Below are 144,179 nucleotides of genomic sequence, written 5' to 3'. Positions count from 1 at the left end.
AATGATACCCAACCCTAGTTATTACATCATGGCTCCACTGGGTGGCGCTTAACACATGAATGAGGGTAACGTAAGGTGAACAAATGTTAACTAGTCAGAGAAAGAGTTAAGGATGGCAGATAGTGCTCGTAAAATAATAGATGCTCCGTGCATGTATGAGAATGAGCGTTAATGTGCTTAAGTTTAATGAAACTTGGTTTGTTTTCAAGTTTATTTTATTTAAGATAGTTAACACTGAGATGTTCCCAGTAGGGTTGAGTATAGTTTTTTTTAAACAAATCGATACTTTTAAAACTATTAATTAGAAACAAATGCATAGTATAATGCAATGTAAGTCTGGCAAATGCATAAATGTTAATGGGAATGTACCGGTGCCTTAAAGGATAGTTTTAAAAAAGAGCCACAAAACACTGGTGGATGACATTAAAGAAAAATGTATTCAATTATAAAACACAACACAACTAATTCACACTTTAAGTTTTTATTATTTAATTGTGATTGCTTGCATTACAGACGTGTCATGAGCGTGTTTCGAACGTTAGTTTCACTTTAAAACTTGCCTTACGTGGCGGTTAAAGTTAAAGACTGCGCCCGGTGAGGAATGCTGAACTCGCTGAGATGGAGGGAGTTTTTCCCTATGATCCATCCACCGATCATGCATGTTCCGATCAGTGGGGCGTGCGTGATCCGTGCCGATCACAGGTCAAATGTACTGTTATAGGGTTGTAAAGCAATATATTGATTATCGCAGAATCGGTGCATTGTGATATTATCGGTAACGTGAACCATGTATTGCGAATCATATCATGAGGTACCCTTTGATTCCCACCCCTACTGTGCACACCAGAAATTGCATGTTATGTGGAGATTTCGAAAATATATATTTAGAAAGTCTTGCTTTTCCTCAAAAGCAATCTGAATGTTAGTGTGAAAGCAGCCGCCAGTGGCTGTTGCCACTTCTCTATCGCGCGGGTGCTACAGAAAAACACAGACGTGTTTTAAACGTTTGAATTGGTATTTCTGCATTGATCACTTTGATTCAAATAATTTCAACATTTGAAACTGCATTTAGAAACAGAAAACGCCATCCTCTCTTCTCAGATTCAACTTGGGTGCTCTCGAGTCGGGAACTTATAATTTACGGATATAAATTATTCTTACTCTTGGTTTTCAAAGCCAATGTGTATTTAACCTTCATTATACATGTATGAAGTATAATACAAAACAATATAAGCTTGTAAAAAACTAATGAACTTGAACATTGCGGAACATCTCATCATGTGCTTATCGTCACAACCCTACCTATAACTTTATTATTTCCATGGTGACGTGTAATCGATAATAATCGATGATGAAAATAGTTGTCAACGAATTTCATTATCATTTAGTTGGTCTGTGATGTCACTTGTGAGCTGCGCAGTTATAAATCAACCGCGTCTTCTTCCCTTTTAAAACTATGCATCCCTCTGTACAGCCCGAGCTGTGCTGTTCTAAAGTCAGATGTGTCTCTCCATGCATGTGTCTCTCCGTGCAGCACAAAGTACGCAGTTTTTAAGTCAAACATGTCTCTCTTTGCAGCGCAAGGTGCGCAGTTTAAAAGTAATACATGTCTCTGTGCAGCACAAAAGATGCACAGTTTTAAAGTCTCTCTGTGAGGCTCAAGTTTAGCAGTCAAACGGTTCTCTCTGTGCTGCGCGAGGTGCACAGTTTTAAAGCCAGGCGTGTTTTGCATGCATCTTTTCAAGCCGCACAGTTTTAAAGTTTAAAGGGGAGAGGTGTTTTAAATGACAAAATTTAAGATTATATTAGCAAAACCCAATTTGTGGCTAAAGACTCTAATTTGGGGCAATATTGAGTTCAGAGGTGGGAAATAACAAAGTACATTTGTATGAGTACTGTACCTTAGGACACAGAGTATCTGTACTATACTGAAGTATAATTTTTATTGTTCCTCGCTACATTTGAATAACAAATATCTCACTTTTCATTCCACAAAAAAACCCAGATTTCCTTGGCCAACTCTGCCCTCCCTCGTTTGGGAGAGACTACAGTCAGCTGCTTCTAATATAACTCACCTGAAACAACTCATAAGCCTTGGTGTGTTAATTATGGGAGAAAGCAAATGAGTACAGTTGTGTTTACCTTTCCCATCTCTGATTTCGTTATAAACCAAAGATCGAATTAAACTTTTATCTGATTAATCGATAAAATAATCACCCAACTAATCGATTATCAAAATAATCGTTAGTTGCAGCCCTAGTGACGCGGCACTGCTTATCATGTGACACATTTTATTTTTAAATTCAAAATATTCACAAACTTGATAACTAGTATGTTTGGGGTCAATATGTAGGGTTAACATGGTACGTTTGCCAGTCATAAGTTATACATTAACAACCAGGGCCGCATTTCCCTGAAAACTTCATATCGCTATGTCGTTCTTAAGCTGTACCTTATCATTAATATGTGTTTCCCGAAACGATCATCTTTAAGTATACTGTGGTGAGGAAGGCGGGACGAGAGCCGTGAGGCGGGGCCGGTGGCATGAGTGATAGTTGCAATCAGTTGTACGCGCACCGGTCCCGCATTTCTCACGGAGGAGATCGGGAGCTTAAAAGGACGACCGGCAATACTGTTGATGAGAGAGAGAACATATGTTAAGTTTGTTTTAGGGTCGTCCTTTTAAGCTCCCGATCTCCTCCGTGAGAAATGGGGGCAATTTATTTTGTCTTAATCAAAGAAACGCCATTTGCAGATCATTTTAGTGCATTTAATCTGTGAAAACCTGGCTGCAATTTATGCTGCAATTATTCTTTTATTCAACCTGCCACGACAGCAAATTCATCAGCTTTTGGAACATGTTTGCCAACTTTGGCAAGTAGGCATGGGCCGATAACCGGTTTCACGGTTTACCGCGGTTTCAAAACCACAAAAAATGTCCGCTATACCGTCTCTGCGGTATGGGCAGCTTTTTCTCGTCGTCATAGACGAAAAGTAAGTTACAGGAATCCCTCAGGTTGTGTGCGAACGTAACGAGTCACATGACCCCTCCCTCTCCGGTTTGTACACGCAGTGAGAGGGAGTGAGTCACGTGTATGGAGGATGGCCGAAGGAGGTGAACTTTTCCCCCGTCAAAAAAAACGAAGTCTGCCGTGTGGGAATCTTTTGGGTACCGAAAAAGGTCAGATGGCAGCGGCTTGGAGGAGGAAGGACATCCAACTTGTAAATTAAAAAAAAAAAAGAGTGGCTGCTCGGGGAGGCAATACGTCAAATATGATAGCCCATCTACGGGCGCACCACCCATCACTCTTTGCTAAATTCAAGGCAATGCTGTCTTTAAATAAACATTTGCAACCATCTAAGAGAGTTTGCATGTTTAGCACTGTAAAATAAATACTATTCTGCTTTCTACCCCAAGCAAATGTAACGGAGGCCAGCTAGTGAAGAGCTGTGCAGTGTGTAAACCCTCACTCCCCGACCAACAGAGACACGACTGCGGTCTTTAGCCTCCTCGTAAGAGCGCCTGTCTCCCATTTGGCATTGTAATGCCGTCATAGAAGCCCGCGCGAGCGGGGCGAGTGGGACCGGTTGACGGTTACACGCATAACATGGCTAATCCACTAGCCGAACATGAACTAGTTTCCTCCACTCACGTTACTTCACAGAGCGCGGACAAGTCTAATAAATCAATTTAGCTGATATCCCGTTCACGTTTATACTTTTAAGGCTCCCGTAATTTGTGTAACGTTACATCTGTTAACAGTAACTAAATTTAAAAACTGTTGGTAATGTACAGAAAGAGCCCGTTAGTGTTTATGCAACACACTAGTAATCTCGCACTCTTTCTCTCCTACTGTGTGTTTATAGCTATATGTGTGTGTGTGCGCATCAATACTGAAATAACAATAATGGATTTCAGAGCATTATTGTGATGACAAATTTAATTTAGAAGAACTCACATATTCATTTAAATTATTTAACCTGACGTGTTTACTGTTCCAAAATGTTAGATGTTATAGGTTGCTTCAAAATAAAATGTATTATTTTCAGTGGAAAAGTTGTTTTTATTGAAAAAATGTTATAGTAATACAGTGAAACCGTGATAGGTTTGTGCAAGGTTATCATACCGTCAAAATCTCATACCGGCCCATCCCTATTGGTAAGACAAACTCCACAGAGCAGCCCCTAAATTCAACTCTAGGTGTTTTTCCTGCTATAGCTGTTGATTATATGTTCTGCGTTTTTATTGACTAAATAATGACGCTGTAGCAACATATTTTATGATAATATAAATAAGGGGTTCCCAAAACAGGTATAATCAAAGGTAGGCACACTTTGAAAATAGGGAAACAACACACATTTATTCTTTACTTTTTATCTTTCTTGTCATGGACAAATAAGTTTAATTTAAATATCAAAATATGTTGATTATTGAATACTACATGCTACATGCATTGCGCTGTAAATGTGCCACTTGCGCATCCAGTGTCCAAGCACAATCTGCTGAAATAAACTTTTCTAATGCACTGCAACAGCAAGTGGCTTTGTGTGACCCTCTGACCCAAAGTTTGAGAACCTTTGATATAAATGACCATACTGACAGTCAGTGTAGCGGGGTGATACATTTGGGTATGAGATTGCGTGCTTGCACAATCATTTCACAATTGAATCATATCCATGGTTGGATTTAGTTTGCAATTTGGTGTAAGGTATAGTTTGGAAAACTAGCCTAGAAAAGGTATTACTGGAGTTAAGGTGTACCTTTAGAGTCTTCGTAGCACACTAAGAGACGTCATTGGGAAATGCAGACCTGAACATTACACAGTCGCACCAATGCGAACGTGTGAAATATTTCCTTGCACGTTATCAAAGAGTTATTGCGTTTTGCGACCATTTTGGTTGCAGTCTAGAGCCCTGTTTTTTCAATAGCTAGTTATGTTATTATTGAGCTTTTGACATTTATTTATTTAATTAAGTTAACATTTCCGTTTTAGTTAAGTGTTTTTTATTTTCAGTAAGTAATTTTACAGGGTGCCCATGTTTCTTTAAATATGTATTTGAATTTCAGACATTTAGGAGGAATGGAAAGTATATAAATACAAACATAGGTTCTTAAAAGTGCTTAAATGAAACAAACAAAATGTTGTATGAGTAACAAGTAAGAGATCTGGTTGTTCCAAACTTCTTCTACACGGTTTCATGAAGGCTACATGCTTCTGTGAACCTTCATTACAGAATATTTTTTGTAAACTTCCAATAATGTCTTTATACAATCCCATCTTAAAGCTTCTCTGGCAGTCCTCAGACCTCAGGACTATGTTTTTGCTCTGATTTGTATTTTCAGCTGTTAGACCTTTTTTGAGAGGTGTGTGTTTTTCAAATCATAATCCTTCATAGTATGTTTACACAATAAAAAACTGAAAAGTTTTTCTTTTGCATTTTTGAAAAGTTTCACATAAATAGGACAGCGTTATCAAAACGATCTGCATTTACACAGATCTGGAAAAGGAATAAAAAAATGCTGTATAATGCATGCCAGGCCAGAGGATGGTGATGTTTTGCTGTAAAGAAACACTATTTGCCTGCGTATATACACATGCCCTAGTTTAAGGGTGTCATGAATTAAGAATTTAATTTTACAGCTTCAAGAGTTAAAAGAGCTTTTGTTATGTAGAAGCTCATCGTATTCCAATGAAGTGTCATTCCAAGTGATAGGTCCTGGAATGTACCTATCAATGACTTGATAGGTTGAACACCACATCCGCAGAAGAAGGTGGTGTTCAATGGCGGCGCGTGAACATCACGAGGCTCAGCGTCTCTCCACTTTTAGCATTTATATAGTGTATTTCTTGCTCATCTCGGGTCTGTTTGTCAAGAAAAGTTGTGCATTTACATCGTACACCCGGCAGGAGCTTTTGGATATCAGTTTACGCATTTCCGGAAGTTTTATCAGCAACATTCAACTCGTCCCTGAGATCGGCAGAACATCCGATGCTACACACCCCACACGGCCGGGGCGGAATTGCTCGCCGGCGGCGTCGAGATTTCCTTGCTAATGTTCGATCATTAGTGAACAAAATGGATGAGATTCGACAGCAACAGCAAAAGACTTTTGAACTGCAATGTCATAATCTTCACAGAAACATGGCTACACAGCGGCATACCGGACAACGCTATTGAGTTAGCGGGTTACAAGACACACCGGGCGGATAGAATGGCAGAGGAATCCGGTAAGACAAGAGGAGGTGGAGTGTGCATTTACATCAACAAAGCTTGGTGCACGAACTCTGTTATTGTCGGGAGACACTGCTCGGCTAACCTTGAGTTTCTCATGGTTAAATGTAGACCGTTTTATCTGCCACAGGAATTCACTTCCACCATTATAACGGCAGTTCTTTGAGCTAGAGGTCTTCACGGGTCCACTTAGATCCGAAAACCCGAGGTCCGGCCCGAGACCCGAGCGGGTTCGGGTCTAAGAGATTCACGGGAGCTTCGGACACAGGTCGGGAAGGTATATCAAACCCGCGACCGCGGGGTAAGTCAAGCCGTTTCAGAAATCGAGAGTTACATTTACGTTGGGAGAGAATATATGGTGAAGCCCGTTTGGATGTTTTTTCATATCCGGAGGATTCTTTATTTGAGCGATACAGTTTTTCTGTACAGTCCATTAAATATATCCACAATCTGCTTCATCCTTACATCACAAACCTCACTCGCCAGGGTCGCGCTCTGACATCTGAGCAGATTATTTTTATGGTCACGTTTCTTTGCCAATGGAAGCTTTCTATATAACACCGGGGATGCAGAACACGTTAGCAAGGCAACTGTATGTAGAGCAGTAAGAGAAGTGTGAATCGCTCTCAAGCTCTTTTTTTGCACTTTTGTTAAGTTTCCTGTGAGAGCCATCAAAGAGGAGGTTCATAGGATTGCAGGTGAATAGTGAACGTCTTTCTGAATTAGGCTGATCAAATAAATGTGGTCTTGCTGCCACCTTCTGGAAGTAAACTAATAATTCAAAAACCCTTTAGGATTTCCCATTGTGATTGGGTGCACATTTAAAAGGTCCCATCGGTCCGAATGAGAGACGGGCGCTCTAACGACGAGCCTAAAGACCGCAGTTCCTATTGCGTCTGTCGCTAGAGCATCTCTGTTGGTCAAAGAGTGAGGCTTACACACTGCACAACTCTTCACTAGCTGGCCTCCGTTACACATAGCTGGAGCAGGTGCAAGCATGGCCAGTTTTCTGTCTTCTATAGCCAGGTTCTCGGTTCTCATATACTCAAAACTTTCAAGGCCAGTTTATTAAATATATCAAACATTTCCCAGTCAGGCATCCTACTAGCAAGAGCATTTAAACTCACCGGACTGAATGATGTTTTTATATTTCATTTTCAGCTGCTGCCATGTTCTTTTTATTGCAGAAGGATTGCACCTACATAACAAAAATCGTAGGTATATATAAACATATATATAGATATGTATATATATAGTGCCTCCAATTCGACTGCGAGAAATAAACGGAGCGCTTTTTGTCACGTGGCGTTGCCATGGTGAATCGGGTTATCTTCGCTCAATTGATGATGGCTTTTTAAAGCCGCGGTGAACACGCGTAACCTAGAGTAAACTTACTCAGAGTGGATTTAACTCATTGAAACCAGCTGTTCTGAAACAGAAAACTCAGAGTAGCGATTATCTGAGTAAATCAACTCAGAGTTCATATTTTAACTCAGGGTTGCTTGAACCTCCTTATTGAAACGGGTCCCTGGTCTACTGGACTGTTTACACACGCACAGCATCATTTGCACTCTATACTGCTCACTTGCACACCAGGAATATTTAACTGAATGCTCATTTGCACTAAAGGACCACTTCCATAACTGCACTAACTTACCTACTGCACAGTAACTCTATTAACTGCATCTACTCATCTATTGCACTGTAACTCTATTAACTGCATCTACTCATCTATTGCACTGAAACTTCAATAACGGCATTAACTAATCTACTGCACTTTAACCTTATTTACTGCATTTACTCATCTTCTGGACTGCAACCTATTAACTGGATTCTCTAGCCCCGCCCACAGGTTCGCGAATGACTTAAGCCATGTACACATAGTACACATTCCCGCATTTGTGATGATTGACAGACTGGTAACCATAGCGCCATATTTTTTCGTCTAAAGATTTGTTTTGTCTGTCAGTTTACACTAAACTGTCACAACCGATACAAGTTTTGTTGTGTTTATGCTCGGAAGGCTGCATCACACAGTGCTCTTTTGTAGTGTTGCCATGTTTGTTATTAATAAGCTCTTTTATGCTTCTTTTTTGGTCTTCGATCAAAAAGCCTCTGCACTTAGGTCGTAATAAATTGTCAGTAGCAGATTTTGAGATTTTTTGGTTTATTTTCGTCTTGTCTTTATTTGTCTTGTCTTTTTTCTGTGAAGATCTAGCAACCCTTGTGTCATAAGTGAGTACTTCTTTCACTGTTATTTTTATTTAGAGAGACCAAGCAACAAACATGCAACATATTGTGCAGCGCCTGGTTGTGGAAGAACACATTTGCTTCCTTTGGATTCTGGTATTAGGAATGCGTGGCTGAAGTTTATTTTTAAATATGTTTCAGCTCACGTTGGTAAAACATTTAGCATTTGTTCGCTTCATCTCACCGTGGATTCCTTTGTAAACAAGGCACATGTCAAGGCTGGATTTGCTGAGAAACTCAGGTTAAAAAGCAATGCTGTGCCATCCGACCGGAATCTTTTTTGAATAAAAATATACTGTATGTACATGCTTTGTTAGAGATCGCTTTATATGTCCTGAAGATGTGTATCCTACGTGTCTAACCAAGTTTAAAGAATTGTGATGACGAGCGTCAGCTGTACGCGCACCGGTCTTGGAGATTGGGAGCGTAAGAGGACCAGCCACCGTCAGTGAGAGAGGAACAGGCCTGGCTTTTGTTATGGTCCATTTACGTTGCGTTTAATAATTAAAAGTCCTTCCTTCCTTTTATGGATTGTATTACAAACGTCAATTCGTTCCATCGTTTACTTTGCTTATCATAAGAGACGCAATTAGCAAATGCGCTGGCAATTTTCGTCTGGGTGGGAATTATATTACACCTAGGTCCACGTGTAGTTGTTGCATTACGTAGCTTCAAACTTTCTTCGTACTCTGGTTTGTGTTTTAGATGGTGGAACAAATTGGACGGGTTTCCACTCTTTGTAACCACCTTTTTTCTGCAAACATTGCATATTAATAGTAGTTCGCTCCGCATGTGATTTTTCTATAACCAAACCAGTTCCAAATTGTAGCGTTAGCTCTTCGCTTACCAAGCTCCTCCTCAACCTCGCATCCACCTTCCGCTATGCTTGTTTTCACTCTGCACCTGAACAGTGAGTCAGTCGTGCACGAAACTACGTCTTCAACTAGACTTAACGTTATTATCGCGATGAGACACATTTTTTCCACGAGAATTTTCTACGGTATATCGCAAACGTTAATATATCGCCCATCCCTAATGTACATGTGTTTATAGCTGGTTGCAGTGGGGCAGATGTACTTTTTACTGCAGAAATAAGTATTTCACGTAGGGCTGAGCGATTAATCGAATCGCAATCGCGATGTGAGAGAGACTGCGATGTCGACCGCGATGTGAAGGTTATGCTTCGAGTGGCATTCAGAAGACCGGCCTATGTAACCTATGTACTATTTTAATAATTCACTAACACAATACAAAACTTTATGGATTTAAGGGTTATAATGGGAGTTGTATGGAGTTTGTTTTAATGGAAACTATAATAGTGTACACTAGTATTTTGATTCTATTGGTCTGATGTAATCTGGCTGTTGGCAACCAATAGAACAACAGTTTTTCCTGTTTGAAAATTTTGTAATGGTTTTAATGGAAACAATTAGAATTTCAAAAATGTTTTTTATTGTTTTATTTCAGCAGGGTAACCATACCCATACTGTTCTTCACACGTGTGACCATATTGAGCTGAAGCTTGACTTAGAAAAATTCAATTGCAAATCAAATCACAATGTCTATCAAAAAGAAAATCTCAATTTGATATATTCTCCAAATCGCACATCCCTAATTTCACGCTGCACAACCATGCAGAATGAAAGCTGCCATTATTGTTTTGGGAATGCTCGCTCATGCCGTCAGACCAAATACGATATGTTTTTGAAAACCCGTATTCAAATGTTTGAGTTTTCAGTCCCCACTTGAAGTATAGTTACATAAACAAGCAAAACTTTCTTGAGTATAGAAATAATATTTGGCTTTGACACATTGCCATTGCAACATTATTCAAGATTTCAAGAATCCCTTCTCAGTTTCACATCTGTTTTGTTTTGAAAGTATTAAGTTGACATTTGTAGCAATTTAATAAGTAAATAGTGTAAATGTTCCCATTAAGCTCACCAAAATCTACATAAAAGGTCCTGTGTGTAAGTTTTGGGATGATCTTTTGATAGAAATGCAATGTAATATACATAGCTTTGTCTTCAGAGGTGTATAAAGAGCTTACAGTCTTTTATTACCTTAGAATGAGCTATTTCTAAAAACATATACTGCGGGTGCCCTTGCATGTAATTCGCTAGTATGTAATTCAAATGGGCAAGTTGCACAAGATGGCGCCAGTGAGCTTTTTAGGAAGCCAGTCTGGGAAGACTTACTTCTAACACTGTATAAGAAAAGGAACAATTTTGGTTGGCAAATATGGCAGTTTTTTTCACAAAAAGTGTATCGAGCACAGAAATACTACGTAATACATCCAACTCGTTTTTTTGAAAAGTTGACCATGTTAAGCATGAGAGTAATCACGATCAGGTTTCACGTCAAAAGAGAGGAAATAAATGCTTTTTAGGCTTTTCTTAGTCCCAAAATTGTCTAAATATCATCTGTGTGGAAAAGTATGTTACAGAGACTGTCTTATAAATAAATCGTATCTAAGGATTCTGGTTAAAGAGCAGATTAACTTGGATTTCCTAAAATTATCTTTATTGCAGTGTGTAACGCAGCTTTCCTTCAATGTAAACGATATGCAAGTTGTTCAATTAAAAAGTCTTGATAAAAGAGTGAATCGCCTTAACGAGTCCAGTGTTTCCCATACATTGCATTTACTTGGGCTACAAGGTATATTTATGGCCGCGCAAGTATATTTGGCGTCACCTTTTTTTTATCCATCCGTGCAAATGACAGATTTGTCAACTTTTATTTTGTCAACACTACATGATGACGTCAAAAATATGCTAATTAGTTTGTGATGTCACCAGCGCCATTAGTCTGTCAAAATCCTATGGGACACACTGCAAAGTCGTTATATTTTCAAATGTCAGGCCTGTAACATTCAAATGTAACAAATGAACACATTTGCATAATCACTGCCTGCCCACGAAACACGAACACTTCTGACCTGCCCACAAACACGTGTGCTTAGATCCTGTTGAGAAGATGCCGTGTTCTGTGCTGCAAAGTCAAGCATGTAGTTGTTTTTACTTCCAGAGGATGATGATGTAAAGAACCCAAGGATCAAAACATATTTTCCCCACCATTGCACAGCAGTATTATCCAAACCTTTTGTTTTTTACCTATCATTTTACTGACAACTGTTTATCCAACCTTGGCAAGGTTAGTGTGGGATTTGCCAAACACTTGTCCATGAATACTTTATTTCGACCAATAAACATCTCTGAATCACAACCTGTATGTGTGATTAATAAGACGCGTATTCTTCATTTAGTTTTGTACACTTAATGCAGCTATTGCTGTCTTACTGAAATGTTCTTATTATGATGATTGATAAATGGCCCACTATGGTCAAAAAATGTGTCTGTCGTTTTTATTAGGGATGGGCATTTAAAAAAAAATCTTACTCAAATATTCAAGCTCATAAAAAACAATATTCAAATATTTATTTATTTAAATTAAGTTAATGAAGATGTAATTATTGTTTGTTTTTATTTAGTCACAATTTCACATCAAGCTTACAATTATAATGAAATATTCATTATAGGGCTGCAACAACGAATCGATAAAATCGATAAAAATCGATTATTAAAAATGTTGGCAACGAATTTCATTATCGATTCGTTGTATCGCGCGACTATAACGCGCGCCACATGTTTGAGTGGCGTGAGCGTAGCGTTTCTGTTGCGTGTCAGCTCTGTGGCGGCTGCGTCGTGTTTTCTGTATCTTTGCACACCAGCACCGTGCCTGACGCGGCGCTGGCGCGCTGCTGCTGCTAAAGGTGACATAGAGGGAGGCCGCCGACAGACAAGGGTCTTGTATTCACGACAAGTTTAAACTTTTTTCACATAACCTACACCTTCCAAAATCCGAAAAATGAGTAAGTAGGCTGTCTGTTTATTTAAATAACATTTCCAAATGTTTTGTAGCTTTATTACCTGATGTTGGACCGTCACTCAGATGACACACTAGACTACGTTGTTATTGTAGTGTGTCATATTTTTTTCCATTTTTAATCACATTGTTAAGAGCATAAAAAACAAAAATAATTCAGTCACCAATACATTTTGGGGTTTAATACGAACCACAATTCGTATTAAGATGATTCTCAGATATGTTATTAAAGATGTAACGTAATCAATTGATGCACAAGTTTACTTTATGCAATATGTGTTTAAGATGGACATAAATTAATATTCCCATTCAATGCAATGTATCTTTTCATTGGATATAGCCTAAGCATTTTCTTGGAGGAAGATTTTATGGAAAAAGGTAGTTAATTGGAGTATTCATTTGCAACATGTTAGTAATAATATCTCATACTTAATAGGAATATTAATGTATAATTTATTTCAATATTCACTTTTTGTTTCTCCAAAAATGCATTATAAACATGATTTATGTCCTGATGTTTTCTACAGTGGACATGTAAACCCCGTAACGTGTAGATGTTGGTTTAATGAAATTCAATTTGAAAATACGATCAAATAAATGATGATTAGCTTTCAAACATCAAAATGGCATTCATTAATATGTATTCGTGTACAAAATTACATATAAACATCTTTTCCTATTCTATTTTGCCTGGAAACGCTTCCAACACGCTTGCGTGTCTCGTGAAAAATAGGCGTCGATTCAATTCCTAGCATGCACGCGTTTTCCGTGCGGCTCGTCTCACGCAGGCAGTGTGCAAGCTCTAACCTGTTAACATGGGAGCCGATTTAAAAACGGTCACGCCAGGCTTCTGAGACGCTCACGCCACGCATCTAGTGTGTCACAGGACTAAAAAAAGTTGATCGCGCCGCGCAGCATAGCGGAGAAAAAATAAATTAAAAAAGCAGAGCGGAGGTAGAGGAAAGACCATCAGAGAGACCCGAAAAAATTCCAGAAAAAAACAGCAAACCATGAGAGGCTTCTTGATGGGAAATGCATCATGTAAACCACAGCAAGCTGTAATAATAATATAATAAGTAATAATAAAGCTTTTGAAATATGTTTTGCAATGTCAGTTCTATTTTTCAATAAAGGGTTGAAAATGAATGCTTTTAAAAATTTGTATCCGATTCATCGATTAATCGAACAAATAATCGACAGATTAATCGATTATTAAAATAATCGTTAGTTGCAGCTCTAATTCATTATGCACAAATATTATATCCTGTTTGTTTTTTAAGTGGACAAGATTAGCAACATTGGAAAAAGAAAATGCCTTTAAACCCACGCGCAGCAAACACATCTTTTTTATTTTGTTATAAATAGTTTTTTTCAAATGTGGTAGATTCAATATCGATTGTCAAAAGCTGTGAATTGATTTACTTTCATTCATATTTCCGCACGCATTAAACATTCATTAACGTGACTACTACTATCTACTACTATCCACTAGATGTCACTTTTATTTTTACAACGTGTGGATGTTACAACAGGGAGCTTATCGTTCATTCATTGCTTCATTAACATGGCGGATGCGAGTGTGTCGTCAAATTTAACATCACCTTTACATAAAAGGCAGCGGTTCATATGATTGCAGCCTCACTTTACAGCTGATTTCGTGAAATTTTGTTTGTTATACTGGATCTTAAACGAAAAATAATAATCTGTTCTGTTTCAATATACCCAAGTGTGTTCAAAGTTTAATAAACAGGTTTGTGGCTCTTCATTAAATTTTTTAATTCACCATTGTAATGTGATATTTACTGATCTTTTTTAGAAATATCTATAGGATTTATATTAAATCTATAATCATTGACTCGAATCGAGTACTTGTGAGTCGGAATTCGAATCGAGTGCTTGTGAATTGGAATCGATTCGAATTGGATTATCAGGCTCGATACCCAGCCCTAAAACACATAAAACAGAATTTAAAAAAAAATTACAATACACAATGCATGTTGACAGTCTGTGGTATATGATTATCTTGTGTATTTTGTTTACATGTTCTTGATAAGAAAACAAGCAAGGCTTACTCTGTTCCTCAGGTACAGTAAATTCGACAGCGGAGAAGACACGTTGCTCTTTGTTTGCCCGGTCACAATAGCCGGACAAGAATATCTGTTTTTATCATTTATAATGTTGATATCAAACAAAATAAAATAAAGGGGTTTGATACCTCTATGCCCACTATACTGTATGTGTTAAGATCATACTAAAAGCCTTGTTTGCTTGTTTCCCAGTATATTATGTGACCGTCGTCTGTGGAAAATATTTACTAATTCTACTTATCACCACCGCATATAAATGTTGTTCTCTTTGTCATTTCATTGTCAGTGTCTGTCCTATTTGGCTCTGCATTGTATTTATAAAAAAAATTAACTTAAGGTAACAGCGTGTTTTAAACAAAAACAAATAAAGTGCAAACTTCAACTAGAAATGTATTTACAGGCCATTACTTAAAGGCGACGACCTATTGAAGTTCTTAGGTGGAAAATACAGGGCTTTAGGTTTTGAAAAGGGTTCCAATCTTATTCTAAAGCCAAATTCATTAGTTGCTGTTAAATGTACATTTATGTTTCAAGCTTAAATTAGCATTATTTGGTGTATTTTTTACAAACAAACATGAATTTACAAAGAAAAAATGCTCTTAGGTTATGGTAATCATGTTAAATTTGTTTGGTATTTATACCCTAATGTATTATGTTTACGAATTCTGGGTCTCATCAAAATCGTTTTTTTCATTATATTGATATGGTGATGTGAGCACAGCATAACGCCATTCAGGTATAAGGTGTGTAAACTTAGAAAATTTTATTTAACTTTTGTTCTGAAATCTTTGTTCACTCAGATCGCATGATACATTTTTATGTGTATTATAAAGTCATTACAGATCAAGCGAAGAAGTGTTAAATAAGAGTCTTATAATGGTAACATGGAATATCGAATAGAGTTTTAATTTTTTTTATAATGATTGCAGATGCATTATTCAAATAGTCATGCACACCCCAATGGAAGGTTGAAATCCAAATTTTCCAATATAGTGTTATACTAGCGGAAGTAAGTCTACCCACATTGGCGTTCCCAAAGTTCACCAGCCTCATCTTGTGGAACTAGCCCATTACGCATCATTTACTATTACCATAAGCAGTACATGTAACATGTATAACACACTGTAAGATAATGTGTTACCCTATGTGCATTTTGCCACTGCACAAACAGCGGTCGTTCATGCAGTTCAAAATACAACAAAGCTGGTTCTTGGACAAACAAATAAACCTCACAAGATTTGGATGCGGGGCTCCTGAGAGGTGGCCTGTTCATGTGAGAACCTACTACGATGCCCCTTCAACAACTTGAACATAGAGGCTGTTGCATTAAAGACATTTCCCTGACAAAAAACGTGAAACGATATAGAGCAGGTACAACACTGTGAAAAAAGAATGAAACAAGTGCATTGCTCAACTGTATGGTTGCAAAAATGCAATTCTTCATAAAGTATGCATTGTTCTAATACTTCTAATCATTTTCTATTTATTCTACTGAAGTAAATGCCCCTATAATGCTTTTGATTGAGGTGGCAGGACATTCCCAACATGTGTTTGTTCAGTTGTGTGTTTGTATGTTTGTGTGTGCAGGATGAGGGGGCTTATAAAGAGATTCCCATCACTCATCACGTGAAGGAGGGCTGTGAGAAGGCCGACCCCAGTCAGTTTGAGCTGCTCAAGGTTTTGGGACAAGGATCTTTTGGGAAGGTCTCTTATTTCTTCATCCATATTTTTCACCTTTATTTTCATGTGATAAATGTACACACCGTTTCTGTTGCAGCTCCTGGCCATAGATTTAGGTGGGGTAGATTCTGTGTTGAATCATAAGCTACTTATGATTACTTATGATTGACTGCTAATAGCCTACATTTTACATTCAAATAACTGAACACTTAAGGAACACTTTTTGCAGAGGACTTGTGTCTTTGCACAATTAAGCCTGAGGGTGGTGCTCCGCGAGAGACTGGCAGATGAAAAGTGTAGCTATTTTAGAATATACATTATACAGTGTTTCCCACATGATTTTGACAGACTTGCGGCTCTAGTATCATCACAAACTAATTAGCATATTTGTGACGTCATCATGTCGTGTTTGTGTCGTGTTTGCACTTCTTTTATCTGTCACATTATTCTGTATTTTACAAAATGAATGCCAGCAGCAGTTTTTTACTGCTGCTAAAATCCTGTTTTATGGATCACGCTGTTGTAGTATTCTGTTTGATTATTTGTTTAAAATGTTATGAGTTGTGGAAAATTACAGGAATGGAAAACAAAAGTTTTCAGAACAATATGCAAAGCCATGGGGTTAGTTAACCTAACCAAAACAAACTTTTCAAGTTATTATTTTTGGTTTGTTTAAATTATAAAAAATACTGTTCAAAAGCGCATTTTAGTATTTGTATATCTTTTATTTTCAACTGCCTTAGTGCCAGAACATTTTAATGGGGGGACTGTGACTCCTGCACGGGGGCATACAGCGTCAGTACCATCGTTTATCAATTACATTGGTATCTTTACATACAGTCAACATGACGAAACACTTCCTATTATTACATTATTATTGTGAAAAATAACCAAACAACACACAGCAGACACACATCACACTGAGGGGTTTATTCGTCTCTAGTTTTATATAATATTTCCATTTTACAATAGGACAAATGTAGTGAGACTACGTTGCAAAAATACGGCTGTAATAATTAGGCCCACGTTCATGAAAGTAAAAGAGTGACACGTGCTGAATATTTCCAACTGAAAAAAATGCTTTGTATTAACAGTGCTTGCATTTTAAGGTTCTGCAGTTCAATATGGTTGTACAATTAAGCTGTGAATTTTTCAAATTGAAATATTTGACACACCATTTTACCGTTTAAAAATTCAATAATCAAAATTCACCTTTTAAATATTATTAAAAAAAACTTGTTTTAAAATACAATCTTTAATATTCAACAGAAATGTTTCAGTTTATATCATTTCGAATTTAAAATTTAGCTCACATAAATTAAGTGCTTGAAATTCATAGTTTCACATCAGGGAATCCCAGGAGAAGCAATAGAGAGCCGATTCCGCCAATGCATGATCTCTGCCTGCTGCCGGACCACTTCATCAGCAGGTGCTGCAAGTCGGTTCTGATGATGACCAAAGCTAGAAGTGCAAATGTTTTTCACACAGCCCACTAATCTGCTCGATTAAGTAAACGTTAAGTAAATCTCTTCTTATGCATTATCAAGAAAAAAGATTATTGATGCTTGTACTGGCAGCTTAACTCACCGATATCAGCCCTGGAACTGACATGGAGCACGGGGACAATTCCAGGTGGCCTGGAATCAGTGGTCTAGTCATTCATATATAATACTAATTTAATTATTTAAATATCGTTCACGGTCTCCTTGTACTGCCTATCTAAAGTACAAGTTTATGTTTGTGTTTGGCTTGCTATTTATATGCATTCATTACTTTTTACGTGCATATCATACATTTACATTTAGTAATTTAGCAGCATTTTCAATTTTTATCCAAAGCGACTTACCTAGTTCAGGGAGCAATAAAGCGATTTGTCATAGAGGAGCAAAACAATATTGGGTAAGATGGTGTGTTAAGTAGGTACAGTATGTACGCGAAAAGTGCACCCAAAATACATGCGTATCATATGCACGAAAAAGGTAATTTCTGAAGCTCGCAAAATACAAACATTAAATCGTGCTATTGATAAGCACTAATAAAGTCATCAAATAATGGTTTGCGTTTCGAGGATGAGAAAAAATGTATATGTAACAGTGAATTATTAAACTATGCTGTGATTTGAGTTTTTAAAATAAAATAGGCTAATTGCATTAAGCTACCTCAATGACACATGCAATTGTATATGACCAGAAAACATCAAGATATTTTAAAGCATTACATTATTTACATAACATCATCACAATAAACTTAACATTTAAATTGAAATACATTTTTTTTATTTTGTCATAAAACTAAATAGGAAAAATGGCAATAAAGATACAATTTAGTAGTAATACAAACAGATGAACTATTTTTTATTAGTGCGTAAAACAATCTACAGTATAAATAATGTGAACGGAGCATCAATAAAGGCTCACATGACACTGTGTCAGCGCTTTGCATTCATGATCGAGGCTCCTTTCTTTCTTTGCATAATATGCTTTATTGTATGGTGTAATAAGGGAGTAATATCCTCAGTTATAGAGGTCCGACAGATGATTCGAGCGGAAGAATTCTGGACCAACAGTAATTTGTGGAGGAGCTTTGACGGCAGACCGTACAGGAGAGTTACAGTTGTCAAAACTGAGCTCTGCGGGACCCCGTTAGTGACGTAGGATGGTTTTGAAGTAAACCGTTTCAACTGTACATACAGGGTATGGTCCCATAATCTAAACCATAATAGGGCAGTTCCCAGGATTCCAATGGATTCAACTCAATCTCGTACACTGTGTTTTTTTGGATAATGTCCAATGACCCGGATCTGATGCTATGATTTGTTGATAAATACCTTAATTTTTCCTGGAATTAAGACATAAAAGCATCACATTGATCTTTGTTATACAGCAAAACTGAGGGTGAATCCGGGGGTTTCACAATAGAATTCATTACAGAGAAAAGTGTTCGAGAATTCCCCTCTCCAGAACTAATAAGTCCAACATAGTAATCAGTTTTTGCAGTAGAGAGAGATTCTTTGTAATGCTCATAGTACATTGTCTTGTGCAATGCAAGTCCAGTTTTAACGTACAAAGGCTCAAGGGGACGCCCCTTCATTTTTAAACATCTTAACTCTCGAGTATACCATGGGGCAGAGTTTACAAATAAAACGTTTTTTTGTGGGGCATAGACATCTAAAATCCTTTGAAGACCTATCTTGTAGTAGGAAACCTGATCGTCCACAGTTGTGAGAGGCTTGGTGGAAGAGGGAGTGCGTCAGGGAGAGAGTCTATCAGCGAAAGCTGATATATTAATGTTCTTAATATTCCAAAATATAATAGACAGACATGGAGTAAACTTAAAAACAAGTAGTTGAGCTTTAAAGGATACATAGTAGCAGTACAGTGGTGAGCAGTTACACCTAGACAGCACACAAGATCAAGCATATGACCCTTTTGATGATTAAAAAGTCCCTCGCATGTACGCTACTTTTATTTTCAATATGGATGTTAAAGTCCCCAAGCAGGATCACATTAGAAGACATTGAGCAAAGATACGTTAAAAACACTGATAACTCATCTAAGAATGCCTTTGGAGGACGGTATACAGTAGCTAAAACTGTCAGAGTTGCCCCATTTATTTGTAAGGCCAGTGACTCAAACGAAGTAAAATCGTGCAGTGATAAATCAGAGTTTTTCCACTTCTTATTTAAAACACTTGCTAAACCCTCTCCGGGGCCTGTGGTGCGTGGTTTACATGTACACTTACCTAAAAGATTATTAGGAACTGTTCATTTTCTCATTAATGCAATTACATAATCAACCAATCACACGGCAGTTGCTTCAATGCATTTAGGGGTGTGGTCCTGGTCAAGACAATCTCCTGAACTCCAAACTGAATGTCAGAATGGGTAAGAAAGATGATTTAAGCAATTTTGAGCGTGGCATGGTTATGGTGCCAGACGGGCCGGTCTAAGTATTTCACAATCTGCTCCTTTACTGGGATTTTCACGCACACAGAATGGGTTTACAAAGAATGGTGTGAAAAGGGAAAAACATCCAGTATGCGGCCGCCCTGTGGGCGAAGATGCCTTGTTGATTGATGCTAGAGGTCAGAGGAGAATGGGCCGACTGATTCAAGCTGATAGAAGAGCAACTTTGACTGAAATATCCACTCGTTACAACCGAGGTATGCAGTAAAGCATTTGTGAAGCCACAACACGCACAACCTTGAGGCGGATGGGCTACAACAGCAGAAGACCCCACCGGGTACCACTCATCTCCACTACAAAAAAGAAAAAGAGGCTACAATTTGCACAAGCAAACCAAAACTGTACAGTTGATGACTGGAAAAATGTTGCCTGGTCTGATGAGTCTCGATTTCTGTTGAGACATTCGGATGGTAGAGTCAGAATTTGGCGTAATAGAATGAGAACATTGATCCATCATGCCTTGTTACCACTGTGCAGGCTGGTGGTGGTGGTGTAATTGTGTGGGGGATGTTTTCTTGGCACACTTTAGGCCCCTTAGTGCCAATTGGGCATCGTTTAAATGACACAGCCTACCTGAGCATTGTTTCTGACCATGTCCATCCCTTTATGACCACCATTTACCCTTCCTCTGATGGCTACTTCCAGCAGGATAATGCACCATGTCACAAAGCTCGAATCATTTCAAAGTGGTTTCTTGAACATGAAAATTAGTTCACTGTACTAAAATGGCCCCCACAGTCACCAGATCTCAATCCAATAGAGCATATTTGGGATGTGGTGGAACGGGAGCTTTCGTGCCCTGGATGTGCATCCCACAAATCTCCATCAACTGCAAGATGCTATCCAATCAATATGGGCCAACATTTCGAAAGAATTTTTCAGCACCTTGTTGAATCAATGCCACGTAGAATTAAGGCAGTTCTGAAGGCGAAAGGGGGTCGAACACAGTATTAGGATGGTGTTCCTAATAATCCTTTAGGTGAGTATATAGAGTTGTTCGACAGCGACCTTATGTTCCATAGTGCGAAGTTACCAGCTTACCACTTACCAGCAGATGTACCGGACGATCTTGTTAGCTATGCAAAATAGTAGTGATAGCTCAAACAGTAAAACGCTCGTAAAGTAGACTCTCAGAGGGATCTGTTCATATCCTCATACTGTGCAAATCCTCGACCATCACTCGTGTTGTATGTTAAACTGTGCACATAAATCACTCGGACACGCAGAACAGCAAGATGAAATTTAAATAACAAGAGTCCGCATCTAGTTACATGGACTCAATGCAGTGAGCCATTGATTATTGTCACACACAAACAAGCACAACCACGACAAACGCACTACACACAAACATGCAGCTCTGTCTAATGCAGATAATCTGAGTCTCTGCACCTTCCTCAAAGGAGTAGTTCACTTCAAAATAAGCCCCCATTGACTTTCCTACAATTGAAAGTAAATTTGGTCTTATTTTAATGTGAACTTCTACTTTAAACATCTATGGCACAACATAGACATATAAGCAACATTAAAAATGTTTTTCACCGCGGGGTGACTTTAAAGACAACAAATGATATATAACTACTATTTACTCTTTTTTTGTGAACTGTCCTGATTTTCAGGTGTTTCTTGTGCGGAAGTTAGTGGGTCCAGATGCTGGCCAGCTGTATGCAATGAAAGTGCTCAAAAAGGCCTCTTTAAAAGGTGAGTTTCTTTATTTAAAGTAGTTTGTCAACACACTGCTCTTTGGTTTTTGTTTATTCATCATATGCCTATGTTGTATTGTAGTGAGGGACAGAGTTCGCACAAAGATGGAAAGAGACATTCTGGTGGAAGTCAATCATCCTTTCATTGTGAAATTGCACTATGGTAGGTCTTTATAGAAGACTGATCCCATTCATATTTGACACAAAATAAACTTGCATATTGACTGCATGTGTTCTGAGTATTCAGTATATCTTATTGGTTTGTTTTCTCAATGAACAAAAAGTTTAATTTGACATGATTATTTAGTCTCAAAGTGACATCTAGAAAAAGACTTCTGAATGTGCTTTTGATTCTGTTTCTTCTTGTTTACAGCCTTTCAGACAGAAGGGAAACTCTATTTAATTTTGGACTTTCTCAGGGGTGGGGATGTATTTACTCGTTTATCCAAAGAGGTAAGCATCTCTCATGTGTTATGCTTTTAACCTAAATTCCCTGCCTAATTTAGATCCCCAGATCTAACAATTTGAGATGGTTTCCCATACGGGGCTTAACACTAGTCCTAGACTAAATAAGTCTTAGAGCTGTCTAAACTGAAAACAGCTTGCACTGACGTATCTTTAAATACAGCAGTGCTATTGTTTTGTCTCAGAATGCAATGTTTGAGCAAAACACACGTGTTAAATCGTACACAAATTGCAAACTTGAATGTGCTTTGCCAGTTTTACACTTTAATTTAATTTAGACTTTTGTCCTTTTCGCATCTGGAGTGATGCATCAAAGACAAATGTGAAAATTTAGGAAACCAGAGATTATCTTTGCAAAAAAATTATAATTATGGATTTTAATACTAATACACTTGATTTAGCAAAACACCTATTTTTGGCAATATTAAACTTGACCTTATATGAACACAGTACTTCGGTCTAAATAATGCAATTAAGCTCATTATCTGCAATATGCCGATAAGCCAGAGCAGTGCTGCAGGATTTGAGCAAACGTTGAACTGCACCTTTCACGGTTAGTAAAACCTTGTTTATCACATAATTTCAAGTGCAAGCAATTGTTCAGCTGTATAATTAATACTTAATTATACTCTTCATAACGTTAATCTTGTTGGTCTGAAACCAAGATGCTACTCACTCACTGGTGTGTTTGGGGTCGTTGTCTTTTTGAAACACCCATTTCAAGGGCATTTCCTCTTCGACACAAGACAACATGATCTCTGTACTAAAACTGATCCATGATCCCCTGAATCCAATAAATAGGCCCAACACCATAGTATGAGAAACATCCCCATATCATGATGCTTGCGCAATCAAGCACCTTACCCCTGATTGCTCTGCAGTAATGTGCCACTGTAAAAAAACTACTTGTAAGTCGCTTTGGATAAAAGCGTCTGCCAAATGAAATGTTTGGGGTTCGTCTGACAAACTGTCTGCGACCCCTAGACCCAAAAAGAACAATCTTGCTTTCATCAGTCCACAAAATATTGCGCCATTTCTCTTTAGGCCAGTCAATGTGTTCTTTGGCAATTTTAAACCTCTTCAGCCAATGGTATTTTTTCAACAATGGGACTTAGCGGGATCTTCTTTCGGATAGCTTCGCTTCACATAGGCGTCTTCTAATTGTTACTGTACTTACAGGTATCATCAGGCTTTCTTTGATCACCTGGAGTTGATAATTGGCTGAGTTTTTGCCATTTTGGCTATTCTTCAATTTGAATGGTAGTTTTCTGTTTTCTTCCACGTCTTTTTGGTTTTGGTTGCCATTTGAAAGCATTTGATATCATTTCAGCTGAGCAGCCGATCATTTTCTGCACTTGTAGATAAAACCATATAATGTGATTATAATAGGATTTTGGCAATACTGCGATGCGATTACACTCTACTTTTACTTGATTTTAATAATGTAATTAAGCTCATAATCGCAGTAAGCATAATCGAAGTAAGATATGTGTCGTACTTCACTTTTAATCGCAATAAGATTGCATGCAAACACCTTAATCCCATTTATGATGCTCTGACCAAGGTGTGCATGTGTTTCTGTCATGCATCTTAACTGCAGATTGATGGTAAACATGAGAGTGTGAAGTTTTACAGTCAACACAACTCTGTATTTCTCTTTCTATCTTCACACATAAATAACGCAAATGCAATGACAATGTTCACCACCGTTGCAGAGGCATTTTCCATCATATTTCTATATTCATCATGGCGCCGAATAACCCAAAAAGATACGCCCACATAAGTGTTTTGCGTTTGACGCGAATATATTAAAACTATAGCCTATAACACACACTTACTGTATCTGAGATCATCGTTTGTGCTGTGTATTATAGCCCATAATAAGACAAATAAAACGTTCATGTAAACAGGAGCAAAGAGGTGTTCTCATGTCTTGTAAACATGTTAGTCCTTACTCCGATTATTGGAAATAATCACCTTATTGTTGCGCATGTAAAAATAGTCATTATCTCTATTTTATGCTGTCAGTTTTTTGTTACGCGAGACCTGGAGCACCACGTTAGAACAGTAATGCAAGTTACCAAGAAACTATTAAAGACCACAGTATACAGTCAGCAATGAGATAAAAGGCAAATAGAACAGATACAACTTATGTAAGCTGTGCACATTTTGGTGGTCTTAAAGCTGCATTATTAAAAAATAAAAAACATTACAGAAGATTAACTGTAAAAAATTTACCGTAATCTATAAAAGTTTTAAGTTATTCACTGAAAAGTGAAATGGGTTTTTCATTATTTCTATTTTTATAACATTACTACCAAAGCAGCAGGAACTGTATATTAGGCTGACTTTACAATTTAAAAGGGTGATGATCAGTGATAATCCATGACATTGTGGATGCAAAGATGAACTACTATGTATATAATACTGTAATACCAAGGTCTATCAGAATACCCTGAATACTTCTGTTTGGCCGATGTGTCTTTAAAGGGATAGTTCACCCCAAAATGAAATGTGTGTTTTCATTTACTCACCCTCGGATTGATTCTCTATTGAATCTATGTCAGATTGATATGTGTGTGCGTGTGTGCATGTACTATATGTAATCTAATGGACACTATACTTTACATCATGGGTTGTTTCAATCAAGATTTTAACATGTTACTTCCACTAAATAACAACCAGAAACACTGGTTGAAAATGATAAAAAATTTAACCTTTCTCCAGAAGTGTTTCAAACCCGAACTTCCCTTTAAAAGCTTGTTCTTGTTTTTAAATGATGTGATTAATCATTCACTAATTCACAAGCATATATATGTCTGTCTTGTTTATGTTTTAATGATGTGTGTTGTATTGCTTTTTTGTGATCTTTGATATGAGAGTAAATTTGTTTAGTTCTTACTAGGTTATGTTTACAGAGGACGACGTGAAATTCTACCTTGCAGAGTTGGCCCTTGCATTGGATCATCTACACAACTTAGGCATTGTTTACAGAGACCTGAAACCTGAGAAGTAAAGTATCCCTCACATCATTTCTCTCTTTCTCCCTCTCTCACTTAAGTGTTGATTTATGTTTAAAAACCAAAACTAAAGTTTTTTTTTTCTTTCTCTTTAATGTTAATATTTTACTGATAGAAACAAGGGATTTGTTTCTTGCTTTCTGACTTTGCACATGTTTGTTTATATTCTTTATGATAAAAAATATATACAGCATGTAACAGAACTGATGTTCAAAATTATAATTAGGGCTGTCCCTATCGATTCTTTTGAAAATGGAGTACCAAATGATTTGCAATAATACTGTGAAACGCTGTTACTTGAGTTTTAATTTTATTTGTGTAGCATTCCTTTGCAAAACAAACAGTATACTATATATTGTATTTTAATAAGAAGATTGTATCACAGCTCGCATATAGTGCAGGCTCTATGTGGTGTCATGTGCATGTCAAATTGGCACTTAAACATGCAACTGGTAACAGCTTAACACAGTCTAAGTTCAGAAACATGCACAGAATTGACATTCTTGGTCTTTTGTCGTAGTGAACCATGTGTCACCCATTTGGACTAGAACTCGACATTTTTACATTGTGACAACCCTAAATATAATGGCGAGATATGAAAGACTCAAATTTGTTAAATTTCAGGTGTTCTTAATATTGTTTAGTTCATGTTTGTATTTATCTGTATTGGAGAAATGTGGTCTTAATTTTCAGCATTTTGCTTGATGAAGCTGGACATATCAAGTTAACAGGTACGTACATCCGTCACATTTCATCAATTTGCTACCTGTTGAATGTGTGCATGTGGATATCAGACATCATTGCTGTGTATTAAATCACTTATCAGCTCCCTGAATGTTATGAAGTCATTCAAATAAATTAACGTTAAATTAAGTTATAAACAATAATGCATGTTGTGTTTACCCTGCTTAGAGTTGTTAAAAACTTTGTCAACATGACTTTGTTGCTGTCTTCGACAGACTTTGGGCTCAGTAAGGAATCTGTTGATCACGACCGAAAAGCGTACTCTTTTTGTGGCACTGTGGAATATATGGCCCCTGAGGTGGTCAACAGGAGAGGTCACACCCAGAGTGCTGACTGGTGGTCTCTCGGAGTCCTGATGGTAGGAGCCTGTCACATAATGTTCCTTTCTTTTCCTCAGTTGCGAGTGTCTTAATCATTTTCTCAACTCAACTTTTTGATATCACTTTTTACCATTTTCATAGTTACAAAGCAACTGTTCATGAAACATATTGACTATAAGAAAAACATTAAAGTTATACATGTAAAATAAAAATGTGAACAAACACAGAATTCAGACACGCACATACAGGTTCATACACACATGCATAGAACACACACAGCGTGGTTATCACAGAGAAGCACACATTTAGGATAAAGGCGAGAGAAACACATGCCAAATATTATATGGGCTATAAATTCATATATGTAATAATAAAACAATTAAGCGGAATGTTACATTTAAAGGAGTAGTTCACCTTCAAATAGACAATTCTGTAATAATTTACACGCCCTCCTGTCATTTCATGCCTCAATGACTTTCTTTTTTCTGCAGAACACAAAAGAAGATATATTGAAAAATGTCGGTAGCAGAACAGCACAGCCCCCCATTCACTTCTACTGTAACCAATGCAAGTGAATGGGGGGCTGTTAACAACATTATTCTAAATATATTATTTTATGTTCAGCGGAAGAAGGTTAGCAATTTCAATTCTGTAACATCACTGACTGCCATAGTAGGAAAAAATAAATGGTAGTCAAAGGTGCCCATAGAACTATTTGTGTTCTTAAATTCTTCAAAATATCTCATTTTTTTCCTACTATGGTAGTGGATGATGTCACAGAACTGTAAATTGCTAACATTCTTACAAATATCTTTCTTTGTTTTTAATGGAACAAAGACATTTATATACGTTTGAAACAACCTGAGGGTGAGTAAATGATGACAGAATTTTTAGTGATATTAAGTGATATTAATAAATACAAAAACTTTAAATTCTAAAGATGTCAGCAGCACCCCTGGTCAGGCAAAACAGTAATCAAACCGTGGAGAAACCGTTTTCATGGAGAAAAAACTCTTGGGAGAACCCAGGCCCAATCAGGGGAACCAGTTCCACTCTAGCAGAAACTGCAGCATCTCTACAAGCTCGACAGTGCTTGAACTACTAGGCTAAATAAAATGCGATAATCCTGGATACTCTGTGGACGGCTCGATCCTCCTCCGGCTCCTCCCCCGTTCCCTGCTCCTCCCCTTCATGGTGGACGGCAGCACAGTGGCGGCGACTCCGCTCCCTCTCTGAGGCTCCAGCGCCACTCGCGGTCTTCACTCTTCCGCGCTTCCTTACCTCCTCAGGACCGCAATCCCCCTCAGCAGCGAGGGCTCTCTGACAGCATGTCCCTCCTTCCTGCCATGTTTCGGCACAAATGTCACAAAGTTCATATATACGGGAAGGAGGAGGCGGCAACCGGAATACGTGACAACAAACTTTTAATCCAAAAAAATAGTCCAATGGTCCAGGCCATGTCCTATCACCCTTCACTGTTGTCGCTCCTCTTTTTATCCTTCCGGAGCTCCTCAGTGAGAGAGGACTAAGAAATGTACTAAGAAATATATTTATGGTTACGAACTCCCACTGGCTCTCGTCCCGCCCTGCTCGTCACAACAACAAAAAGCATAAGCGCAGTACAACTGGACTTTTTTTTAAGGATAGTATGTAGAAAAGAGATAGAAGTCTGAACTAATCGGTCAGGTGCTGAAGGAAAAAAATTGTTTTCAGCTTATTCTTAAAGATGGATACAAAGTCTGCTGATTGTAGCAGGGGGCAGATCATTCCACAAATGTGGAATAGATCCAGAGGAAGTACGTGGGAGTGATCTTTTTTTTTCTTTTTGGGATGGCACTACAAGAAGTTGTTCATTTGCAGAGCTGGATCTGGCGGGTAACTAAGTCTGTATTACCCAGTGATTATATGGGGGTGCTGAACCAGAACTAGACAGAACATTCATGCCCTGGCAGTGGCAGATAACTTTGGTTTTATATCTAATTTGAATACATTAATGTTTTAAGAATACATTAATGTTTAAATTGAGATTTACAATAAATATTTTGTAAAGGAAACTCTGTTGTACAAAAGTGTTTGCAAACCAAATCTTATTGCACTTTTTTTCATATAGCAGTACTTTTCAAATAAAAGTGCGCAGAACACTATTTTTAGTTCATTATTGAATTGCGATAACAAATTGTAATCGTTGTGATGCTGCTGAAAAACATGTGCATTCTTAATAGCCACATTGTATACTGCTATTTTAAAGTCTTTATGAAAGCACCATATTCATGTGGTCCAGGTGAGATCTTCTGATATTCCTAAGAGTTCAACTGTAAGAGCATGGCATTAGCAGTGAATATACCCCTCTCCCCCCAGGACTTTAGTGCTGCTGACTCTCTTCACAGTTGAGCTGTTGATGGTTAGTGGGAGGTGGTCAGCAGAGTTTCTCCTACAGTATATGACAATCTCATGCCCTTCTCACATCAGGTTGTTTTTTTAACCACACCATTCCACCAGTCGTGCAACTCTGTATGGTGTTTCATTGATTCTTATGATTATTGTTGTGGATTACCACAATTGTATCACCTGCAAATGTTGATGATGTGGTTGGAGCCGAGCTTGGCAGTGCAGTCTAGAATCTGTAGAATTACTTTTTTGGACATCTGTGCTTAGTGTGGTAATGCTGGAGGTGTTGAGGATGACACAAACTGAGTGAAATAAAAAGTCCAGGATCCAGTTACAGAGGGACGAGTTAAGGTCCAGCAAGTTTAACTATCAAGGATTTTTTGTGTTTTATGCTGATGAACCGCATTCGAACAAGAGCCAGATGGAGGGAGTTGAGTGTTGCATTGTCCAGTTTGCAATTTGGATGGTATGTTTATTGAATCTTAGTGAGGTGTCGAAGATGTTGGTTGGAACAGTGGTTCTCAAACCTTTCAGATCAAGTACTTCCTTTATTAAATTAGTTGTTCCAAGTACCACCTTATGACCACCATAAAAAATCATATGAATAGACACTTAAATTAATAGTAGAGCTGTTAATCTTTATCTTAACACCTCATCCTCCAATTCTAATGTATTATTAATAAAACAAACGCTTTCTTTTATTTCAAACTAAAGAACATGTATTTTCCATGTTTTTCAAGTTAGTCTGCAGCAATAGTGGACACAATATACCTTTCTGTAGTACACCGTAAACAAGGCTCTGTAAATGACTTTTATGGGGGATTTATTAACTTTGTGGGGACTTGCAGAAAGACAACAAACTTATATTAAAAACAAACAATGTGGAAATAATATTTAACGAAGAAGATACATAAATATATGTATACTAAAATTTCAACAGTCAACAGCTGTATATTATAAACCGAGACTTTACTTTACTGCAGCAGCTTTTGTCAAAGCAGAAAGTCAAAAATACATTGGAACGCGCGCTTCATTGATTTAACCTCGAGTAATTGCAGACACTTGTTGAATTAGCACTAAACAGCAATAACAACAGCTTTAAACAGCGGTTCAAATGCAGAAATACATAACTCACACAGCTCATGGGAAGAGAGAGAGTGAGATACCCACAAGGAAAATGTATAGCCTACTTAAAAATAAAGTATTTATTGGTAAATGCACCAATGAGTGGCAATTGATGGAAAGGATACACCTATAGCCATATTAAGTTAAATGTACTTTTTAAAATGCAAATAAGTAAAAGCTAACTGTTTATGATTTTTAGTAGGCTATAACAGAATAAGTCTAATAATTATCTAAATGAAGTGAAAACAAGCCCCTATATTTGGGCAGCTACATTATACAGTAAGTTGCAAAACAAATGCAACCCAAATATCACTGGATATTAAAGGGATTATGCATCCCAAAATGAAAATTCTGTCATCAGACAGATCTTTACGCGTGCAAGTTATGGTGTCTCTGTGGTGGATTCAATTTCTGTTTAAAAACACAATGCATGAAAGCAGATTCAAAATATGCATATCAAATGCAGCTCTGGTTTAATGTAAATGGGGATGCTTTAAAGCCGCTCTTAACCCCGTCATTGTCATGTCAGCAGAAAGCGAGAGTTAAGAAGATAGAGGCCAGAAACAAACAGCTACATTTGTTTTGAGCCAATAATTTTAGTTTCTTTATTAGGTTAATTTAGAAAAATGTTTGGAGTATGATTCTTTGTGACTCTTAACTGCCCTGCCGAGGAGTGGGTACATTAGTGCTGGTGTACGGCAACGTTAAAATAGACCAAATCCCCCGCCCTAGGAGCATAGAATGCATCTCATTGCGAATAATATTTTATGTAAGACGACGGTCTTGTGACATTTGTTGTAACACCGGCACTGTTCATTTATCTGGTCAACAGTGACATTCTGGCTCTTTGAAACAACTTTTACCGTCTTTCAATATGCAGTGAGGTGCTAGATAATAACACATTTCTATGGAGTGTTTGTTTGCTACAATATTAATTAAAAATGTTGTAGGCTATTCATATTATTGTTGTTGTCTTAAAGTTTGCATTGTTATTAGTATTTATTTCGAGTTTATATCGTTTACATTTAGACATTAACATTTAGTCATTTAGCAGACTCTTTTATCCAAACCGACTTACAAAGAGTTCAGGAAGCAGTCAGCAATATGTCATACAGGAGCAATAATGCAATATCGTTTAATTTAAACGTTATTTTATTAGCATGTCGAAGAGCTGCACGATTAATCGTTAAAAGATCGCGATCTCGATTCAAACACCAACACCATCTCATTAACGAAAATCAACGATTCTCCTGCGTCTATTACAGCTCAGACTAAAGTTATAACGCTCCAATCTGTTGAAGCTGCCGCTGAAGCAGAGAAAGCATTATCATCATTAAGTATGAAAGCAGAGAGTTGCCAACTCGCACTCACGAGACAAGTGCGTTTAGTCTGCCCAACTTAATCTCACGCCAAATTAAAAACCAAAATGAAGTACATACAGCCTAACAACAAAACTACTCTTATGATTGTCTTTCAGTATTGTGTTACATTTTTCTGAATCGTGATTCTCAATTTATTCAGAATCATGCAGCTCTGTGGTTAGAACTCTGCTTTTGTGATTATGTTCAGCATTATTATCATTTTAATTCCTGTGAAAATGCATTTTTGCCGCTTCAGAGCCGCATTTACAGTCTGTTTAAATAAGACTTCAGATTCGGTTTCTGTGGGGCAAAAACTTATTTGGTCAGCCCTAAATTGTGCAAGTTCTCCCACTTAAAAAGATGAGAGAGGCCTGTAAATTTTCATCATAGGTACACTTCAACTATGAGAGAAAGAATGAGAAAAATAATCCAGAAAATCACATTGTCTAATTTTTTCATAATTTATTTGCAAATTATGGTGGAAAATAAGTATTCATCTTTTTAAGTGGGGAACTTAGCGCAGTCGGACTTATAATACCATGTATCATTTTTCTTAAAAGCATTAGAATGGAAGTGATAGGGGGGCAATTTTTTGAACCTCGAAAAAGTGTATCCATCAATGAAAGAAAATCTTGACACGGCTCCGTGGTCTGTATTTTCTGCCTCTTTATGGGCATGAATATTAGTGTCTTCAGTTAAACACAGAAATGTGATATCCTAACTGTACAAAATAAATTGGCTCAAAATAAAATATTCAAATCACCATGCAAATTGTATGCAAGTAAACATGTCCAGTCATTTCATTGTCTAACAGACTTTTTCTTTTTTGCCAGTTTGAAATGCTGACTGGCACATTACCATTTCAAGGAAAAGACAGGAATGAGACTATGAACATGATTCTCAAGTGAGTATGGCTGTTATACATGCTCGGCTGTTTGATGTTCAATGGGTCAAGTCTTGTGTAAAGATCTGGGGCCTCATTTATAAAACGTTGCGTAGGATTTGCATAAGAAGTGGCGTACGGATGAAACATAGGACATGCGTACGCACAGAAATATTCAGATTTATATATCCTACTCAGTTTTCCCTTAATAAATCGCAATCAATTCTAAATGTAGCGCAGCTTTTGCGGCTTCATGTCACGCCCACTGTCCATAAATAGTCCGTGAAACGCCCACAAGTTAATATTCATCGGTTGCGAAATCATGGCAAACACAGAGAGGAAATCAAATGCCAAAAAGGCACTTGAAAAGGTTGCAGGCGCCGTGGCCGAAATAAAAAAGAAATTGTCGGACATCAAAGTCGAGGTAAAAAAGCGTCTAGCTCTCCATCGCCAGAGTGTGTCTGCCACGGGTGGGGGAAATGGGAAATAGTTCAATGCAAATGTAATTTCTTGCAGCTTTCTGAATGGTTGAGACATACATCATACGTTATTTTATAAAACATATAACAAACTAAAGGCATATGCATGAATACCATGATTCCGTAGCTGATCTAAATCTAAATCTTTTTTTTTCATTGTTGGAGTCATTAAACATTTATGAAAATATTCAAAAACTCTGGCAGGCAAAGAGTTAATGATCTTGGCGACTATACAAATAAAATATTGTAAGTCATTTATTTTTGTTTCTGGTTGTTCATCAACAGAGCAAAGCTGGGAATGCCACAGTTTTTAAGTTTGGAAGCACAAAGTCTTTTACGAATGCTCTTCAAAAGAAATCCGTTGAATCGTTTAGGTAAGTCAGACGTGTTCGTCTTCACCTAAATCAAAACACCAGGCTATAGGTTAGAGAAGTGAATAGAAACAAACTGTTGTTTTGGATTAAACCCTGTTATTAAATTTGCTGTGTTGCTTTGTTACAGGGGCAGGTCCTGATCGAGTGGAAGAGATTAAACGGCATGCCTTTTTTTCTACCATAGACTGGAATGTAAGAATCAATAACATTTCCATTACCCAATCCTATTATTACATAAGCAAAATTTAATTTACCCAAGTGCCCGTGCCTGATTTTCTGTCACCTGTAAATTTGTGGCAGGTGGCCAGACAATATGCCGACTCTAGCTGTGTTTGTCTAATCACCACAGCAGAAGTATCTCAAAAGCCATCAGCATCCCACTGACAGGGAAAGAACCTTGTTCTACAGAAAGAGCCTTTAGTTCACTTTGCTATCATTACAGATTATCCTTTGTATTTTAACACACATTCTTGGTTTTATCATCATAAGAAACGGTGCTCACAGACATTTCTTTGGCACTTAATGCTTCCCGTGCAGACATCCAAAAACAACAGCAGGCACATAATAAATACAACTTAAAAGTGAGACATAAAAATAACATACAGAAGTCACAGAAAAAGTATTTTGCAACAAAACATATTTATGGCTGTTTTGTGCACTTGTGCAAGAGGTGATGAGTTTGCAAAAATCTTAGAATGTCCCAGTTCAAGTTTGACCATCTCGTACCCCCTTTCTGTGAGAGCCTGTGGACTGACTGACCATCCCAGCTCCGGAAATTCCCACCATCACAAACCAGGAGCAAAGATGGCCTGCTTGTCACTATTTTTATGCTAAACAGTATTACAATACTTAGTATATGTATATATTTTTTTCCGCTAAGGTTAGAAGTTATAGCTTCACTCAGTTACATTATGCCTCTAAAATTATCCCTGACATTCCTCTGTCTGATATCGGTTACAAAATAAGACTCAATCAAATCATACCTAACTGTTTTAAATAAATGTGTATTCAATAAATCAGTACTGATAGGCTCTCCCTGTTACTCAGTTACGTAGTAAATGTGTATTATTATTCAGAAGTCCCTATCTGCAGCACTCCTGGCTGTTACTGGTCAAGACACATCCAATCATTTATTTAAAATTAATCTCTAGTTTAAAAATTACATTCGCCAAGTCCATGATATTTTCAAGCCCATCATGCACATATTTATGTCCCACCCAAACATTCACATTCTACATGGAATTATGATAAACGTTTTCTCCACTAATATGTATAAGTCAAGCACCAGTGAGCTATTTTCGTTCTATTAAACTGAGGTTTGCACGCTAAATAATGCCACCTACTCAACAGTTTAATAAAATATGTTCCAAGTTTTAAGTGACAGAGTCTTTTGTTAACTGTGGCTTTATTATTCAGAAATTGTGCAGAAGAGAACTTCATCCGCCATTCAGACCTGCTGCAGGAAAACCAGATGACACATTCTGCTTTGACCCTGAATTCACAGCCAAAACTCCCAAAGGTAGGGTGGGTTACAAATGTTAGTTGTGACATATCCTGTCAGACTATAGAAAATTCTGATCATTTGTGTTGATTAATTGGTTTTCTCACTGACTGTATTTTGTGTGGACAGACTCCCCTGGTATTCCCCCCAGTGCGAATGCTCACCAGCTATTCAAAGGCTTCAGTTTTGTAGCTCCAGTCTCACTGGAGGAAGGCAGAAGTGTTCCCCTCATCAACATCATCCCAATAGTGCAGGTGAACCACTTACCGTCTCCTCTAAGTGCCATTCCAACTTGTTAACATTTAATTTTGTTACTAAATAAAATGCCTTTCAAAAGATTTGCACTACATTGCCAGTGAGATTTAGTTCAATCATTGCTCCGTTTGCTGTGTTAGATGCACAGTAACTCTGCTCAGTTCTCGGACATGTATGAGCTAAAGGAAGACATTGGTGTGGGTTCTTACTCTATTTGCAAGCGCTGCATACACAGAGTCACTGCCATGGAGTTTGCTGTGAAGGTGAGGCCCACCATCTTGCAGCAGTCAGTTCTTATGATAATACGGCCTGACTTGTATTACTATGCATTTTATTCAGTATTCTCATGAGCTTAGATAGCTAAATAAATTCTCAGGCTGGAAGTTTAGCCTGTTTGGGATAACAGTTTCATTGTGTCTGTGTTAAGTAGATAATTGACAAAAGTAAAAGAGACCCATCAGAGGAGATTGAGATCCTGATGCGCTATGGACAACATCCCAACATCATCACGCTAAAAGATGTGAGTGAAAATGCCCTCTTGTAGCGATGTATTGTATGTATTGTTCTTGTTTCTCTCTTCAAATCCTCAGTTTCTTTTCTTTTTTTATTCTGTGAGTAGTTTTTATTTCAGAAAGGTGACAATATACAGTGAGGGAAAAAATTATTTGATCCCCAGCTGATTTTGTAAGTTTGCCTGCTTACAAAGAAATGAAGGATCTATAATTTTTATGGTAGGTTTTATTTTAACTGATAGAAACCGAATATCAACCAAACAATCTGGGAAAAATCTTAATAAAGGTTATAAATTGATTTGCATTTCAGTCGGTGAAATAAGTATTTGATCCCTTACAAACCAGCAAGAATTCTGGTTCCACAGTTTGGTTATCTGTCTATTTAGACCACAGATTAGTCCTGTCACTTTACGAAGGTACTCTTGTTATGTATATAAAAGATGCCTGCAAACAAAATCTGTATCGTTCATTTCAACCTCTCCACCACCATGATCAAGACCAAATAGGTTTCAAAGGATGTAAGGGACAATTTTGCCTAGTCACATTTATTTGGCACATTGTGACTTGAATCGGTTTTATTTCATTTTGTAGATTTATTTCGTTTTTTATTTTCATTTATTATAAAGGGTATATTCTGTTTTAAACAAATTCTGTAAATTAATGTTTGATAGATTTTTGGTGCCTTCATTTTGTGCTGCACACACATGCGCGCGCGTGATTCGACTATCAGTCGACTATAGGCAAGACGTGACAAATCAGATTCGACTATGTAAATATGTAGTCGAGGACACCCCTAATATATATATATCAGGTTAATATATCAGGTTCTGTGTCCAAACCAGACAGTCACCTGCATGTCTACGTTCTAAATCACATGGACATTTTAACAGTACTAAAAAATTAGATGAAGCAGGATCTTATCTACCGTTAAATCACTGCACACTATACAGTATGAAGACATTCTGGGCATACTACATCATGTGACTTTGAATATTGATATATTTACAAAAGTTGCCCAAATAATGTACTTGGGTATTGTTAAGCAAGTGCAGTGTAACCGGAAGAAATATGCTTCTCAATCTTTAAAATATGCTTCTCTTTGAAAAGAGATGCTCGCCTTACAGTTTTACGCTATTTTTTATTCATCAACTTTCTGAATTTGGAGGCTCCTCAGCTCCTGCGGCATCATGGCATAAAGTAAGTAGTGTCCATGCTGACAAATTTAGTCGGAAACAGTAGATGTCTGTATATCTCTCAGAAAATACACACAAGCACACATTGATTTAAGAAATTCCGGGCCTTTGATATTTCAGTAGTATTATTTTTGTGAAATCTTTAAAAGGAAAATACACTGGGCCAGTTGCCTCATTTTGTTGTACAGAATGTAAAGAGACAACAGACCCTCTCCTTGTAGAAGATTAAATATTAAGCAAAGGTACAGAGACTGCACAGTAAGTCAAGCTAGTGTTCCTACTTCAGACATGTTTCATGGTGGTCTACATTTTTTTTAACAAACAGACTGCTGGGGCACACAGTAACATGCATTGTCTAAACAGCCCGTAATGAGCAGTGCCCTACATGTCTGGTGTTTGTGCTGGTTTGTTTGTTAGATGAAGTATTAGCGAATGTTGGCATGTCCAATAAAAGCAGAAAATTGGTATTACTTGCCAGCTTTAAAGTTTCTTACAGATACTGTTTACACCATACATGGGCAGAGCGTCCTAATGCATTACTCCCGTTAAAATCAATGAAGATGTCAGAACTGGAATTATCCACCTGTAGCCACAGATAGTCCCTGGGTATGAAAGGTATAGCAGAATCTCAACATCACATTCTAAAACGCTTCAAATGCTTTAATCTCAGATAACAACTGCTCAAAAATAATAACATATGGTAACCCGAATGCTGCAAATAATTTTGACAGGTACAGTTTAATATTACACAATATTAAATATAAATATGTCTTTCAATAACACCTGACATATCCACAAATGACTAAACCTAATTGCCTGTCCCTGGTATTTGAACAAGAAAAACGAAGTGTCAAATCTTAATACTTTACAAGTATGGTAAAAAACGAATTCTTCATTTAAACGTATATATTGAGTTGCCTTTGCTATACAGACCACATCTGAAGACAAGGCTAGGTTTTGGTGTGGAGGGTAAAATAATGAAAAATGCCAGTTAGTGTGCTGTGAAAGTATATGAGATGTCCTTACTAATTTAGTCAAACAAACCTGTCTGTGTGTTACTCAGGTGTATGACGAAGGGCGTTTTGTGTATCTGGTGACGGAGCTAATGAAGGGTGGTGAACTGCTGGATAAGATTCTCAGGCAGAAATTCTTTTCGGAGCGAGAAGCCAGTGCTGTGCTGTACACCATCACCAAAACTGTGGACTACCTGCACTGCCAGGGGGTAAGACTATACCACATTTACATAATTGTGTACAAAATATGTCAAAAAAATGAGCTTTACCACCTCGGTTTCCATCCCAACGCTGATCTTACTGTTACGATTTGGATACTAATGTAATGTACAAAATTATTTTGATTAGGTTTACTGAGGGTGTCACTTCTGCTCAAAATCGCTGATAGAGACGCTAGTCTGCCAGTAGTCAGATCGGCATTTGAGCAGCCTGATCACAGCGTGTATCCTCAGGCAGGAGGAACAGTATAACTGCAGTGGAACTGCACACCTCCAGAGACATGCAGGTGTGAATGTAAAACTCCACGTATCATACATACTAAAAAGTAGTAGTAAAATCTGTGGGCCAGGAGAATATATAAAGATTATAGAGCGTTCGGTACGGTTTTGCACACTATTTACACTTGGTATGAAGCATGTTCACAATTCTTTCGTACCAACTAACATTTTGAGAATACGAACATTTTCATGACTACAAAAATGGGTGTTAAAACCACTTTACGAACGATTTACACAAAAAATCGCTCTGTTCTGGTTTCATGAATGAGGCCCATTGAGTCTATTAAAATTTTCGCAAGAAGATGGACAATTGGGTTCTTGTGGGTGTTGTGGTTGTTCAGTTTGTTATTGTTATTGCTGTAAAGTTAACTGTTGTTGTAAAACTGGCATAAAGTGATGCGCATGTGCATGCTCTGAAAATGCTGTGTTATGTTCCGTTGTTGCTGCTGAAGTTTCTGGAAGTAAAGTAGCGTCCTGCCAAAGTCCTGTCTGTCTGCCTTTTTCCTGAACATAACAGTTGGCGACAAGGATGGCTTTATCCCTACCTCCTCCTGAGCCATTTCTGTCCCAAACTGGTGAACCTGTTGTGCTGTGGGAGCGCTAGTTTGTGTCATTTGAGACGTATCTTGTTTCTGCGGGCTTGCATGAGGTCTCGAATGAGAGGAAACGTACACTTCTCGTACACTCTCTCGTAGTAGAGGGATTACGGATCTTTCAGATGCTAGAAGCAGCGAACTCATTCTCTGACGTTGTTACGAAATTAAAGGGATTTTCAAAAATTTTCAAAGGCGCATAGCACACTGTTAAAGCACTTTCTCTATTAATTAGAGACCAACTTATTAAATACGAATAACAAAACGAGTCGGAGAGTGACTGCTTATGGAAGATAAGCTTACGTTGGATAAAGCTTTCCACTTACCACATCAGCAGGTCCCCAGACTGCCCAGCTATTGGCCGGCCAAAAATCTAGGCCCTGTGGTAAGCTTAATCAATGTGCGGTGCAGCTAAAAGACTATTGCATTCCACTGCTTCTACACACCGGTACGAGGTGTGACTCTGATGTGGACTTACAGCCATCTCCTCTGAAGCTCTGTAGTTAAGCTGTCGGTTCATTATGGACAAAAACGTCTGCTAGAGTTCCCGTTCTAGATAACTCGACAGGGTTCTAATATTCTGGGTCTGGACCTGTTCATCAGCCTTGCGTTTTCTCTGCACGACAACAGTGGAGTAACTATCCTTCAGGTAGACTCTCCATGGCAGGCACAGATTTCCGTTCTATTCAGTTGCATAGGCTGCCTTTCTGCTTTTGCAGAGACTGTTCAGGCTCTTGTCCTGTCCAAACTGGATTATTGCAATGCGCTTCTGGCTGGACTTCCTGCTTGCACAATCAAACCTCTCCAGATGATCCAGAATGCGGCGGCAAGAGTGGTCTTCAATGAACCGAAGAGAGCGCATGTAACTCCGCTCTTCATCAGGTTACACTGGCTCCCTGTTGCCGCCCGCATAAAGTTCAAAGCTATGCTCCTGGCCTAAAAGACCAACACCGGATCTGCACCATCGTATCTCCACTCGCTAATGCAGATCTATGTTCCTGCCAGATCACTGCGGTCTGCAAAGGAACAACGACTAGTGGTACCATCCCAAAAAGGAAAAAAGTCACTCTCCCGTACCTTCTCTGGATCTGTTCCACATTGGTGGAATGATCTACCAGCTGCTACAAGATCAGCAGACTCGGTTGCCATCTTTAAAAAACGCCTAAAACGCATCTCTTCCGTCAACACTTCGCTGATTGTTTTTTCCTAATTCTCTTCCCTTTACTTCTTTATAAAAAAAAAAAATTACTAACCTCACTATTCTTAGCTTTTTATACTGTGCTAGGCTTTAATGGACTAGTTTGATGCACTTATGTATTTTGTTGCCTTTGTTGTTATAATTGCTTCCAATGTTTCCTCATCTGTAAGTCGCTTTGGATAAAAGCGTCTGCTAAATGACTAAATGTAAATGTAAAAATGTTCCCCCCCTCCCTGGACCCCTTCCAATTTGCATATCAATCCAAGTGCTTGACCGATGATGCCATCGCCACTGCCCTCCATGCTGCACTCAATCATCTGGACAAAAAAGACTTGTACGTCAGAATGCTGTTCATAGACTTCAGTTCAGCATTTAAAACAATCATCCCTTAACAGCTCACTCACAAATTGGTCCAGCTGGGACTAAACACTTCGCTGTGCAACTGGCTGTTGACCTCAGACAGTATGGGTGGGCAGTCACACATCTAGTGCCAACGCACTTAACACGGGGCCCCTCATGTGTGCTTAGCACCCTCCTCCACACACAGCTGACCCACGACGACTACACTCCCCCACACGATAAATACATTTCGTTGCACTGTACTTGTATGTGTGTAATGACAATAAATTGAATCAAATCAAATCAAAATCAAACGACTCCAACCTCTTCAACAAGTTTGTGGACGACACTACTGTGCTGGGTCTTATTAACAACAGAGATGATACAAACTACAGGAGCGAGGTGAGCCACCTGGCCAGGTGGTGCAGTTACAACAATCTCTCTCTGAATGTCAAAAGACGAAGGAGATTGTTGTTGACTTCAGGAGAGTACACACTCAGCATGCTCCTCTGACTGGACTAACAACACCACAGCACTGGCAAAGAAAGCACAGCAGTATCTCTACTTCCTCTACAAACTGATAAGAGCCAGAGCCCTAGCCCCCTTCATGTGTACCTTCTACAGAGGCACCATAGAGAGCCTTCTGGCTGCATCACTGTGTGGTATGGCCACTGTCTTACCACAACCCCCGGTAGGATTCAGGCTTCATTGTGTAGGAGCAGAGTCTGACCAGTCTGAACTGACTGACCAGGGACTGTAGCTTGGTCTTCTGTATGGGGGACAGTTGCTCTCTCATTCGTACCACCGGTGGCTCGTGCCAGCTGGGTTGGGGAGGGGACCCACTTCTTGAGGAGGTTGATATGGAACAACTGTTCTTCCCGGCGGCCAACTCTTGTCACCAGGCTGGAACTCTCGAGGCTGAGCAGGCCGGTCATACAATCGTTGTTGGGCGCGCTGGGCCTCGACGAGATGTACTTTCACTATAGGCATCACTCTGTCGATTCAGGTCCACATCTGTTGCACATGTTCTATTACACTACGGTGAGTCCCGGGCAACATCTAACAGCCTGCAGGGTTGCCAGCCAAAGAGGAGTTTGAAGGCTGTGAAGCTGGTGGACGCACGTAGGGCAGTAGTAGGTCCCAGTCGCGCTCGTCCTCTGCCACCACTCGTCGGAGCATTCGTTTCAGGGTCTGGTGTAATTGTTTCACCAGCCCATCGGACGTCCGGAGCTGTTTTATCTTGAGCATGTGGCAGAGGTCCGCCATCACCCAGGACATGAATGAGTTCCCTGGTCAGTCAGGAAAAGAAACTCTTTGGCTATTGCCTTGAAGGTAGCCTTCCATAGGGGCAGGGCTTCCGTGTACTGGGTGGCATAATCTACAATGACGAGAATGTGCTCGTGTCCCCGGGCAGACTTCGGCAGCGGCCCCACCAAGTCCATCCCTATGCGCTCGAAGGGCACCTTGATCACCGGGAGAGGAATGAGAGGCCTGGGGGGAGGATACTGGGGCGATGTCTGCTGGCAGATGGGGCAGCTCTTGCAGTATCTCTTCACCTCTGCCTCGATTCCGGGCCAGTGGAACCGGTCTCTGATCCGCTGGGTCGTGTTAGCAGCTCCGAGATATCCTGCCATGGGATGGGCGGGAGCCAACTCCAGGATCATCTGGGTTTTGGATTTGCTGACGGCAGCCCTGCAGCGCTGGGGAAGGGCCCGTAGCAGCCGGTCGATAACGACCCATTCTGCAACCTGGATTGCGGAGGGCTCCTCTGTCAGCAGCCAGAGGTGTCCCAGGCGAGTCAGCTGGGCAGCCTGTGCTCTCACGGGAACATGCTCATCGCAGGACCATTGATGGAACTGCTGGGCAGCGCTGACGGGGGACAGTCCGATCCTGGCTAGGATCTCCCGCTTCAGGGCGTCAAACGTATGGCGGTATGCCTCGATATCATCCTGAGCCGTAAGCTTAGTCAGGAGCTGATGGGCGGTAGCTCTGGCATCCGGCAACGGCGCCCGGGCAGCCGCGGTCTCTCTCAGCATTCCAATGGCTTGCTCTGTATGGTCCTGTAGCTGTGCCAGTTGTTCCTAAAGGTGCTGCTGGCGGGTTACTACATGCCCGCATTCTCCACCAGTTGTGGCGCGCAGATTAATGACACGTTGTGGCATGCATAGACTAGACAGACACAGTACTTCAAACTTTTTAGCCCCAGAGGGTGATTTAATGTGAGACACAACGAAAGGGTTACAGGTGAGTGCAGCTGTGGGGAAGTTAGCTCCTCGTGTGTCCCCAGGATTAAAGGTGGTGCTCGTGCCTCAATGTTGAAAGTGGTGACGTATCTGTGGGCTGGTGAGCAGTGCCTGGAGATCGTAACTCGCTGGTCTCTGTTAAAGGGAATAAAACACACGTTAGTCATTCAGGTATCAGTTGAGAACAAGCTCACCCTTTCCTCTTCTTCCTCTGTTTATAAAGGGTGAGCTTGATAGGGACCAGATGGTGACGATCTGCAGGTGTGGCGGCTTGATATCGCCGTTGCCTTGACGACGCTGATTGGCCACTGGCCCGCTCGTCACACTCCCCCCCTAAGCGTTGACGTGGTATGGAGGCTCGCTCTGTATGGAATTAGGGGGCACTGGGGGGGAATTTGTGCCCCTGACCGTGACACCCAGCCTCACCACATCCGGGATAGACCATCGGCGTTGCCATGGGAAGCCCCCGCGCGATGTGTGACCGTGAAGTGGTAGTCCTGGAGCGCAAGGAACCACCTGGTCACCCTGGCATTGGAGTCTTTGGCTTTGGCCATCCAGGTCAACGGTGCATGGTCTGTAACCAGGGTGAAGCTCCTTCAGTCTGGGGCGTGTAGGATGGGCGAGGAAGAAAGAGCCTGTTTCAGGGTCTGGAATGCTGTCTGGGCCTCTTGGATCCAGTCGACTTTCTCCGGCTGCCCCTTCTTGGTCAGGTCAGTCAGGGGGCTGGCTAGAGAGGAGAAAGCAGGGATGAAGCACCTGTAGTATCCGGCTAACCCGAGAAAAGCAGGCACCTGGGTCCAGCAGGATCTTCCGGAGCCTCATGACATGTTCTTCCCACGTCCCCGAGTGGATAACCAAGTCGTCTAATTAGGCACTAGCATAATTTTGGTGGGGCCGCAACAGAATGTTCATCATGCGTTGGAACGTGGCAGGTGCCCCATGCAGTCCAAACAGCAAGACCCTATATTGCCAATGGCCCGACGGTGTACTGAAGGCCGTTTTCTCCTTGGCCTCCGGAGAAAGGGGTACTTGCCAGTAGCCCTTGGTGAGGTCGAGTGTTGAGATAAACTGTGGCTTTCCTAACCGGTCCAGGAGTTCATCCACTCGGGGCATGGGGTAGCTGTCAAAAGTGGAGACCTCGTTGAGGCGCCGGAAGTCGTTGCAGAACCGCAATGTTCCATCTGGCTTTGGTACCATTACGATCGGGCTGGACCACGGGCTACGTGAGGGTTCGATCACCTGCAGATCTTTCATCCTGGTAATTTCTTCCTCAATAGCCAGCCGACGAGCCTCAGGGACTCGGTAGGGCCGCTGTCGGACGATGACTCCCGGGGGTGTCCGAATCTTGTGTTGGATGATTCGAGTCTGCCCGGGTCATTCGCAGAATACGTCAGAGAACTGACGGACCAAGGTCTCTAGATCGCCCTTTTGGTCTGGGGAAAGCTGCTCGCCCACGTGAACCACTGGTGGTTCCGTCGCAGCGAATTCGGCCATCTGTTGTACCACTTTTTCAGCAAGTTCACGTGGTAGAGCTGTTCGAGCTTCCGTCTGCCCGGCTGACGGACCCGGTAGTTGACCGGCCCGATCCTCTCGACGATGGTGTAGGGGCCCTTCCAGGAAGCCAGGAATTTCGAGGTAGCAGAGGGGGTCAACAATAACACGCGGTCATCCGGCTGGAACTCCCGTGGCTGAGTGGGCCGGTCATACAACCGTTTCGGGGCGCGCTGGGCCTCGAGCAGATGCTCTTTCACGAGTGGCATGACTCGGTCTAAGCGTTCTCTCATCTGTTGGACGTGTTCCACAATATTCCGATGAGGCGCGGGTTGTTGCTCCCAGGCATCTCGAGCTACGTCCAGGAGCCCCCGAGGTTGGTGGCCAAACAGAAGTTCAAACGGGGTAAACCCGGTAGATGCCTGGGGTACCTCTCTCACGCCAAAGAGCACGTAGGGAAGCAAGAGGTCCCAGTCACGCCCATCCTCTGCCACCACCCGCCGCAACATCCTCTTCAGGGTTTGGTTGAACCTCTCGACTAACCCGTCCGTCTGAGGGTGGTATACCGAAGTGCGGAGCTGTTTCACCTTGAGGAGGTGGCAGAGATCGGCCATCAGCCGGGACATGAAGGGGGTCCCTTGGTCCGTCAGGATCTCGGAGGGGATTCCCACCCTGCTGAATAGCATGAAGACCTCTTTGGCGATCGCCTTGGTGGTGGCTTTTCGAAGAGGGAGGGCTTCCGGATATCGGGTGGCGTAGTCGACGATTACGAGACTGTATTCATGAGCACGGGCAGACTTCGGGAGGGGCCCTACCAGGTCCAGGCCAATGCGCGAGAAGGGTATCTATCATGGGGAGAGGGATCAAGGGGCTAGGTGGAGGTCGTTGCGGGGACGTCAGCTGGTTCCTCATTTAAGAGCCACAACTGGGCGAGCCTCGACAGCTGTGCGGCCTGCGCCTGAATTGGGAGTTGTTCGTTGTACGCCCACTGCGGGAACTGTTGCGCCGCAGCTACCGGTGATAACCCCACCCGGGCGAGGATTTCCGCTTTCAGCTTCTCGTAGTCCTCTTGATGTTGGGTGGTGAGAGCGAAGTATGCACTCTGTGCCTCGCCGGTCAGGAAGGGAGCCAGCAGCCGCGCCCAATCGCCTTTGTCCCAAGCCTCTCTCGTGGCGATTACCTCAAAGGTGTGGAGGTATGCGTCGATATCATCTAGCTCGGTGAGCTTGGTAAGATGGTGGTGGGCGGTGGCACGGCCGTCTGGGAGGGGGACCCGTGCTGCGGTGGCTTGCATGGTTTCGAGCTGGTGCTTCAAACGCTCTTGCCGGCGAGCGAGCTGTTCACTGAACACATGTTGCTGGGCGGAGATGTCCGTGAGGCGGTGAATAATTTCTTCCATCTTCGTCTAAACTCAAGGAAGAGCGGAGAGAGAGAGAGCGATTTCCTACAGACGGGGAAAAAAAACAACCACCAGGCAGGTTTTGTTAGAAACTGTCCCGTCAATATGCCCGCATTCTCCACCACTGTGGCAAGCATAGACGAGACAGACACTGTACTTCAAACTTTTTAGCCCCAGAGGGTGATTTGATGTGAGACACAACGAAAGGACAGGTGAGTGCAGCTGTGGGGAAGTTAGCTCCTCCTGTGTCCCCAGGATTAAAGGTGGTGCTCGTGCCTCGATGTTGAAAGTGGTGACGTATCTGTGGGCTGGTGAGCAGTGCCTGGAGATCGTAACTCGCTGGTCTCTGTTAAAGGGAAAAAAACACGTTAGTCATTCAGGTATCAGTTGAGAACAAGCTCACCCTTTCCTCTTCTTCCTCTGTTTATAAAGGGTGAGCTTGATAGGGACCAGGTGGTGACGATCTGCAGGTGTGGCGGCTTGATTTCGCCGTTGCCTTGACGACGCTGTTTGGCCACTGGCCCGCTCGTCACAACGTACACAGAAGTGGCGAAACACAACCCCAGAGGGTATCTTATTTTAAATGTCCGTAGGGACAGGAAAAAGAAAACGGGCAAACAATGTCTCCCTGGCCACGGCAACACAGTCCCGGATTTTATCCTTGGGGATATCCGGGTTATTCGGCTGGCGGCGTCCTGTGAGTCATCCGACCCTTGAGAATTAAGAAAAAAGTACAGACGTATCAGGGTTATTGCCTGTATGGAGCTTGCTCACCGTGGCTTTTGTGTTTCCCTGTTTTATAGCTTCTCTGATGAGCCCCTGATGGTTACGAGTGGCAGGTGTGCCGCTTCAATCTCCTCCATCCCCATGACGAGGCTGATTTCACATAGCGGCTGAAATTTTTTAGTCGCCAAGTCCTTTGTCCAGCTCTATTATCACAGCTTTTGTCAGGTCTGGGCATGGACCCACTCTGGTAACGTTGGAACAATGAGACAAGACTGGCTGAGTGTAGAGTACTGTTCTGCACCCTTTGATGCAACAAATGCATCAGTTGTTATTGGAAGTTTTCCTTGTTACGCTTGATCTAACTAGTGCAGCCTAAACCTTATATATATATATTACGATAGTTTTGTGTATGCAAGATTAAAAAGATGCCTCTTTAGTCTACATTTAAACGGACCGAGTGTGTCTGCCTCCAGGACAGTTCGGGGAAGACTGTTCCAAAGTTTAGGCACTAGATAGGAAAAGGATCTGCCGCCTGCACTTGATTTGGAAATTCTACGTATTACCAACTGAGAGCATAGTGCAAGTGAAGGACTGTAATTCAAGAGAAGTTAACTCAAGAAATGAGGAGCTATCCCATGCAGAGCTTTATAGGCAATAATCAAGATTTTAAAGTTAATGCTATGCTTTAAAGGTTACCAATGCTATGTTGACAGAACCGGGCTTATATGCTCATACCTTTTTGTACGTGTAAGAACTCAAGCTGCCACGTTTTGGACCAGCTGGAGTTTTTGTATAAGCCTGCAGGGCAACCACCTAATAGTCCATTAGTAATCTAGTCTTGATGTTATAAAGGCATGAATTAACTTCTCTGCATCTGGTGGTGACAGCATATGACGTAGTTTAGATATATTTTTAAGATGGAAAAACACAATTTTACAGGTGTTGGCGACCTAGTTCTCAAATGACAGAATACTATGTAATAAACCACCAAGATTCTTTGCTGAAGATGAGGGTTTTATGGAACATCCATCAATAGTTAAGCAGTATTCTTGGTTGTTACGTATGGCGGTTTTTAGTCCAATAAGTAACACTTCTGTTTTGTCCGAGTTCAGTAATAAGAAATTGTTATTCATCCACTTTTTTATATCGACTATGCATTCCACTATTCGATGGAATTGCTGTGTTTCTTGAGGCTTCGAGAAAATATAAAGTTGTGTATCATCAGCATAACAGTGAAAGCTATCTCTGTGTGGCTTTATTATATGTCCTAGAGGTAGCATGTATAATGCGAAGAGCATAGACCCTAAGACTGAGCCCTGTGGTCCAACGTACTGGACTTGCGTTACACCTCATTGTTTATTGCTACATATTGAAAACGGTTGGATAAATAAGACCCTAAACCATTTCAAAGCTATTACCTTAATGCCGATATAATTTCCGAGTCTATGTAGGAGCAATGGTGTCGGATGCAGCACTAAGATCAAGCAGGACCAATAAGGAAATACAACCTCGGTCAGACACCAAAAGCAGATCATTTGTAACGCTGATCAAAGCTCTAAATTCAGACTGGATTCGAAATAGGGCTGTAATTATCTAGTTCTCCAGGGTCGAGATGGTTTTTTTGACAAGGGTCCTTATAACAGCCACCTTATATGCTTAAGGCACATGTCCTAGTGTCAGAGATGAGTTAATAATGCTAAGAAGAGAATCTATAATTTCTGGGAGCATCTCTTTCATTTGTAGGTATAGGGTCTAGCATGCATGTAGTTGATTTAGATGATCTAATGAATTTAGATAGTACATCGTGATCTATGGCAGAAAATTATCGCAATTTCTCCTTAGGGATGCTGTATTTAGTTGTTTGTTCAGTGGGTTTCACTTCTGGTTGCATAGTTATAATTTTTTCTCAATCAGGGGTAAGGTGCCTTGCTCAAGGGCACTTCAGTCATTATATTTACATTTATTCATTTGGCAGACAAAATATTTTTATCCAAAGCGACTTACAAGTAGTTTTCTACAGTGGCACATTACTGCAGAGCAATCAGGGGTAAGGTGCCTTGCTCAAGGGCACTTCAGTCATGACCTGCTGGCACTGAGATTCAAACCGGCAACCTTCTGATCACAAGCCCAACTCTCTAACCACCAGGCCACAGACTATCACTTTTCAACAGGTCAGGTCTGCCCTCAAAACTCTTCCAGTTATTAAAAAAAACGATATCGTTCATGTGACCTGATACAGGTGGTGCACAGAGATCTTAAGCCCAGCAACATTCTCTACATGGACGATTCGGGGAATCCGGATTCTATACGCATCTGTGATTTTGGCTTTGCCAAGCAGCTCAGAGGAGACAATGGGCTGCTGCTGACACCCTGTTACACCGCCAACTTTGTTGCTCCTGAGGTAAGGAATCGACTGTACTAATTTGTACCCCATAATACATGAATGTTAGTAATTTGTGTTGAACTCACTATTCTTTGTTGCCTATGCTGTTTTGTAGGTACTGATGCGTCAGGGGTATGATGCTGCCTGTGATATATGGAGTCTTGGTGTTCTGCTGTACACCATGCTGGCAGGGTTAGTGTGACCTCAAAGCTAATTAAGGCTTATGGTTGGTTGCTTGGTTGATTGAATGAATGAAAGTAAAAAATGTTTTGCTTAAGCAATTATTCACTCAACCTGTGTGTAGGTACACCCCTTTCGCCAATGGACCCAATGACACCCCAGAAGAGATCCTATTACGCATAGGCAGTGGAAAATTCTCCCTTGCTGGAGGAAACTGGGATTCCGTTTCAGACTCCTCAAAGGTATAAAAAAAGTATATTGGGCTATTGCAAAGCCCTGACCTGGTAGCTATGCTACATCATGATCTTATTGGTAATTTCAAGATCACATCTAAAAAATCCTGCATAGAGCTGTATATAGGTGTTTATGCATCTGGCAGGCCTGGTTATAGTGTAATCTGGCATAGCCAAATTTTGCTTCTAAAACATTACATTTACCAAAGATTTCCAAACTTAACGTGTGGGTTGTCCAGATCACAGAGAGTTTGCTCCAAAGAGTCTATTACCTTGCACTTCTCCAAAGGTTTATGACCAACATCTATCCAGGGGTATCCAAAAGGCCCATTTGAGACCAACAGTCTTATAAAACCTCATCACTTCCTTGCCCTTCTGATGTTAAATAAAATAAGTTCTCTAGGATTCAAAGAATATTCCATTAGGGAAGCATGACACTATCACTTCAAGCTGGAGTGAAAAGACACAACACAAGACACAACACGTTTGTCCTGTGTAATTTCACTTACAGAAAACAACCTTTATGTGTTTTTTTAAGCACATGGCCTGTTTTTCTACTCCGTTAAAAAAATGCATGACGCATTTGTTCAGGGTCCGTTCGCTTATAAAAATTTATTTGTACGTGACCTTTATAGATTAAGCGGAACTAGTAGCTTAGTTGCATTTAAAGAGTTTGTTTACACGATAAAATATTCAAAAGCTTTTCCATTGCGTTTTTGAAAAGTTTAACGCACACACGACTGCATTGTCAAAACGATCTGCATTTACATGGATCCAGGAAAACAGATAAAAACTATGTATTGTGCATGCCATGCAAGTGGAAGCCCCAGTTGCGCTATAAATAAACCCTACTTATTTATACACTTTGTCGGCGTGTGTGTGTATATAGTAGTGTGCATATAAATAACATGTCTCTGCTGGTTGTTTGTGCAGTTTATCTACTTTTTTCTGGAGATGATTATAAGCATGTCGAGTAATACCCCAGTCAGCAAATTTCCTTTGGTGCAGATCTGGACCAAATAAACTGCTGACCTGTGGCCCACTTAAGAAAGTGTTCCCAGGCCCAGATCTGGTCCACATCTTCTTAGCCACAGCAGTGAGCCATAATAAAGAATGATGCATTTACATGGACAAATGTCATTTTTATGGACATATGTCATTTTTGTTTGGTTCAGTAAAGGACCCGACCGGCAATTTATGTGGCCACATATAGACTAGAAGTCAGAATTCTCCCAGAATTTAACCCTATTTACACGAGATAATTTTTTAAATATTCAATAAACACTTTCAAACAATATTAAACACAAAACACAGATTCACAAAAACAAATCTTTTTATCACAGATTATGCAAAAGCCATTTTAACCCTCTTGCAAATCAAACATTCAACTACACAAAATATGTTCTAAATCATTTGCTTTTGTTATGTTCTACATACAAATATCGTCTCGGTTACGTATGTAACCTCTGTTCCCTGATGGAGGGAACGAGACGTTGTGTCGAACCGACAGATGGGGTTTGCCCTTGAGAACCTATCATCTTCTGACTATTTTGAAAAGGCCAATGAAATTGGCGAATGAAATTTGCATGCCGGGCTCCGCCCCCGGATATCCGGGTATAAAAGGGGAGCGGGCGTGCTCATTCATTCACCTTTTGTGCTGAGGAGCCTGAGAGCATCTCGTGACTGCTGCAGCGGACGGCTATTGTTGTGGCATGAAGGACACAACGTCTCGTTCCCTCCATCTCTCGACGTTGTGTCGAACCGACAGATGGGGTTCCTACTGGTTCCTAGGCGAGTCAGACGTAAGCGCTGTCGCGAGATTGTAACCTTCCAGTAGGTAGGCAGGGGTCCCAGAGCTTTTTAGAAAAGATGAGTAGCCCCTGCCCTCGGCCATCTCAGATGGCTCCATTGGCGAGAGCTGTCCGGTACCGAAGGAACCCTGGGTAAGCGCTATTCCCTCAATGGGGAGGTGCGGAGGAACCCTGGGTACTGTCCGGTACCGTAGGAACCCTGGGTAAGCGCTATTCCCTCAATGGGGAGGTGTGCCACGCTCTCCAGGGAACTCGTCTCTGTAGCCAGTGCTGAAGCGGTCTCATGTGCATCAACCCGGGGGGAATTACCCCAACCGAGGACGCCATGTGTCCCAGGAGCCTCTGAAAAATTTTCAGGGGGACCGCAGGTTGCCGCCTAAAGAGGTTCAGGCAGTTCAGCACTGACTGTGCGCGTTCTCAAGTCAAGTCAAGTCAGCTTTATTGATATAGCGCTTTTTACAATTTTCATTGTTACAAAGCAGCTGTACAAGAAAACATTGACTATAAGTAAAACATAAAAGGTTATGGAAGTCAAAACACAGGTCAAATATCAGACACACAATAAATTCCTATACACAGTGTTAATTAATTAAGACAATCAAATTCTAGCAGCCCCCCCGGCCAGGCAAACAGTGCAAAACAGTATGCAAACGGTGGCGAGGAACCCAAAACTCCATTGGAGGAGAAAAAAAACCTCAGAGGGAAACCAGGCCTAACCAGGGGATTCCAGTTTCTCTCTGGCAAAAACTGCTGCCTCTGCACAAGCTCGACAGTGCTTGCACAACAAGGCAAAATAAACAAAGTTAGATTTAAAATTATTATTAATAATCTAATAGCGACTGAAGTTTTGTAGTGTCGCCACGTCCTTCGTCCAGCATTTGTCAGGTCTGGGAATGGATTGCGCCCTGCCCGCTCCGGTAACCTTGGACTGCATCCTGCCCGCTCTAGTAACCTTGGAACAATGAGACAAGACTGGCTGAGAGTAGAGTACTGTTCAGCACTCTTTGATGCAACAAATGTATCAGTTGTTATTGGAAGTGTCCCTGGTTCCGGTTGATCTAAATAGTGCAGCCTAGATCTTTGAAATATATTTATTATGATAGTGTAGTGTATGCAAGATTAAAAAGATGCGTCTTTAGTCTAGATTTAAACTGACAGTGTGTCTGCCTCCCAGACAGTGCAGGGAAGACTGTTCCAAAGTTTAGGCGCTAGATAGGAAAAGGATCTGTCATACCCTACTACACTCCTACACCGCATCAAGAACCCTGCGTTCAGCAAACGAGCGGCGACTTGTAATGCCTTCTCAGAAGGGCACTAAATCCCTTTCCCGCTCATTCTCCTTCACTACTCCTTCCTGGTGGAACATTCTTCCCAATGCGGTCCGGTCAACCACATCTCTCACAACCTTTAAAAAACTACTTAAAACACACCTCTTCAGCGAATACTTGACAGACATATGAAAAAAAAAACGTACACTAACCATCTTCTCTCAACAGGTAGTGTTCTAGCTTTTGTTGAAACTAGTAACTTTGTATTAGCACCTATCGTACTATTGCTCTTTGTATGACATATTGCTTATTGCTCCCCGAACTCTTTGTAAGTCGTTTTGGATAAAAGCGTCTGCTAAATGACTTAATGTAAGTTGATGTGTCCCACTGTGTGCCATGTCTTAAACATACGGGGTTCTCATGTTTTCGTTGTTATCTTAGCCATATCACACAAAAAAGATGTGAACCAATTGAACATTTCTAATGTTCAGCCATGCCATATCTAGACCAGATGTGACAGATGATTTTCACATTTCGCCCAAATCTGCTTACTATCTGGGACACCTTCGTATGACGCCATCGTTTTGGAAAACACAGCCATCAGAGAAACGATAATGCCGTCGTTTTTAAACAATTCCACTTTGAGAACCGTTTTTGTTTTCAGTCCCCCAAAAGGCCGTATTCGTGTAATTGAACCGCATAAATCGTTTTCAGTTTTTTTGTGTAAAAACAGCGCACTTTCTCCTCACCAGCTTTAAACAAAACAATAAAACCTCAGCCATAACTTAAAACAGACTTCATTAGTGTTAATAGTCCAAAAGTGTCCACTCAAGTCTTTGCAATGTGTCTAAAAAGAAAAGTCTTGGTGGGGTCTCAAGACCATTGTTTATGGTCTTTTGTCCTGTCTTGATCTCAGACTTGGTGGTCTTCTTTCAAGACCATTCAAGAACACGCTGTGTGAATAACATTAAATGTACTGGTGCGTTGTCTGATTTAATAATCGACCGGCAATGTCCACTAGTCGTCAGTATCCACAGGTGTGTTGCTTGTGTAACCAAAACCAGAGCTAAAGAAGCAGCAGCTTGTTGTGAACGTTGACAGAGAAGCATTAGCAGTGATGGCAAGTAAACAGTAACCTTTTTTGCAGCTTGTGTTGTTAAATACAGAAGAACAAATTATTTACTTCGATAATTCATTCAGAAATCTGTGTTGAGTAAACGAGTAAACGCAACATTATTGACGTTTGGTCTGCTTGAACCCCTCATTCAGGTAAAAAAAAACAATCACTGAGTTTACGGTCTGCATTGAATTCACGCGTTGTTGGAGAGGTGCAATATAAGGCTAACAGAAATGAACAAATACAAGTATGCCTATATTAATAATAATGGAAACATAACCTCTTTACCACAGTAAATAGATGGTCTGATTGACAGACTGACAGAGTTTTTACATCATGCTTCTGTTCCTTTAAGTATTCCTTGCACACTGTTTTTTTTCATTCATGAATAGATTTTCTGTATAAAACCAATTTTCAATATTGGGGAAAATATTGGAAAATCCAATTATTGGTCAATCTACAGCTGTAAGTGCTAGTGAAACCGGCTTCAATTTAAATCAAGTTGAGGTGGCTTTATTGTCATTCCGCTATATGTGGGGACATACATTGGAAAAAAAAGTAATGCGTTGCAGGTCCACGTTGTTATACATTTATTATACATTTATACATTATAAACTTCCACATTTAACACATAAACTTACACATTTGAGCTTTACATAAATCGTTTACATGCATACGTTTGGAACTAAATATAACCGTGTCTAAAACTATTAGCTTAACTGGGTCTAAACTAATTAATAATCTAATAGCATGCTCAAGCTAGCACACTAGCATAGTGGTCCAAAACACGCTCGAGCCCACCTCTTCCTAGCGGGCCAGGGCATGGTTGGCAGCGTTCACACAAGTCAATCGAACCAGGCTTTAGGTGTCAAAAGCCCTGGCACGGTTCCATTAGGATGTGTGAGCAGGCCCCAAGTACACATTTGCCTACAAATTACACCTAGTTGAAACATAAGTATTGTAGAGTGTGTTGCATATACACTTTTCACAAGCACAATTCAGCTTTCTATCAGAACGCTCAGCATCTTTCCACTGTACAAAACTCTAATGTGGTTTGTTTGCAGGATCTGTTGTCTCATATGTTGCATGTGGACCCTCATCAGCGATACTCAGCAGAACAAGTACTAAAGCACACATGGATTGCCTGCCGGGAACAAAACCCACACTTCCAGCTGACCCGCCATGAAGCACCTCATTTAGTTAAGGTACATTACACATGAGAGCACACATTTTTTGTTTTTGAGTTTACAGAAATAATAATTGTGTGATTATTTCTTCTGTAGGGAGCGATGGCAGCCACTTACTCTGCACTGAATTACAAAACCTGTAAGCCAGTTCTCGAACCTGTAGCTGCCTCAAGTCTGGCTCAGCGCAGAAACATGAAAAAGCTGACATCTACAGATATGACGTGAACAAAACAATTTCCAGCTCACTGTGTCCCCCTCCAGATGGCCCCACATCCATCTTAATTTATCACCATATTCCTCGAGTACTACACAATGCTTCAGGGAGTAAGGAAACCATTCAAACTTTTTTTGTCGTCTCTCTGGTAAAGTAAAAAAGCACCAGCTCTGTCCCTCTAAAGTGTTTTGCATGTTGGAATGTTCTTCCCTCTTCACTAAATAAAACTGTGAATGTTTGGGTGAATCTTGCAAGGTGTCATATTTTAGTCAAAGAGACATGTTAAACAAATCAAATATGTGTAAAGAAAGTACAGTTGAAAATATATTCACCCCGCCCCCATTCTCATTACTGTTTCATATCATATGATACCGTATTACTGTGTTGTACTCATTAGTGTAATACGTATGAAAAGGACAGAAAGGAATTAATTGGAATTTGAGCTTGAATTGAAATTCTCTAAATATCTTTGAAAAATGACGTAGTTGCATTACAATAATGAGAATGCTTTGTTGCATTGTTATAGATTTATTTTATGAAAATATGTTTTTTACATGGATTTCATTTTGACAATGCAACTGTGTTGTATTACACTGGGCTACAGCTCAGAAAAAGAAATACTCCTAGCTGTCAATAAACTAAACTAAATCTTAATAATGATCCAGTTTTGATTTTGGGGGAGATGTGACCCAGGCATTTCATTACAGAACATATAGTTTTCAGGAGATTCACCCAGTTAGTGTCCTGTCAGAGGAATCATGCTAGTGTTACCTGGTTTATGTCTTACATGTCAATCAAAAAAGTACTTGGTGTTACAGTACATGTTTCTATAGCTTTATGTAAATAAATCCTCTATTGTGTTTGTGTGGATCAATGAGCACATTTGCACTGAGGTCGTTGCTTCTGTGAAACGTTCCCTCTTTCTCCTTCTCGTTCTCTTGTCTCTAAACCATTTCTGACTTTTGTTGAATAGAAAGTACACGAGTAAGAAGTAAAGAAATAAAATTATATTTATATATTCTGAAGAGTTGAATGAATGTACATAAGATTGAAACCATAAATAGGGCTAGACGGGGAAGATCTCTTTCCTCCAGAAAAGGGGAAATATTCCATAAAAATATTTAAAGACATTGTGAAAATTGTATTATATTGTATTTATTTCATTTGTTTTTAAAATATTTTCTTTCTAGTTGTGTACATATTACTGACATTAAAGAACATTATTGACATGTTTTTTCTTCGTGCTTTTTGTCAAGTGAAAAGTAATTGCAGCCATAGAATTTCAAGTGCAAAGGCAATTCCTTTGAATTTGTCAGATAGGATTTTTTTCACAAAACTGCAAGAACTGCCACAAATTCTGTGTACAATTTCACAGAGTTTTTTTTAACATACTGACTGACAAACCAGCTAGCCAAAATATTTGACTGTCACGTAACATCAACGAATCTAATGACTAAACGTACGTTGTAGAAACCAGAAATGTGAAATTCCTGGATTTGTCACCTCGACGTAACCTTGTAATGAAATTTACCTGCACTTTTCACGTTATGACACAGAATGGATTAAAAGCTTTGTGTTGGGGACCAGTTAGTCAATAAAATCGTTTATTTAATATTCTTTGGGTGGACATGCAATAAAAGTAATTTAACGTGTCCTTATTTGCTGTAGTGCGTTTCACCACTGTTAAAATGTTGATTTTACTATTAGCTAATAGTTTCCACTTAAAACCAATACACAACACTTTTGAGTGCAACTTTTACTAAGGCTTAATCTTTGGCAAATCATCTATACTATTTTCATATATAAAGTACATGTTCAGCCACTTGTAAGCATTTTGCCTGTCCCATGTCTCATTGTAATTAAATGTTTCTAAAATGTTAACGATTCAAGGCAGACTGCCAGTGTTACAGCCATTTTAGAATTTAGAAGATTTGGTCTTAGTGACTTTCTTCACTACTTCTAACGTCTCACTGGTTTTGGAGGAAGTTTTCACATTGTGCTAAAACTTTTAGGAGTCCTAAAATTATGACAGACACGCCCATTATTTTTAAGAGTTTCTCCAAAATCTGCAAGTTAGGAGCTACTTTTAGCTTTAAGATGTTTTGTGAATATGGGCCCTGATTTGCAGAAGCGATAACATCAACTGACATTATTAACTCTACACATTATCTCTTGGCCACAATTTTTTTTTTGGCGACAGCTAAGCGAGGCTGCTTCGCAGAGGAGGAGTTGAAGGTGATCTTCAACGGCTGCCTCGCAGAGCTGCGCTGCCAGTCGGAGATGAAGATGCTGAGACCCCTGGGCTTAACGGATCTTGTTTGTTGGATTTGTGATCGGGATTCGCCCTGGGTCTCGGCACGCCTCGGCTCCATGACCCCATTGGAGCCAATCCCTGAGGGTCTCACCCTGAAAGTCGGGTTGTGACCACTGCTGCACCGTCCACTTCGCCTTCTGCAGTGTCTCCAAAACCAGCTAGCCTCCGTGGTAGGCGTGGACGGAGGGAGTCGTGGGACTCCCCATCCGACTCTTCCGGAATGGAGGTAACAGGGTCCCCCATCGTCTCTCTACAGCCGGCGACATGTTCTCTCGGCCGGTCTTAGAGAAAGAGCCGAGGAGGAGGTCGAGGTGTCCTGTCCTCAGCCGGTGCCTCAGCCTCAAGCTTTCTTTCTCCTTGGACACACCCCGCTCCCTGGTTCTTCCAAGTCCCCGACTGTTCTTGCTACCACTCTCCCTGTGTAATCAGTCCTCGTTAGTGTCTCCCTTTTATATAGCTTATATTTCCTCTGTCCTTTGCTGGTGCATTGTCTTGAGTGTACTGTCTTTGATACTTACTGTGTCTGTCACACCCGGGATATGAACCCAGAGTGTGTTGCTGGAAAACCCAAGGTTCTAACCACTGTTCTATGGGGCTGTGTGAACCCAACAGGCAGATAACTACAGGAGGCAGGTTAGAAGGAAAACAGATGATCTTTACTTAATATAAAGAGAAGTTGATCAAAAGCTCTTAACAAAGATTTTTCCAGTTAGATAGAACAGGACAACACAAAACCATAGGCTAGGCCAGATAAATTCAAGTCTGAGCAAAGATACAAGCAAATGGATGTCTTTAAATATACACTTTTTGTCTGAGTTACCCTTTAATATAAAAGTGATCACCTTTAAACAATGTATTAATCAGTTTTGAACATTGGAAACCTGTGAAAATGTACCTTCATTTAAAGAGATCACTCATGAATCATTTATTTATTAAGTTATAGAGTTATAAACCTGTCAAAGTGTGCCCTATTGTAGTCATCACCGTTGCACAATTTATTCATGAGTTATAAACATTAGTTACCCGAGAAAGTGTGTCTTCTGATACCGCTGTTGATATTGAAATTAGCCACATCAGGCGTGGCAACAAGCCAAGTTGAAAGCACCAGCTTCTGCTTTCCAGGAATGGCTGTATTATTGATATTCTTGAGTCCACTGGCTGTCTCTTGCCGGAGTTGTTCCACCTGTTCGGCTTCTTTAAGGTCTGCGGTGTACCACTTTCGAAGGCTTTTGATGGGCTCGCCCTTTATACAGAACCTGTCGTTGGTAAGCCGGCCCATGACAATAGAAATGTTGCGGGATTTGCTGCAACCCAGTTTTCAAACGTTCTCCTCCAACCACCCAACGTGATGCCGGGATTATTATTTTCATTGCCATTGTAAAGCCAGTGGTTCAACCTGCCATTATTCCAACGTAGTGGTACCATCCTGTGTGGTAAATTGTGGTCATACAAGCTGTTATTGTTATGTTTTGTAAAATTCTATGGGAAGCATGTCGGGTCCTTGTGCTTTGCCACTCTTAATAACATCAATAGCTTCACTAAAATCTTCTATTGATAACTGTCTAATGCTGTTTTCTCATCGTCTGATATAATCTGAAACTGTAAATTATCAAGAAATTTTTTCTGTACAGTTTTAATTTTTGCTTTATATTCAGAATCATATAACTGTTGTTGAAAGTCACTGGTTATTTATCTATATTGGGTCCATAGTTAAATTAACAGAATTCCATTTTATAGAGTAAATTATTCTTTCTGATTGCATTTTCTTTATCCTCCACCCCAATAGCTTACTGTCATGATTTGACAGAACCTCATGTTTAATGTGGAGAGTGGCAATTGTTGTTGATTTGGCTTGCCATACGCTCTCTCCGGTCTCGTCTCTGTTCCCATCCTCTAGTTTCCTTGTTATTGCTTGTATATGAGTTCATGCCCTGCTCCCCTCTTGATTTGATCCCTAATCAAATGCCCTCTGTCTTGTTAAGATATTAATTTAATGTCTTCTGTCTTGTGCCGGTTCATTGTGATTGTTTGGTGAGTTCCTGTCTTAGTTAGTTTAGTCCAGTTATTTGTATTAACGTTCCTGTTATCTTTAGTCTTGTCTAGTTTAGTTAGTCCATGTTCCTGATTGTATGTTATGTTTTATACCCTTTTTTGTTATGTTACCCCCTCGTGGGTTTTTGTTTTGTCCCTGCCGGTTATCCTCTCCGTGTTTGCCAGCTATCCTGCCGGTTATCCTCTCCGTGTTTGCCAGCTATCCTCCTGTTTTCCCAGTTCCCCCTGTGTCTGGTTATTCTCTTGTCTAGACTCTTGTTGTGCCTCTCGAGTTGAGTTTTAACTTTAATAAATATCTCTTGTTGTACCCCACATCTGACTCCTGAGTTTTCCGTAACAAAATGGTCTGACCAACATGGAGTCAGCAGGGTCAGATCCCCTCTGCACCGCCTTCGTACATCAGGGAGCTATGCTGGGACAACAGGCTACCCAGCTTAATGCCACCATCCAGGAGGTAGGGGCTCTCAACAGCCAAATGGCGGAGCTCATCGTGCACCAGAGCCCCACACCAATAACCCCACTATGTATGATGGCGATCCCAACTCCTGCCAGGCATTCTTGTCCCAAAAACGCTTGTTCTTGGGTGATTGGCGTGGGGCTCTGGTGCGTGACGGGCTGCCGGATCCAGCCAAAGTTTCTCAACCCGGGCCGCAAGCTCTGCCATTTGGAAGCTCCTACCTCCTGTACGGTGTTGTTAAGATGGGTAGCCTTGTTCTTCACTCTTCAGCATCGCCGCAGTGCCTCCGAGGAAGTGGCGTTCATTATGACTCTCCTCTCCGGTCGAGTTTCAGTGGCGGACTACGCCATTTGCCTCAGGACGTTGGCTGTGGTGGCAGCAGTCCTGGTGGGCACCATCCCTTGTTCAACCTCTTCTTCTGGCCATGCCCAGTTGCCCTTCAGGCTGTTCTTCCAGGGCACCTCCCACACCGGTCACGCCCTACTTGACTTGAACCGAGAGTAATTTCATCGATGCAGTCACAGCCCAAGAGTCGAGGATTCCAGCTGTTCCCCTCTCCAAGCCCATCAATGTCTGGTCACTTGCGGGCAGCCTCTCTACCATTACTCACGTCACGCTAAGATGCTAAGGCACTGCAGCGCTTCCTGGGTTTCACCAACTTTTATCTGTGATTCATCAGGAACTTCAGCCAAATGGCTGCGCCTCTCACCCGGTTGACCTCCACTGAAGTGTCCTTCAGGTGAAATCGAGACACTCAGGTAGCCTCTGACCCGTTTGATCTCTACGCCTGTTCTGTTTGTTCCAGATCCTGTGCTCCAATTTAGTGTCAAGTTTGATGCATCAGATGTCAGGGTTGGTGCAGTCTTATTCCAGTGGTCCCTTTGTGACAGGAAGGTGCATCCTTGTGCCTACTTCTCTCACCGCCTCAGCCCTGTAGAACTGCGACATCGGCAACCGAGAGTTAGCAGTGAGATTGGCTCTGGGTGAGTGACGGCATTGGTTGGAAGGAGCAACCTAGCCCTTCTTGGTCTGGAGTAAGTACCTGGAGTATATGCATACAGCCAAGAGGCTGAGCTCATGCCAGGCACGCTGGGCACTCTTCTTTAGCCGTTACAAGTTCACCCTCTCGTAATTGCCCGAGCATAAGAACCTCAAGCCTGATGCCCTGTCTCGTCAGTTCAAGGCCACTGGGGGAGAGCTTTCCGCCGAGGCAATCCTTCCTAAGGGGATGGTGGTTGGGGCTCTTTCCTGAGACATCGAGCGGCAGAGGCCGGTCGAGGGGTGCAAGTATTGGCTCAACTGATGGTGGATCACGTCTTCCGTCTCCATCTCTTGCTGGTCAACGTAGTTTCTGAAAGGGGTAATCAGTTCTCCTGCTGGTTCTGGCCTCTGCCAGTCTGTCTTCTGGTTTTCATCCTCAGATCAAGGAGGCCAACAAGGACGGGGCCACCTTCCGTCCAGCTGTGGGAAAGATCGTCTCTTTTGTGGATTACCTCTCTCCCCCCTGCGGAGTGTCGGGACCGTAAGATTAACATCTCTCTTGTAGAATATCTCTCTCCCTCAGCGGAGTTGTCTGGACCATGTAACTTTCTCTACTGTTTCCCCGGGGCCACTTCACTCACCATTCCCTGGTCGAGCATTCAAGCCTGTTGTCCCAGTTCCCCCTGTGTTTGGTGATTTTCTTGTTGTGCCTCTTGTGTTGAGTTTGAACTGTAATAAATATCACACGTTTTACCCTGCATCTGACTCCTGAGTTTTCCCTAACAATTTTCTTTTGTTTGGGTTTAACATTCTCTAAATTTCAATTAATCTAAAATCCTTCATGTTGTCAATTATACTTTTTTCTGGTTTATATATGATCGTTGCAAGCAGTGTGGAACGAGAGCCTTGAGGGAACGGCACGAGGCCAGTGACAGGAGTGAAAATGAGCATAAGCTGCGCGTGCACCGTTCTTGCATCTCTCACGGAGGACCTCCGGAAGCATAAGAGAGGAGCGACCACAGAGAAGAGCGAGAGAGGACCAGGCCTGGACTTATGTTTTTGTGGCTGGCAATTTTAGATTTAACTTTAAGATTTATTTTTAGCCACCTATACAGCAAATCATATACAGAACAACGGTAGTATACTGTAAAAAAATTACAAAAAGTTGACTTGACTTAAAATTTCAAGGCAAGTGGCTTTACTCAGTGATTTGAGTGAATCATTTGGTCCAAAGTTGAGTAAATACAAATTACACTTTTTTCCCGCAAACACAGTTTTGTTAGTTGAAAAGACTTTGGTCAAATTAACTTTTTTCTGTGAGTTTTATGGACAAAGATGTAATGTTCTTGTGTTCTAGCAATGTTATAAAATATAACTATAACTTCAGGTTTCAAGTTTTGTTTATTATCCATAATGTCAAATAAAAGCCATACTTCCTGACAAAACAATTACGGTCAATAAAATAAAAGATTCCTGGAAAATTTTCAAAATCAATAAAACTAACTTGTATGAAGATTTACTTTTAAAATTTTTAGATTAGATTAGATTCAACTTTATTGTCATTACACATATACAAGTACAGTGTAACGAAATGTAGTTTAGGTCTTACCAGAAGTGCAATTAGTAAGTGCAGGATATACAGTGAATAAATACAGATTACAATATTAGGAAAATATTATAAACAATTAACTAAATAAATACAAAACAGTACAAATAGAAATTCAATTCAAATAAAATAACAAATAAAATGGCACAACAACAACAAAACAAAATTTGTATTAAAGTGACATTGTGAATGTTCAACAACATTATTCAGTTCTCACCTCAACCGATTTTCATTCGGCTCACGGTAAATCGTTACATCCCTAACACCGAAAACTTACACCATGTCTCACAGGACACGACAAAAGACAATAAACCCATTAAGAAAAAGCCATTTGTAACTTCGCGCCACATCCACTAATTATAATTGATTCAAATGGTATTTTGTCACATTGCGTCTCTCGCGTTTAAATAGTTTAAATAGTGTTTAAATAGTACCCTCCATTGAAATAAGTGGAGGTTTGAACCTCTTAACAAGCGGATTTGCAGGATATAAAGAAATTGTTGCTGATGCAACTTCCTGCTTTGCCTTCTCCTATAAGAAATGTTTCTTCCTTTTCCCATTTTTTTTAAGATGGCGTGGAAGAAGATGAAATTTAGGAAGGCATGGATAGAGTTGAGGTCGAGGAGTCGTTGTCATCCACTTTTACTTTTTCTTCCTTTGGTTTAGCTGGGAGATATTAAGGACATATATCAACAAATGCAGTTCACCAATGTTAAAGACAATAATGCTATCACTTATATTGTGTTTAAGTATATCAGCCCCATTCTTTGAATAAGCAGAGAATACAGAGGTTTCGAATTTGTATCACAGGCCAAACAGTAGAGGCAATAAACAATAAAAGGTCTGTTACCATCTCTCAGCAGCATTCAGCATCACTATACACAAGACCTCATCAAGAAAGTTTTTACATCAACAATGCCACTAAAGCATTGTGTCTTTAATAGTGATTATCTTGTGATCAAAGAACAGTGGATGCCATTTGTGTATGTTTGCTTGTTCCCGGTGCTGGATCGTTTATAACTGAAAGATGGAGCAGTAACAGCTATAAAATATCCTGGTCATGAATCAAAACCCCAGTCTGTGTTTAGTTTGCAATTGTGCATATAATGGAAACGTACAGTGAATCAAAAGTTATCTCTTTATAAAGTGAGGATGTGTTGTGTGTATTGCTTGGAGGCTAAAGACCGCAGTCTGTGTTGGTCGGGGAGTGAGGTTTTACACATTGCACGCTCTTAACTACACTGTAAAAAAAAAAAATCCGTAAAAAAACGGGAAAAAGTACTGGCAGCTTATTACACAGACTTTGTACCGTAATTTAATAACGGACATTTTCCTTTAATTGACAGTGTAACTAACAGTAAAAAAAACAGAAAACGTTCTGTTTTTTTAAGAATATTTCTATGCTTTTTAATAGTATTACTACTGTAAAAAAAACAAAAAAAATTCTGTTATTTAAAAGTTAATATATATTAAAAAAAAAGAGTTATTTTCTGTGTTTTAATGGTATACCTACAATAAAAAAGTGGACAATTTCACTAATTGAATGGTAAACCAAGAGTATAAAAAGGGAAAATGGCAAATATATATAAAAAACCTGAAAAATTACTTTTTTTAAGTTTACTGACTTCCCCTGCTATTACAAAAATTGAGAAAATACCCTTAATGTATGGTTTACCTACATTAAAAAATATATTCTACAGTATACAATAAGTGTAATGAAGCAATAAAGCGTTATTAGTTATCTGTGTAACTAATTATTAGTTATTAGTTATCTAATAAAAACTGATTCTTTAATGAATACAAACATTGTAAAAACAAATAGCTAATACATAAGTAATAATTACTAAAATAAAAAACATACTGTAAGAGGTCTTACTTGAGCAAACAACTTCATTGCAAATTGGCTTAAAATAGAATTTTAAGGTGCATGTGTAAGGACAAGTGGGCAAATTACAAATACATTTCAAGAAACCAAGTTAACTGTAAGATGTAAAGAAAACTGGCAACATCTTCAACAGTCAACTTTGAGATGCCATGTAAGGCCTAACCCAGGACTGAAACACTGAAAAGGCATCCAAATGAAAAAATGTAAAACACTTTAACCTCCAACTACTAGTTACAATTACATTTAATAATGATGAACCTGCATAGTGATATATTGTAAAATCACAACCACGTCTTTCGTCTTCTTTCTCTCAAACTAACATTTAACCTACAACTGTTGTGATTACTTGCATGTCAATAGTTTTCCCAAAAATGGAAAATTCTGTCATCATTTGCTAACCCTCTTGTCATTTCAGACCTGTATGACTTTCTTTCTTCCACGGAACACAAAAGAATATATTCTGAAAAATGTTGGTAACCATGCATTATCTGAGTCGCGGCACCAATGCAAGTGAATGGGTGCCACCATTGTTTGGTCACCAACATTGTTCCGAATAATTTCTACATAAGAAAGAAAGTCATAAAGGTTTGAAATGTCAACAGGGTGTAAATGATGACATAATTTTAATTGTTGGGTGAACTATCACTTTAAGATTTTACTAAATAAGGTGTAGGTACTTTTGACAACAACACTTGGAACAATATGGGTCGCAAAAGAAAAGCAGTGAAAAAGTGTGCTTAATTACCTTTAAATCTTCCAAGGATTCTGAAAGTCCTTCAGGTCTGACAGGGATCGAAGGAGTTTAGGTTGTATACTTCTTGGCGCCCTTTTTTGTGCATTGGACCCACTTTCTGGGTTTATACCCACCAGGCTCCTGTTGTAAACACAACAAATATATATAATCTTACTTTGCTTGGAAAATGTTTAAATGTTAGAGATGCAGAAAGTGTGTTTGAACATTAGAGATGCAGATATGCGTGTATGCGAGAGAGAGACACAGAGAGAGAGAGAGAGAGAGAGAGACAGAGAGACGGGGAGAGAGAGACAGAGACAGACAGAGACAGAGAGACGGGGAGAGAGAGAGAGACAGAGAGAGAGAGACAGAGTGAGAGAGAGAGAGAGAGAGAGACAGAGAGAGAGAGAGACAGAGAGAGAGACAGAGAGAGAGACACAGAGAGAGAGAGAGAGAGAGAGAGAGAGAGACAGAGAGAGAGAGAGACAGAGAGAGAGAGACAGAGACAGAGACAGAGAGAGAGAGAGAGAGAGAGAGAGAGAGAGACAGAGAGAGAGAGAGAGAGAGAGAGAGAGAGAGAGAGAGAGAGAGAGAGAGAGAATTCCTGTAGCTCAGTGGTTAGAGAATGGCATTAGCAATGCCAAGGTCATGGTCCCAGGGATTTCACATACTTAGAAACAAATGTATGGGACAATGCAATGTAAGTGGCTCTGGATAAAAGCGTCTGTCAAATGCTTAAATGTAAATGTGCCATAAGTCTTCAATGCTGATCCTGATCATGTCTTCCGTCTATTGGTAGTGATCTCTTTTAGAAAATAAGTATTAGTAAGAGAAGAAAAATAATAAACCAATAAAACATTTCAAATCATTATTTCGAATACAATTGTTGGCAAGTAGCTGTCTAATAAATCTAAACAAAGCAGAGGTGGGAAGGACACCGGAGGTTGGTTGAAAACTTCAGGTTTGTTGTGAAAACCCTTGCAGTCTATCTGTCTTTCCGTTTTTTTCGATTTCAATATGGCGGTGGGGTGAAATCTATAAGCGGTTTAACCGTAACCTGTGGTTTTCGCATAAAACGTCCACACGCTCCGGCTTCGTGTTAACGTCCGATCATCCTGTCGGGATGTATTTGAACCTTACGCGTGTTTATATTCCTCATAGAGTGTTTTTATTCCTCATATAGCGTTACACAGTGTCTACAATTCACGTCAGTCCCTATAGTGAAAAAAATATCATCATGTCATGTTGGACTAGGGTGGCCATACGTCCGCCTTTTGGCCGGACAGTCCGGATTTTTAGCCCCCTGTCCGGCGTTCACTCATTTGTCCTCCTTTTCGGGGTTGTGCTGAATCGGCCTTAAAAAACGCGCTGTAAAACCTTTATTGGGACGCAGCAGCATAGCGGCTGACGCCGTAAGATCTCCGGTCAAACAAATGATTGGCTGAAAGAGGTGTCAAATAAATATCTGATATATCATTGGTTAAAAACAAGCCTCCACGAATTGAGGTGGAGTCCACGTACTGGCTACGTCACATCATAACGTTAACAACATACCTAAACGTCAGAAATCATTTAATCCGGAATGGACAAAAGACCATGAAGTCATATTAAAAAGCAGTAGATATGCTTTCCGTGGATTTTGCACACTATGTCGCTGTGAAGTGGACATTATTAGTAAAGGGAAAGGGCCATTGACCGACATGCCAGCACTGAAAAACATAAAGGTGACCGACGAGCTGCTTCCCTTAGGTCTTATTTTCGAGAGGCAACATTACCTCAGGATGACAAAATCTCAGCTGCAGAGCTTTGTAAAGTCTATCATGCAGTCAAGCATCACCAGGCAGTCATACAGGAGTGTCTTGAATAAATACAAATACTGTGAACAAACACACATAGGTCTACATCAAGATATGTTGTTGATCAAATTGTCTGGCAATGAATAGAGTAGGCTATTTCAGAATCACTGTATCATGATCCCATAGATATGATATACAAAATTGTATTATATTTGCGAGTACACCAGATGCAGTTATTCTTGCCTCACTAAATGCGCAAAGTGTCCTCCTTTTTGGTGTTATGGAAATGGCCACCCTATGTTGGACTCGGCCACACAGACTTGAAGTCCCTCTAACTAAGCGAACATTAGATTAACGTATGTCATTACAATATAAAATAAGTTATTAATATGGAAACAGAAACACAGACATCCAGATGTTACGTGTAAGATCGATCATTTGAAAGGCACGATAACGGTCGACCAAACTATACAATATCACTTACCTTTCAATGCTCGCTCTTGTTGGTTGTATAGTACTAAGAAAACAGTGATTTTATATGTAATTAAATAATTAACATACCTTTGACACAGCGCAGAGCAGAAGGTTACCGGTGTCTGTCACACAGTGCAGCGGGGGAAGGGACGTCACTTCCCGCGCACCAAGCAGATTAAAAATACTGACAAATAAACTGTAAATGAACAGATATCATATTCACTGACGAGGAGAAGGCAAAAATAAGTACAAACCAATACGTATTACAAATAATAACTCATAGTTCAGTTACTACCTGAAAAAACATCTGTTCTTGTTAACAATATCTAACGAAATACACAGTTTTACTTTACATGGCCAGTCCGTAATAATGATAATAAAGCCGTTTAATTGAAATGTCTGGTTATTTTTATATCAACAGTACTTACCAGTTGAAAACTTGGGTAAAACGTTGTGTTATGGCTGTGCTTGCAACATCGTCCATGACCATCAAACGTTGTCGAAGGTGCGATCACGGTCCCATAATGCAATTCGAAAATGTATTTTAACGGAAAACGTCTCCGGTTACTTTCGTAACCTCGGTTCCCTGAGAAGCGGGAAAGAGACATTGCGGAGACCGCATATGAAACTCCTCCTCTTTTTCACTTTTCCTGAAGTCCTATAGGATATCGCCAGTAAAAAAACTGGCCAATTGTCGCAAGACATGCACAGTATGCAAATAGTGACGAATCTAGACAGTATAAATACAGTGCAAATCTGCGAGTGAACGCCCGCTCGGTGATAAGCGCCGAACACGGCAATCTACGCAATGTCTCGTTCCCGCTTCTCAGGGAACCGAGGTTACGAAAGTAACCGGAGATGTTCCCTTTCGAGAGCAGTCACTTCGACATTGCGGAGACCGCATATGGAACGATAGTACAATCCCGCCGTGAGAGCCAGCAAAAACAGCCCGACAACTGGGATAACACACAAAGTATGTGGAGCATACAAATCAACCATTCGCGAGGTCGCCCCAAGCATTAACCGCTGATTGGCTGAAACCGGCCTATGAACTGCTAGATCACTGAGTACGCCAATGAACTGCTAGATTGGCCTCTTGGCAAATTTGCATAACCAAACCCAACGAACGCAGCGGGCTGCGCTGAACAGGGCAGACACCACAGCAGTAGAACCAGCACGGAATCCCGGGCGATATAATAGCGAACATAAGTACACCAAGCACAGTGTAAACAGCAATGCGGCAACAACTGTGTAGCATAAGAAATACCAGGTAGAAGATAAAGCTTAATCAGCACTCACCGAGAGGACTTGAGAAGCCAACGAGGACACATCCAATCTATAGAGCCTGGCGAAAGTATTCTGAGAAGACCAGCCAGCTGCACAGCATATGTCCTGAATAGATGTGCCCTTAGACCAGGCCCACGAAGGGGCGATAGCCCTAGTCGAATGAGCTCTGATACCGAAGGGGCAGTTCCGACCCTGACTCTCGTACGCCAAGGTAATAGCGTCCACCACCCAGTGAGAGAGCCTCTGTTTTGAGACAGCCTGGCCTTAGTACCCCCACCAAAACAAATAAAGAGCTGCTCAGACTGCCGAAACCCTGCCGTACGATCAATGTAAGCCCGCAAGACCCTTACTGGGCAGACCGCTCTCTGAGCGTTAGCCTCCTGCGCGTCTGACGACTCGGAAGAAAAAACGGGCAAAGAAATTACCTGAGTGACGCTGCAGTCGCCAGGTGCAAAAACGAATGAAATCAGCGCCGACTGAGAGCGCTTGTAAATCCCCTATGCAGACTATACATTTGCTCAGACCGGCCCGGCCTGAGCAATTGTAGAGCTGAAGAGATGGACTCCGTCCGCTCTGGGGAGAGGCAAGCGCGCCTTTCCACTGAGTCGAAACATATCCCCAGATACGTTATAGACTGACTCGGCGTGAGTTTGCTCTTCTGCATGTTCACGCGCAGCCCCTGGGATGTCAAATGACAAAGCAGCATCTGCGTGTGAGCGGTTAGCGCCTTCCGAGAGTGGGCTAAAATCAGCCAATCGTCCAGATAATTGAGAATGCGCATTCCGCTCGCTCTGAGAGGCGTCCAGAAACAGACATAAAGGCCGAATCTGATCGGGGGTTACCGTCAGCGGACCGTTTAGGGGAGCGCGCTGGCCCAGCGAGGCTAAATGCACTGGCGGGAAAATAGCTCGCGCGTGATAATCCAGCGGTCTCTTGTCCACGGGAGCGTCCGTGGACGAGGGAAGGCTGGTTATAGTTGTAACTAACTGCGGCTTCGCGCTGCACCGTGGCAGGGCAAGGGACGCAGCATTGTGTGGGTGAGGGGGAAAGAGGTTCTCTTGTGAACAGGTATGTGTTTTTATTGCATTCACACAAACAACACTTACAACATTGCAATAATCGCCCGCAATCGCGGGGGAAAACTGTTGCAAACAGCGGCGTTTGGGGGCCGCTGGCACGCTCACGGATTCTCTCCTCCTCTTCACAGGTCCGTCAGGACGGCGGCTTGGCAGCCGAAGACGCTCCGCCGTCGTGGCGCGGACCTCTCGAGGCAGCACGTGACTCATGGCCTTGGTGCGCTTTTGCGCCTCACCAAAACGCTCTACTACCGACTCCACAACGTCACCAAAGAGGCCGGAGGGAGTGATCGGTGCGTTCAGAAGGGACTTACGATCAGCGTCCTTTAGATCCACCAACGTAAGCCACAGATGACGGTTGAGGACGACCATGAACCCCATAGACCTGCCGATAGCTTGTGCGGTGCGCTTTGTAGCCATCAGAGCGAAGTCGACCGCCGCCCTCAGATCCTTCGTGGCGTCCGCCTCCAGGCTGCTGCTATCCAGCGACGGAAGGATCTTAGCCTGCAGCACCGCCATAGAGTGCAAAGCGCAGGTGGCCTCGCCTGCGGCCGCGTAGGCTTTACCGGCAAGATGGGCGGTAAACCTGCACGGTTTCGAGGGCAGGCCTGGGTCCGAGCCCAACGAGGTGGTGTAAGGGCATAGATGAGCAGCGAGGGTCTCCTCGACGGGTGGAATGCGCACGTAACCGTGGGCTTCAGCCCCGACCACGTGGGCGAACATGGCCGGCGTAGCAGCGTGAACGCGCGCCGACCGAGGTGCAGACCAGGATTTCACCACGTGCTCGTGGACGTCTGGGAAAAACGGCGCTCTCCTCTTCGACGTGGTCAGACTCGCAGAATGCATCCTCCGCGTGAGCGAGGCCCAGGCAGGCAATGCAGTGCTCGTGAGTATCCTGTCGCAAAGACGACAGAATGAAGCCATCGGATGCGGTGAAAGAAGTTCTAGTTGCGTCTTCAACGATGGCAGCCTGAAAAAGAAGATTCTGAGGATTGTCGGCACATGCACTGTATTTAAACTGTCTAGATTCGTCAGTATTTGCATACTGTGCATGTCTTGTGACAATTGGACAGTTTTTTTACTGGCGTTATCCTATAGGACTTCAGGAAAAGTGAAACACCGTAACACATGTACAATGGACAATTTCCGTTAAAATATACAGTCATATAACTGTTAATTTACGGATTTCTTTAAAGTGTAGCTTGCACCCGTTACACTTACATCACGAGAAATGTGCAAAATACTATTCGAAATGTAGTCTGTGTCCATACGAGGACGCTCCTGAATGAACAAGATTCAAATATTAGTCAAGCAAGTGCAAGCAGTTCTATTTTCATGAAAATATTTTAATGTCGTTTTTCAATTTGCTGTCCTTGTGCGCCGCTGCAGCTCATGAGCGTGTCCCAAAATGCAATACACAATAACGTAGATTCCCAAACTCTATTTTTATGAAAGCGGCCAGTAGAAACAATAGACATACTAAATAATATATTTATGTCTATGCTAGAAACAGCTGGTAATGCGGCATCTAGTTGTTTATATCTATGAGAACAACGGCCTCAGGAGGGCGGGGCTGCCCGTGTCATAGCGACGACGCTGCTCCTCTGTTGGCTCCTGTCACCGCTGACATCACGATGATGATTAGATTTGACGATCGTTTGATTTCATTGTCTAGCCTAGAAATCATCTAAATCAGAGGTTTATTGATTTCTCTACACAAAGGTAACTATCCGGTTTGCATGTAGTACAGTATACAGAGCAGCGGCACCAGCAGCGCTCTCGTGATCAGATCTCATAAAATCAGATCCTTGCTTCACCAGTGATGCAAAATCAGAAGTTTCGCGAGGTGGATTTCGGTTTGCGCGTGTGGCCTCCTCGGCCTCTCTCGCGCATTTGCGTGCGTTTTACTTGGTTTTAATGGAGCCAGTCGACAAGTTTGATCCTGTGATGGGCAGCGGAGGGGACTGACTGCTTGCTTTAGATGTTGTTGTTTGCAACTCAATCAATGGACGAGTGCAAGTGTCTTGCTTGAATGAACGTTAAAACATTTTGATGTGGAGTAATGATAAATAACTAGCTGTTTATCTCCACTAGCAGTGCTGTGTGTTAATCTGTTATAATACTAGCGCTGGATAGAGACTGAACGTGTTTGCAACACTTCAGCTAACCGCACCAGCGCGTTTATTTACAGGAATACATTATTTTAACTGTGCAACTGTTAATACAAGAACTGTGATTTGAAGTAATTTAGATTTGACAATTTTCACTTTCACTTCATACTGTGTTTCCACGGGTGTTCTCAGTAACATTTGTTTTGTAATCCTGCTTACGCATATTTACAGACATTAACCATGGTCACCATAGTTTTGAGAACATTGTTTTAGCTAGAACCTTTTGTCTGGCAAATGACCAAAGCTCAACAATTGACTCTGACAATAATATGGAACTGTTGTTCTCGCTTTTTCTGTTTCAGATCTGGGAGCTGGTAGTGTGACAACTTAAGAAACATCATCAGCAAAACCCTATATATAAGACTGAAGAGGAAAGCAGACAAATATTTGTCATTATAATGCTAATGTGAAAAGTTTTGGACACGACAGTGCTCATCTGCTTTTTGCAAAAAGTTAATCAGTAGCCCTCCCTGTTGTGATTTTTGGGGTCTCACCACATCCACCAGAGGGATGGAAAAATGGCAGGAGAAGAGGAGTATGCACACTGTAAGTATGAAGAAGTTGGCTATAGTTAAGTTTGACTTACAGTTGAAATAAACATACTAGACTTCTTTTAAGCATTGATGTGTTCACTTGTGTGAGAAAATGGGTTCTTTGTCAAGTTATTTACAATATTAACTGCTGATACAATATATTATATAACAGATGAATTTGCGGTCAGTGTTTACTGCTGAGCAGCAGCGGATCCTGGAGCGTTATTTCGAGAATGGCATGACCAATCAGAGCAAGAACTGCTTTCAGCTCATTCTGCAGTGTGCCCAAGACACCAAACTTGACTTTAGTGTGGTTAGGGTAAGCCTTTTTTTATTCAGTACAATATTTCTTTTCAGACCTTTTTATCCATTTCAGGGTTTTTCCTGGCTCAAAAATGTTCTTTGTTGGTGGATGTCAACCAGTAACCCACAGTTAAACAGTACCCTAACAGTGAAGTGTGAGCCAAATAAATACAAAATAAATGTAAAATAACATTTTATTTGTTATTTATTAAGTTGTTATTTCTTTTTACAACCTCTTTCAAGCTATATATTGGCTGTGAAACGATCTGACAAAAAAGAGGGTAATGAGAGGGACAGGTTATATTTAATACCCTCTTTGCAAAAAGCTTAAATTTTTCCACTGATTGGCAAGACCTCATAATTATTTTGATATATAATCAGTATATGGTATATAAATCAAAAAATATTTATTTTTACCACATACTTTTTAACCGCAACTCTGAAAAAAATTATTAGATATGTTATTTACTATACAGTCAAATAAAAAGACATATAACTAAAAATACAAAATCTTACTAATCACTCTTGTTCATAGATCTAAGCACACTTTATGAGGTGATGACTGATTTGATGGATTCATACAGTGAGTCTTGTGAGTTCAGTGTTTGTCACATGAGTTGTTTCAACAAAATGAATCGGTTCAAATGAGTCATTAGGTTGCGAATCGGACATTAACTAGAGCCTTGCTCTTCTGGTAGATGACGGAACTTCTGAAGTTTATAGCGCTGTCAACCATTTATCTTAAGCAAACGCATCAATTCACTTCAGAAGACCTTTGTTTAGACCACAGAGCCGTGTCGAGCAGTTCTTTGATTGATTGATGCACTTTTTGAAGCTTCAAAAAATGTCATACAGTTCGCTCCCATTCTACCACTACCAAGCAAAATGATACGTGGTATAATGACTCTGACTGGATTATTCTTCCAGAAGAAAACCATATTCAGTTAGGATACCTTGAGGGTGAGTAAAACATGGGGAATTTTTATTTGGTAGTGAAATAGCCCTTTAACTCCTCACATCTGCAGTTCTCCAGGCTGCAGTGATCACTACTTGAAATCACCTTATACTGTATATCCGCTTTTCAATGTGAATTTATGGTGTTTTTTTAGACGATGTGGCCATAATAAATCATGATTTCAGGCAAAGACTTTTGACATAATGAAATAAATAAACGTCTAACGCTATTTTCTAATGCAATCAAATTTATACTAGGTGCCATGGACAGTTACTATGAACAGTGTTGCTACGTTCAGACATCGTGCAGTGAAGAGAGCTGAGAGAGGCACGCATACCAATGTAAAACAATGGCATTGGCAAGTTAGAAAAGTTGATGCTGAAAACCGAGATGAACGGGTAGACATATACGCTTTTACTCTTCCTGTATCGATGTGTACGAGACTGGTTGGTCTATTTTGCTTGGAGTATGTTGCAGTTGTTAAAGGTGGAAACCTTATTATGAGAACTAGACATTGAATAAACTTACCCTCAGGAGTCCGAGGTAAGAGCACGGAAAATAAATAAGCTCAAAGCTCTTTATGAGCGATATACATGGGTAGATCTACACTTACCGCTCTACAAAGAGCATATGAATGTTCAATAAGAATACAGTGGATCTTATGAAAACACAAGCCCTTTACTGATGGGGAAATTGTTAAATAGGATTTGTGTGAAACACTTTAAGATGGAAAAGAAAGACATGAACTAAAAGAAAAAATGTAACAAACCCCTCTTTCACTTGAAGAGCTGAAATGTTATCAGAAAATGTTCAGTCACAACTTGATGCTGCTATTTGTTAATCTCAGTTCAGCAGAAAAGGCCACTTTAGTTTTCTTTTAAAATTGTTTATGTTGAAATTAATGTATGTTCGGTGCTGGTTATAATGTTGTCAGACATTGTTACTGGTTGATCTTAAATATTTTATACCAAAGCAACTTAAAGGACATTACATAACAGCATTATAATGCAATATTGATCAAGTAGGAGTATTGTAGTGCGCTTAAATCAGCATTGCAGTGATAAAGCCAGAGGCAGGAGGGGTGGGTTGGGCAGAATGAAAGTACATGTACAGTCCCTGACAAAAGTCATTTTGCTTATCTATTTTGTAGAAACACCTGCTATTAACCTGACTTTAATGAATCAATTGGTGTTAGAAATAGCTCATATGAAAATCTAAAACCCTCCCAAATGATGTTTAATGCACTGAAATTAATTAGTTTCACTGAAAACAGATTTATCATTTATCAAGACAGAAAGGTCAAATTTTTGCAATACAGCAGTTTTGTCGCCTATACAGAAATTGAACAAATTTACTGCAAATACAAAAATGTGTCAGCAAATTAAGTGGTGGTGCTGTGAGATCCAAATTTAATATCTTGTATGACTTTCATGAGCTTGAAGGACTGCATCCATGCGGTAAGGCAAGGATTCAAACAATTTATTGATGAAGTCATCAGGAATAGCAAAGAAAGCAGTCTTGCATGGCTCCCAGAGTTCATCAATATTCTTTGGTTTCGTCTTCCATGCTTCCTCTTTCATCCTACCCCACATATGCTCAATGATGTTCATGTCTGGTGCCTGGGCTGGCCAATCCTGGAACACCTTGATCTTCGCCTTGAGGAAGTTTGATGTGGAGATGGAAGTATGCGATGGAGCACCATCCTGCTGCAGAATGTGGCTTCTTTGATGGTTGGGAATATACACTCACCTAAAGGATTATTAGGAACACCATACTAATACTGTGTTTGACCCCCTTTCGCCTTCAGAACTGCTTTAATTCTATGTGGCATTGATTCAACAAGATGCTGAAAGCATTCTTTAGAAATGTTGGCCCATATTGATAGGATAGCATCTTGCAGATGATGGAGATTTGTGGGATGCACATCCAGGGCACGAAGCTCCCATTCCACCACATCCCAAAGATGCTCTATTGGGTTGAGATCTGGTGACTGTGGGGGGGGCATTTTAGTACAGTGAACTCATTGTCATGGACATGGTCAGAAACAATGCTCAGGTAGCCCGTGGCATTTAAACGATGCCCAATTGGCACTAAGGGGCCATGTTCCATGTTCTCATTTTGTTTACGCCAAATTCTGACTCTACCATCTGAATGTCTCAATAGAAATCGAGACTCATCAGACCAGGCAACATTTTTCCAGTCTTCAACTGTCCAATTTTGGTCAGCTCGTGCAAATTGTAGCCTCTTTTTCCTATTTGTAGTGGAGATGAGTAGTGGAGTCTTCTGCTGTTGTAGCCCATCCGCCTCAAGGTTGTGCGTGCTGTTGCTTCACAAATGCTTTACTGCATACCTCGGTTGTAACGAGTGGATATTTCAGTCAAAGTTGCTCTTCTATCAGCTTGAATCAATTTCAATTTTATTTATATTGCGCTTTTCATAATTTGCATTGTTCCAAAGCAGCTTTACAGGGGAAAATAAGAAAAACACAAAAAAGGTACAACACAGTACATGAATAGTTTATCTTGTTATATAAACACCTGGTAAATAATATCTAATGTCAGCAGTCTCCCGTTGGTTTATTTTGCATATTTTGCATTAAGTGAATGCTTGGCTGAAAAGATGTATCATAATCTAGATTTAAATTGGGCAAGTGTGTCTGATACTCGAATAGTATCAGGAAGGCTATTCCAGAGTTTAGGTGCTACGTATGAGAAAGCTCGACCCCTTTGGTGGATTTAGTTATTCTAGGCATTATCAAAAGTCCTGAGTTTTGAGATCTTAGAGAGCGTGATGGGTTGTAGTGTGATATAAGCTCTGTTAGGTAGGTAGGGGCTAAACCCTTTAAGGCTTTATAAGTGATTAAAATAACTTTAAAGTCAATACGATACTTAATGGGTAGCCAGTGAAGGGTTGATAAAATTGGGGTTATGTGATTGTATTTTCTGGACCTGGTTAGAACTCTGGCAGCTGCATTCTGAACTAACTGTAGTTTGTTTATTGATGATGCAGGACAACCACTAAGTAGCGCATTACAGTAGTCAAGTCTTGAGTTCATAAATGCATGAATAAGCTTCTCCGCGTCAGCAACACATAGAATATTTCGTAATTTGGCAACATTTCTTAGGTGGAAAAAGGCTGTTTTTGTGACATATGAGATGTGATTTCGAAATGACAGGTTGCTGTCTAATATAACGCCTAATCTTTTACAGTATTTGTTGGAGTAACAGTACATCCTTCAACTTGCAGTTTATAATCAGAAATATTCGATTTGCGTGTCTTTGGTCCGATAAGTAATATTTCTGTTTTATTAGAATTTAAAAGAAGGAAATTACAGGTCATCCAATGTTTTATATCTTCAATGCACTCTGCCAATTTGGATAGCTGGGGAGGAATCATCTGGTCTTGTCAATCAGTCGGCCCATTCTCCTCAGACCTCTAGCATCAACAAGGCATTTTCGCCCACAGGACTGCTGCATACTGGATGTTTTCCCCTTTTCACACCATTCTTTGTAAAGCCCTAGAAATGGTTGTGCGTGAAAGTCCCAGTAACTGAGCAGATTGTGAAATACTCACAACGGCCCATCTGGCACCAACAACCATGCCATGCTCAAAATTGCTTAAATCACCTTTCCTTCCCATTCTGACATTCAGTTTGGAGTTCTTGACCAGGACCACACCCCTAAATGCATTGAAGCAACTGCCATGTGATTGGTTGATTAGATAATTGGATTAATGAGAAATTGAATAGGTTTTCCTAATAATTCTTTAGGTGAGTGTAAGAGGTAGCTTAGATTTCTTGGTATTTTAAACTATTGATGTTGCCTTCCACCCTGCAGATCTGTCGCATACTGGACCCCCAAACTGGATGTAACCCCAGACCATGATTTTTCCGCCACCAAACTTCACTGTTTTCTGGGTGAATCTCTGATCCATGGGCTCCAGTAGGTCTCCTGCAATATTTGCGGCGACTGTGGTGTAGCAACAGAAGATTCATCTAAAAAATCCACATTCTGCCACTTTTCAGGGTGTCCGCGCGGTAGTAAAAGGTAGTAAATGAAATCTACCACAATTATGGCCCTTTAAATGTAGTAAAAGGTAACAAACGCAATTTGACTTAGTACATTTTTGATCACCACCACAATATATAATGAGTTTTCATTTTTTGCTTAATATTTGTGTCTAGATGTTTTATCTTCATCTAGCCTTGTTTAAAAATATATACGGTGCTAACAGGACCCTGAGTGAGTTGGAGTTGATAGCAATGACCTAGAAGTTAACTGTGTACAGTTCCTTGGTTGATAGGCTATCAGCGACGCCAACAAAATTTTCCGCCTTTTTGCCTCAGTTGATATTATCCACTTGCTTCTATTTTCTACCAAATTTACAGTGTGAAATGGGGAAATGTAAGTTTTCGCGAACTTGACGACCCGTCATTTAAAGACTGGCTTAAGCCCGTCAGGGGGAATGACCGGGAAGCATTTTGCACTGTCTTCAAAAAAACTATAAATGTTACCTGGAACGACATTACCGCTACGAGGTCACACAGTGGATCGAACATTCAGCAGCAGCGGCTTCGCGTGAGGGGGAGCAGCTCCCTATTCTGTTGTTTTGTGATGCTAGCAGCACTACACATGTCACGGCAAATCATGCCGACTCGAGGTCAGCTGTCGTCGCACCACCTCAGCAGCAAACCAGTGCCCTCAGCACCACCACGACAGCGATAGCCAGACAGCAGACCTTAACTCAGGGCTGAACCATCATTCATATCATTCGGATCAGGGCATTGGGGAATTGTTCCAAAACATGTTCACTGACTCCGATTTAGCCAAAAGTTTCGCGTGTGGCAAGGATAAAGCGGCGTACATACTTGGATTCGGCATTTATCCACATTTTTAGAAGCTGCTTATAAATGGTTAGGATAACTCAAATGCTAAGGTTAAGACAACTGAAACTCAACTCGACACTACAAAAAACATAATTCACATTGACAATACTTAATGATCACAATTAAACATTAGTGTACCTAATATGTATGATGGGTGTGACAGTGTGATGATAGAGTGTTCACACCAAACGCGGTAAATCGCGCTATTCACGTGTTGAACGCTTGAACATTTTAAGTTGACTCGCATCATTCACGCGTGAAATTCGCTTCATTACAGACGCAAATTCGCGTCATGGGAGGGACTTCTGCCGCTTGCTCATGGCCCTACTAGAGCAAGCTCCTGATTGGTTAACGCTGAACTAAAAAGTTCAGATTTTTCACCTCACGCGAATGCTCAATGTTCGCCGCCTTATTCGTGCGAATCGCACCGCAAGTAGGTCATCGCGTCTTTGCATTGACTTAACATGTAAATCACTCATGCTTAACGCTTCATTCGCACTTGGTGTGAACCAGTGGTCTCCAACGTGGTGCCCGTGGGCACCTGGTAACCCAGCATGAACTCTGTAAGGTGCCTGCCTCTGTGAACTCTGTGAATCTCAGTGCCAGCAGGTCATGACTGAAGTGCCCTTGAGCAAGGCACCTTACCCCTGATTGCTCTACAGTAATATGACACTGTAAAAAAAACTACTTGTAAGTCGCTTTGGATAAAAGTGTAAATGCAAATGCAATAATGCTCAACACAGCTGACAAATCTGTGACTATACCCATCAGCCAAGTGCTACATCGTCATGAAAGTTTATTATTAGCAAGTGTTATAAGCTTTTATGTATTCAAGGGCAAAAATATCTGAAAGAAAACTGAATTTGGTTCTGTGAGTGTAAAAATAAGGCATCACATGTTTAAAGTTTGAAAGTATGTTACTCTAGAGGATTTGGATATTTTGGTTGCCCTCGCTTACAAAAAGGTTGTAGACCCCTGGTGTGAACACACCCTTATAGTAAGTAGTAAGTGGTGTTTTGCATACCCCCCACTCCCCCAAAAAAAGGGCTGCTGTTTGATGTCGTGTTGGTAGTAAAAATATTTTGGAGGTGGTAAAAAAGGTAGTAATTTCATCTCTATGATTCCTCCATATACCCTGCTTTTCCGACGTCCATCCTTTTAGCAGGCTGTGGGCCTTGGCAAATGCCACACGGTTTTTCAATTGTCTTTTGTTTAGTGCTGGCTACTGGGCACTGATTCGACGACGTAGGCCATTTCGAGACAGAATTCGACAAACTGTTCTGGTTGACACAGGGACTTCAGGTGACCAGCTCTGCTGCAGTGGAAAATGGGCTGGCCTTGGATTTTCGAGCCAACAAACGGTCCTCTCGAGCAGTTTTCTTGCGGGGTCTGCCTGACCTGGGCTTGTCAAAAACGTCTCCAGTCTCTTCAAATCTTTTTTTATCCGCTGTACTTGACACTGAGACACATTGAAGGTGTCTGCCACATCAGCAGTGGATCTGGTCTTCAGCCTCTTTATAATCAAAACTTTAGTCTCAGGGTGAATCTTAGGCATGTTTGCAGAGGTCTAGTTGCAGTTGATGTGAAGGTCTAGTGTACTGAGGTTCTTTTTATACACACCTGAGACCTAATTGATCCATTATTAGTCACAGGTGAAGCTCATATGACAAGGCAACAACACTTATGTCTTTGCAAAAATTGACTCTATGGCCTTTACCAAGCTGTGAATATTACAATACTTTTTGACAGTTTTGTTTTGCACTGAAACATTATTACAAAAGCAGTTGGGATTAAAATGAGCCATTTCTTGTAAAAAAATCTTGATTAGAAATATATTTCAGCGGCACTTTGTGTTTTCCTACCAGTTGCCCCAACAGAGTAAGGTGGCATAGAAAATGGATGTAGTTCTGTCCAGTGTATGGTTTCGTATATTTCAGATTTTTGTGCAAACATAACATTTTACGTGGCTGGACCAAAGTGTACTTTGCAGAGATGTAAGGCAAAACTTTATTTAAAGATATAAATGGAAAGATTCCTTTGAGAAAAAAAAAAAATTATTATTATTAACTGTCCACGACACAAATGTACTATATATGGTAATACATGTGATTCTCACACATATATAATAGACCTCTCTTTAAATTAAACTTGCTTTTTTTAACCTTACTTACAGTGTTGAATATATTTAGATCCGTTTTTAAAAGTTTATAAAAACATCCAAAAACACTTGGTAAAGAGTCACATAGCAAAACTTGTCATGGCAGTGTTTGCGTTGATGGGATTGGTCAGAAATGTTTTCAAAGTAATGTTTTTTGCACTAATAATTTTCACACTGACTATCTGAACAAATATTGTTTTGGGACTGTTTGTAGAGTAGGTTTTGTTTAAACCTAACCAATTACTCATTTAATTATCTTGTTTTGTCTTTTCAGACTTGGGTAGGAAACAAGAGACGCAAGCTGGCTTCCAAAACAGATCAAAATGGAGTCACCGGTCAAAGTCTTTCCAAAGATCATGCTCTGCCTGCAGATGCCTGGGCACCCGTGTCAGCTGGAGAGATTGCGGGCATACAGAGCAATCCACCAGTGACCCACCTGCTTCCTCCACAGGCCTCATGCTCCTCTTCCTCCTCTTCTCCATTGTCTTCCTCCCCGCTCAGCACTGGAAGTGGACCCAACAGTGACATCATTTTGACAGGTATTTACTCCTTGACTCGAAGCACTAACTGCTTTGATGCTCCCACTCATAGCAGGACTGGGATACAAACGTTACCTTTACAAACCAAAATCAATCAGCCTGCTCAGAGTTGCACAGCTTTGCACACAGACTCTGCTGTGCATCATGCCATCAGTGCAAGCATGCAAAGAAAAGCCCCCGTCAGCACCAGCACACCAAAGTGTATCCAATTATTTAAACAAATCACTACTACAGACGGAATTTCACCAAACTGGGCCAAGCAACACGAGGCACTACAGTCACAAACATGGCCTCATTCCCTGCCTAGACAAACTGTAGCGGAACGTTGCAGTCCTCCTCAGTCTACCATAGACAACAGCACTCCGATTCAGAACGATTTTACCCTGGCAGGATTAGGGGCGGCATCACACCTGCCTTTCTCAAAGACCAGTCAAGACAAAGAAACCATAAAAAAACAGATGCCTGACATGTCAGCAATATTTTCGATTGCAATGGAAACGGGCGATGCTGATGACGAGTACTTAAGAGAAGAGGAATTTGCAAATATGGGCTCGCAAATACAGTTTAGTAAATCCAATAGTGGCAATGTCTGCTGGGCAGATGGTGTGTGTAGCTCCAGTGTGTTGAGCCAATCAGCCACCATTGTTAATGCATCAAACAATTCTCTCTTTGAGGAGAAAGGATGTCAGACCAACAACTCTTTGACTGATACATCCACCCACAGCAGCTTTTCTTTAAGACTACTCTCGCAGCCATCTTCTGGAATGCCCAGTTTCAAGGTATGCCCCTTATTTTTATTACTGCACAGACAGGGTCCCTATTTAGCACTAACACATATATTATAGCCTTTTACGTAAATTAAACCGAATTCTTTTACTTAAGTATCAATTCCAGCATATGTTCCTGACCTTGATCTCATTGCAGTGGCTACTTACTTGGTTAAACTTAGAGTAGAATAAAACATTTTAACGTTCAAAGGTCTACATAACTATGTGTTAAGCATAACGTGATCAAGCTTTTGCAGTGACCCCAACACTTTGGAATACTCTCCCGATGACCATCCGATCAGTCTCCTCGTTCCCTGTTTTTAAAACAATGCTTAGATCTCACATTCTGGAGCGTCTTGCAATGTCCTAAGTAGTGATTGTTAATATTGATTGTTGTTTGGTAATGTTTCAGTATATACATTATTTATTGTATTTTACTTATGTTGGTGTTGTTCTGGAATTTTCTTATTCCTTAATCAAGGTGAGTCAATTTTGACAAACGCATCACACAGAGACATCAGGTACTTTGCAAAGTATTTTCATTGTCGTTTAATCTGCATCATAAGCAATGAGCATAGTGCAGAGCAAAGGCGCTCTTTCCTCCTACACCCAGAGTTTATATATTAAAACGTGAAACCCCCTCCCTTTGCCCCCTAGCCAGAATCCCGAGCTGGTTTACGAGAAGTGATGCCCGTTATTCCAAACAGAACATCTTGGCCTCTGCTCGAGGGCAAAGGCAGAGTGGTATGACGCGTATAGAGAAAAACATGATAACATAGAAAAGAAAACATAGATAAAAACTTCATAAACATATAGATAGACACATCAAGAAGCTAGACTAGAAAATTTCCATTACATTCCCCCCTTTTATCATATATGATAACCAAAATCTTTATACTTTGACCCGTAAGATGAGCAACGCCCTTTCTCTTACAGGTGTCATTCTTCTATCTAAACAGTTCTTAAAATCCCACTAGAATTGGTAACACCACCTGCTTCAGCCCCACTCCCCAACTTTAGCAATTCCACCACTTCAACAGGCTGTTCAGTCATATCATCCAGCTTCCTGAATGTAGAAACAACTGACCCTGAGCTTTTTACACACACGCTGCTTTTCTCTGCGGTGAACACATCTAAAACTAACCTACCCTGCAATCCTAATTCCCTACTTCCAAACTGTTCAATTCTGTACTTTACTTACCACCTGGTTCTCTGCACTCTGTCTTTTCTTCGGCCTTGTTGGTGCTGTTTGCAACTGTCAACAGGGTTGTGACTTTGCAGGGTAATTGACCCTTTAGCCTCTTCCGGTCCTCTAATTTCAGAAGACTAACTTTCCATGCCTGCTAGAGTTGCATACACCACCAACAACTGTCATTCACTCCAACCTCTTTCTTTTCTCCAATATTGCCTTTCTCATACCTACGTTTGTCTCTCCTGGGTCTATCCATGTTCTAGCCTCTACTTCTTGTGCCTCTTCTTCTGCCTGCTCTGCGGCCTGAAAATTCCTTGGCTGAAATGATATCTGAACCTTCTGACCTGTGTCTTTCCCCTCAATCTCATACACCAATACTGACCTGCTTAAACCTTCATCACTTGCTTAAACCCTCATCACTTGCATATTCCCACTCTTATTGGGAAGTTCCTCCCGTTACCTCATATTTAAAACACTTTCTTTTGCCTTTTTATTTGGCCGTCCCTGGGGGACATAACGGCCCACATTTTCAAATTTTGTTGCCTTATCCACATCACCTGAGGTACACGTACCTCTACACAAATACATATTTGTTCCCCAGTACCTAGCAGAATTATTTTATCAAACTTGAAATATAGTGTTGCACAGAAACAAAATTCTATAATCTCTAATTTCTCGGGGTTCGATGTGTCCCGACTCGAACTGTGGATTCCCTTTGTGAGCACCAATAGTGCCCCTCCTGTCGCTTCAGTCAGCACGACCATTGCGAAGAGCCATACGGTTGGAGTTGCCCCTCCTTGGACACCTTTTTGCAGTGGGAGGCGTGTCTTTCCTACGACTTCCTGGAAGCTGTGTAATGATTTGTCAGCTCCATTTGCTACTGCTCTTTTGACCTGCACAAATATTTTGAGAGCAAAAACACAAAAACACATTGCCTTGTAACATCCCCCCTTTTGACGCGTGGTCTAGGCCATGCGTCAAAATCGCAAAAGCAGAGAAAAAATGTTTTGGCAAACAGGTGAGGCCATTTGGGCCCCCCCAAACATTGTCTGTGTATTTACATGAGCACTCCTTGCAGAGTGCACGCTTATCCGGTTCTGCAAAATGTTTGCATCTCTGCAAGAGAAAGAGTTTTGTTAGTGATTTCTGGAGAAAATCTGTCTGTGGCTCCGATGTTGCTTGCTTTGCTGCAAGGTCAGCTCGTCGGCTTCCTGCAAAAAATAGTTTCAGATACAAAAGTGTGTGTGGCATAGTCACATACAACAATGACTGATGGGAGAAGAATGGCAAAGAGCATATCAGCAACCTGTGTGTGATTAAGAATGTTTTTACCATCAGCTTTTACAAAGTTTCTGTGTTAACACAGTGTGCCAAAATCATGAGTTACATCAAATGCACATCTAAATCTGTGTGAATGTCTACATTTTATTCTTTGCTAATTCGCATGCGCGGGTGAGTGCAATGAGCTCTGCTGTCTGAGCAGAGAAATAGTCCCTAAAAATTATATCAATTGCTTCTTTGCTTTTGGACTTGCGATGTCTGTAATTGCAGACACGCTTTGCGGACAGCTGTCTGCCGCGGTCAGTAATTTCGTGACCCAAAAATGAACAAATCGTTTTGCCAGCTGGACTTTGGAGACATTTCCCTGGAATCCCCTGGTTAGGCCTGGTTTCCCTCCGAGGTTTTTTTTTTTTTTCTCCTCCAATGGAGTTTTGGGTTCCTCGCCACCGTTTGCATACTGTTTTGCACTGTTTTGCCTGGCCGGGGGGGCTGCTAGAATTTGGTAGTCTTATTTAATTAACACTGCATATAGGAATTTATTGTGTGTCTGATATTTGACCTGTGTTTTGAATTCCATAACCTTTTATGTTTTACTTATAGTCATTTTTTCTTGTACAGCTGCTTTGTAACAATGAAAATTGTAAAAAGCGCTATATAAATAAAGCTGACTTGACTTGACTTGACATTTACTTTGTGTTCTTTTCTCTTATATTTTAAACTGGAAACAAAGGCCTGCGCACCGGTAAATTTGGGCATGGCACAACTACGCCTTTATTTTTTTAATCTTTTCAAACTAATTAAATATTGGCCTTATGCCATTGAGGGCTTCTGTTTTGAGGCTTCTGTTTTGAGGCTTCTGTTTTGAGGGAGTATTGCTGTTTGCGTGGATGAAAATTACCTTTGGGCGTTATCACAACAGGCTCACAGTTCCTAATCAACCCAACAAAATATTTTCCTGTTACCCAAAGTTGTACGGGCACCTTCCCAAAATTTCTTCATTAATCTTTTTGTGTGTGAAAACACTTCAAGTCCCCTTGTTGCTGACAGGCAGGCATGATTCTCACGATGGGCGTGCAACAAATTTGAATATTGCACGTCATCCCTTTTAACCCATTCTATGGCGTGCGCGTATTTGTCAGCAAAACACCCACAGCTCCCCACACCATTACAATCAACGTCATGAGGCTCTGTGAGGCAAAACTTTCTACATCGTACTTACGTAATTCAATATTACATCGTACAGCTGTACGAGCGCTGCACACGGGTCGTGTTGGTATCATGCTCAATCTGTCATCATACACATTATGACTCTGCCCAGCAAATGAATCGGGCAGCAGTCAGACATGAGAAACCTGTGTTGAAATTTGACACTCCCCAACTCGCATTGCACCCTTTTGACATAAATTATTTTACATTAGAGCCACTAGTATTTAGGCAAAACACAGCTAGTTTAGACTCTGGCAAATTTAAACACTTCTTGTGAATCACAGTAGGCTATTTGTTGCCCCTGAATCTATAAAAAATTCAAGCGGTTTGTTGCACACAAGCATTGTGCATTTTAGCAAAGTTCAGAAAGCGGTTTCATTCATCATGGAATGTGAGCTAAGCAGATCTTCATTGCATACAGTAGGAAAAAGCATTACTTCATTGCATATGCTAAGGGAAATCATACTCACCACCCTCGGAATGATGCCTCACCTCTTCACTTCCATCTACCTTTTCTCTTGATCTCCGAGGCTCAGGACAATCTTTGTGCCAATGCCCCGTTCTTCCACAATTGAAACACTTCTCTCCATACATGCCAGAGGGTTTAAAACCTCCTCTCCCTCTTTCACGTCCACGCCAGTTTCCTTTCCCTCCATGCTCTTCACCGATGTTTACTAGAGCCATGTGAAGTTCTTCGTCTTGTTTGTGTTCCTTCTGAAGCTCTTTCTTCTCTGTTTGTCTTTCTGCGTGCACAGCATGACGGACGATCTCACTCATTCTCGTGCGATCTGGCTCGATGCATGATTTTTCCACTTCTCGTCTCAGCTCTTCTCTGAGGTTCCGCAGAAAAGCGGATCTGAGATGTCCTTCGAACGGACCAATGTCTGGTCCGTCTGCATCAGGTTGAAGTCCAGAATGTTCTTTAAATACTTCCTCCAGTCTGGCCAAGAAATCCTCCACTCTTTCATCAGTCTTTTGCACACAAGCAGCGATCTTATCCAGATTCAGAGCTTTGGGAAACGTAGATTTTAGTCCTTCTAAGAATTTTCCCAGAATCCTCCTGTACTCAGCATTGTCTGCATGCGACCAGTTGACATGTTCCCTTCTATAATCCTCCACAGGCCATTTACCCTGTAACTTTCTTAGGTCAGATGGTTTCAGTTTGACTTTCAACAGTCTCTCTAATTCTTACATTGAGGGTGAGAATTCTTTGCAAAATGTCAAAAGTTCTTTGTCTGTCGGTGCTGGACGCGCTCTTTCTTGCTTTTGACGCACCATGGGTTGTGGTGGAGACGGCACTGGTGGAGACACTGGTGGGGGCACTGGAGCTGCCTCGATCGGGTTCAGATGTCGGTGAGGAGGGACACAATCATCCTCCGGTTGGTGTTTGTAACAAGTCATAGATGGGGGTAAAGAAGACAGAGGGGTTAAATCATTATATTCAAGCAAAACAGGGTACAATGGAGTTTTCGGTGGTGGCAGTTCTTCCAATGCCATTTCTTTAAAAACATAGTCACGTCTATTAGCTACCCTCTCCCATAACTCTAAACATTTACACGCTTCATCATATTTTTCCCTTTTCTTTTTTTTGGACATTTTAAATATGTATTTTTTCCCCATATGTTCTCTTATTTTCTCTAATTTTGTGGTACTAAATTTACCGTTTTCTGGAAAGTTACCTTTTTCTTTTAAATTCCCGTTCCCCAATTTTTCCTCATTTCTCTGTATGTTGGTTTATCCATATCATTTCTTAGTAGTCCCCCATACTGTTTAGAATCTCTCGATTCTGAGTAGTATCCCCTCTTAAACCAGACTGTTTTAAGCAGTCCCCCATACTGTTTAGAATCTCTCGATTCTGAGTAGTATCCCCTCTTTAACCAGACTGTTTTAAGCAGTCCCCCAGACTGTTTAGCGCTAAGTAGTCTCCCCTTTTGTTCCAGACTGTTCAGAAATCTATCTGACTCACCACTTTTCCTTTTTGTGCCTTGCACTGAGTTCTTTTGGGATCACGTCAGCTTGGAGTCCGGAGTAGAGTTCTCTCATCCCTGTATGGGGTTAGAGCTGGATTTGCTATGTCCAGGATGATCAGTCAACTCTAGTCCGTTCTCCGTCAGCCTTGTGATCCCATACCTCGTCGCCAAATTGTTCTGGAATTTTCTTATTCCTTAATCAAGGTGAGTAAATTTTGACAAACGCAACACACAGAGACATCAGGTACTTTGCAAAGTATTTTATTGTCGTTTAATCTGCATCATAAGCAATGAGCATGGTGCAGAGCAAAGGCGCTCTTTCCTCCTACACCCAGAGTTTATATATTAAAACGTGAAACCCCCTCCCTTTGCCCCCTAGCCAGAATCCCGAGCTGGTTTACGAGAAGTGATGCCCGTTATTCCAAACAGAATATCTTGGCCTCTGCTCGAGGGCAAAGGCAGAGTGGTATGACGCGTATAGAGAAAAACATGATAACATAGAAAAGAAAACATAGATAAAAACTTCATAAACATATAGATAGACACATCAAGAAGCTAGACTAGAAAATTTCCATTACAGTGTCAATCATGGCAGGGCCTCATGTTTTGTGTGGAGATAAACATATTATTGTCTGTCATGACATTATATGCGTTCTCTCCGGTTTCATCTTTGGCTCGCCCCCTCCTTCTCTTGTTAGCGTACATTCAGTGTTTCATTGGGCTGATACCCTGGGCTTCGGTCAGTTGGCGGCGCGCCTCCACACATCGTAAAGTCCAGTGGTATCATCGACCTCATCTCCACCAGCGAAAGTGGGTCCCTGAGCCGGTGTCGAAAAGCACCGGCAGTTTCACACCCCAAGGCAATCTCCCCTGCAGGCTTCCAGGAACCTGTAAAAATAGTTCCCACGGTCTGTGTTCCATTGGCCGCAGAGGAGACGAGGCTGACGGAACCGTGCAGTGTTAATCGCCTGCTGGGTTCGGTTTTGGTCGGTTTGTTCTGTCACGGTCCGGATGGACAGAACCCAAGCGCAGGCAGGAAACTGTTAAGAAAAATATTTATTAAAATACAAACACAAACTAAAACCCAAGATGGGAAAAAAACTGGAAATACTACTTCTAAATAAAACAAAAACACTTCCCACGAGGGGGAACAAAGTGAGCAAAGAAATAAACTAAAGCAAAGCATAAACTAGAGGAAACAATGACCTTCAGGACCATGCAAATAATTAAACATGAACTGGAAAACGGGAATTAAAAAAACAACGACAAGAGACAGAGAGCAAAGGGGCCTTAAGTAAGGGACAACTAACGAAGGATAAATACAAAAGGCAGGTGACGGGAATAAACACTAAGGGCATGATTACGGGAGACAGGAGGGCGGGGCTTAGAGACATGACAGGACATGTGGCGCCAAGTGACAACAAAAGCCACGTGTCTCCACACATAACACAACAGAAACCTGTAAGATGTGGTAATACCACAAATCTGTCCAGGGAGCTAGAAAACTTGTGACAGGAAGGACAGAGTCCTGACAGTGAAGTAGCAGTTAAGGTTGGTAACAGTTGTTATCAAGTACAGAAATTGAATACAGCAATCAAATGAAAAATAACACTTCATAGGTGAGCTTTTGGGACGCCAGAGTTGGCAGTGTAATTTCCGGTGGTATAACACAAGAGCTGGGTCTGAATTTGCTCACTTATATGGGTAAGAAGTGAATGAAAACGAGTGAACAATTTCGGACACTGACGTAATATATCCTGCTTTTCATAATACTGTCGTGGACATTCATCATAACGCTTATATTACAACTGTGTGTCTTTATGGATTGTTTTATAAATTGGTCAAGTTAATTTATATTATTTGTCAGGTTTATTGTTATAGTTTTTAATAAAGAGAACAAAACAAATGTTTGCCACGTTTATTTACTATTATATTTATTACGTTTAATAAAATTACTTAATATATTTAAAATAAAACACTGCTATATATGACAATCATTTAATCAATTATTCTCAAAACGTAGCATATAACTGTCAACAAAAACAAACACAAGTGTATAAACATACATGCACTGCATAAATGGTCACTCTCCTCCAGCTGATTTAATCAGACGGTTGATGGCAGATATGGGGTGAGTGAGTGAGTGAGTGAGTGAGTGAGTGAGTGAGTGAGTGAGTGAGTGAGTGAGTGAGTGAGTGAGTGAGTGAGTGAGTGAGTGAGTGAGTGAGTGAGCGAGCGAGCGAGGAAAACGGTAGACACAGTTGCTGAAAAGCTGCACAAGAAATGAAGCGCAATTCTAAGTAAACTAAATTAGAGGTATTTCGTACAGCATGGAAGGATAGTATTATAAAATATAGGAAAGCCCAAAAAACTTCTAAATCCGCCTACCTTTCATCACTAATAGAAGAAAACCAGCACAACCCTAGGTTTTTATTTTACACAGTGGCTAAATTAACCAAAAATAAATCGTCAGCGACTTCTGATTCTGTATACCAGCATAGCAGTGATGAATATATGAACTAACTTTGTATTAGCACCTATTGTACTATTGATCTTTGTATGACATATTGCTTATTGCTTCCCGAACTCTTTGTAAGTCGCTTTGGATAAAAGCATCTGCTAAATGACTAAATGTAAATGTAAAACTAATTCACAAATATTGTGAAAATCCAAGATATTAGAGAAATAATTATAACAGAAGTGAAACCCGCTGAAAAAAAAACGACTAACTACAGCGCCCCAAGGAGAAATTGCGATTATTTTCTACCATAGATCACGATGAACTATCTAAAATCATAAGATCATCTAAATCAACTACATGCACGCAAGACCCTATACCTACAAATCTACTGAAAGAGATGCTCCCAGAAATTCCTCTTCTTAGCATTATTAACTCATCTCTGACACCAAGACTGAAGCATATAAGGTGGCTGTTATAAGGCCCCTTGTCAAAAAACCCAACCTCGACCCTGGAGAATAGTTAACTACAGACCTATATCGGTTCTACCTTTCATATCTAAAGTTCTGAAAAAAGTAGTCTCAACTCAATTATGTTCCTTCCTCCAAAGGAATGACATCAATGAAGATTTCCAGTCTGGATTTAGAGCACATCACAGTACAGAGACTGCTTTGATCAGTTACAAATGATCTGCTTATGGCTTCTGACTGAGGTTGTATCTCCTTATTGGTGCTGCTAGATCTTAGTGCTGCATTCGACACCATTGACCACAGCACGCTCCTACATAGACTTGAAAATTATGTCGGTATTAAGGGAATAGCTTTGAAATTGCTTAGATCTTATTTATCTGACTGTTTTCAATATGTAGCAATAAACAATGAGGTGTCGCGCAAATCGCAAGTCCAGTACGGTGTACCACAGGGCTCAGTCTTGGGGCCTATGCTCTTCGCATTATGCATGCTACCTCTAGGAGATATAATAAAGTGACACAGTGTTAGCTTTCACTGTTATGCTGATGATTACTGAACTCGGACAAAACACTTATTGTTACTTATTGGACCGAAAACCGCCATACTTAAAAAACCAAGAAAACTGCTTAACTATTGATGGATGTTCCATAAAACCCTCATCTTCAGCAAAGAATCTTGGCGTTTTATTCCATAGTACTCTGTCATTTGAGAAACAACACCTGTAAAATTGCGTTTTTCCATCTTAAAAATATATCTAAAGTACGTCATATGCTGTCACCATCAGATGCAGAGAAATTAATTCATGCCTTTATGACATCAAGACTAGATTACTGTAAGACTAGAACACTGCATATAGGAATTTATAGTCTGTCTGCTTTTGACCTGTGTTTTGACTTACATAACCTTATATGTTTTGCTATAGTCAATGTTTTCTTGTACAGCTGCTTTGTAACAATGAAAATTGTAAAAAGCGCTATATAAGACTAACTATCAATTATTAGAAAATTTAGAAAAACGAAATTGAAAAACTGGTCATTGTTCAGGAACATAAAGCCTTAACCATCTTTCTTATAATGGAAAAATGCTTAATGTGAAATTATTCACTTTATCTGCAAGTCCAGTGGAATCACAAGCACATACTTATATTGTTACTTAAGCTGTGTCTGAATTTGCGAACTCATTCCCTGGCTGCGTCTGAAATCGCATACTTTTGTACAAATAGTAGGGACTTTGACTTGCGTAGACATATGTTGCGTTTGAATACGCCTTCTATCCTACTATGTAGTAGTAGAAGATATAACGTGAACTCAGCAGTATATCCAAATCGTCAGTATTTATAAAAGAGTAAGCGAGAAATTCCTGGATGGCCTACAGGTTACGCCCAAATTTAGAAGCACTCAGCGACGAATACTTGGGGTACTTCTCTTTCCCATGGGCCCACAGGACAGAATACCATGCACAGCCTGCAAAACAGTCACAGCCGACTTTGATGTACAATTAAACATGTTGTTAGTTATTCTAACGCTTATGTAACATTAAAATTGACCTTGTTTTTTTGTAAAATTGACAGCGTTTTACATTGTGCATAGTTATTTTCAGCAGTTTATTTACATTTGTTTTATATGTATATTTGCCCTTATATAAAATATATAAAACATTGCTTAAATGTTTTTAACTTGAAGATAAAACAGATAAATGAGACATGAAAGGGGGATATTCACAAGATCATTTTAATCGGGTGGTTTTAACTGACAGTTTGGTGCAATTCAACTTTCTAATACATCACTTTCCATAAACGAATAAATACAAAAAACAATTAAGTCTTAAACCTTTTGATCACTAATGTTAAATTGTTTATTTATCCAAAGGAAAATTAACATACATGTAAAAATTGTGTTGTTTCATGGACAAGGAAAGAAAAGAAAAGAAAAGACAAGGAAAGAAAAAAGACAGGGGATTGCAGATACCTATGTATAAATGTATAGGATAATGCAATGTAAGTCGCTTTGGATAAAAGCGTCTGCTAAATGTTAATGTAAATGCTGCAGAAAGGGTCGCAAGTGGAGAGCCATAGCTTAGGACCCAGGAGGAATTGTGGGGTGGAGAACTGTCGGGAGACTGCTTGGGTCTTTTGTCTGCAGATAGCCTGTTGGATATGGTGATGAGCTTAGTCCCAGTTCAGTTGTTTTACCTGTGCCTGGATTTTGATACTCTCCCTGTTGTTAGCTGTCTGCCGTAGAACTCTTGCCTGTCTGGATTAATTTGTTGTCTGCTTTGACCTGACCTCTGCCTGGACTTTGAACACGTTTAAGATTGCCTTGGATATACTGTACCTTTTTGCCCCAGTTAGAATTATTCCAGTGTTACATTGTCTTTTGTGCTGTTTAAAAGGTAGTAAGGTGGAACAGGAATGTTTCGAGTTTCAAGAACAACTTAAATTAAATGTAAATTGTGAGAAACTTGTTAAGCAGGCCTAAAGTTCTGAAAAATAGCAGGAACACTGACTAGTCAGTCATCCTCAATTTGCAGACCGTGTGAAATTGCCCAATTAACCATTTGTTGCAAGATTCAATAAGAGAAAGGAAGGAGGCGGGAACTGGTGAACATAAAACAATCTTTAATTAAATAAACAAATAAAAAACGAACGTAATATGCAACAAACACAACATAAACTCCAGGCCTGGTCCTCTCTTGTCATACACTCCTGTTGCTTGTCCTTTTATGATCCCGATGCTCCTCTGTGAGAGATGTGAGACCGGTGCACGCATAGCTGACGCTCGTTATCACTCACGTGTCCGGCCTCGCGGCTTTCCCTCACGGCTCTCGTCCCGCCCTGCTTGCCACACCATTTTAAAACTTTTGACTATTTTGGTTGGTTAAATTGAGCCACACATCTACACAACGGAGACATCAGACGCTCTCTCTGAAACTCTCTTTATTCTAAGGAGACATTCAGATGTTAGCATCCACGGGCAACAAGCACAGCTAAGTAATCCACAAGTAAACATTCACAGGTATACATCCACAGCTTAAACATCCACGGGAAAGATCAGCACTATCGTTAATGACAGCATACAAAAACTAGACCTGGCACAGAGTGAGGCTTGAGGTGCGTACATTAAGAGTCCATGTAATGTGCAACAGGTGCAATCAGTGAGCGGGAACCTGAGTAGCTGATGGAGAGCGTTGGTGCAGGGGGCATGATCGGCAAAGACGCTGAGTCCACTACAGATAGTCAATGGCAGTCAAGAACGGTTTGGTTACAAGCATTCTTCCAAATATAATGTGCGGTGACAAGGGTGAGAGCATGCTAATACTAATGTTAGTGCTACCTGATGAAAAATATTTAAGGGGGAAAGCGCAGAGCCGCATTATACATCGATTGGTGGCTCAGGATGCTGATCTGCAGCGACACAGTGCACCCCTCGCATAATTTAACATAAAATTAGATTTTACTGAAGTCATCTTTAATGTAAAAACTGATTTCACCATCTGTTTGAAAATCACCAAAAAATACAGAAAAACAGTTTATTAATTCTACCACATTTATAACAGAGTTGTATTAGACGTGCTACTGTGCGGCTCTGTGCTTCCGGTCTGCAACCCCTTTTAGCCTCCCTCAGAGTAAACTTCCCAAATGAATGTGCAGAATGAACATACCACTACCACTGATCTACAGGAACAGTAGCAAATACATTAATGACAATATGTTGTTTATGTATATGTTTGTGTGAATTCCGGAAATGTTGGGACATTTTTAAATTTGAATTAAATGAAAACTAAAAGACTTTCAAAAAACATGAGCCAAAATTCTATTCATAATGGAACATAGAGAACATTAATGTTTATGTTTAAGGGCTGATAAAACATGACATTTTGAAAAGATTCAGCAGGGAGAACATCTATCTAGCAACTAATGAAGAACATGATTAGCCATTAAAAAGATGTCTTAGAGACTTAGATACTATTCTACAGTGCATAGCATCATCAATAGATTCAGAGAAACTGGAGAAAGGGACAAGGGCAAAGACATTTGTTGGATATGCGTGATCTTTGGGCCCTCAGATGACACTGCATCACTCATCAGCATGATTCTGATATTGACATTACTAAATGGGCCCAGGAATACTTTTAGAAACCACTGTCGGTAAACATAATCCTCCGTGCCATCTGAAGATGCCAACTAAAGCGCTATCATGCAAAAAGGAAGCCATATGCGAACATGGTCCTGAAGTGCCATTATGTCCTGTGGGTCAAGGCTCATTTAAATTGTACGGTTTCAAAGTGGAAATGTGTTCTATGGTCAGACGAGTCCAAATTTCACATTCTTGTTGGAAATCGTGTTATCGGCATTCAGTTCAAAAGCCAGCATCTCTGATGGTATGGGGGTACATAAGTGCGTATGGTATGGGCAGCTTGCATGTTTTGGAAGGCACTATGAATGCTGAAAGGTACAGTATATAAAGGTTTTAGACGACGTCCATTTCAACATCAACCATAATAAATATTTTATTTACAAGTCATTGTGAGCCAGCTCAAACCTTTTGATTCGCAATATGACATTCTCCCCCACGTTTTTTTAAATCAAATTTTTGGTGTGATTGGGCCGACTGATCTTGAGTTTATGAACAGTTGCCTTGAAATGGCAACAGTTCCAGATGATATGAAGCATGGGATTGCCCGGCCATTTCTTAAAAAGAATACATTAGGTCTGACAATGCTGACTAATTTTAGGCCAGTTTCAAATCTCTCTTTTATGTCTGAGATTTTTGAGAACATACTATGTCAACAACTACACAGCTTTCTGCATAATAATATTTTTAAAGTGTTTCAATCTGAAACAGCACTGGTAAAAGTCTTGAACAATATTTTACTGACTCTCGAAACAGGCAATTGTGTAAAAATGCAAGTTAATAATTCAGGATTCATTTAAAATTATGAAAAGGTGCTAGACCTGCCCTGCTAAAGCTTATACCATTGTGTTTACTAAAGTAAAGTCTAGGAAAAATTCCCATATACTACAGTGTTCCCTTATGAATATAAACTTTTAATTAAAACAAATAAAATGGCCACTATAGTTAAGCCATTGTAACCACAGTTTGAGAGGGGTGTGACAAGACACTTACCTCACAAGACGAGACTGGGTTCCCAAGTACGAGACAATCTATGAATGGCCGGGCTGGTCATTGTGGCTCACAGTAATGTGTTCTGTACAGTAATGAAAACAGCTCACACCACAACTAAATGTGCACTCACACAAATGCTCCCAAATATATTTTGAGGTTGCACAGGTCAAATTTTGGGAGCATATGCAACTAAAATTGTTGCAATTTCTATGCCATCACTCCATCATCCAATTGCGTAAGGAAATTATGTTCTTGAGACTTATCTGATCTCATCACTCCCCCTACAATTTTACCATGGTGTTGCTTCAGTATAACCAGAGGTAACCAGGGTTTTTGTTGTGAAACTGTGGTCATACAAATCTGCCATTAAAACATGGCATCTACACTTACAGTATGATAAAATCATGATTTGATTTCCTTAAGGGCTTTTAAATCCTACTATAGTAAATACTACAGTATATATTACTGTAATATATAGTATGCTGCAGTTTACTTTGCTGTAATATACTATATTATTGTTTCATTTGGTCACACTCATCTCTTGCATCTTATTTTGTCAAAGCAGAGGATGTTACTATGGCCTTAGAGTTTACCTGTGGCCTAAAGCACCACTCTGTGCTCGACTGCCTGTCCGAAGCAAGAAATGCCCCCTCATTACTATATGGACACAGAAATGTAGAAATAAATAAAATAAATGTAAAAATGTTTGTTTGTGAAAATAAATAAATGTAAAAATGTGGAAATACATATATATTAGCATAAATGCATAAAATAAATATCAAAATGTAAAATAAAAAGTTTAAATTAAAAAATAATATACGTTTAAATTAACGTTTTGATTCATTTGTGTTATTTTTTTTTAATTTATTTCTGTATTCATTTTCGCTTTCTTAAATTTCTTCATGTATTTATTTTTGTATTTATTTATCATTTTGGCAGGATTGGGCTTCCATATACATCATCTATAAAAAAGATTTCTTATTTACATCTGATTGAAAATATCGGTGGAGGTGAAGATGACAGCTCCCGTTATTCCACGCTCCTTCACAGCGGCTTCAAGCCATTGTTGTTTTGAACATATCTGTTTTGAATGTGTGTCCTCTAGCGGCAGATTTTCAATTTAGAGTCTTAGCCTAAGTAAAACCACTTTTAATGAGCTTGTCAGTAAAGTACAGTTAAATGCCGCTGCTGTGTATGAAAGCCAGAGGGCACTCTTGCGCAGAAACTTTAAAAATAATAAAGAGCATCTTTCTATAACAGTTTTTCAAGCCTTCTCAGGTATTTTCAGGATAAGAAAGTAGGCCTATATTTACATTGTTTGACGGATGTTGCTTTTCAGAGGCACGTTATAAGTGACTCAAACTCACAAGGCTTTCAGATCGAGCATAATTTCTACTGATTAAAGAGCCGTGCATCACTGACAAACTGCACATAAAACATAATCCCAGCCTTTTCATAATCTCATTAATTAAAGAATTGCACCAAGCCAGCTTGATTTATGCACAATTTAGTGGTAATCATGTGGATAGTACATAACAACGCTCTTGCCTCAGACGTATAGTATGCATATTTGTGCCAGGACTCAGGTCGTTACCCCCGTTGTGCTGTGGTTAAAAAAAGGGTTGATGGTGAGAAGTCGGGGTGGAAGAGGGATGCTTAGAAAATGTAGGGGGAAGTCAGGTAATGCGTCTTTCTATTTGTAAGGGTTTTCTCCCGAGTTGGTAGAATGGCTGGTGAGATTAGACCAGATGACTGATCACTCATGTCATTCACGAAGGAGAAGAGAACAAATTAGATCTATCTCATTCAGACTCAAAACACTGGCTTGTTTAGTGAAGGGTGTATTCGTTCTTTACATTTATCAACCAAATGCTCTGTCAAAGCTTGAAAAGCATTGGCTCGTGCTTTAGACACTATTTTAAGGCAAGAAGCTATCGGTGCTTAAGGGAGGGATTTCAGTGAACGTGAAATAAGAGTCAATGCATTTTGTGAACAAGAGTGATTTGTTCACTTAAAAATTTGTTCAAAAGATCATTCGTTCATGAAAGTAACATCACTATTTGCCATAGAAGATGTGGAAAAAGTTACATGCAATTCAACAGTATACAAAAATTTTGTTTTTATTTTTCTTATATTTTGGAGAAAATTAGGATGGCAACATCTGAACGGCAGAATTTTCCACTAGTCAGTGAACATTATTGGGAAGAGATGTTTTATGGTGAATATAGTGCAAGGCCCCTAAAGCTTTTCAACAAGAGCTTGTCTGTTTCTCATCAGGTAACAAGTAATATTTCAGCTCCATGGCTTCATAGCAACTCCCGAAAAAGAACGGTGAGTGCCCAAAATATGCATTGACACATGAGAGATTTTCTGACAGTTTTGGATAATGGATTTTTACTTAATGATGCAGCTGCAAGACAGGACCCAGTTTAGCGACAAAGATCTGTTTGCACTGAAGAGGTACTGGGACAATGGCATGACCAGCCTTGGCCTTGTGTGCAAAGAAAAGATATCAGCCGCCGCAAATAAACTCAATGTGGACAGTGAGATCATCAAGGTCTGTAATTAATTCATAAATCACTTCAGTTCCCTTTCTGTCGGTCTCTCGACGTTGTGTCGAACCGACAGATGGGGTTCGCCCCTGAGAACCTATCATCTTCTGACTATTTTGAAAACGCCAATTAAATTGGTGAATGAAATTTGCATGCCGGGCTCCGCCCCCAGATATCCAGATATCCGGGTATAAAAGGGGAGCCGGTGTGCTCATTCATTCACCTTTTGTTCTTCGGAGCCTTCGCATCCGATGACATTCTTCGAATTGCCGAATTCTACGACGCGGTGCAGCGGAGATTCCCCTGGGCGTCCTGGCAGTTCCAGAGGTATTTTTCTAAAAGAGCAATTTCCTCAGCGTGGCATTGCCTGCTGATCTCTTGGGTGCAGTACACTCATCGAGGACGGGGACCGACACGGTGGTTGCCGCAGGTGTTCGGGGGTCCGACCACTGTGGCAGCCTCCTGGATTCGTCCTGCCCGCACTGCGGGCGGATGGCTATTCAGACGTTGCGTCACTGCGGGCGGATGGCTATTCAGACGTTGCGTCACGGTGGCTGTGTTCTGTAAGATCCAGCCACCACCTCGTTTGCTTCCCGTTCTCTGACCGCAGCGGCTATGGCCCTGCCGTCAGCGGCAGCGAGGGTGATGTGGGGATTATCGTGAGCGTTAATCCGTCAGCCGGCCGGCTCGCGGACCGCTCGCGCCCCGTCTCGCTTGTTTAACAGTTCCCCAAGGATGGTCCTAAAGCCGTCTTATTCCTCAGGTGTCTCTTGCAACATCGGAGCGCGACCTGCTAGCATCAGACTCTGGTGATTCCCTGAAGCTCCCTCCCTCGGGAGGTCGAGCACAGGTGAGAGCAGACGTCAAGATGTCAGCCATTGCGGTGCGCCGCAGCCCTGGCGCTCGCGGCTGGGTACTTCGCACATTGGGCCCGGGCGCGACTCCAAGCCGTGCCCGGCTCAAGTGCCAAGTTTTACCGAGCTGCATAAGGAGTTCAGTAAGACCTGGAGCGCCCCCTTCGGGGCGCTTCCGTCTAGCTGACTCTATCGCCCTCTCTTCCCTCGGGGCGGGGAGGCAGCTAGGGACTATGTCAATGCACCCTGGGTGGAGCATGCAGTCGCGGGTATCCCCAGACGGCGACCACCTGGGGAGCTTGACCTAAACTCACCGTCCAGGGCATGTAAGGTCTCGACATCTCTGGTGTTGAGGCTGGCAGTGCCGTGGGCCAAGCTGCCACCACTCTTACGCCATGGCCATCCTGCAGGCAAGGGCGCTAAAGAGAGCCCCACGGGGTAAGACCGACCCAAGTAGTGCCGCCGCCGACTGGCCCTCCGGGGACCACGGTGGCAGCGCAGGCTGGGTCGGACGATGTCCACATCAGTGGCCCGGAAAGATGCCTCGGACTCAATCTTGCGGAGGTGGGCGATGTCGAGAAAGGCCACTTTCCCGACTCCCCTCTCGCAAGGTCGGCTGATTGGTGGCGCTGTCAAGGACAGCTCCAGCAGCCTTTTGACAGTGTAGAAACAGACCGGCCTGCTGTAACCTGGCCGCCTTTCGGCCGTCGAGGTCTCGCACGTGGTCTGCCCCCAGCAGCCCCGGCCTTCTCCATCGTCGACTCCGGTTCTGGTGCCCTCGCAGGTGGCCCCCCGGAGGAAGACGTCGAGAAAAGGACCACCTAGAGAGATTGAACCATCGGGCCCGACCCAGCCTTGGTAGCTGGATGGTCGGACTGGGGCGGTCCCTGCCATGTCCCAACACCTTCTGGGCCCCTTCGGGGGCCTAGTGCCCGCCTTCTCACAAGGAGAGGTCTCTCTCTGGGTCCCACTTGCAGCCGCTCTCACCCTCTGAAAGATGGTGTTCGGCAACTCGACGTTGCGACGTTGCGGCACGCAATGGCGAGTATAAAGCAGCCCTCAGCACTCTCGCTTCGACGGTGCGTCGAGCTGGGCCATCGCCTGGCAGGTGATTTAGCAGAGCTGTTCCCCCCGGGTGGGACCAGCACTGCTAGTCATTGAACCAACCCCTGCGGGTTGATGAAGCAGATCGTAGCCCCCCCTGTGAGGTCCCTGGGTGCTTGGTTAGCATTTCAAACCATCACGGTGGCTGGGAGTGTGGTCCGTCTCGGCATTCGATCCAGTTCGCCAGACCTCCGCCGGACTTCGGGCATCCTCTTACCTCAGCAGAGGCAGGGATGTTCCCGTGCTCCAGGCCGGGGCTGCCACCCCTCTGGCGAAGGCGATCGAACCGTCCCCTCGGCCGAGATGTCCAGTGGCTTCTACAGCCGCACTTCATCATACCCAAAACCAGGGGTCGCTGCATACGTTGAGCAGCACCTTGCAAGGGTGCCGTTCAGGAGGCGCAGAAGCGCGTCCTGGTGTCTGTCAGACGCCAAGAGTGGTTCATGACAACTGACCGCATACTCTCATGTCCAGTCTCCCTCGGCACTGTCGAGGGGCTGGCATGTCAGTAACGGGTCAGCCGGGAAAAAGAGCAGCTCTCCCTGGCGCAGAGCTCCCTTTTCCTGGTAGAGAACTCAACACTGTCTCCATGACGGCGTGCTCGCTCTTGAGCACGCACAGTCAGTGCTGAGCTGCTTGAACTTTCAGGCAGCAGCCAGCGGTCCCCTGAAATCAGTTTCAGAGGCTCCTAGGCATGGTGTCCTCGGGGGTGGCCTGTCCCCCTCGGGTTGACGCACATGGGACCGCGACAGCACTGACTACAGAGATGAGTTCCCTGGAGAGCGTGGCGCACTGGCAGTAGGCGTATCGTCATTACGCCTGCTGCCGTCGCATCCTAACCCCGGGCAGGTCTTGAGGCCGGTCGTGGTAACGACAGACGCCTCCCTACGGGGTGCGGGTGCGGTGTGCAACGGGCGCGCAGTGTCGGGTCGCTGGACCGGCCCCCGCCTGCGTTGGCATATCACTGCCCTCAAGTTGCTAGCTGTCCTGCTTGCACTGATGAGGCTCCGGCCTCTCGTGCAGAGCCAGCATACTGGCCCGGACAGCACGACCGGCGTAGCGTACTAAACCTCAGGGTGGCATTCGCTCGCTGCCGTCATCGCAACTCGCCCAAACGCCTCCTCCCGTGGAGACAGCAGGTGGCAAAGCCCCTGCATGTCACACGCCCACCGAGTGTCCTGAACCAGACAGCCAAGCGCTCTCTCGTCAGTTGACACCTCGTGGGAAGTGACGACTCCACCCCTGCGGGCGGCTTGGGTGTGGTTTGGGCGGGCACAGGTGGACCTGTGGGCACTCCCTGGACGAGGCCCCCCCCTCGACACGGAGGCCCTAGCGCGCAGCTGGCCGCGGGACAAGCGGAAGTACGCTTCCCCCCAGTGAGCTTCATTGCGCAGGTCCTGTGCAAGTTCTGGGAAGGGAGTATCAAGTGCTGCTAGTTGCACCTTACGGGTCCAACTACACTTGGTCCTCGGAGCTAATACTCCTGACGACAACTCCCCCTGGCCAAATCCCCTGGCGAAGGGCCTACTCGCAGGGGATGGGCACGTTGTGGCATTCGAGCCGGACCTTTGGGTCTGGCTCCTGGATGGGACGAGGAGTTCCTGGATGATCTACCCCCCACAGTGGTGGAGACTATCACTCAGGCAAGGGCCATGCCCACAAGGCTGGATGCCTTTAAGTGGCGCCCCTTCTCGTCCTGGTGCTCTTCTCGAGGAGAAGACCCGCGTAATTGCTTGCTCAGGAACGTGCTGTCCTATTGCAGGAGAGGCGGGGGAGTAATCTCCCCTTCCACATTGGAGCGTGGGTACCCGCTGTCGCGGTTATCACGTACCAGTTGCTGGTGAGCCTCTGGGGCGGCATGACCTGATTATTAGGTTCCTCTAGGCCGCGAGGGGCTAAGGCCTCGTCCGCGCCCCATACCCTCTTGGGGCCTTAAGGCCCTTTTTTCGGGCCCTGCGGAGAGCCCCCTTCCTCGTTCTGCGAGGGGGGTTGGCTCTCCTGCTGGGGCTCGAGTCCATCCAGAGGGTGAGGCACCTGCAAGCATTCCGTGTCCACCGATTGCCAAAATTAAGGCCCGGTGACTCTCACGTGATCCTGAGACCCCGGCCGACTTACGTGCCCAAAGTTCCGCCGCCCCCCTTTGGGAACTAGGTGGTGAACTTGCAGGCGCTCCCACACTGGGAGAAAGACCCAACCTGTACGTGGAGTGTCCAGTAAGCGCATTGCGCCTCTACTCGAACCACACGGAGGGCTTCAAGGCCCTGAGCAGCTCTTGTCTGTTATGGAGGTCAGCAATGGGAGTGCTGTCTCCGAGGAGAGTTGTCGCGCTGGATCGCACACGCCGTCACTACGGCGTGCCGATCCTAGCCCGTGCCCATTTGAGTGACGGTACACTCCGCTCGGGGTGTGGCCTCCTCGTGGGCATCGGCTCAGTGCGCCTCTCTGGCAGACATCTGTAGAGTTGCGGGTTGGGCTAAGCTATACCTCGCAGAGGCTTGCAACCTCCGTGGGGAGCCGGCAGCTCGAGTCTTGCCAACAGGTGAGACCAGCAGTCGTAGGGCGTACGCCTGCCCAAAGCCATTCCCCTTCTTAGGTGGATCAGTGCGCTATGGGCTGCCTCCCTTCTTTCCCCAAGGGTGAAGAATAGGCAGTCTGTCCATCCATCAATAAGCACTCAGGGAGGCAGGCTCGGCGGAGCAGCCCTGCCGCCTATGGCCGGGTATCAAGCTGAGTTATTACATATAGCTCTAACCGGACCTAGTGCCCCACACGTAGTAACCCCCCACTAGGGTGGTTCCGTCTGAGATGTCGTCATGAGATGGTTCCCCGCGTGGCAACCCATGACCTCCCCCAGGTGGACATCCACCTTGCGGCATTCCGCACATACCTCCCATGAGTTCTCCCCTATTTGGTGAGACCATGTTGGTGTCTCCACTGTATTCCCCCCTATGGTGGGAAGTGGTCTCCGTAGCGCACGTCCACATTGAGGGAACAGCGCTTACCCAGTAGCCCTACGGTACCGGACGGCTTCTCGTTTAGAGAACAAGGCCTCCGTCTGTGGTGGCCAAGGGCAGGGGCTACTCATCTTTGCCAAAAGCTCTGGGAGCCCCTGCCTGCCCACTGGAAGGTTACAAATTTCACAATAGCCCTCACGTGTGGCTCGGCCCGGCCGGTCAACGTCGCTTCGCTAGAGATTGTGATGCGGCTAAGTGCTGTGGCGTTTTCAATAGGAACCCCATCTGTCGGTTCGACACAACGTCGGGAGACCGACAGAAAGGGAACGTCTCGGTTTCGTATGTAACCTCTGTTCCCTGATGGAGGGAACGAGACGTTGTGTCCCTCATGCCACAACATTAGCCATCCGCTGCAGCGATCGTGAGATGCTCTCAGGCTCCTCAGCACAAAAGGTGAATGAATGAGCACACCGGCTCCCCTTTTATACCGGATATCCGGGGGCGGAGCCCGGCATGCAAATTTCATTCGCCAATTTCATTGGCCTTTTCAAAATAGTCAGAAGATGATAGGTTCTCAGGGGCGAACCCCATCTGTCGGTTCGACACAACGTCTCGTTCCCTCCATCAGGGAACAGAGGTTACATACGTAACCGAGACGTTTTCTTTGCACTACTTTCATTATTTTAGGCCTAAACAGGTACACATAGTCACAAAGTGGGTAAGTGTCATGATTCTCGAGTGGTGAGACAAGGACAGAGGACCCAGGTGCAGACCGCAGGTAAGGGGTTAACATATATTTAAATAAATAATGAAACAAAGACCCACGTGGGGTTAACATAACAAAACATGACATGGGTACAATAACAAGACAGGACTACATTTACATTTAGTCATTTAGCAGACGCTTTTATCCAAAGCGACTTACAGATGGGGAAACATTGGAAGCAATTATAACAACATAGGCAACAAAATACATAAGTGCATCAAACTAGTCCATTAAAGCCTAGCACAGTATAAAAAGCTAAGAATAGTGAGGTTAGTAAGTGTTTTTTTTATAAAGAAGGAAAGGGAAGAGACTTAGGAAAAATCAATCAGCAACGTGTTGACGGAAGAGATGCGTTTTTAGGCGTTTTTTAAAGATGGCAACTGAGTCTGCTGATCTTGTAGCAGCTGGTAGATCATTCCACCAATGTGGAACAGATCCAGAGAAGGTACGGGAGAGTGACTTTTTTCCTTTTTGGGATGGTACCACTAGTCGTTGTTCCTTTGCAGACCGCAGTGATCTGGCAGGAACATAGATCTGCATTAGCGAGTGGAGATACGATGGTGCAGATCCGGTGTTGGTCTTGTAGGCCAGGAGCAAAGCTTTCAACTTTATGCGGGCGGCAACAGGGAGCCAGTGTAACCTGATGAAGAGCGGAGTTACATGCGCTCTCTTCGGTTCATTGAAGACCACTCTTGCCGCCGCATTCTGGATCATCTGGAGAGGTTTGATTGTTCAAGCAGGAAGTCCAGCCAGAAGCGCATTGCAATAATCCAGTTTGGACAGGACAAGAGCCTGGACTAGGACTTGCGTAGAGTGCTCCGATAGGAAAGGTCTAATTTTCCTAATGTTGTAGAGGATGAATCTACAGGACCGGGTGGTGCTGGCAACATGACTTGTGAGGTTAAGCCGATCATCGATTACCACTCCCAGGTTTCTGGCTGTGCTGGACGGTGTAATCGTTGATGAGCCTAGTTGAATGGCAAGGTTGTGGTGAATCTTTGGGTTGGCCGGGATTACAAGCAGTTCCGTTTTTGCAAGGTTTAGCTGCAGGTGATGATCCTTCATCCAAAGCGAGATGTCACTCAGGCATGCCGCGATGCGAGCAGCGACCGTCGGATCGTCCGGTTGAAAAGACAAGTAGAGTTGTGTGTCGTCAGCATAGCAGTGATAGGAGAAGCCATGCTTCTGAATGACCGAGCCGAGGGATGTCATGTAAATGGAGGAGAGTAGCGGTCCAAGCACTGAGCCCTGTGGCACCCCCGTGTTGAGCTGTTGGGACGCGGAGACCTCATCTCTCCAGGATACTCTGAATGACCTACCCAAGAGGTAGGACTCAAACCATTGCAACGCCATTCCAGAGACACCCATAGCACTGAGAGAAGCCAGGAGGATGTGATGATTGACAGTGTCAAAGGCAGCAGACAGATCCAGTAGGATGAGCACAGATGACATGGATGATGCTTTTGCCAGTCTCAGGGCTTCGATGACTGAGAGCAGTGCAGTATCTGTGGAATGACCGGTCTTGAACCCAGACTGATTGCTGTCCAGGAGGTTGTTTTGCATGAGAAAGGAGGAGAGCTGATTGAACACAACTCGCTCCAGGGCTTTGGCGATGAAGGGAAGAAGGGAGACAGGCCTGTAGTTTTCTAGCAGTGTAGGGTCCAGGGTGGGTTTCTTTAGAAGCGGTGTGTTGCGGGTCTCTTTGAACGCTGTGGGAAATGTCCCAGTGGTGAGCGAAGAGTTGATGATTTGGGTCAGAGCGGGCACAACCGTTGGAGAGATGGCCTGGAGGAGAGGGGTGGGGATGGGATCCAGTGAGCAGGTGGTAGGGTGGTTGGAGCCGATGACCTTTGAGACATCAGCTTCAGACAGAGTAGAAAAGGCGGGGAGCACACACGTGTCAGGGATGTGGGCGGGTTCGACAGATGGTGGCGTAGAGAACTGGCTGCTGATGGCAGTAGTTTTCTTTACGAAGAACGATGCAAAATCAGCAGCTGTTAACTCCGATGAAGGTGCAGGAGCAGGCGGACAGAGGAGAGCAGAGAAGGTTTTGAAGAGCGTTCGAGAGTCCGGAGAGTTGCAGATCCTCGAGTGGTAGTAATCTGTTTTTGCAGAGGTGACATCTACAGAGAAAGAAGAGAGAAGAGATTGGTGGAGAGAGAGGTCTGCAGGGTCTTTTGACTTGCGCCATTTTCTCTCAGCTGACCGGAGGCTGGCGCGATGCTCACGCAGTACATCCGATAAACAGGGAGCCGACGGGGATGGACGGGCTGGTCCAGGTGCAAGAGGGCATAGGTTGTCCAAGCAGGATGAAAGCGTGGAACACAGTGTCTCTGGCATTCTCTGTATTCAAAAGAGAGAGCTCATCAGAGTGCAGAGAAGAAAGCAGAGGAAAAACAGGAGGGAGGGAGAGACCGCAGGTTGCGCCGGAAGGTGACCATCGGTAAGACATCTGCGATATCCGGAGAAGTGAGGTCGCGGTCGAGGGTGACGATGAAGTGATCAGACGTGTGCAGCGGGGTGACCTGACCTGGGGGAAGATATATAACTACAAAATTACTTTTTAACAGGGTGGGTGATAGTAAAAGCATGAAACTCGAAGGAGCTGTTGTCACACATGGGTGTTAGCTGATTGAATTTCCAGTCTTTGGGGATGAGGAGACAGGTGCCTCCACCCCTTCCTGTGATGCGAGGGCTGTGGGAGAAAGTGCGGTTATTGGAGAGGGCAGCGGGAGTGGCAGAGTCCTCTGGTTTGATCCATGTTTCTGTAAGTGCTACAATGGAAAGACCAGAATGTTTAACAAAAGCTGTAATGAAATCAGCTTTGTTCACAGCAGATTGGCAGTTCCACAATCCTATTGGGAAAGTAGAAGGGGCAGTTGCTAGCAGTGATACATTGTGAAGAGTATTAGCATTGCGTCACCTTCGGCATGCTGCAGATGATTTACGTGTTGTATTAACAGAAAGGATTTTAAAACACATATTTAAGAGAAGCAGAAAGAAAATAGGGAGAAACATTAAAGATAACAATAAAGGAATAAGTGTTAGTGCAAACAAGTAGGACAAAAAGTGCAGGTGTTGATACAAAACAGAAAAATAATAATACAGAAGAAGTGCAATACTCAAGTGCCCTGTCGGTGTCCCGGGCTCGGTGGAGTCGCGCGCAGGTAGAGTCGATGTCTTTACCCTCTTCGGTCTTCACGCGATGAGGGCTGCACGCGACCGCTGCCGCGGTGGGTAGACGCTTTTTAAATACGCGTCTAATTACTTAAATTCAACAGGCCCCGCCCTCAGATGACACGCGCACACAAAGCAAACAAATTAAACTAGCCCAAGAACGAACGAAGGAACGATACTACCCGCGGTTTCACCACGTGACAGAGCGGAAGTAAATACAAAGCGATTTCTCAGTTTAACACAGTACTAAAACTCAACAAGACACAATTTAAATACACTTACACAATTCTGTACGCTTCTGCTGCTAAATTGCTTCTCCTACAGATTGAACGCTAATCTCCGTTTAAATAACAGTGCTGGCGTTTGGCCCCGCCCTCAGATGACACGCGTACACAAAGCAAACAAATTAAACTAGCCCAAGAACGAACGAAGGAACGATACTACCCGCGGTTTCACCACGTGACAGAGCGGAAGTAAATACAAAGCGATTTCTCAGTTTAACACAGTACTAAAAGTCAACAAGACACAATTTAAATACACTTACACAATTCTGTACGCTTCTGCTGCTAAAATTGCTTCTCCTTTGGACTAAGACTAACTACACTTAAACAGGACTAAACTAAATTATAAACATCAAGACTAGACTAGACTAGACTAGACTAGACTAGACTAGACTAGACTAGACTAACAAGACACGTGAACTCACCACACAACCACAATGAACCAGCACAAGACAGAAGACACACGGTCATTAACTAAGGGACCAAATCAAGAGGGGAACAGGTGTAGGGCATTAATCAATAACGAGGTAACGAGTGGATGGGAACAGAGATGAGACTGGAGAGAATGTATGGATGGCCAAAAGGCCATAAATGCCTCTCTCCACACAAAACATGAGATTCTGTCATGACTTTCTGTCATGATTCCGCTATCATGTCATGTTTATTCTTGGTCTTACAGCGGAGTCATGGCATAGCCTTAGGTTTTGTGTGAGAAAGACATGGCTTTGTTTTGATTCTGACTTGCCATGTGCTTTCTCGTGTCTCGTCAGTGTTTCCCGCCCTTTTGTCTCGTTAACCTTCCCTGAGTGTTTCAGTACCTGCACCTGCCCCTTGTTAATTATCCTGTGTTTGTTCCCCTATAAGACATTCTCGTGTTCATTGTCCTGTGCTCGTTCATTGTATGCTGTACATGTTTCCTGCACCATAGGTAGAGTTATTTGGTCATGTCAAGTTCTGGTCTGTTAATGTTAAGTTACCTAGTGTTTTGTTATTTTTGCCCCCTTTGTGGGAAGTGATTGTTTCGGTTTTTGTATTTAGTTGATTTAGAGTTTTCCCCCATCGTGGGTGTTTGTTTTGTATCTGTTTTGTATTAAAGTCTGTTTGTTAGACCCTTCATCCCCGTGTCTGCCTGCACTTGGGTTCTTCCACCACGTCCACCCTCCACGTTCACGACAACTTTCATGGCCACTAAACCAAGAGAAACATGACAGTAAGTTACAAAAATTAATAATGCTTAAATTATTTGTAGATTTTTATATAATTTATTATTTATAACTATAAAATAAAAGCCATACAATATTTTGCCTTTCAAATTATTAACAAATCATGATCATATATCACATTTAGTTATTAATAATCATTATATTTAATATTAATATTATATAATTATATTTTTACCTGGCAGAGATCAGTGAAACATTATTTGCTTTCTAGAGTCAGAACAACCAGAATAAGGGTCTCATTAACATGAGGTGCAGAACGTTTCTAAAATAGTTACGGCTGTTGAATGTTGTGCAATGCTGTCGCGGCTAGTTAGGACACAACTTCTGATTGAAAAGTTACCTTTCATCGCATGTTGCATTGCGTTTGGTTAGAACACGATGTAAGTCTTTTTGTCTTAGAATAATAATAATACTTTTTTTAAAGTGGTTGTAAAATAGCATTGTGCATTCAAGGCTTAATTCTATTTTACTTTCAAACATTAACATTTAACAGACATGGATTGGTAACCGCAGAAGAAAGTACCGTTTGATGGGCATTGATATTCCACCACCTAAGGGTGGACCAGCTATGTTCTCAAATCAAACTGAAGCCTATTCTCGTCAAAACCTTGAAGATGAACATGGAATTCCTGAACTAACTGAGGGCAGTTTGTCCGATGGTGGGAGAATTTTTCATGTTTTTGGCAAATTATCTGATTTGTAATGACCTTGTGATATTAGTAATAGTTTAATGCATTTACATTTTCTGTATTCATTTGACACTTTCGATTTTTTTAAGATGGAGCCAGTGATTGCTATGAAGGAATAAACGATTATGTAAACGATGAATCAGATAGCTCCAGTGCTGCAGAAAATGTGGTATGGGTCTATGTTTATTTGCTCTAAACAGAATACTGTCATGGTTTATTGTTAACTGTCTAACCTGAACATGCATGAAACTTTTATCTAGAAGATTGAAATCACAGATGAAGAGGATAATGGTGACATATTGAATGCAGACATGGAACAGTTGCAAACATTCCTGGAATTCAAGGTGAGTATCACAATGTGTGTGTGTGTGTGTGTGTGTGCGTGCATGCGTGTGCGTGCGTTGGTGCCACCTGACAATGGGGACATGTGACCTGAATACATACCGACTTTGTGAGGACATACCGTAACTAAAAGGACACGGCTGATGTCCTCATAAGTCGCGCGGTATAAACAGGCTTAAGAGCTTCCTACCAACCACCTCCCGCGTTTTCGCGATATGTCCTAATATGCACGTTAAACCGGTTTTTCAGTGTGTGCCAGTGTTTGCTCGGTGTGTATAAACTCCCTCTATTGAAAATTCGCTGGTACTGCAGCGCCACACACATTTCAGCCGTTAATGAGCGTGTTTCATTGGTTGAACACATTCTGTTCAGCGATTGGCTGCTTTCGATTGTCAGTCAAACCCGCGCGGACTTTCAAGCACCGTCGTTGACCAAAACTCCTGCAAACATCTTACATTTTCACGGAAAACTTCTTAACGCGTAAAGGTAAGTTTAAGTTATGCTTATTTGTAGCTTATTTTTTACCTTACTAACAAGTTTAGTAAGATAGGTAAAATTCCATATTCGTGTATTGGTAATGATGATTGTGGCCTACGGCAAGTTGTTTTTCTACTTAATTTGATATGTTTGGTAGAAATATATTCACAAATGGTTCATAGTTAATGTAATATGGTTTAGTTAATTAACCCGATGTCGTGATTGCACGAGTGAATGGGTTTACAGTTTAATTAGATGGATAATTGGGCCTAAACAATTAAATAAGGCAAGTTACTCATATGGGTCACACTTTATTTTAAGGTCCAATTCTTTCTATTAACAAAACATTTACTACTTTTGCCTCAATAAACTCCTAATTTTCTGCTTTAAAATAGTATAAGTTAGTTTTTAGGTTTAGGTATTGTAACGTTATAATATGATCTTAATAACGTTAGAATGTGATTATGCAGATTGCAGAATATGTGTTTTATAAGTACTAATAAACAGCCAATATTCTAAAAATAAGCATGCTAATTAATTTACATTAACATTAAGTAATTTATCCAAAGCAACTATTAATAGTGAGAATTGGTCCCTAAAGTATAAGGGATATTTTAAAAAATATTGACCAAACCTATAGCACAGTTAATGCTATATTGTATATGTATATGTGTATTATTAGTCTGACACCTTGCGCTAATGCAGTTTACTTATTACATAATATAACTGATATGATATAACTGACATTTAAAGGGACTGTATACTCTTTATGTTCTTGTTTAGTTAAAATGCCAAGAAAAAGGAGAGTGCATCCCGAACACGATGCCAAAGAACACGTGATGACAGGCAAAGACAAAGCCTTTATTGAGGAAAGATATATAAATTCATTTAAAGGTAGGTTGTGCATCACAAATCTGTAAAATCCTGTGCTTGACTACTATGTTTTAAACTATGCTTCACCCAATATTGCATTTCAGATTTTACAGGGTTTAAGGTTTATTTCTTTTGAAAGGATAAATCCATTTTTTGCATATCAAGTAGGTTCATGTTAAATAGTTTTGCCTTTGTAGGGAGAGGTGTGTTTGCGCTTGAACACATTGAAAAATCCACATTTGTTGTTCAATACCGTGTAATTCTGGCACAGAGTAAACAAGTTGAAGACATTCAAGGAAACTACTTGTTTGACTTCACTTGGAATGGAAGACGTTATTGGTAAATTGTCAAGTCTTGATATACTTTGTTTTTTGTTTATAATCAGAGCCAAGTGTTTACATTTCTGCAGCAACAACAACAGTAATTCAATTTGTATTATTACAATTAAGACGTTTTACCTTTTTTCCAAATACCAAGTTAACTTTTCATTCTGAGATGACAAAATGATCATGAGGGTGATTCCTGATGGAGATATATTTTTGCCTTGATCGGACAATCCTGCGTCATCTTCGGTTGTTAGGAAGCAAATAAACTGTCACAATGTCTTTTTAAAAATACATCAAATACACAAAGCTTAGGGCCTACTCACATTTAGCACAGTTGCTTTCAATCGTGCCCGAGCACGATTGCCCCCCCTCCCCAATCACCTGCTGGCCTACGCTCACATGGTGCAGACTCTTTAGATTAACCTGAAAATGTCTGTCATGCACTGTTTTTCTAACAGCATCGATGCTTCAAAAGAGGATGGATCACTTGGAAGATTGGTGAACGATGATGAAAGAAACCCAAACTGCAAAGTCAAGACAGTTGTGGTTAAAGAAAGTATGAGAGATATATCTCCAGATGAGGAGATTACTTACAACTATGGAGATTCCTCTTGGCCATGGCGATCCATGGTGAGTCTTAAAATTCAAGTTCTTATAAGTTCAAGATTATATCCTTTATAGTAATGATATGTAAGGATAATTATAAACTGGCATATTCCAAAAGATTGACACTTAGCAAATCACTAGTCAACCATTCGTGTCTTAATGTTGTATCTGTCTATCTCCATTTTCAGGAATTCGGTGATAAGAGCTCAGGGGCTGTGGACGATTCCAGTATTCATCCTTCTAAATCAGACAATGACAGTGTTAATCCTTCATCAGAGCAAGAGAAAGTAAGTGAAAATGTTTACCGGCATCTTTTAGCACTGGGACCGCTCCATCTATCAGTTTCAAACGATCTGCAAATCCATCGTTATATCCACTGTTTATATATGGTTCATCACGAAATGTCGTCAACAAACGAACACAGCTTAACTTCTGCAGCTAACTAAACATATCGATGGGCGTGCTCTTTCTAACTCTTTCTCTCACTGTAGACGTGTTGTCATGCTTGTCTGAGGCAATTGTCCAATAAGGGACTAAGAACCCTTGTTAGCAAATACGAATTCATGTTAGAAGAAAACTTTACAAAATCTGTAGGAACCCTAAGGGATTATATTGAGCACATAAATTCTACGTCATACCTCCGAATCATTTTATGACCAGTTGACTATGTTAAGCATGAGAAGCCAGCACGTTTATCATTGTAAAGAAGTCAGAATGCTTGAAATAGCTTGTTACTCCACCTTTAAAGATGAAGAATAACTTATCACACATTGACTAGGAATTTCCACAATGCTTCCCTTGATTTTCATTTTGTGTGTGGGGGGATGGGCATGACACTGAGCTGTAATGTAAGGACAGTTTCCCTTATGAGGACCATCAAGATTATCCCGTATAATAAGTAAGTGATGATCCACGGCTAGCCCTGGACTCAAGATTTTTTTGCACGACATGCAGGCTAATTTGTTTGTTTATTGAACTGTATTTAAAATCCTGCAATGCAGGATAACAACCATGGGTTATCATGCTTATACCATGGTCTTTGAGTTATAGCATTTAATCAACTTAATTATTGATGGAGAATGGCAACCAAACTGACTGGAACATCCTGCCAGCCAATCAGAATTGAGTATTCAGACTGACCATAGTATATCTTGATTTTTGTTATTGGCAAACGTTCGTGTCTTAATGTTGTATCTGTCTATCTCCAATTTTCAGGAATTCGGTGATAAGAGCTCAGGGGCTGTGGACGATTCCAGTATTCATCCTTCTAAATCAGACAATGACAGTGTTAATCCTTCATCAGAGCAAGAGAAAGTAAGTGAAAATGTTTACCGGCATCTTTTAGCACTGGGACCGCTCCATCTATCAGTTTCAAACGATCTGCAAATCCATCGTTATATCCACTATTTATATACGGTTCATCACGAAATGTCATCAACAAACGAACACAGCTTAACTTCTGCAGCTAACTAAACATATAGATGGGCGTGCTCTTTCTAACTCTTTCTCTCACTGTAGACGTGTTGTCATGCTTGTCTGAGGCAATTGTCCAATAAGGGACTAAGAACCCTTGTTAGCAAATACGAATTCATGTTCGAAGAAAACTTTACAAAATCTGTAGGAACCCTAAGGGAGTATATCGAGCACATAAATTCTACGTCATACCTCCGACTCATTTTATTACCAGTTGACTATGTTAAGCATGAGAAGCCAGCACGTTTATCATTGTAAAGAAGTCAGAATGCTTGAAATAGCTTGTTACTCCACCTTTAAAGATGAAGAATAACTTATCACACATTGACTAGGAATTTCCACAATGCTTCCCTTGATTTTCATCTTGTGTGTGGGGGGATGGGCATGACACTGAGCTGTAATGTAAGGACAGTTTCCCTTATGAGGACCATCAAGATTATCCTGTGTAATAAGTAAGTGATGATCCACGGCTAGCCCTGGACTCAAGATTTTTTTGCACGACATGCAGGCTAATTTGTTTGTTTATTGAACTGTATTTAAAATCCTGCAATGCAGGATAACAACCATGGGTTATCATGCTTATACCATGGTCTTTGAGTTATAGCATTTAATCAACTTAATTATTGATGGAGAATGGCAACCAAACTGACTGGAACATCCTGCCAGCCAATCAGAATTGAGTATTCAGACTGACCATAGTATATCTTGATTTTTGTTATTGGCAAACGTTCGTGTCTTAATGTTGTATCTGTCTATCTCCAATTTTCAGGAATTCGGTGATAAGAGCTCAGGGGCTGTGGACGATTCCAGTATTCATCCTTCTAAATCAGACAATGACAGTGTTAATCCTTCATCAGAGCAAGAGAAAGTAAGTGAAAATGTTTACCGGCATCTTTTAGCACTGGGACCGCTCCATCTATCAGTTTCAAACGATCTGCAAATCCATCGTTATATCCACTATTTATATACGGTTCATCACGAAATGTCATCAACAAACGAACACAGCTTAACTTCTGCAGCTAACTAAACATATAGATGGGCGTGCTCTTTCTAACTCTTTCTCTCACTGTAGACGTGTTGTCATGCTTGTCTGAGGCAATTGTCCAATAAGGGACTAAGAACCCTTGTTAGCAAATACGAATTCATGTTCGAAGAAAACTTTACAAAATCTGTAGGAACCCTAAGGGAGTATATCGAGCACATAAATTCTACGTCATACCTCCGACTCATTTTATTACCAGTTGACTATGTTAAGCATGAGAAGCCAGCACGTTTATCATTGTAAAGAAGTCAGAATGCTTGAAATAGCTTGTTACTCCACCTTTAAAGATGAAGAATAACTTATCACACATTGACTAGGAATTTCCACAATGCTTCCCTTGATTTTCATCTTGTGTGTGGGGGGATGGGCATGACACTGAGCTGTAATGTAAGGACAGTTTCCCTTATGAGGACCATCAAGATTATCCCGTGTAATAAGTAAGTGATGATCCACGGCTAGCCCTGCACTCAAGATTTTCTTGCACGACATGCAGGCAAAGTTGTTTCTTTAGTGAACTGTATTTAAAATCCTGCAATGCAGGATAACAACCATGGGTTATCACGCTTATACCATGGTCATTAAATTAAAGATGGGGTAACACACGCAGTTTCTGACAATCTCCTATTCATCTTAAATACCTTTACAGTAGTATTCCATACTATTTAGTTGGATTTAGTTTGATTACATATATAAAAGAGATAAAGAGATGTACCATTATATCCGGAAAAAGACGAGCTACTGGAGGCTGGCAGGGAGGACAGAACTATAGCATGAGCAAACTACACATCATCACATTATCCCTTAGTGTTTCTTTACATTATGCACGTACATGCCGATCGCCAACAAAACACTGACATATGACTATTCATGTCCGGCATCTTTTAGCACTGGGACCGCTCCATCTATCAGTTTCAAACGATTTCCAAATCCAGCGTTATATCCACTGTTTATACAAGGCTCATCACCCAACATTCTTGTTGTTCTTGTTACAGTGCCCCCATGAAGTTCACTGTTCTGTTATCTCCTGTTTGGATTCTTGTGAAGATTGCAGTGGACCTGTGTCTAGTCGAAGATGGCTTGGCTTAACATGCAAATGTCAGTGTTTTTTTAATTTAAAATTTAGTTGTATGTGTGATCATTTATATTAATGTTTTGTTGCAGTGATTAGATGAAAACCTGGAAAATGCATGTTTATTTTACTGTTTCTTTTTAGTATGTTCAAGATCATGGCACAAAACCTGCTTCCTGAAAAAAGAAGAAATGGTAGGTTTATTTATTTTATATCACCTTGTAAACTTGAAAGTTGGTTTATCAAACATCTTAAGATATATATGTAACCCACATGTCATTTGCTGCATGTCATTGCCAGACTTCAGGCATGCCTGAAAGGTCAAATTATTGTTCTTCTCATTGTTATTATCATCTTTCTTTTTTAGCTCAATGTCGAATTGTCTTGTTCTGAAGACATCAGCTCTGATGAAGAATATACCCCTCAATCCTCTGATGACTTCATTCCAGACTCTAGACAAAACAGTGATAGTGATGAAAGTCCACCATATTTTAAAACCACACCAGCTGTTGTAAAGTCTTCCAAGATCGCAAATAATTTGCCAAAACCCACTTACTGTTCATCCACAGAGGAAGACATGATTAGTTCTGCTAAGGACATCACATGTGATGGTCATGATCCTACCACAAAAAGTATTGTGATGCTTCCGAGTTCTAAGAAAAAACCAACAGAGTCTTCTGATGAACAGTCGTCAATTGACAATGTGTCAAACCCCAAAGACACTATTTCTACCCACAAGAATTACTGTTATGTGTGCAAGAAACCTCAGTCTAAAATTACCCGTCACTTTCAAATGCATCAAGACACTGTAACAGAAATCGCTGCTGCATTCTCACTCCCTTAACACTCCAAGGACAGAAAACGGTTACTTGAGAAGCTCCGAAACAGAGGCAACTATGAACATAATCGAGAGGTTATGGAGAATAAGAGTGGACCACTGAAAGTCAAAAGGCGGCCAGCGAGATCAGAGATTGAACTGAGTTCCGGAAGATACGTGCACGGTGTATACTGCAAAGGCTTGTTTATTCGCAAAGAGCTCTGGCGACATACACGGAGATGCCCGTCGAAGAAGGTTTCTAAGTCTGAAGCAACTGGTAAGGCCAAAGTCTTAGTTTTGGCTGATATTGCAGAGTCATCATTCTCCCAGGCAATATCTCCTGGAGTGTGGAAGCTTTTAGGAAATATGAAGAATGATGACATTTCATCTCTAGTTCGAAATGATTTTCTCATCCTGCAACTGGGTCAGTCTCTTTACAACAAACATGGTAGCGATCCAACAAAATCTGAGTCCATTCGCCAGAAAGTGCGGGAAATGGGCAGACTGTTGCTGAGCTTGAGAAGGAAGTACTCCATATTTAGCTTTGAAGATGCTGTGAAACCAAGCAATTTCTACAAAGTCATTGATGCTGTGAACGATGTCGCTGGTTATGATGAAAAGAGTCACTCGTATAAGACACCCAGTCTTGCGCTAAAGTTAGGATATTCACTTAACAAGATCGGTGACATTATTCTCTGCAGGGCCATCACAGCAGAGGATGATGCTTTGACAAAAGCAGCAGAGCGATTCAAAAGACTGTGCTCAAGTGAATGGGCAGAACATGTCTCTCATGCTGCTCTTGCTACTTTGAGCAAATCAAAGTTCAATAAACCATCTGCACTTCCATTTACACAAGACGTGCAGCTTCTTAATCAGTACCTAGAGAAGAAATGTGCAGATGCTTTCGAAAGCCTGAAAAAGAATGAATCTCCACAAACATATGCAGAACTCGCCAAAGTGACACTTGTACAAGTGATCATCTTTAACAGACGTCGAGCAGGAGAGGTCTCAAAAATGACTGTTGAGTGTTTTATGAAAAGAGACCAGAGTGAGCTCCATGAGGATATAGCTCTCAGCCTCTCTCCATTTGAGCAAAAAATGTCGAAGCATTTCAGCAGAGTAGAAATAATGGGCAAGAGAGGGAGAAAAGTTGCTGTTTTGTTAAACCCCGAAGTTGTCCAAGCAATTCAGCTTATTGTGGACAAGAGAGACTCATGTGATGTGGACAGGGACAACCCTTTCTATTTGGAAGACCGAAGTGTTCAGCCACCAGCTTCTTCAGGGGACAGGACTGCATCAGACTTTTTGCAAATCAGTGTGGTGCACAGAACCCGGAATATCTCCGGTCTACACAGCTTCGTAAACAGATGGCCACAATGTCACAGATTCTTAATCTTAAGGATAATGAGCTGGATCAATTAGCCAATTTTTTGGGGCATGACATTCGGGTCCATAGAGACTATTATCGGTTGCCAGATGCAACTATAGAAATTGCTAAAATCTCAAAGCTCCTGCTGGCAATGGAAAAAGGAACTCTTGCAAGCTTCCAAGGAAAATCTCTAGATGAAATAGAGATTGAAGGTATGTGCATACTTTTATATGTTGAAAATAATAAGGTACAGAGTACTTAACAGGAATACTGTGACTTTAGCGAAAACATTTAAGCAGTGGAGGTTTGGGTGAAGAATATATAAACTTCAATTCAAATTTAACGTAAGGTAAGAGAAGAGTAAAAACTATTTAACAAGAGCCAACAACAATACATTTTAATAGGTCCTTAAAAAGATTAACAGAGAAGAATGTATCAGTGTCTTGTACCTGTGAAAAATTTGATGGTATCATTCATTCTTTTGAATTTGTGAGAGAATTTGTGTAACAGTTCTTTCTTTCCTTTTCCTCTTCCTCATTGTGATGTTTAGCAGTCAGCTTCAAGCTGGTGACCATGAAGATGCTTTTAACATAATAGCTTCAGTATGTTCTTTAGTGGTACAAAAACATTGAAGCTGTTTTATATTCTTAAGTAACTAATAGAAAATATTTTTAAAGATGGAAAAGGAAAGTTTTATTAGGTTATTTCTTTAAATAGTGATGGTGTAGGATATACTGTATATATCTTTTTTAACCTAATGCATGTGTTTGTCAAATGTACCTTTCTATAGATGAAATTGATCTTGAATTGGATGATGAAGAAATAAGTGATGACGATAATGAAGAGTCGGATTCTGTCCATGGACCAAGGGGTATGTATTACATTTTACATCAGTTTATTCTTATGACACCAATCTGGAATTTTCACTACTGCAAGAGAAACACTGTAGCTAGTAGGCAATTGAGTGTTACTGGCTGCTTGATTTTTTTTCCCTCAGGCCAGAAATGTTTAATAGTGTAATTGTGTCATTGTTGATGCTGTGTGACCCTCATTAAATTGGAAAGAATTTGAATATAGGAAACAAAAGAAGGATGGAATTGGGGGATGAGGATGAGGCTGGAAGTTCCAAAGGTATGCTTATGTATATGTATATTTTTTTATTCTGATTTAAGATGGTCAGAAACTGATTTTACATTAGGTAGAGGAAGTGTACTTGTGTCATGGTTGAGTCTGTGTGATTTCATTTTTTCCATTGGGGGGAACTTGTTTCTTATGACCAGAAACAAAAAATTTGGGTTGTTGAGTTTGACTCTTCATTACTTTTTTTTGAATATAGGAATCAAAAGAAGGATGGAATTGACCCAGGATGAGGCTGGAAGTTCCAAAGGTATGCTTATGTATATATATATTTTTTTATTCTGATTTAAGATGGTCAGAAACTGATTTTACATTAGGTAGAGGAAGTGTACTTGTGTCATGGTTGATTCTGTGTGACCCTCATTCAAATTTTCCATGGGGGGACTTGTTTCTTATGACCAGAAACAAAGTTTTTGGGTTGTTATATATTTAAGATGATCAGAAACTGATTTCACATTAGTAAATGAAATTTTCTACTGAACTTTTTGTCATAGGAAAAGGAAAAGTGCCCCGAGATGAGGCTGTGAGCTCCACAGGTATATGCATTCTTATTAGAATAATTAGATAATGCACAATCAACTGTTTTCAAATTTATTAATGTTAACAAAGATTATTAAATGCTGAAAACTATATTGCTCATTCATTTTAACGAATACATTTACCAATGTTAACAAATATAATCTTACTGTAAAGAGTTTCTGTAAAGTATTCAAAATAATATTTTGGAATAATAAAGTACACCCAAAACTAAAAAGTTCGAAGGGCATAATTGAACCCCTTTAAACGACATTCCAAGAAAACCAATTTTTTTCTTTTTTATTGCAGAGCCCAAATCAAGGAGAGTTGTGAAAGGGCCATGGAGCCAAATAGAAATGAATGCCGTAATGAAACACTTTAAAGCACATATTTTAAAGGGACACCTTGCCACAAAGGCAGAATGTGAGCAGTGCAAGAATGCAGAAGACCCTGTCCTGAGTGAAAGAACTGTGCAGAATATAAGGGATTTCGCGAGGAATCGAGGTTTGGTGTTTAAAAAGAAATGTTCTTAGAAAGATCAATGCCATTCCATTAAGGTCTGTGGTTTTTGTTCAAGATTTGAGTGGATGACCCTGTTTTTGTTCAAAACATTTGAATATATATTACGTAAGACATTTCTTGACATGTACACATTTTGTTGTGTTAGTGTGTATGTGAATGATGTCCTAATAAATCCAGATTGTCCTCACTATTCAGGTTTGATCAGGTGTGTGTGTGTGTGTATGTGAATGATGTCCTGATAAATCCAGATTGTCCTCACTATTCAGGTTTGATCAGGTGTGTGTGTTTGTGAATGATGTCCTGATAAATCCAGATTGTCCTCACTATTCAGGTTTGATCAGGTGTGTGTGTGTGTGTGTATGTGAATGATGTCCTGATAAATCCAGATTGTCCTCACTCTTCAGGTTTGATCAGGTGTGTGTGTGTATGTGAATGATGTCCTGATAAATCCAGATTGTCCTCACTATTCAGGTTTGATCAGGTGTGTGTGTGTGTATGTGAATTATGTCCTGATAAATCCAGATTGTCCTCACTATTCAGGTTTGATCAGGTGTGTGTGTATGTGAATGATGTCCTGATAAATCCAGATTGTCCTCACTATTCAGGTTTGATCAGGTGTGTGTGTGTGTGTGAATGATGTCCTGATAAATCCAGATTGTCCTCACTATTCAGGTTTGATCAGGTGTGTGTTTGTGTGAATGATGTCCTGATAAATCCAGATTGTCCTCACTATTCAGGTTTGATCAGGTGTGTGTGTGTGTGTGAATGATGTCCTGATAAATCCAGATTGTCCTCACTATTCAGGTTTGATCAGGTGTGTGTGTATGTGAATGATGTCCTGATAAATCCAGATTGTCCTCACTATTCAGGTTTGATCAGGTGTGTGTGTATGTGAATGATGTCCTGATAAATCCAGATTGTCCCCACTATTCAGATTTGATCAGGTGTGTGTGTGTGTGTGTGTGTGTGTGTGTATGTGAATGATGTCCTGATAAATCCAGATTGTCCTCACTATTCAGGTTTGATCAGGGGTGTGTGTGTGTATGTGAATGATGTCCTGATAAATCCAGATTGGTAAGCAAAGTTTTGTGTTAAAATTAATACATACTCTCTTTTTAAGGTTGTGTTTTTTGACCCAATAAATTCACAAGTTAAGGTCAATGGCAGACTCACAAATTAATTTTGTTATATTCTTCTTTTACCTTTTGGTTTAACATTTTTGAACAAAAACCTTTTTGGTACCTTATTTGAAATATAACCATGATCTTTAACTGGTCAATAAAATATTTAGTCCTCATTCTTGAAGAAATGCATGCATGAATATTTCTACTGGGAGAACACGTTTCAATGACAGGTTAACTAGTCAATTCTGCTTTTTGGTTTTTGAATTGAAAAGGCTCTATCTCAAGATTGTCTTCTGTAATGTCTTGCAGGATCAAGACAGTTCAAACACTTGCTGTTATAATAATTTCTATATGCTGAACTGAAAACGAAGTTCAGTAATTCAGTACTTTTAAGGGAAAATTTTGTATGACTGTCATGTTTAATGATTTGTGTGCTTATAGGTGATGTCCTGCCATGTCCTCACAGTGCTTTAAAATGTCAGGTCTTCATAATTCCAGACTGTTTTACTAGAAATTAATTCTGAATAGTCAGATATGTAACCCATGCCATAAGGATCAGTTTAATCCATTTTATTAACCTCTTGGTCAAAGTGAAAGATGGGTCCTCATAAACTAGTATGGAACTAGTTTGGGGAAAAAGTCCTCATAAACCCCCCGTGTGTGCGTGCGTGCGTGCGTGTGTGACTTGGAAAAGTAGATTTTAATAGACTCTCTTACAGTTTGACACCTCTTTTGGATGGGCTTAACTGCAGATAGATGAATATGTACTATTCCTCAAGCAGATTTAAAAAAGATCAAGCCCTGTAGTATAATGTCACCAGTTTGCTTAAGAAGTGTATTATAAGGACATGAAGTAAAGGGCCCTGCCATTTTAGATTCAGGAGATGATTTGTCACTCACAAACAAAGAGCTGGTGGCTGCATGTTTGCACTCAGATTGGCTGCCATTAGCAGGCCAGTGGTCTTTTGGCAGGAAAAAAATACATTTTTCATTTGCCCCAAGGGGCAGCATGAAGCATTTCAATTTAAAATGCATTACAATAAAAAGCTTTTTAGTCAGCCAGACTAGAGCATGTGCTTCCCATTTTCCTGCAATAAAGTCTCTTAATTAGGTTCAGGACAGGACTTTGACAAGGCCACTCCGATGGTCAACGCAAAATGTGTGTGATGCAGATTTTGTCATTAGAATAGTGTGTACATACTGTACACGCATTAGGGCGGTGACAATAAAGATCACAATTCACACAAATTTTCCTGTAACTCAGTGGTTAGAGCATTGTACTAGCAACGCCAAGGTTTCTGGCTGTGCTGGACGGTGTAATCGTTGATGAGCCTAGTTGAATGGCAAGGTTGTGGTGAATCTTTGGGTTGACTGGGATCACAAGCAGTTCCGTTTTTGCAAGGTTTAGCTGCAGGTGATGATCCTTCATCCAAAGCGTGATGTCACTCAGGCATGCCGCGACGCGAGCAGTGACCGTCGGATCGTCCGGTTGAAATGACAAGTAGAGTTGTGTGTCGTCGGCATAGCAGTGATAGGAGAAGCCAATGCTTCTGAATGACCGAGCCGAGGGATGTCATGTAAATGGAGAAGAGTAGCGGTCCAAGCACTGAGCCCTGTGGCACCCCCGTGTTGAGCTGTTGTGACGCGGAGACCTCATCTCTCCAGGATACTCTGAATGGTCTACCCGAGAGGTAGGACTCGAACCATTGCAACGCCATTCCATAGACACCGATAGCACTGAGAGAAGCCAGGTGGATATGATGAGTCACAGTGTCAAAAGCAGCAGACAGATCCAATAGGATGAGCACAGATGACATGGATGATGCTTTTGCCAGTCTCAGGGCTTCGATGACTGAGAGCAGTGCAGTATCTGTGGAATGACCGGTCTTGAAACCAGACTGATTGCTGTCCAGGAGGTTGTTTCGCATGAGGAAGGAGGAGAGCTGGTTGAACACAACTCGCTCCAGGGCATTGGCAATGAAGGAAAGAAGGGAAACAGGCCTGTAGTTTTCTAGCAGTGTAGGGTCGAGGGTGGGTTTCTTCAGAAGCGGTGTGATGCAGGCCTCTTTGAACGCTGTGGGAAATGTCCCAGTGGTGAGCGAAGAATTGGCGATGTGGGTCAGAGCAGGCACAACCATTGGAGAGATGGCCTGGAGGAGATGGGTGGGGATGGGATTCAGGGGGCAGGTGGTAGGGTGGTTGGAACCAATGACCTTGGAAACATCAGCTTCAGACAGAGGAGAAAAGGCGGGGAGCACACACGTGTCAGGGATGTGGGCGGGTTCGACAGGTGGTGGCGTAGAAAACTGGCTGCTGATGGCGGTAGTTTTCTTTACGAAGAACGATGCAAAATCCGCAGCTGTTAACTCCAAAGAAGGTGCGGGAGCAGGCGGACAGAGGAGAGCAGAGAAGGTTTTGAAGAGCGTGCGAGAGTCCGGAGAGTTGCAGATCCTTGAGTGGTAGTAATCAGTTTTTGCAGAGGTGACGTCAACAGAGAAAGTAGAGAGAAGAGATTGGTAAAGAGAGAGGTCAGCAGGGTCTTTTGACTTGCACCATTTTCTCTCAGCTGACCAGAGGCTGGCGCGCTGCTCACGCAGTACTTCCAATAACCAGGGACCCGACGGGGATGCACGGGCTGGTCCAGATGCAAGAGGGCATTGATTGTCCAAGCAGGATGAAAGCGTGGAACACAGAGTGTCTGTGGCATTGTCTGTATTCAAAAGATAGAGCTCCTCAGAGGGGGGGATGAGTGGAGCAGTACCTTGTGATGATCAGATCTAGATGGTTTCCAGACTTGTGGGTTGCTGATGTGGAAACCTGCTCGAGGAGAAATGATGCGGTCAGGTTGATGAAGTCAGCAGCCTGTGGCTTTCCAATGTGGATGTTGAAGTCTCCTAGTACCACCAGAGGAGTATCATCCTCAAGGAAGAATGAAAGAAGCACATCCAGCTCCTCCAAGAAATGTCCAAGCTGACCTGGGGACAATATATAACTATAAAATAAATTTTAACAGGGTGGGTGATAGTAACAGCATGAAACTCGAAGGAGCTGTTGTCACACATGGGTGGTAGCTGTTTGAATTTCCAGTCTTTGGGGATAAGTAGACCGGTGCCTCCACCCCTTCCTGTGATGCGAGGGCTGTGGGAGAAGGTGTGGTTATGGGAGAGGGCAGTGGGAGTGGCAGAGTCATCTGGTTTGATTCATGTTTCTGTAAGTGCTACAATGGAAAGACCAGAATGTTTAACAAAAGCTGTAATGAAATCTGCTTTGTTCACTTTGTCCACAATCCTATTGGGAAAGTAGAAGGGGCATTTGATAGCAGTGATACATTGTGCAGATTATTAGCATTGCGTCGTCTTCGGCTTGTGGCAGATGGTTTACGTGTTGTGATAACAGAAAGGATTTTAAAACACATATTTAAGAGAAGCAGAAAGAAAATAGGGAGAAACATTAAAGATAACAATAAAAGATTAAGTATAAAGGATTAAGTATAAGTGCAAACAAGTAAGACAAAAAGTGCAAGTGTTAATACAAAACAAAATGGGTACAAAAGAAGTGCAATACTCAAGTGCCCTGTCAGTGTGTCTCGGCTCGGAGGAGTCGAGCGCAGGTGGAGTCGATGTCTTTACTCTCTTCTGTTTTCAACCGATGAGGGCTGCACGCGACCGCTGCCGCGGTGGGTAGTCGCTTTTTAAATACCCGTCTAATTAATTTAATTCAACAGGCGCACACAAAGCAAACCAATTAAACTAGCCCGAGAACGAACGATACTACACACGGTTTCATCACGTCAAAGAGCGGAAGTAAATACAAAGCGATTTCTCAGTTTAACACAGTACTAAAACTCAACAAGACACGATTTAAATACACTTTCACAATTCTGTACGCTTCTGCTGCTAAATTGCTTCTCCTGGCTGCAGACAGAGTCCTTGTTGTTGGTGACTTTAACATCCATGTAGATAACGATACAGATGCTTTAGGAATGGCTTTTAAAGACACTGTTAACTCCATAGGCGTTAGACAACATGTGTCAGGACCCACTCACCTTCATAATCATACTTAAGTTTTTAATACTGTCTTACGGTATAAATGTGGACAACGTAAAAAAAACTTAAAAGACATTTCAGATCATTATCTGGTATCATGCTTGCTTCACTGGCCTATGGCTGCAAATCAAGCTCCTAATTACAAATATGATAGAGCAATAACTTCGACTACAAAAGGTGCATTTCTTGATAATTTGCCTGAATTGTCTCAAATCTCTAGCATGAGTTATAATGTCCAAGATCTTGACTTTTACCGTTAGTAACTAAATTAGAGGTATTTCGTACAGCATGGAAGGATAGTATTCGAAAATACAGGAAAGCCAACAGCGCCCCTAAGGAGAAATTGCTATTATCTACCATAGATCACAAATCTAAAGTCATTAGATCACCTAAATCAACTACATGCATGCTAGACCCTATAACTACAAATTTACTGAATAAGATGCTCCCAGAAATTTTAGATCCTCTTCTTAGCATTATTAACTCATTTCTGACACTAGGACATTTGCCTAAATCATATAAGGTGGCTGTTATAAGGCCCCTTGTCAAAAAAAAACATCTCGACCCTGGAGAACTAGTTAACTACAGACCTATTTCGAATCTACCTTTCATATCTAAAGTTCTGGAAAAAGTAGTCTCAACTCAATTATTTATGCTGCCAGATCTTAGTGCTGCATTCGACACCATTGACCACAGCACGCTCCTACATAGACTTAGAATTATGTCGGTATTAAGGGAATAGCTTTGAAATGGCTTAGATCTTATTTATCTGACCGTTTTCAATATGTAAAAAAAACAATGAGGTGTCACGCAAATCGCAAGTCCAGTACAGTGTACCCCAGGGCTCAGTCTTAGGGCCATAAAATATTCCATAAAATCCTCATCTTCAGCAAAGAATCTTGGTGTTTTATTCGATAGTACTCTGTCATTTGAGAAACAAGTCACCAACACCTGTAAAATTGCGTTTTTCCATCTTAAAAATATATCTAAACTACGTCATATGCTGTCACCATCAGATGCAGAGAAGCTATTTGCCTTTATGACATCAAGACTAGATTACTGTAATGCACTATTAGGTGGTTGCCCTGCAGGCCTATTACAAAAACTCCAACTGGTCCAAAATGCGGCAGGTCGAGTTCTTACACGTACAAAGAAGTATGAGCATATTAGCCCGGTTCTGTCAACGTTGCACTGGTTACCTATAAAGCATCGCATTAACTTTAAATTCTTGCTTATTGCTTATAAAGCCCTGCACGGTTTAGCTCCTCACTACTTGAGTGAACTCAAATTACAGTCCTTCACGTGCACTTCGCTCTCAGGCGTCCGGTCATTTGGTAATACCTAGAATTTCAAAATCAAGTGCAGGCGGCAGATCCTTTTCCTATCTAGCGCCTAAACTTTGGAACAGTCTTCCCTGCACTGTCCTGGAGGCAGACACACTCTGTCAGTTTAAATCTAGACTAAAGACGCATCTTTGTAATCTTGCAAACACTACACTATCATAATATATACTGTATTTTCCGTAGGTTTAGGCTGCACTAGTTAGATCAACCGGAACCAGGAACACTTCCAATAACAACTGATGCATTTGTTGCATCAAAGAGTGCAGAACAGTACTCTACGCTCAGCCAGTCTTGTCTCATTGTTACTAGAGTGGGCAGGAGGCAGTCTAAGGTTACCAGAGCGAGCAGCGCAGTCCATGCCCAGACCTGAGAAGTGCTGTGATGATAGAGCTGGACAAAGGACGTGGCGACTCTACAAAATTATTAATGATAATCTTAAATATTATAATTTTTTTATTTTGCCTTGTTGTGCAAGCACTGTCGAGCTTGTGCAGAGGCTGCAGCTTTTGCCAGAGGAGAACTGGAATCCCCTGGTTAGGCCTGGTTTCCCTCTGAGGTTTTTTTTTCTCCTCCAATGGAGTTTTGGGTTCCTCCCCACCGTTTGCATACTGTTTTGCACTGTTTGCCTGGGGGGCCGCTAGAATATTATAGTTTTACACTGCATATAGCTTTCCTGTAGCTCAGTGGTAAGTAGGGATGGGTATCGTTAAGGTTTTAACGGTATTACTACTTTTATCGATACCACTTATCGATCTGGTACTTTAACGGTACTCTTATCGGTACTTTTTGTTGTGTTTTTTATGAAAGACAAAACTAAAGCTGGAGTTGTTTTCTCTATTTAAAACATTCTTTACTGACCTAACATATCTTATTTCATCACTATAAATTCATTTTTAGGTAAGCTCTGCTTTATAATTTCTTAAGCATAACTTATTATTATTCATCCATTTTAAATGCAGTACTGTGAAAGCATTTTTAATGTTTAAGATTTATTTATGCTACTGCTGATTTATATGTAGGCTATTTTTTAATGTGATGTGTGTTTATTAAATTATTACATACTAATTTAAAGAAACCTTATGCAATGTTTATGTCTGTGTTATTTAGGAAGACTGCTAGGCTAGCATACGTACCTGAGGATGTGGATGATGAACTAATAGCTAGGCAGTCTAAAACGTAGCTTTTTTTTGTCTGCACATAATGCACATTAGAAAGATGTTTTGCCAGATAACTTGTGTTTCCGCTTTTACAAGCAAATATTTTGTTGCACTTTTTGCAACGAGCATTGTCTGCATCCACTCGAGTGAAATGTAACCAGACTTTAGACCGTTCGATTTTCTCCGCCATCGTCACTCTATTAAGCGCGAGCTTTCGTGTTATGTGCTTGCAAGCTCTCGTGTTGTGTGCGCGCGAGCTCTGTGTTGTGTGGCACAGACGGACATTTCGCGTGCGAGATTGCGAATAACGATAATGCAGGTAAATGTCAAGTCAAGTCAAGTCAGCTTTATTTATATAGCGCTTTTTACAATTTTCATTGTTACAAAGCAGCTGTACAAGAAAAAATGACTATAAGTAAAACATAAAAGATTATGGAATTCAAAACACAGGTCAAATATCAGACACACAATAAATTCCTATATGCAGTGTTAATTAAATAAGACTACCAAATTCTAGCAGCCCCCCCGGCCAGGCAAAACAGTGCAAAACAGTATGCAAACGGTGGCGAGGAACCCAAAACTCCATTGGAGGAGAAAAAAACCTCGGAGGGAAACCAGGCCTAACCAGGGGATTCCAGTTCCCCTCTGGCAAAAACTGCAGCCTCTGCACAAGCTCAACAGTGCTTGCACAACAAGGCGAAAAAAAATAAAAAAATTAGATTTAAAATTATCATTAATAATCTAATAGTGGCTGAAGTTTTGTAGGGACGTCACTTCCTTCGTCCAGCATTTGTCAGGTCTAGGAATGGATTGCGCCCTGCCCGCTCCGCTCTTGTAACCTTGGAACAATGAGACAAGACTGGCTGAGAGTAGAGTACTGTTCTGCACTCTTTGATGCAACAAATGCATCAGTTGTTATTGGAAGTGTCCCTGGTTCCGGTTGATCTAACTAGTGCAGCCTAGATCTTTGAAATACATATATTATGATAATCTAGTGTATGCAAGATTAAAAAGATGCGTCTTTAGTCTAGATTTAAACTGACAGAGTGTGTCCGCCTCCCGGACATTGCAGGGAAGACTGTTCCAAAGTTTAGGCGCTAGATAGGAAAAGGATCTGCCGCCTGCACTTGATTTTGAAATTCTAGGTATTACCAACTGACCTGACGCCTGAGAGCGTAGTGCACGTGATGGACTATAATACGTAAGAAGTTCTCTCAAGTAGTGAGGAGCTAAACCATGCAAGGCTTTATAGGTAATAAGCAAGATTTTAAAATTTATGCGATGCTTTATAGGTAACCAGTGCAAGGTTGACAGAACCGGGCTAATATGCTCATACTTTTTTGTACGTGTAAGAACTCGAGCTGCCGCATTTTGGACCAGTTGGAGTTTTTGTAATAGGCCTGCAGGGCAACCACCTAATAGTGCATTACAGTAATCTAGTCTTGATGTCATAAAGGCATGTATAAGCTTCTCCGCATCTGATGATGACAGCATATGACGTAATTTAGATATATTTTTAAGATGGAAAAACGCAATCTTACAGGTTTTGGCGACCTGGTTCTCAAATGACAGAGTACTATCGAATATAAAGCCAAGATTCTTAGCTGAAGATGAGGGTTTTATGGAACATCCATCAATAGTTAAGCAGTATTCTTGGTTGTTACGTAGGGCGGTTTTCGGTCCGATAAGTAACACTTCAGTTTTGTCCGAGTTCAGTAATAAAAAATTGCTACTCATCCACTTTTTTATATCGACAATGCATTCCACTATTCGATGGAATTGCTGTGTTTCGTGAGGCTTCGAGGAAATATAAAGTTGCGTATCATCAGCATAGCAGTGAAAGCTTATTCCGTGTCGCTTTATTATATCTCCTAAATGTCTTTAATATTATCCCAAATTAGAAATGGTTTGTCAGTGAAAATATGCTAGGTAACGTTTATTTAGCAATAATAAATAGGAAATGTTTTTCTTAATTTCTCCAGTACCGACAGCAGAACCGTTAACGTCAGAGCTTATCGATACTACGGTCTTTCACAATTTAGCCCAGAACCGATAAAGTAAAAGATAAAGCGCAGAGGAGCAGTTGTGTCTAGCGTTTCTGAGAAGGTAGAGTTAAAATGTTCAATGGTAAAGTCAAGATCTTCAACGTTATTACTCATGCTAGAGATTTGAGACATTTCAGGCAATCAAGAAACGCAGCTTTGGTAGTTGAAGTTACTGTACTACCATATTTTTAACAAGGAGTTTGATTTGCAGCCAAACGCCAGTGATATAAGCATGATAGCCGATAATGATCGGAAATGTATTTGCTCTGCTGAAGGATTTTAATGTCTTCCACATTTATACCATAAGACCGTATTAAATCTAAAGTATGATTACAAAGGTGAGTGGGTCCTGACATATGTTGTCTAACGCCCACAGAGTTAAGAATGTCTTTAAAAGCCATTCCTAAAGCATCTGTATCTTTATCTAGATGGATGTTAAAGTCACCAACAACAAGGACTCTGTCTGCAGCCAGTGCTAGTTCTGATAAGAACCCACCAAATTCTTTATTAAAATCTGTGTGGTGCCCTGGAGGCCTATATACAATAGCCAGAATACATTTTAAAGATGTTTTATTCTTAGTATTAGGTGTTCATACATGAAGTACCATGACTTCAAAATAATTTTATTTTGGATTAGACTTCTGGGAAATGCTGAAAGAGTTATTGTAAAGTGCAGCAACACCTCCGCCTCTGCCTTTTAGGCTCTTCTTTATAATAATAATCTTAAGGGGCAGACTCATTTAAAGAAATATAATCATCTGGCTTTAGCCATGTTTCTGTCAGACAGAGCATGTCTATTTTATGATCTGTTATCATACTGTTAACAAAAAGTGCTCTATTAGAGAGAGATCTTATATTTAGCAATCCGAGTCGTAACAGTTGATTATCTGTATTTTGTTCATGTTTAATTTGATTAACGTTAATTAAATTACCTTTGAGAGGTTTACACATTATTTTATGTTTGTTATTCCAGGGGACACAGTCTCTAATTTATGATGTTTGGGAGAAAGGGTTATCAAAATTTTGTGCATTTTATGTATTCTGCGATGTGAGATGGCAAGCAGACCGTTGGTTATGCCATTCTGTCTGCTTCCAGACCTGGGCCCCAGTGAATAAATTTTTATCATTAAGACTATGTGCCTTATTTCGATATGAAAATTGTGAAGCCTGCTTTGAGTGGCATTCGTGCTAAAAAACTGAGCGTCCAGCGGACGAGCAGTTTAAACTTGACGCAGCCTGAGTCATACTCCTGCATCTCTGCCTGTTTGGCGCATTTCCCTTACGAAATATTTAAAATGAATAAATCAGCCTATGAAACCTACTATTCACCAAAGTAGACATCGTAGAGAGCGCCAAAGTAGAGAGCGCAGTCAGTGACTGGGTGCCATTCCTGCATAACCCCTGGGTCGCGCTTACCCTCGACTAACTGCTTCAACCCCTTTGCCTGGTGGTAGGATGGCCATGGCGTGAAGGGCAGAGGCAGCTAGATCCACTGCAGTGCAAGCCCCCGGCATCAGCGATGATATGATGCTCCAGAGTCGAGGGAAGTCAGGGCACCAAGCTCATCTACCGTGAACGCCTCAAAAGGGGAACTTGGCACAGGTACCAAGAGTCCAGCTGGGGGCTACAGGATAGGCAGTGCACCGCGGCCCGATGCTCACAGCGGCCCGGGTAAGCATGGCTGACAACTCCATCAATGTGGAGAAGACAAAATAAATTGTGGACTTCAGGAAGAACTCTGTTAACCCCCCACTGACCATGAGCAGCTCAACTGTGGAGAAAGTCAGTACTATTCAAGTCTTGTGCACATCACAGAGGACCTCACCTGGACCACCAACACCATATCACTCTCGAAGAAGTTTCAACAGCGACTTCAATTCCTGTGTCTCTTTCCAACCATCCTTGAGTGTGTTGTATGTAACCACCTCTCCCCCAGAACAACCACCTTGACAGCAACCTACCTGGTTTCAAGAGCGGTCATTCCATTGAGACTGCGCTGCTCTCTGTCATTGAAGCCCTGAGACAGGCAAGAGCCACGTCTAACTCATCTGTACTTATACTACTGGATCTAGCTCCCACCTTTAACACCGTTAACCACCACATCTACTGTCGACCCTCAAGGCTATGAGTATCTCTGGAATGGTGCTACAATGTTTCAGGTCTTACCTCTCAGGTAGGTAATTTAATGTATGCTGGAGAAGTGAGGTCTCTGAGTCCCAACATCTCGATACGGGGTGACTCAGGGTTCAGTGCTTGGACCGTTGCTCTTTTCTGTATACATGACATCCCTAGGCTCTGTCATTCGGAAACATGGCTTTTCCTATCACTGCTATGCGGATGATACACAACTCCACCTGTCATTTCAGCCTAACGATCAGACTGTTTCTACACATATTACAACATACATGAGCAACATTTCGCTCCGGATGAAGTACCCCTTGCACCTTGCAAAAACAGAACTGCTAGTAATCCCGGCCGACAGGAAGATTCATCACAACTTCTCCATTCAACTGGGCTCATCAACCATCACATCTTCCAGAACGGCCAGAAACCTGGGAGTGGTGATCGATGATCAACTAAACTTAAAAAAAACCTTATGTATACTGTTGTTAGCTATATGCGACAAGTTTTATTGCACTTATAATTTTTGTTGTCTATGTTGTTTCAATTTCTCCCATTGTTTATCTCATTTGTAAGTCGCTTTGGATAAAAGCATCTGCTAAATTACTAAATGTAAAATTATTTGCAGCATCTGGGTTACCATGTGTTATTAGTTTTGAACGGTTGTTATCTGGGAATATCTGACCTTGGAATGTTGCGATTGGCCAATCAGAATCAAGTATTCCAGAGTACCGTGTTAAAAAAGCAGATGTTTAGTGACAGATGAATAAACATCATCTTTAGGCTTAACATTATATTTCGTACAGTGGCGTACGGATGAAACATAGGACGTGCGTACGCACAGAAAAATTTGGATTTATAAAACCATGCGCACGCACATCCTACGCAGTTTTCCCTTAATAAATCACAATCAATTATAAATGTAATGCAGCTTTTACAGCTTCATGTCACGCCCATAGCTGCCCATAAATAGTGAAATGCCCACAAGTTAATATTCATCGATTTCGAAATCATGGCAAACACAGAGAGGAAATAAAAAAAACGTAACTTCACTCAATGTGAAGTAGATTTTGTTTTGAGGGCACAGTGTGGGCATTACTAATGCCAAAAAGGCACTTGCGTGGCAAAAGGTTGCAGACGCCGTAAATGCTGTAGCCTCACAACCTCGGACCGTTGCCGAAATAAAAAAGAAATGGTCGGACATCAAAGTCGAGGCAAAAAAGCGTCTAGTGCTCCATTGCCAGAGTGTGTCTGCCACGGGTGGGGGAAAGGGGACACCGGAGCTACTACATTAGTGAGCAACATGTCTGCATCACAAATAATTTGGACATTGATTGAATGGAAATGCTTTCGATTAACGAAAGCATTTTTATTAACATTCGGTGCCCTTATGGCAACATGAGTGCAGTCAATAGCACCGATTATGTTTGGGAAACTGACATAGCTGCAAATTGAGCTTTCTTGTTTGCCTGTTCACCCGCCGTGTATGGAAACTTTATGGAATCATGGGACAAAGCTATTATGCCTTTTAACACGTCTGGCATTACCCGGCTAAGGGTCGGCTGATATATACCTGACCTATCAGCCAATTCCCTCTGAAAAGTGCCAGTCGTGTTGTTAGGACTTGAAGTGGGACTGGCAGGGCGTGGTTCCTCCGAGTGCTCCTCTGTAACGCTGGGCCCAAAAGACCGCAGAGGTCCAACAGGATGGCTCGAGGAAGTTGGAACCGGCTCATAAGCCACTCTAAGATGTAGGGGGGACAGAGCCCTGGTAGAAGCTGCCCCAAAGTTGTTGAACAAACTACCTTATTCATACAGTGTTGGAGTTCAAAAGAATCTGTTTGCTTGTGCGTTTCATGTCTTGGGAAAGTATAATTTTAATTCCAGTTAAATGGACATAGGAAACTTTGTCAACCAAGGTTGTTTTAAATGTGCTTTATAAATCCAATAAACTTGAACTTGAATGTGTCACGGTTCAAAAATCCTATGCCTCCTTCTCGTCTCGTGTTTGTTGTTTTGGGCTTGACAACTCATCAGCGTCCAGCTGCATTCACTTTCCAACACCAGCTGCAGTTAATCCCATAACCTTTAAATACTCACTACTTTCTCATCTCCTTTATCATATCGTTGTTGGTGAAGTCCCGGTTGTGTGTTCCCGTCTATGGTTCCAGTTTTGTACTCTCTTTGTTCCCGTCCAGTCTCTGTGGATTTACGGTTTCATCTCACCAGCGCATCTCAACGCTTCACTCATCTGGCATCTGACCATCAAAGTCCCTGCGCCACGTGCCAGTTACCCTTTGGACTTCCCCTGCTACATTCATTTGTTCACTTCAATAAGGAGTGTTCTAGATGTGACCAGGTGAAGTGTTGTCAGGATTTGGATGACTATTTAGGCTACCTATACCTACTCCCTTCCTATAGAGGGAGTCGTTTGCAGACTAACCGCCTTTGCTTAGTTCCACTAGGAAGTGGATAAAAGCATGTGCACGTGTAGGGTGAATGAATTGTTTGTTTGGCCCGGGCAGCATGTGTTAAGGTCGAGTTGGTGGAAGTGATCTACAACAGAAGGGTTTGCAGTTTTTCATTCACATGGGAGACGTCCAACTGGTTGTAGTAGGAACGGTAAGCAGCTGTTTCTTGGCTGTTACGTGCAACTTTGAAAGTAACCAAGGCCGTATTTTAATTAAGCTATTCTCCTGGCTCTCAGTTTTCTGGGATTAAATGGGGAGCCAAGTAGCCGAGCGGAGCACTGGAAATCGACACAACAAGGTGCTAGGATCCTAAGTGCAAGGTAGTGATTCATTGTTGCAAGCTGTAATGATTTTAAGCATTAATGTGGAATGTATGGTGCCATTTGTTTGTCCCTTCCCTGCTTAAAGGGGTTGCGATATTGCTGTGATTAGAAACAGATTTTTATACATTTCTTCGGTATGATAGGTTGAAGGGGGATGTTATATTTGGTGAAACACTATTGTGGTAACCCAGGGAAGGATAATATAAATGGAAGGAAACTGGTGCAGTTTGTTTTGTTATGTGTGCTTATGGTATGTTTGATTTATTGCAGAAACCGAGTGCTTCGGGGTGTAATTGCCGCTTTCCCCTTATTATATTTTAGATAATTGTACTGTACCTCCAAGTTGTATTGTATTTAGTTTGTTTGTTTGTTTGTTTTCTTTTCTTTTCTGTGGTTTTATGAACGGTTCGGCAAATGGTATCGTAACATTGTGCTCAATTACCCATAGCTTACCTTTAGCATGGAGTTGGAGTGGTTCCACATGTACTATTCAGTTTGAGCTTGCTGTGTACAGGGTTGTTATATTGGGAATGCTGTGTTAATTAATTTAGATTGCGGTATTTGATACACTGTGATTGTGAGGTGCTGCTATTGGCTGTGAGTGTGCCTATGTCCAGTATTGCTTGCCGAGCCGCAACATTTGAACTATACCATTTGTAATAATAAAATAAGGTTAATGTTTTGTATACCAACCTCTTGCTTCCTCCTTTGAATCCTTCAAGATACCTGTTGGGGAAAAGTTGTAATGTTACATAAGCAATTGCTTCAGAGTTTCTATTGTGACAGTACGATCTGACCATTTCAATGGAAGCAGCGAGTAGCACTTCAGGATCATTGGAGGATTTTTTTGAACAGTAGCGTACTTCGAAAGGATGCCCAGGAGAAGAATCTCAACGATACAGCTCGCGCTGTACAGGCACATGTGTCCGAGCTCACCCAGCAGCTTCAGCTTCTGCAAGTCGAACGTCGAGCACAGCAAAATCGTCCTTCAGGAGGATCTGAAGCTCAACGTTTCAGAGGCGGAGACATGTTCAGCCCTATCTATGATCACAAACCCATGCAGGTGGGGCGAGCACGGCTTTCCCAGGAGGAGAAGGAGAGGCAGAGGTCCCAGGGCCTCTGCATGTACTGTGGAGGAGCAGGTCATGTCGCTTACAACTGCCCGTTAAAAGGTCCAGCCCGATAATAAGTATGAGGCTACTATCGGGTGGAATCTTCCCAGAGAAGACCTCATCCACATCTACTCTCCTTCCGGTAAGCCTGAGATGGTCAACTCACCGTCATGACTGTCGAGCACTTCTGGATTCTCGGGCTGAAGGTAATTTCATGGACCACACCTCTGCACGCAAATTCCAGATTCCCCTCAGACCCCTCACCAACAGGATTTCTCTACATGCTCTCAACGGACAGGAACTCCCCACCATCTCGCTCATCACATCAGAAAATCACACCAAAACCATCTCCTTTTACATACCCTTGTGTACCCATCGTTCTTGGGCACCCCTGGTTCACACGTCAAAACCCTAAAGTGGACTGGCAGCTGAAATCCGTGCCAGCGTGGAGCAGTCATTGTCATGAGTCTTGTCTATTGTCTGCCAGTCCATCTGTTTCTGTTCCTATGTTTCAGGAGGAGGTGGTGGCTTTATCTAACGTGCCCACGGAGTACCTGGACCTGGAGGTGTTCAGTAAGTCTCGGGCTGCTTCTCTTCCCCCGCATCATCCCTATAACTATGGGGTGCTATAGAGTTACTGCCGGGTATGTCTCCTGAGAAGATCAAGGCTGTGGTGGATTGGCCAAGTCCAGATTCCCGTAAGGCCCTACAGAGGTTTCTGGGGTTTGCCAATTTCTACCGCCGTTTCATTCGCAATTTCAGCCAACTAGCCGCACCTCTGACTGGCTTGACCTTCCCCAGAACGACGTTCAGGTGGTCAGACGCAGCCGAGGCTGCGTTTGCCAAACTGAAGGGTTGCTTTGTTTCAGCCCCCATTCTCATAACTGCATAACGGTTCATAAATCCTCGTCTCGTGTTTGTTTTGGGCGTGACAACTCATCAGCACTCATCAGTGTCCAGCTGCATTAACTTTCAACACCGGCTGCAATTAATCCCATCACCTTTAAATACTCTCTACTTTCTCATCTCCTTTGTCAGATCATTGTTGGTGAAGTCCCAGTTGTGTGTTCCTGTCTATGGTTACAGTTTTGTACTCTCTGTTTCCGTCCAGTCTCCGTGGGTTTACGGTTTCGTCTCACCAGCACATCTTGACGCTTCACTCATCTGGCATCTGACCATCAAAGTCCCTGCGCCACGTGCCTGTTACCCTTTGGACTTCCCCTGCTACATTCATTTGTTCACTTCAATAAAGAGTGTTCTATTTGCAATTGCTTCCGAGTTTCTATCGTGACAGAATGTTAGACAAAATGTATTATTTAAGCATGATGGTTATATTTCATATGGGACACTTGATGGAAGTTGCACTACATGAGTTTTACAAATATATTTAATTGAACAGGCTTCTATCGGATACCTGTTTTAGCATTTGCCTTTGCTAGCAAGTTCATATGCACAATTTAGAAATAAAATTCAAAGCTTTTGAAAAAATAGCATTTTCCAATAATCACATTGGTTGTACCACATGACCTGAAAATGTACCAGCTTACAAAACATAAATAAGTATTTATTATTTAAGTCCCAAAAATATTTAGCCTGTATAGGTCTTATCAAATAAAGTATAATAACTTTGTGTTATATAAAATGAAATAATTCCAGAGGACACTAAAGTATGCATATCATGTCATTGACACTAAAAAAATATTTGTAATAAAATTAAAAAGAACCCTATATTTACAATAAGGGTCACATACTGGTTTATAGGTCCATATGTGGATTGTTTAAAATAATGTGATTTGTCCTTTACAGAATGAAGAAGTACAGTTTCTTGAGGAGGAGCTGCAGAACCAAAAGCGGAAGTTCTCAAAGCTTCAGAGCTTTACTCGAAGCCTGCTGATAGCTGTCAAAAATAATGACCAAAAGAAACAGGAGGTAAGGGAACAGAATTAAAGTCTGCAGACAAACTTTAAGATAATACATGTTAATCATTCGAATGTGTCTATTACAGGAGCTGTTAGCCAGTCTGCTTCAGAAAGAGGACCTGGGCCTGGATAACCACATCGAGTTCGGCATAGAGGCTAATTCTTGCCAGGACTCTTCTATGTCAGAGGAGTACGACAAGGGGCCAGACTATAAGCACAGTGCTGCTCCATTGCCTTAGGAAAATTAACCATGTTTTTTGTGTTTAAAAGCATGGTTAATTTCCATAATAGAAAACACACTGTAGTCTGTGGAAACTCCTCAATTACTCTGGTTTAGTCCAGTAAATAAATGAGCAGGTGATGGGGCATTTATTAGTGTCCTAATATATTGTTTTGGAGTGTTTTGCATCCAAGGTAAAAAATTGCTGTCATCTCAAAAAAATCATTTATTTTCCAGTGTCGGCTCATGGATATTAAAATATGGATATTTGAACATCAAATTAAATCAGTCCCTGTATATATTTTTTGGATTAAGATAGTTGCTTAATAAAAGCCTTATTTTGGTCACATAATGTATGTACCACTGAAATGTGTGACATTACATATACAAAAGGACAATATACTTTACAATTAACTCACCATGAATTGAATCCTCAAGTGCTCAAATAGAAGACATGGCCACAGATGTTTGGTCAGGCTCCTCAAGCTTTACCTGACGACCCTCCTGTTTTTCACACCCATCTTCCACCACCCTCCTGTTTTGTTAAACTCATGTAATTTTAGTTAATTCTCCTTTGAAACTCCTGGACCCACGGAAACAGCAACGGGGTTCGAGTGAACCAGGGGGATGGCTCTGTGGCTTGAGCCACTGCCCATTTGCCCTCACAGGCTGAGGTGCCCTTTAGCAGACATAATTGAATGGTAGCCGAAGTGGAGTAGAGAGGATTTACATCTCCAGTAAAAACTTTTAACAACATATTCCACTCCGCATTTTCCATTTTGTAATTGCTACTCACAGTCTGTGTCCGCTTATTCGTGGCCTTTAGTCGGGGCAGTCGTGGCCTAATGGTTAGAGAGTCGGACTCATGACTAGAAAGTTGCCAGTTTGATCCTCAGGGCCGGCAGGTAACAACTGAGGTGCCTTTGAGCAAGGGACCTTACCCCTACTCGCTCCCCGGGTGCTGCAGTACAGTACGTGTGTTCACGTCTTGCTGTGCGTGTGTTCACTACTCACTGCACATTATTTCCTGGACTTAAGCCCCGGGCTGAGGGGGTCTCGGTGATGTTGAAAATAATTATGGAGTTTCTATTTAAGTTATCCTGACTGCAAATAGCCCAACTATTTACGTTCTGCCCACCAGTATCTGATTGTAATAAGAGAAAGAGTAAGATTGACAAAATTTGAAAAAGCGACAGTGGTGTAAGACGTAAAGTCTGTATAAATTGATTCCATTTTCCATTCCAGCCTACGTCTTTTTCCATCACATATCAGATCATGAAGACATTGGTTTAAAAAAAGTATGCATTTGAAAATTGGTGTTTAATCATAAAATTCTATAGCGTCAATACTGTTGAAATGGATGAAATTTATGTTGCATAGGTTTCTTCCTGCACGGACCGAAGGATGACAGTCTTGGCCCTCAAGAAGTTCTCTGGTGAACAAGCTACTGGACAATAATATAAATTTCTGCCACATGAGGTTTCCTCAGTTGCCTGTTAATGGAAAACATTGAACAGATAAGCAATTACCAATCAGAAAATCTGGAGAAGCTTTGTGATCCCAGATTCTTGCTCACAATCGTGGTGCTCATATTGGACACTTCTGGTCATAGATCCGTGAGCTCAAATATTTCCAAGAATTTGTAAGGAACACAGGGCCCAAAAGCCATGGGCTGTTTACAAGGCACACAGGCAGTTTACATAGTCACAGAAACATCTTGCTGTCAGTGTAAAAGGTGATGGCATCAAGATGAGATAAGATCAGCCAGTTCTACCGCCAAAACTGCAGTGCTCAATTCCAACCTTGGTATGGTATGTTCAGGACGTGGAGCAAACTTCACTTTATCCATCACGAAACTTACGTGGTTCTTTTTTTTCCACATAAGAGAGCTTGAGATAAGCAACTGCAGCAACAGCTTTGGTGAAAGCATTTGAAAACATATACACCTCTGCACGCAGCTTTTGAGGGTGACTGTTTTGAATAGGTTAACTCTTGCAGAGAAGTGTGCCACGTATTCAATGCTTCCACAATGTCTTGTGGCAGTGGAAAGCTCCAAAACTGTTCTCCAAGCGGAACTCGAATTTTTTTTACTTTTTACTTTGCCTTGGTTAGTTACTAGGCTGCAAATCCTTAAGGGTTGTACAGACTATTGATAGTCAACAAGACTCTTTCATGTGTGAAGGGCTTCACACCTTGACTACTTAAGGTACTTTAAAATTAAATGGACTGTTCTGAGGTCCAAGTTTAGGCCCAGACTGTCACGGTCATGGTAGGAAGAACCCAATTGCAGGCAGTAATGAAGGGGTTAACACAATTTTAATTTATTAAACACAAAATAAACACCCATGATGGGGGAAAACACTGACAAAACTAAAATCCACAACTGAAAACAAAAGACTTCCCATAAGGGGGCATGAAACAAAACACAAAAATGCTTAAAGCTAAAAAGACTAAGACACGACTTACTACACAAACATCCAAACAAGGGGCAAGGTAATCCACAGAGCAAGACACGACTGAGGAACACAACATGGAAATAGGTACAACAAACGAGCACAAGACAATAGAAATGAGGGCATTCAATAGGGGAAAGTAACAAAGGGTAATTAACAAGGAGCAGGTGTGGGTCATGAAACACAGAGGTGAAGCTAACGAGGAAACAAGAGGGGCGGGGTCAGAGACGAGACCGGAGAACGCACACTATGTCAAGACTGACAATAATATGTTTCTCTCCACATGAAACACGTGGCCCTGTCATGATCCTGCCACCAGACTAGAAAATCAAGACATGAGAAGGCAGAATCATGACACAAACTGCGTTGTATGGAAAGATTGTCTGTGTCCAGATCCAGATCTTTTAGATCGCTGGCCTAATCTTGTGATGGAAAGGTCTCCATGACCTCTCTCTTGTTGGAGGCAATCTTGTGCATCCTCACATAGGATTTGGCATGGACCTTTTGTGTCCGCTTCCATGGGCAGGGTCTATAACTCATCATCAACGTAAAAATTAGGTTCTCCAAACTGTAGCACTTCAGAATCTAGACTAATTACTGTGACCATAAGCGGTTCTTGCAAATAGGCTAATAACTGTATAATGCACACACTGGTAAACATTCTTCTAACTAATAAACAAAGTTTAAACAACTGAACCATAAAACGGGAGCCGGCGTGCTGCATTCATTCACCTTTTGTGCTGAGGAGCCTGAAAATCGTGTCTCGACTGCTGCAGCGGGCAACCAGCGTTGTGGCATAAAGGACACAACGTTCCCCCCATCAGGGAACGGAGGTTACATACGTAATCGATACTTTCCCTTTCTGTCGGTCTCTTGACGTTGTGAATGGGGTTCCTAGGAAAACAGAATGGGGTTCATAGGAAAACGCCACAGCGCTGTGCCGCGTCACAATCTCCCGCAAAGCGAAACTGACTGGCATCGGCATGTCAGACGTGAGCGCTAGCGTACATTGTAACCTTCCAGTGGAAAGGTAGGGGTGCAGAGGTTTTTAGAAAGATGGGAGCCCCTTCTACAGGGCGTCATGGACGGAGGCCTAGTTTCTCTAATGGCGAGAAGCCATCCGGCACTGTAAGGGCCACTGGGAAGCGCTATTCCCCCCTGAGGAAACCCGCTAGGGAGACCACTACCTACCGCAGGGAGGAATTTAGTGGAGATCCACACACAGTCTCGCCGAATAGGGGAAAGCACGTGGGAAAACATGCAGACACAAGAGTTTGTTGCGAGCAGGTGAAAGTACACCTGGGAGAGGTCATGGGCCATCGTGTCAGAGCCACTCATGAGGATACCTCAGACGGAACTGCCCTGTGTCCCCTGGTCTACCTGGTCCCAAAAACGAGTGGTGGGAACTTTGGGCACGTAGCCGGGCCGGGGTCTCAGGATAACGTGAGATTGACCGGGCCCGAACTCTAGGCAATCCGTGGCCACGGAGAACGCTTGTAGGTTTCCTACCCTCTTGATGGAAGCGAGCGCCACTAGGAGAGCCGTCTTCTTCGAGAGATGAGAAAGAGCAGCATCTGCGAGGGGCTCAAAGCGGGGCCTCTGAAGACCCACAAGGACCATATTGAGGTCCCAAGAGGGTACGGAGCATGGGCGAGGTGGATGCAACATTCTCGCGCCCCTCAGGAACCTAATGACCAGGTTGTGTTGTCCCAGAGACTTCCCACTGACTGGTTCGTGATGAGTGGCATAGGCGGCTACATACACTTTCAGCGTGGAAGGGGAGAGATTGTTCTCGAGTCTCGTTTGCCAAAAGGACAAAACGCTCCCGATCGAGCATCTCTGTGGGTCTTCTCCCAGAGGAGAACACCAGGACGAGAAGAGGCGCCACTTAAAGGCGTATAGCCGCCTCGTGGCCGGGGCCCTAGCCAGAATGATGGTCTCCACCACCGCTGGGGGTAGACCACTCAGGATCTCCTCGTCCCGTCCAGGAGCCAGACATGGAGGTTCCAGAGGTCTGGTCTCGAATGCCACAACGTGCCCTTCGAAAGAAGGTCCTTCGTCAGGGGAATCGACCAGGGGGGAGTTGTTGTCAGAAGCATTATCTCTGAGAACCAAGTCTGCTTGGGCCAGTAAGGCGCAACTAGTAACACTTGATGCTCGTCTTCCCTGACCTTGCTCAAGTCGTGTGCAATGAGGCTCACTGGGGGGAAGGCGTCCCGCGGCCAGCTGTGCGCCAAGGCATCCGTGCCGAGGGGGGCCTCAGTCAGGGAGTACCAAAGCGGGCAATGGGTGGTGTCCAGGGAGGCGAACAGTTCCACCTGTGCCTGCCGAAACTGCACCCAAATGAGCTGACCTGCGCGGGGGTGGAGCCGCCACTCTCCGCGGGGCATCGACTGACGAGAGAGCGCGTCGGCTGTCTGGTTCAGGTCTCCCGGGATTTGTGTTGCCACAGGAGGAGGCGTCGGGCACTGTGAGAATGCAGAATTCTCTGTGTCCCATCTATTTCAACATTGCAAGTACAGATATATGTTTTGTCTAAGGGATCTCCAGTATGACGGCGTGCTCAGTACACGTTGACCTAACAAATGTCAGATTTATTGTGTTATCTTGTTATTGTGTGAGATGTTCAGATATAAGTGATATGTTCGTCACTTCCTCACTTATGCATATATATATACTGAACCCATCTTTAGTAAACTTTGACTTTGGGTGAACTACACTTCTGTGTCTGTGTCATTCTTGGTCCCCGGATCCGGTTCCTCTGGTTGCTCCGTCGACTAGACCCTTCAACTCATGAAAGCTGTATACCTAGGCAAAGTAATAATCTTACAATTGGGGGCTCGTCAGAGAAAGGGGGAAAACCTCTTCGAACCAAGAGACCAAAGCCGAGCTGAGGCAGGCACACCGACGATCAGGCACAGACCTACAATTAAAAGGGTAAGTGTTTTAAAATATTTCTTTGACAAATTTTGGTTGGAAGAAATGCTCTGATATTTCTTTGACAAATTTTGATTGAAGCATATATAACACTTATCCTGTAGGATTCTGGTGATTAATATTTCGTAGAGAGACGAAATAGGTTTAGCGCTCATTGTTAGTGGGATTTAATTCCCATTGTTGTGATGTGGTTGCACACAACAGTAATTGCCTGAAAACAATTATTAACACACGAGTAAGATATACATGTCATGTTACTGTATATGGTGATCGCGGTGTAAGCTTTGTAATTCAGAAACAGCTTTTGTCATCTTTTGTTATTTCAGAAATTCTGTTTAGAGAAATAAATTCATATTCGAATCGAATGTTGATAGAGTGTGACTAAAAGTGAGGTGAATCAAAAACACCCAGGGTCAAAATACGATACATGCATTATAGTTGAAACAGTCGATTGAGCATTCAGGGTTCCAAATACTAAACCCCAAATACTAAACTAATCTGTGTTTTTAAAGTGGAAGATGGGAGGTTCTAATTCGAAACGTCCGTTGCCTGGCGAAACGCCAGTTGCATTTATGTATAGAAATGATCAAGGTTTTTATGTCGAACCGTATGTCAGTAATCTTGCAGGGTGGTCAAAGAAAATGAAACCACAAATGGATTCACCGTATCCGAGAGAAGGTTCATTTTCGGAGGACGGAATCGAGAGGGCAAAAAGTATGGTGAAAGACGGGTGGGGTGATCCGAATTGGGATTATACATACATGATTAAAGCTTGTGCTCTATGGAAAGATTATAAAAAGGTTTGGGATGAAGGTCCTGAGAAAAAACTAATTATTGCTTATGTAGCAAAGCAGGGTGCATCTAAAATGCCACCGTCATACAGTACTTTTTGCCAGCCCGAAACTTTGCCGTCAGCCCCTGTGCCGCAGAAAAATGGTCCCGAGAACATTCAACCCAGCGCACAGCGCAATGCAATTGAAAACGTAAAACCTGTTAAAAAGACGGAAAACAAAAAGTTAGATGACGAACTTGTTGCGTGTGACGCACCGCAGAATTCAATGGTTTGGATTCGAGCTGGCAATACCGTGAATATTAGACCGCTAAAAATGTCCGATATGGAATCAATTTGTAAGAGTCTGCCATCCCCACAAGAAGTAGGGAAATATGTGACTGTTTTAAAGACGCATACAAAATATGCACATTTTGCAGGGAGCGATTTCAGGGCAGTTTTATTGAGAACGCTCGAGGGAGATGTAACTGAACAAATGTTAGTACAAAAGTGCCCCACGTTATCATCCGATAATGATAAGATTACCGGCAGTGGTACGTCTCAAAACCCGCATGAATTCTTTTGGGAGAAGGTTACTAATGTTGATACATTTTTCACAGAGTTGAGAGTTTTTCTTGATGAACGTCTAGGTAGCAGACAAGATTTGTCGTTTGCTGCCAGCACTAAACAAAGACCGAAAGAATCTGTGTCTGAATTCTTTGTGCGTTTTCAGAGAGCGTGGACCGACGATTCTAAACTTCCTTTAACCAATGAATTAAAGCCTCTGTTTATTAACACAATGTTGAATAACATGAATGCGAAGCAAGCGCAATTAATCCGAATCACCACATCGAATTTGCACGAGATGTCCATCGAGACTCTAGGAAAACGAATAAGGGAACTTGACGCATCGGGTGGTTTCACTGTTAAAATTGAAAATGCCATGTTTACAAATAACAATCAAACTTCTTACCCACAGACAGG

General features: G+C 41.6%; 3 protein-coding genes across 5 annotated transcripts in view; all 3 read left to right on the top strand.

The window, feature by feature from the left end:
- The window catches only part of rps6kal (ribosomal protein S6 kinase a, like), a 69,041-nt gene extending 13,496 nt beyond the window's left edge, over positions 1-55,545 (top strand). Inside the window, exons 4-23 of the mRNA XM_079480220.1 lie at positions 16,044-16,160; positions 21,717-21,798; positions 21,883-21,963; positions 22,174-22,253; positions 25,171-25,277; positions 25,979-26,016; positions 26,245-26,387; positions 32,057-32,127; positions 32,871-32,959; positions 33,087-33,151; positions 34,376-34,478; positions 34,590-34,714; positions 34,856-34,978; positions 35,146-35,235; positions 37,484-37,642; positions 48,159-48,320; positions 48,418-48,494; positions 48,607-48,724; positions 53,976-54,116; positions 54,195-55,545. Of these exons, the coding sequence (XP_079336346.1) occupies positions 16,044-16,160; positions 21,717-21,798; positions 21,883-21,963; positions 22,174-22,253; positions 25,171-25,277; positions 25,979-26,016; positions 26,245-26,387; positions 32,057-32,127; positions 32,871-32,959; positions 33,087-33,151; positions 34,376-34,478; positions 34,590-34,714; positions 34,856-34,978; positions 35,146-35,235; positions 37,484-37,642; positions 48,159-48,320; positions 48,418-48,494; positions 48,607-48,724; positions 53,976-54,116; positions 54,195-54,323 (2,100 nt within the window). The 3' untranslated portion in view covers positions 54,324-55,545. The remainder of the gene's footprint in view (positions 1-16,043; positions 16,161-21,716; positions 21,799-21,882; positions 21,964-22,173; positions 22,254-25,170; positions 25,278-25,978; positions 26,017-26,244; positions 26,388-32,056; positions 32,128-32,870; positions 32,960-33,086; positions 33,152-34,375; positions 34,479-34,589; positions 34,715-34,855; positions 34,979-35,145; positions 35,236-37,483; positions 37,643-48,158; positions 48,321-48,417; positions 48,495-48,606; positions 48,725-53,975; positions 54,117-54,194) is intronic.
- Positions 55,546-70,562: 15,017 nt separating this feature from the next.
- On the top strand, positions 70,563-139,452 carry hdx (highly divergent homeobox). 2 transcript variants are annotated; one of them, XM_079479156.1, is made up of 11 exons: positions 70,563-70,695; positions 71,447-71,690; positions 71,850-71,996; positions 80,253-81,296; positions 97,265-97,318; positions 97,398-97,544; positions 108,392-108,557; positions 108,677-108,756; positions 108,848-108,931; positions 136,704-136,826; positions 136,903-139,452. In XM_079479156.1, the coding sequence occupies exons 2-11, from the start codon at positions 71,655-71,657 to the stop codon at positions 137,053-137,055; spliced, it is 2,034 nt and encodes a 677-aa protein (XP_079335282.1). In that variant the 5' UTR covers positions 70,563-70,695; positions 71,447-71,654; the 3' UTR covers positions 137,056-139,452. The 2 variants fall into 2 exon arrangements, with proteins under 2 accessions (XP_079335282.1, XP_079335283.1); XM_079479157.1 differs by lacking the exon at positions 71,850-71,996 and having other exon boundaries at positions 70,583-70,695; positions 136,903-137,313.
- On the top strand, positions 115,748-119,345 carry LOC306907203 (uncharacterized protein). 2 transcript variants are annotated; one of them, XM_079479158.1, is made up of 6 exons: positions 115,748-117,193; positions 117,772-117,852; positions 118,059-118,112; positions 118,318-118,368; positions 118,613-118,654; positions 118,944-119,345. In XM_079479158.1, exons 1-6 carry the CDS (start codon positions 116,980-116,982, stop codon positions 119,165-119,167), a joined length of 666 nt encoding a protein of 221 aa, XP_079335284.1. In that variant the 5' UTR covers positions 115,748-116,979; the 3' UTR covers positions 119,168-119,345. The 2 variants fall into 2 exon arrangements, with proteins under 2 accessions (XP_079335284.1, XP_079335285.1); XM_079479159.1 differs by lacking the exon at positions 118,059-118,112 and having other exon boundaries at positions 116,901-117,193; positions 118,944-119,327.
- Positions 139,453-144,179: the final 4,727 nt, after the last annotated feature.

The sequence above is a fragment of the Barbatula barbatula genome (genome assembly GCF_947034865.1).
Source record: "Barbatula barbatula genome assembly, chromosome: 18".
Classification (NCBI taxonomy): Eukaryota; Metazoa; Chordata; class Actinopteri; order Cypriniformes; family Nemacheilidae; genus Barbatula; species Barbatula barbatula.
This window is presented reverse-complemented; position numbering and strand designations above follow the sequence as displayed.

What these genes read in the sequence shown, in the direction of transcription:
- LOC306907203 (XM_079479158.1), top strand. Translation starts at nt 116,980, where the DNA reads ATGGCCACAATGTCACAGATTCTTAATCTTAAGGATAATGAGCTGGAT. An exon ending in TTCTGTCCATGGACCAAGGG is followed by an intron (nt 117,853 to 118,058) that starts GTATGTATTACA and finishes ATTTGAATATAG; the next exon opens with GAAACAAAAGAAGGATGGAA. An exon ending in TGAGGCTGGAAGTTCCAAAG is followed by an intron (nt 118,369 to 118,612) that starts GTATGCTTATGT and finishes TTTTTGTCATAG; the next exon opens with GAAAAGGAAAAGTGCCCCGA.
- hdx (XM_079479156.1), top strand. Translation starts at nt 71,655, where the DNA reads ATGGAAAAATGGCAGGAGAAGAGGAGTATGCACACT. An exon ending in TGAGGGCAGTTTGTCCGATG is followed by an intron (nt 108,558 to 108,676) that starts GTGGGAGAATTT and finishes GATTTTTTTAAG; the next exon opens with ATGGAGCCAGTGATTGCTAT. An exon ending in ATGACCAAAAGAAACAGGAG is followed by an intron (nt 136,827 to 136,902) that starts GTAAGGGAACAG and finishes TGTCTATTACAG; the next exon opens with GAGCTGTTAGCCAGTCTGCT.